The sequence below is a fragment of the Spodoptera frugiperda genome, chromosome 25 (assembly GCF_023101765.2).
Source record: "Spodoptera frugiperda isolate SF20-4 chromosome 25, AGI-APGP_CSIRO_Sfru_2.0, whole genome shotgun sequence".
In the NCBI taxonomy this organism is placed as follows: Eukaryota; Metazoa; Arthropoda; class Insecta; order Lepidoptera; family Noctuidae; genus Spodoptera; species Spodoptera frugiperda.
Genome location: NC_064236.1, coordinates 13,061,427 through 13,186,230, shown reverse-complemented (window position 1 = coordinate 13,186,230; position 124,804 = coordinate 13,061,427). Strand labels below are relative to the sequence as shown.

Here is a 124,804-nt window from a genome sequence, read left to right as displayed (position 1 = left end):
CAACCCGCGTTGAACAATTGTGATGGTTAATGCTCAAACCATCCCCGTGCAAGAAGAGGTTTTCGGCCAGCAGTGGCAACATATTGGCTGTTGAAGTGTTGATGATGATGGTAACACTGACACCAACAACCCAGGGTAAATATTTCTCTGTGTTCGTCGAAGACATAGCGATACACGGCCGCACCAGTACCGTACCGGGTCACCACTCTGTTGCTACGTGAATGGATGACAAATAAGTAAACCGCACCATTTTTTTAAACGCCCCTCACCCAGCATTTTCTCCTGTGTCATAAGTGCCTGTACAAACATAATAATATAATTTCACATACACATGACATCCAGACGTGTCCAGTGTAGCGGCAATCTAACCCGCTCGCTACACGTTTTGCATTTAAGTAAAGATACGAACTGGCTCGAACGCAGGTTTCCTAATTTCCGGCCTACCGAACAAGGCTTCCGAAAAGGCTTCAGTACCATAGGCCACACTCATATTATGCTGTGGCAAGTTATTCAGAATATCGAGGCGTGTAATTTGCCACTATGCTTGGCGTTTGTGGACTATAAGAAAACTGTTCATTCAATCTGGGCGGTGTAGTCTCTAGCGATATCTACTACACACTTTAACTTTTCCTCTATGTGCCTATCTATAGAAACGCCCCGCCAGTACGAAACCAATCCATTTACCGAAAGGCGTGAGACAGGGAGACGTGATTTCTCCAAAACTGTTCACGAACGCATTGTACTAAGCACACAGGGCCAAGATATGTAGCTACTCCATTCTTTTAAGTTTTTAAGTGTTACAACCTAACGCTTCCTCTTCGTCGTTTATGAATATATTATTATGAACGCAATACTGTGGGTATACGTAAATATAAACGTTCGGCTGTCACCCTCAAAGCCTAACCATTCGTCGATTCGACGACTACCTACTTATTGAAGTGACTTAATGTCTAGAAGGCAATACACAAACTTTAACCATTTGTCGTAACGAGGAACAAGTCAGAACAAGATTTTAATATCTCTAAAACTATTGCACTCGTGTATCGGACTTATATTATGCATCTCAAAAGACCTCGACGAATAGTGAAGTAACAAGCAATGTGGTTGTAACAATGCTCCACACCAATAAGTAATGGGCTGATGCCCGATCTGGAGTTGCGGACAACGTAAAAGGTTACCGGGGCTCCGGCTCAAAGCAGGAGAAGGAACGGGGTGGTTTTTAGTCAGTAACAGTCTGACACTCCCTCCCGCCTCAACCTAAGGCTGGAGAAGTCATTGAATGACATTCCCCCTAAAAAAAAAAACACCAATAAGTAATAGCAAATTTTCTGTCGTCGTGTTCGTCGTGTCGTGTTCGTCGAATCGACGAAGGTTAGATTGTCTAGGCTTCGAGGAGATTCTGGAAAGCTACCTTATGATCAGGGGGAATATAATCCAGCACGAGTTCGTACCCGTTACATACTCGTAGGTACGACGCAGGGTAAAGCGGGCGCTACACAATAACAAATCAATCCAATCAAATCATTTATTTGCATAATGTAATATGTATGTTTAATGTTGCAATAGCAAGAAGGTACGTATTTAAATCTCTCTGGGAAAGATTTCTTTGGGCAATAAAAGATGCAATAGTTTAGGTTTTGTAAACTTACAATAGGATCCATACCTTTTTTATTTTTAGGGTGGAAAATCATCCAATGACTTCTCCCGCCTTGGCTGAGGCGGGAGGGAGTGTCAGACTCTTACTGACTAAAAACCACCCCGTTCCTTCCCCTGCTTTGAGCCGGAGCCCCGGTAACCTTTAACGTTGTCCGCAGCTCCGGATCGGGCAACAGCCCTACTAGGCAGGCCCCATCTGTGGTGAATCTGTCTCTATGAAGCGCGCGCGGATCGCGACGCGCCGTAAGCACGGGTCTGGTTCTGGTCGAGCTACCCTTGCTCGCCGTCCGCAAACCCGCACTTACGGTGGCCGGAGATCGCCACGCGATCCCCGACGCCCGGAGTGTCTTCTGCGGCGGCTGGGGCGTGAGGAGGATCGTTCCTTCACGCCCTCCGCCTCCTCCTTAGCTAGTATGACTGCTTCGCAAAAGGAGGAGACGGCGTCCCATTCCACCATAGCCTGAACCAGGGCCGGGACGCGAGAGGTCACCATCGCCGATCACATCCACACACCGCTACTGTATGCTCCACCGTGTCCTCCGGGTGGAGGATCCATTCCTTGGAAACAGGGATACGTCTATTGTAACGCTTGGGAAAGCTTCAGCTTCAAAACTAGTACAGTAGTAGGTAGCCCTCCTATAAATAGCAAAAATCGATAACGCTGTAGGCTGCAGTGGGAACGTGAGAATTCATGTCGGCGATTCGATGGCCGAAACACATAACTACAATTCAAACTATCGTTTTTATAAGGTATTATTAATTTTCAATCGGTGTGTTATTTATAGATATTAATTACCTAATAGAATGAATATGGACAATTTTGTGTATCAATTTATATGTCACTGTATCTACTATTAGCTATTCCCGTGCGGTCTCATTCGCTGCTCAGCTCCTATTGATCATAGCGTAACGTAATTTTTTTTGTAAATAAGACGAAACGAGCGGGCAGCTCACCTAATGGCTGCAATGGCCGACGGCCCTGGTGTTTCGGGTGTCCATGACCCGAAACCAGAGCCGTTACAAGTTTAATGGTTGTTGGAGCATCGTGGATTGGGGAGATTGGTGCGTTTAAAAAAAACTAAGTAGGTATTGGAAAGATACATAAGTAGGTACCACTTACCTATATATCTCCCTACCTAGTAGGGACTCAGTGCTGTTGCAAAGTTCAAATATTACCTACTTACTTAATAAAAAAACCATTTCAGTGAATGGCAGCATAATATTTTCGCTAGCGGGTCCTGCCGAGCGCCCGTGCATGAATTTGGGTATGATACTTGCATTGGGCAATAGGCAAAGCGTTTTATTTATGACTTCTTGTTTTGAAAAATCATGAGGAGCATGCAACTCAGTAGGTAAGATGTCTGGCATTCATACATCGTTGCCAACAATAGGCTCGCCCTCCATTTATTAATGGCTATTATCGCCACTCATAGGTAATTATCGAAGTGGGTGTTTTATTGCGTGCGTGCCTTCTCTGTGCGAGAAGACCTTTGACCAACAGTGTTTTAAATAAAACGTAAACGTATTTTATATTGTTTCGTATTCGTAGGTACTTAGGTAGGTATGCTCCTCTGCCTAACCCAAAGGGAAAAATTTTTGAAATTATGATTTAAGTACATATTTAATTATCACACCAGTGCAGTGAGGAATATACCTAAATACAACTGCAAGATAAGTCAGCTAAAATCCCATTAAAAAATATTTTAGATAAATATTAATCTTTACGATATTTCATTAACAATGCATTCGATAACTTTTAAATAAAGGCACTAAAACAAAGACCTGTTTTCGGCCATATTGAATAAATGTTCTACCTGATACCATCAATATTAAACAGTGTTCGTTTCTTTGTGTTCGCAGGCGGACCAAAGATTTAGTGCAATGTCAATAATAGTGGGTAATTAATGTTGTGAATAAAAATGTAACAAATATAAATGTTCAGAAACAAAATCACTATGTGGCTCGGTAAAATAAAAAACTTGCAAGTTTTTACGGAAAGGCTAATAACAAATAACTTTTAACGCCATCTAGCGGCAAACGTGATGACGAGGAGCTAGGCTGGTATAGAACCTCCGAGAGGGGCTGCGCCCGCGCCTCCGCGCGCCGGGCCCCGTTTATCACGCATGAGCAAACAGCGAGCGAGTAAGTTGAACAACATGCCGAGCAAGGTATCATTCATCAGTCACAGTTGACGCTACTCTGTGGACGGTGCTCTCGCGCGCCCCTCCTTTATGCCTTGCTACAGTACGGGGAAGGCAGAGTGCATAACACATCACCAGAATGTGACATTATAGTGCACTATTTAGTTAATACTTCCCTTCGCCTTCCCTAGTAACTAACGCCAAGAAACTTTTTATTACTTTCTAAAACGTATTTAATTTTCCGCGTGTGTCTCGTTCCAAGCTCGCGCCAACAAACGTGTGTGTGTATAAATAAATATTAATTTTATAGTGTGTTAAGCTGTACCAAACATGACTATATCATACGCCGGTGAAGTACCCAACGGCAGCAGTTTCGGATGTTTCTGGAGGATCCTTTGCAAGTAAGTGGATAGTGGAACCTGTATTCGTGGAGTACGAGGCTTTGACGGCGGAGCCGAGCGCTGCGACCCCGGAGCCCGAAGGTGCACAGCTCGGATGAAACAGCTGTTCGGAACGTTGTCTCAGCGCCCGTTCCTACATGACGAAATCACACACTGATGCCCCGTAACCACACAATATACATTAACAATAGCACCTCGCTAGTTGTCCGTCTATTGTGACGTGCACCTTGTATATGTTTAATGTAGAAAATAACTCTGTTCTCACCGTAGCATGTTTACGTCGAAAACTAATGAAAGTTTGTTATTAAATAGCATAGCTAACAAGAGAGCGAGGATCACGACGTCGACGCTAGAGTCGACCTCGACAGGCGCGGTGATGAATGCTACTTGTACTGCGCGAACTAGAATCGATTCAATGTCTGATCGCAGTCGCAGCTCGCTTGGCCCTGACAACGAAAGGCGGCGAAAGTAACCATGACGCGTGCAACAATCGATTAAAACTTTATTCAATCATGCTTATGAGTTATGACCACTTGATTTCCGTTAATTTAATTCGATTTCAATTCCAAGAGAATTCAACAATTTTATAATGGTATTTGGCACTTTGTTGTCAGCTTTATTTACCTTTCGGGGTCCGTACATCTCTATTTGAGGTACAAGAAAAATCCCAACAAATCAAATGTGTAACAGATTATTTACTTTAAACAATTGATTTTTAATCAAAATATTTGTTTGGCTTACTACTAATAAATCTGCAATTCTAAATATGTGCTTTGACTGTAAAAGCTCAATAAATCATATTATCTAACATAAAAGGATTACATTTTTGGACTGATGAAAAAAGAACATGAACAACTCCTTATTTCGATACCTAAGTGCTACAGTTATTTCTTGGTAGCACGTCCAAGATAACAATAATCACGTATGAATATTGGTCAGTTCGTTAAAAGAAATTGCTTCCAACATGTAGGTAGATAGAATAGGTACCGCTAGAACTGAACTAAACATCTATTTATTTTATTTTTCAAATGTAAGACTGAACGGTAAACGCAATAAGTCACAATGAAAATAAATTTGCTGTTGTATGCGTACTACATAAGGAAACCTGTCTGATCGAGTTACGGTAAACAGAACGCACACCTATTTACACGAAAGTACTAATATTCACTTTATGACATACGTAAATAGTGAGACGTAGGTACAAATCCTCGACTTTCATAGAAAAACTTTGTCTCGTCTGCTTGCCTTAAACTTGGGTAGGTAAAGGTCAATTCTCTGTCATATTTATAATGTAAAAAAGACTTTTGGCTGATTTTCAGTTCCAGAAACCAATTATAAAGGCATTATAAAAACGAACGTGCAAATAAGTAATCAATGCAGCACAAAAAGTAGCAATAACGTAAAGTTGTACCTACCTTTGTAGATATTGTTTTGCGGACATAAGTTATACATGACTCAACTGCACTTCAAAACTCCTAATAGAATTATTGAACTCTACATATTGTTTAATGACAATACAGCACAAATACTATTTTTATTTTCATAATAAGTAAATACTTAGGCCACTTATTTACCTGTTTGATTGAAGTATTTGCAGAAATAATTTAAACATGTTAAGTTCATAATAGGTACTTCGCTTATATAAAAATTGATAAACAGCAAGTCTTTGAAGTCGCGGTTCCGATATTTTTATTAAGCTCCCTTCGACTTGCCACTTACAAGGTTACAACAATTATAAAACCTGTATGTAACAATATACACTACGATTATAACACCTCATAAGAATCCAGTTGGATTCCAGTGAACAAATAAACACGGAATGCTCTAACCATTGACATTCATATTTTTGGGCGTTGTAAACCTCTATTGACATGAGGAATTAAAGTTTGCATAGTTAATTCGTGTTTTTTCTAGGTTTTTACTTAGCTCGAGAATTTATCAGCAAACTCGGAAGTGTCTTAACAGCCGGTGGTGGTGCGGACTTGCACAGAACATATAATTACGCTCCCAGAGGTAGTGTTATTATTTAACTTTTAACCTAGTATTAACGATTCATAATCTTGGATCGATTAAGCAATATATTTTTTGCTACTAAGTACAGATTCCGAAGGTCGGTCGACACTGATATTAGTAATTAGCAAGCGGTGTCGGCTGGCAGAGCTCGATCGAGGCAACTTCTGACAAGGTCAAAGAATTTTGACGAACCTGACTTAGTATTCCGCGTGTACAGAGCCTGTGCAACTTGGCAGTTTCTCAGATCATTGAAAAACTCATGCCATGGTCATGGAAAGGGTAAAATTCCGTAACTTGCACTATTAGTATTCGGATCGTTAAATGCATCATCCTATTTTCGTAAGCCCGCCAAAAGTTACGCTACCAGTTACCTGTTGTTTTCTTTTCAATAGTGTCTTCACAATGCCCTGTGGAGGCCAACGAATATGGTTGATGGAATCTCAATCAAGTGAATTGTGGCAATGGTCCAGTCTAACTTGTTTTTCTTGGTTTATAGTCGGCAATTTTCATAAACAACATTTTATTACACATCGGTTGTTTTTTTAGCTTCATCATCATTATTATTTCAGTTCACTCTTAATCTAGGAGGAGTTACAAAAAACTGACGGCAAACATACAAAAAACACTATCGAGTTCATGATCATAGCAATGTTGTTGGGTTTTTTGCACGTTGGGTAATACCCTATTCTGGCATCAACCTTTTCTATTATCCTACTTTTATAATATAAAAATGGTAGAGAAATTATTTGAAGCAATTTTTAAGACAGATATTAATTTGTTTACCGATTGCTGAAATATTTCTTCGGTTGTTTAATAAGTAGGTAATACTGTATGTACCTATGTTTATCGGACCGTAAACTTATTGGCACAAATCAGAACGTAATGACGTGTTACCAATTAAACAGTAACTATAAAAAATGGCTTAATATCGAAAGTGGAAAATACCCAATTTGTACTGTCTTTGCCCATGACATTCCTTCGGTTATTAGAAATTAGAATACTAGAGAGAAAGTTTCGAAACACATTGAATAGAATGAACTATTGGTATTGTGTCATTTGTTGCGGTATAAATTTATAAGCCGTAATATTGTATTTCCTTCTATATTACATCTTCTTATTGATTTTATTATGAAATGGAAGATAGTTTATTCTATGCCGTGAAGATCTCAAGATCGTGTAGCAAAGCACGTCTTAGCATTTATCTTAACATGGTCTCCTCCCTAACTTTAAAAGTACCTAGTAAAACTTTTATTTATCTTCCTTAATTGTAGCACTAGACACTCTAGCATATCATCATGTAAAACAATATCAGTTTCCCACCTACTTGGTTCAGAGTCTACTATCAATATGTAACAAGAAATTGCCGTCGTCTTGATCACTGGTAACATATAAGGCTGGGACTTTAGCCAGGCGGTAAAGTTTAGATATGGTTCATCCATCACGTCTCCATACTGATACATTAAACGTCCGACTTTGAATCTTAGAATAAATATACTCCATTATCTTTGCTATATTTCTAAAAGCGTATTTTCTCACGAGAATAGAAAAGTAGTGTATAAGATAGACTGTGGCTATAATGATTTTAAGTCCCGTTTCTTACAAGCTTCTTCGCGCTAGCAACTTTAAATCTAAATATAGGGTGTGTTCCGAAATGTTCCCTCCGACTAGGCATGAATAAGTACGTAGCTAAGTCAGTCTGGTTCAGCTAGGCGGTTAAACTTGCTGCTATTTTAGATAACGACTGAATTTCTACCTTACAAATGAACTGCTGGTGATATACAGTGAAACCTGGTTAAGTTATTCCTGAACCGGAGTGAGATAAACTTCTTTTAATGACTGGTAGAATGATTAAAGTTTTCTTTGAATTTCCCAAAGTTCTGTCAGTTTTTAAAAGTTTGTTGTTTCGACGTCGCTTATTAGGTTTTCGATGCACTGCTGCAGTAAATGTTTGTCGCTTAATTTTAACTCATGGAAGTTTTAAGTGGTTCATCACCAGTGATCAGAGTAGGAATGAATTGATGTCATTGATCCGCAACGTATGGAATTTGTTGATTAACTTATAAAGTATTTTGAACTAAAAAGTGTCGTATTTTCGTCAAAATTTATTTACTTACATTAAAAAACAAAAAATACAGGTCATATATTATTCGTTAATATAATTTACGGGAAAATTGAGGGGCACGCAAAGCAAAAAAGCGGCACGGCCGTGCCATCGTTTTTCTCAAAAGCCATTCAGGCCAATTTCGACCGCCATAACTTCGTTGTGGATAAAACAAGAAGCCTAAAGTTTTAGCCATTGCATGAAAACACAAGTATGTACTGAAAGTACCTACTGAAAAATAATTCTACCTATTCTGGTCTATGGTCATCACATCATAATTAGTTATAAGGAAGGTATTAGGTGGCTGTTTACAAATATTCCCTCCAAATTTTGCTTTGTCTTTGTCGCGGTGAAATTCTCTACAAAACACATTTGTTACGTTATTATTGTGCTAATTTAGGAATAAATGGGCGTTCGGGAATAAAGGAAAAAATATTCCACAAACAATCTAGAATAATTAATAAAATTGGAGTGTCTGTTTGTAATATTGAAATAACAGCTTTTACTACATGCATATTAATAGATACTAACCATACGTAAGTACATTAAAATAATACTTTTTAAAATGTTTGTCTGACTGTTTGTTTGTTATAGCTAATCTCTAAAACGGTTGGGCCGATTTTGACCCAACCGTTTTTATTGGCAGGTAACTGATGTACTAAGAAGTAACATACATAGGACGGGAAGGAAGTAACATACTTTTATTAATCACAAAGTCCACCGAGCGAAGTCGCGGGCATCAGCTAGTAAAACATATAGTTTGCTTGAGATTTCAGTCGTTAAGGTTCTCCTGAAACTAATGTACCTATGTATACAAGCATTGTTATAGGAGTGGATCGAAAAGATACAATATGTATGTACTTGTGTAGGAAATATTCTATTTAAGTATTATTCTGACCTACCGCCCAGCACTGGTAAATAAATTCCTGAAAGGGTTGTTTTTAAGAAGATTAGGTTATGTCATAAAATTTTCCATAAACACGTATGTAAGTATATAAAGTATGTAATATAACATTTATTTCGGTTAAGGCGCGGTGAATAGACAACTTTTATGTATTTGAGGGGGTGAAGCAGGTGAAGTGGGTCTCGTGTACTGAGGGGTGCACCGTGCAAATGTCATTGATACGCGTATTCCATTTTATTTAGGTGCGTAATTTCGCTACTATAGTTTCATGGACGAGTGGCCCAGTGCGTTGCTGTCTAGATTCGCGTTCCGTGATCCTCAAGATCGAATCTCATTACTCGTATTAGTTTTTGTTTTCTTATTTTTTCAATATTATGTTGTATACATTTTTATTTAATTTTTTTTATTAGTTTTTTTATGACTAAAACCGAAATCGAACAATAATTTACACAAACTTACTACTACTATAGTTTTTGCGCTAGTGACAGTTGCCTGTATGTCGTTGACGTCTCTCAGTACCACATGATTAGGGATGGACATTAGAAAGATCTTTTTTTATCGCTATCGATACTCGCAGCATACATTGAATTCTCTTTAGTTTTGTTATTAAAGTGTGTTGTTTAGTTGTGCAGTTTATCTGCGTGTATATAATGTCAATATACAGATTCAGATTCAGATGATCCTGACTCAGATAATAATATGAGTTTGGACGAATAAAAAGTAAATAATTTTTCTTAGCAACTTTTTAACCCATCTTATAATGTTCCGTTGTTTCATCAACATAATTAAGGGTTTTTTAAAAATAAAAATTGAACTACGCACAATATTTGTTTTCTATTCCAAAAAATCATCGACTTCCTATCCATATCCATCATAGCAGTACATCTCATCACTAAACACGTCTATGGTGTTACGTATCGCGTCTGTATCGCTACAAACGCGCGTCGACGGCGCTTTTAAAAAACGTGGTGTGCATAGGCCCTTAGACGCAGTAGGCACTAATCTTTTAAAAACTAAAAAAGGGACAGGAGGATATATAAATAAAACACCAATATTAGTATAAAATATGTATTATTCATCTTCAATAATTAGGAGAATGTCATCTAAGAATTGGGTAGGGGGTCGGGGTATATTTTCTTGGTATCTTTCCCAACTGAGATACCATATTATCCCACCCAAAACATAAATGTGAAAGGATGCCAAGTTCGATAATATTGGAATGCTTCGCCTATAAAAGAAGTGAGATCTAAATAAGTACCAAGTTCCATACACAGACCTCAGCTAAAAATGATATAACAAGTTGGCAAGTTTTCACACACTTTGTTATAAACCTACTAAACGCAATGAGTCAAGTATATAATTTTCTATTAAAACTTGCCAAGTTATATCATTTTTAACTGAGGTCTGTGTATGGAACTTGGTACTTATTTAGATCTCACTTCTTTTATAGGCGAAGCATTCCAATATTATCGAACTTGGCATCCTTTCACATTTATGTTTTGGGTGGGATTTCATTTATTTTTGTAAGGTTTATTTTCTTTTTTTCTTATTTTACTTTACTTTGACTAAATACAAACCTTCGTAACGAATTTTAGGTCGGTACGACCATTGGAAGATACAGATAATTTTTTTGTTTTAGTTCCTTAGGGGTATGAATTTACACCTTCATTATTTTTAAAACCGACTCACACTTGGCCATTTTCAGATTTTTTCCTTTACCTTGACCTAAAGACCTACCTCCATGCCAAATTTCAAGTCAATACGACCATTGGAAGTGGTCTAGGTTTTTGATGAGTGAGTGAGTCAGTCAGTGAGTGTATAGTAAAAATAGCGATTTTCTGACGTCAATATCTCAAGATCTACAATAGGTACATTAATGAAATTTTGTATTTTAGATAAGTAAGTAGATCTCGATAGATACTAGAAATTTCATATGCGTAGATAAAATAGATTTTGAGTTATAGGTGGGTCGAACTTGGCCCGAAATGGTTCGTGTAATATAACCCACGGCCGGTGTGACGGTTTTTTTGCTCGAACTTGGCGGACACACTGCCGTGTGTCTAGATACAGGCTGAGATGCACGCCACTGACGAATAACTAATAATTCCAAGACTCTTCTGCCAATAGAGTTACTGCGACCAGTCGCAATTGTACAATTTACACAGCGATCCATGTCGTCAATATCCAATTGATAGGCTTAAACAGTTGTCCAAAATAGAGAGTCAGGTAATTTAGAAATGCAAGATCCGTCAAAAGTCCTTTATAAAGCCGAGGTCGTGGGGTTAAACAATAAAACATGGAAAATACGTGCGCACTCAGAACGAAACACAATGAACGAGTGTCATCTGTCAATCGGTATATGACTGATATCAGACAGGAGTGTTGTAAGAAGTTTAAATCACAGAGTACGTTATACATAAATGATTAAATAATCATAAATGTTTGATAACTTAATTTAAGTTTTCTCGCTTCCCAGATAGAAACAAGGTACCATATTTTGTGATTTCCCTTAGAAAAAAATTACGGTTTTTTTAATATACATTTCAACTAGTTAACTGCTGGGCCCAAAAGTCCCCTTCTCCTTTCAAGAATGGTACGGAACGTTACTGAATGTGTCATCTGCACCATGCTACGCGGTAATAGTATATGAAAAAATTAATTGTATTTACACAACTTATAATTCAAATCGATTTCGTACAAAAAAATATACTGACAACCCAACTTAGAAAAAGCTAATTACAAAATAAAATATTACAAACAGCAAAAATATATGTTAGTGAATGATTATTTTCTGAGCGGCGATTGACACAAACTGACATAGGTCCACCAAGCAGCGCGCCTCAGCGGTCACTGCCGGTCCGCGTAGGAATGAAAGAGAAACGAATAGATGTCATGATCGGACGACGTTTTGTTCGATTCGTTCTGAGTTATTTATCATGAATTATATTAATTCTTACAAATATCTCATTTCAATCGACAAATAAATAAGGCAGATCCCTTTATTATTTTAAATTACGTCACTGTTATTAATTTTATTAAGATATGTTCATAAATAATATAGTTACAATGGCTAGAATTTCAATTTAAATGGTTAGTTTATGATTTTTTTCTATCGAGAAAATTAATAGAAATCGTGTTTTGGAGAAGGTGGTCCATTCATAAAAATGATCAAGATTAACATATATTTTTTTTGTTGCTCTAACATGTAAACATTGGGCAAAAAAACTGCTGAATCAATCCTATTTTGACTATGCACAGCGCCTTAACTAATGAGTTAATAGGCAATGGCCTATTGTCATTATTAGGGTTAGATATGGTAACGAGTGGACGCCCAAAAGACAGTAGGACGACTGGGTCTTTTTGCACAGAACTAATTGACTGGATCCACTTCTGAAAGAGTAGAAGTCGTACGACGAAGGCTTTATGCATCCAATTATTTATATTTCCGAAGAGCCCCATTTATGTGAAGCCGAAGAAACGCTTGAGAGTTTGATTTTTAAATAGCCGGTTAGTGGGCGTTTCAGCGTTTTACAATCTGAACAGAAAATATGGACGTATTGCATTGTGGAACGCTCTAATATTTCTTCATATTGCACTAAGGGATTAGAGATGTTTTCTATTTCTTTGTATATGTTACGGTACCTAAAATTTGAACTAAATACGATAAATTTATTGTAAGTTAAATAATTGGTTGTAATTGGAAATCAACGTTAATGCCAGAACTAAAAATTATGTTTGGAAGATTTTTGAAGAAGATTTAAAGTCTCTTTGCAAAAGAGAACGACCTAAAGAGAGTAATCGAAATACTTTATAGTAATTTATAAAAACTCGTTTATAAATTCTGGAATCGTTATTTGTATGTAGGTAGCACTGACTATTTTTTTTTTGTATTCATTCAAGATAAACAATAGACATGCGTGATGCCCGGAGGATAGGGGAGTTGGGTGTGGCACCCATTCCACAACTACACCCGCCAGCCACGTCAGTCAAATTTTTGCAGACCATTCAGCTTGAATTTATATCAACAATATATTTTTGAATGTTGATTAAATCATGAAATAATGGGAAAAAGCAATGGTAAAACCATTTTTCAAAAACCTAACTGTATTCACTGCTGGAATACTGGGGTAAAAGCCTCTAATTGGCTTTAAAAAGCTCCGGCGCCAGTGCAGAAGTGAATGATCTCCGTTCGTGAACTGCGCAAGTCCTATATAAAATCGATATTGCACATGCGTTGTCGATATTTCATTATTACTCGGGCTGGCAGCTCAGAGTAGGGAAGCGCAGGCATCGCCTTATTTACAAGAAAAAAAAACTATTCAGTTCTAATTACAAGTTCTTGGGTAAGGAATCAGAGGTTTTATAAATGTTTTGAGTGGTTTTCCATGGTGTTGCAGTATTCGGAGTTACGTTGCCATTTACTCGTAATACATAGGGGACGTTGACTTCCATTAAAATAGGTCAACGCTGCTGTGGTGTTTATTTAGTGTATCCACTAGAATCCTTTCTGATATTGAATAATTATATGTTGTGTATATAAAATACCTATGTTTTATAATACGTGCACAGTGTCCTATTAGGAAAAAGTTGTATTCTTGTGTATATTTAATTTATTTCTTAATAATATGCTGATGCTGGCTTGCTGTATGTTTCTCAGAAATATGACTTCACTCTTTTGTTCAAATAAATCTACTCAATGTAGCCAATATTGGTTCAGTGTTAGGTCATCGGTCTATTGTAGCTTCTGTCAGCTTTGTTACCGACAGCATTGAAGTCTTGTTGTACATATTAGTGTTTGTTGTATTATAATATGTGTGTTTAACATAAGGATATGCTTTTTGTTAGTTATATTATTAATTCTGCATTTTTGTAAGTATCGGTGGGTATTATGTTAATCGATTTAAGTTAGATGGCGATCGATTTAGCGAGTTGGTAATTCTTTTTGAAACACAGCTGTGCCTTAATTTAAGTAGTTGATTTAAGTGAATTATATGTGCCATAAACAACATCTTGAGACACCTCCATGAAGGAATATTGGATACTCCTGCTTTGAGCTCCGGCACAAAGAACGATGGGTTATAGTCAGTAAGAGTCTGACACACCCTCTCACTTCACCCAAGGCGGGAGAAGTCAGTTGTAGACATTTGATAATTTTCATCTTCTTCCAAAAAAGAGCGCGGAGAATGGAGAGATATGGCTAACCCCTTGTATGTAGAGGATTCAGGAATTACAGAGGTCGCGATTATTAAGTCCACTTTTCGGTTAAGTCGGTTTTCCGTGATGAAGTGTCAATAAATGAATAAACTAATAAAAGTGATGAATTTCGGCGTTTATAAACACGACAAAAGTTGATAAATATCTTTAATTTTTTACCCATAAATTCCTACGATTGTGAGAACAGCATTTTCCTCCTTTCTCATAAGAATTTCAGTAAGCCCGTGTACGTAATTTTTAGTGCTTGCAAGTTTGCAATCCTCGTTTACTTGTCAAACATCCGCTGTATGATCAGTAATATCGGCTATGCGTTTTCTGTCAGTTATAAAATTTAATAACAAACTTTTAAATTAAAGCTACTACACTTTAATATTAAGGGATATGTATGTATGAGGTAGATACGGCCACTGCTGCTGAATAAGGGTGATCCTCTTAAGATGGAACTGCTGAAATTACTTTATTACTAAACCGAATTAAATAAAATAAATACTTTGAGGATGCTGTAGTCCAACTCTCGGTAGCTAGTCGCAGTTTTCGGGTATACCCAAGTACTGTCGAGTAATATAGGGCAAGTCTATTGCCATTGCCATTCATAACCTGCATCTCTGCCTAGCCCTGTAGGGAACAAAACTCAGGGAAAATCATATACGACCGCGTAACATGTAGTCTAATTTCCCAAGCAACACCGTTATCGAGTGTCGTAGTCGTTGTGAACCGGACACTTTACATATTCTAAGTAAGAAAATATTCAAACTTAAGTACGTATGTATTCACCGCACGATCTTGTAGCAGACCTTTGAGGACATAAAGATTGGTAATACGTACGTAATATACTAATTCGATAGTCTACATCACTTCCGACAAAACAGGTGTCATGAGTTAATTCACTTTCCTATTTTGTATGCGCGTGCAATGTAGATAGCTGCTGCGCCCAAATAAGGAATCTGATTCTATTTTTATATGTATTAGCCCCCACGTCGGAGGCAAGGACACTTTTAATTAGCAGTAGTGGGCAGGACCTAGTGAACTTGGTGGCGGACGGACTCGATATAAATTTGAGGTCGCAAGACAATGGCACTCGGAGGATTGCAGGTCACCTTTTGGCAACTAACTATTGTAATCTGTATTGAGTAAAATTACGTTGGAATTAATATTTCAGGGAACATTTCTAGAGTATGTTGATAGTTTTACATTTAAGCATGAATACTGATTAACTGATGAAATGGAGCACGGTAGCTGATAAACCATCATAATCATCATCATAATACCAGCTACTAGATATAAACTGTTTAGTCTAGGCGTCTCGCAAGGATTCTAAGATAAGCCAATACGAAGCTGCCCGCATCCAGCGATTCCCTGCGAATTAATTAGGTCGTCTGTGATGCCGTATCGGCCGTCGCGTCGGTTCTCCGAGCTAAGTGCCGCCCACTGCCACTTCAGCTTGCTAATCTACAGGGCTATGTCAACGACTTTCATTTACTTGCGGATCTCGTCGTTTCCGATTAAATTCTGCAAAAAAAAGAACTGAGCGTAGCCTTTTCCTTAGTACGTAATAAAAGTACCTGTAGTAGTAATAGTACGTATTAGACCAAAATATATGAGCTTACTATTAACAATTTAATTGCATAAATATTAAGATTTTAGGTACAGGATTTTTATATAGCATGATTCTATTATTGTTTTTAATTTGCATATACTGCTAATACCTATTTACTCTGGTTGAGTTGCTGCAAGAACAACCAAGCAGGAGAAGTATGGGTTGGTTCGTTTATAGTATTAGGTGTTTACCAAAATTCTTTGTAGTAAATATATAAAGCTTGAAATTATAAGCCCCTATTAACACAGGACTTCCAAAACTAACAACATACTTATGTACGTAACTGGCAATATAAAGCAGCTTTGGTAATATAAAGGAGCTCTGGCAATATAAAGGAGTTGCGTTTAATATAGGGGCACTCCTGTTTAAGTTTCCGGGAATATGAAAGGGGGATAAGAAGAGTTAATGTTTACTATAATTTGTGTAGCAATAAATGCATTTATGTATTTTTATTTCTTAATTTTTCTCTTCAGAAGAATCATTACTAAACGTCTTTGCTTAAGTGTGACTTAATTTGTCCAAACACTTTTGAGATTCTTAGAAACATATTTTGCCTTAGACGGCTCAAATCTTTTTTCTTTCGCAATTCGTGTTTTTATCATTCGATTAGTACGTAGTTTAATAAATCACGAGAGTCTAGGTTAGAGTATACATTTCAGTATCGAAATATGATACTATTTGCTTATAACCATCCAATGTGACCTCACCACATTATGGCAATGTAGCTAAACCACTACTTAAATTTACTAAGACTATCATTGCTGCATTTCTCGAAAGTAGACATTTCAACGAAAAAACTATTAGTATTATTTGATCCACAAATAAAATTCACGTTTTTTCCCAAACAAGAAATATTTACTAATCTTATATATTTTGGCAATGGCACCTCGTACGCACGTGTCTGTATAATCGGATATTATAAGGACCGGTTGTGAATGAACTGAACTAACGATATATTTATTTGTGTAGTATACCATTATATACATACGGGAACAAACGGATTTTAAGGATTTTAATGGTTAAAATCGCAACTGTGTTACCTTCTCTCTTACCATGCCATATGACCATTAAGCAGGGTCTGATAAAGCGCTATAAAGAAGTTCAAAATTCTACACTATTTTATATAATGTATTCGTTCCAGGATTACGAAGATTTGCTTGTTACAATTATATAATACAAATAACATAACTGTAGAAAACTGAGTTAAGTATTCAATTGAGTTTATTCGTGGAAAAACATACGAGTTATGGCAACAATCATAACACGAGATCACGCAAACTTCGAAACGTATCTAATAATAAATAATGTTGTAACTCTTATTGTGGTATGTATTATGTATGTAAGGTGTACATAAGTCGATATGTAGGTAAGGTATTTGATTAGTGTTGTGTCATGTTTGCAGCAATTGCAAGTAAAATGGTAAGCCATCACGAGATCGGAGGAAGATTGAGTCGATCGGCGGAATGTAGGCCGATGCTCTGACAATTGGCCAATAATTCAATTGAACTCATCCTACGATCAATTGTAAATGTTTGTTTCGTATCAATCCATTGTCTTAGGAAATTAATAAGCGGTGTGCGAGGACAAGAACATTTTGCACTTCGCTTTCATACTGTGACTGTTTGCAACCATTTTCTCTTTGTGTTCAAATAAAATGATGTAACTTGGCTTAATAACTTTTACTGAACGTAAACTTTGTGTATTATTTAGAATATTGCTATATGATTACTTTATTTTGTTATTGTATCTAAACTTTAATCTCGTATTTAGTTGTGTATATTCAGATGACTATTAGTAATTAGTTTTTATCAGTTTACCAAATATTTATTGTCTTTAAGCTAGGAAATGGGCGTGGGGCCACAATGATGGTGCCATTTAATTAATTAAAAACAAAAAAGATCTTGAAATCAGAAGTCAAACAAGTATCTTCAATACTGTTACCACTTGTCACGTTCCTAGAACCATTGGACTCACGGTTAAACGATTAGACATGCAATTATACTCATTTTTTTGTCTGACACCCTGACGCTAAACAAGTTTTTCGAAGCTCGCATCGTTCGTATCACGTCACGGCCGAACAATCCGGCTTTATTTTTCGTAATAAAATACCAGATTATAGGTACTCATAAGATTTAAATAACAAATATACTCGTATACTACGTAAAATACTAGTTCAATTTGTTTAAGTTGTAATAAATACATTAATATCATCGACTCGTCGCAGTAGTTGATAAATAATATAACAGAAATATTCATCTCGGCCGCTGCTCAATGTTCATGTTACGATGATGATTTCAGCCACGTATGGTAAATTATTTATGTCAAATAACAATAACATATCTGTACAAAAATGAAACAACACGCGTGTGGCACGTATGGGTAATCGTCGGCAAGGTCGGCCGGGCACTTCGTGTCGGACAAGAGCGCCGTTACACAAACCTGACTTTCTTCCTTATCCTTATTTTGTAATAATTTTACAACGACTTAAAGACCGATATACTTTACTTTCGCTTGCAGATGGAGAGGCAGCGTGTACAAGCTCGTCTGGCGGGAGTTACTAGCATATCTCACACTCTACTACACCATCAATTTATTGTATCGGTTTGCGCTAACAGAGCAGCAACAGAGGTGAGTCCTATCCTATATAACTGCTTATTGTATACTCGTTCACATTCAGCCGGTCACATTACAAATCCATACATCGTATTAACATAATTAATATTACAACTTATTGTATTATGTATATGCTTATGTTTATACAAGTATACAGGTGTATGGTCGCGCTCATGGGCAATTAAAACAGCTGTCATAAGGCAATCGACCCATAAAAAATTCACCAAAAGAGTAAACATACAGGTACTTATATACGTAGGTATAACAGTATGTAATTGGCTCATAATATTTGTGTTCACTGCAAACAATAAAGCCTTGTTTTATAAGTACATAGTATGTAGATACAATTAGATACATGAATAAGCAAGGCTATAACTGCATTATTTAAAGATTTGTATATTGTAGAAGTTTGAAGAAAAAGCGGGAAAATTTTAAAGTACTATAATATGGTAGTGCGGCCATCGATACAATGGATACAACCAATAATACTAAAGTTAAATTATTTAAAACGTAAAGAACAAAAACGTAGAGGTAATTGTTAGCTTCACCTCATGAAAACGTCGAGTTCGAGCTCTCTGTGAATATTTTTTGTTTACCCAAGCCATCTGCGCGAAACAACTCTACAGTCTTGTTTTTATATTGATTCCTATTATGTTTTTTCAGTTTGAAATGTTAGTGTTTCGAGTCAGTTTGCAATTTCTATGTCCTACAATTACAAGCTCGAGGTAAACTATAAATAACAACTATACCAATGATTTTCTTTCTTTAACTGCAAACGAAGACAATAATCATTTAATGAGAACAGGCACAATTTAATGATTGAGGAAAGTAATAATACATAGTTTATATGTATACCTAGTCACCAACTAACAATAATACTGGTATTGCAATGACTTTATCAGTACACAAGTGGCATAAATAGCCTTACGCCAGATGTAATAGGTGCTATCTGAACAATTTGCGTTTGAAATGCCAGATTTTTCACATTGAACAAGCAGCGAACCTACTTAAGGTTATGCGGGTGTTTTGTCATTGTGAGGTTTCATTCGCTCAGTTTGTTGCAACTAAATTGCCATTTGATCCAGAGGAATGATGTTAATTTCACGGTTAATTTCTATTATCTGATATAATATCTCCTGTTTGTCAAGTCGAATTTTCGTCAAGTCTACCTATAACATAAGTATCAGTGAGTATATTAGGTACCGTACCGAATTGAATGATATAAAGCAGTAGGAAGTTAACTATTTTTGCCTTTCGAAACCTAATGACGTAGGCCTGAGAGTTATTTTTAAAAGGCAGTTCAAAGCTACCAATGTCTGTCGTAAGCTAACTACTTAAAGTCGTGATAAAAGTGCGGAAATCGGCCACAAGAATAACACCTCGGCGTGCAGTGATTGGCTGCGAACATTTAGTGACTAACAAATTTACGCAACGTAAATTCGGAAGAAATCACAATTTGGCGGACAAGGCTGTGACGCAGGCGCAGCGCACAGCGCGGTGTCACTGCGCACGCTGTACGAGTAATTCCCCGTATCATGTTCGATAGAGACACATAATAAAAATTACCCATGTACTAAGTTTTAGGAATTGCATTCATACTAATGTACATAAAACAAGATGATATCATTAGTAAAGTCATCAAGAGGATATCTAACAGCTTATGTACAAAACGTAAAAAATAACATGTGAGAATAAGTTAATTTTCCTTAATAAGAGGTCGAAAACAACCTAGCTACTGTTACAAACTCACCAACTATGAGATACTTACTTGTTCTAATGGTAGCTATTCAAAACCAATGCATGCAATGCCGTCATGACGAATAAACATCCAAATCAGGGGCATTTTGCGTTCCATTGTCTTCCTATGGGAAACAAGCGTGTCGTTATGAACAATTTTCGTCCGTTGTTAAACTACCGCTATTGAATTACTTGATATACGTTTCTATTTACGGTAGTATCGATTCACCCAATTTGTGTGGTGTTTATACTGTGCTGCGTGCGATTCTCAACATCTGATATTATAAATGAATTGAAACTAATAACTAAATAATTATTAAAACGAACTAAAAGGTCCCTGCGCTTACATTAAAATTATGTAGTAAGAAAACATAACTAACGGAGGGCTATGTACAGTATTAAGTGCAGTCTACCGCTTCAGAGAATTAATATTCCATCTTGCAAAGGTTTCAAAGTTTTTTTTTTCCAATGCTCTTTCACTAGTCGTGCCGCACGCCGTGCCGCATCATGTAATTAAAAAGCCTTTTGCGAGGCTTCGTAATAAAAGCACCGAGAAGAAATTCATCGATCATATCGGAAAACCATTCAGATAATATCTCGATTAAAAATTCTGTCGGCCGCTAGAAAATGTGGCAGCGTGACTAATCAGTGATCAAAGGCAACAGAAATTAGTTACCACTAGCTAGTTTTCAGAAAAAAACTAGGAAAAGATGTTCGTAAAGGGAAAACTATTTGAAGTATTTGAAAAAATAAAAAGAGTAAATATTCCAACGTGACTAACCAGTGATCAAAGTTAGCTAGCTAGCTTTGTGGACAAACCCAGGAAAAGGAGTCAGGAAAAACAAGATTGTACCTATGACATACTCGACATCAAAATGTCTAAAAAGGAAAAAAGAAAAACAATAAATTATCTGGGTTTTGAATGAAAATTAATGCATTGCACCGGAATTGAGAATCTTCTGATTTAAGTCATAAATCAGTTAAAAATGTTAGCAATTTCTATAATGTTTACTTACTAAATACAAGCTAAGACGAATCAAGTAGAGCGCAAGAGCACAAAACTACCTTTTTTCAAAGCACTTCGTCTTGTTTTTAAACCGGCTTAACTTGGGTTTGGACTGTACCCGAATTACCGGATAACCGAAAGTCAATGATTACAATTAAACTTGTTTCAATCGCATAGCTCTACTAGCATACTTTGATTTTATATATAATCTAATATTTTACGATTTTATCTCTAATTCCACATTTCAATGTCTGATTCATACACTGTTGATCATAAAAAATCCTAAAATGCTGTGTAATGTTATGTACCTAAGCTGTATTGGTTCACAAACAATATTAACATCCTAAAAGAATCCAATGGCCTTTCCGCCTTCGGCGAGGTGAGAGGGGGTGTCAGACTCTTACCGACTAAAAACCACCGCGATCCTACTCCTGCTTTTCGAGCCGGAGCCCCGGTAACCCGCTAGATAGCCCGCAGTAAAGCTATAAACCCCAATCCTTGCGTTGTTTTGTTGTTGTTGGTTGCGATGTATTGATGCAGCTGTGTGCTTGTAGCGCGTATTTGTGTTTTCGGTTTCTGTGCGGGTGACGTGCCAGTTGAAAGCACGGTTTTCGTACGTCAGGCAGATAAATACCGGAAAAACGCACTACGTTCTACGAGCTATGTATTATGCGCTACGACATTCGTATTACGCGCTACGCGCTACATACTACGCGCTATGAGGTATGTACTACGGGCTACAAACTACGTACTGCGGGCTACGGGCTATGAGTTACGTACTATACGCTACGAGCTACGTACGCCACACTAAGGGCTATGTACTACACGCACGAGATAAGCACTACGCACTAAGAGCTACTCGCTGCGAATTACGCGCTAGGAGCTCAGCGCCACGAGCTGTGAGTGGTTACTACTAGGTATATACGGCTGAAAACATTTGACAGTGCGATTTTAAGCTCAAGCATAAGCCAGCACGGTTTGAATGATAACAAACACAACTTTCTTCGTGTATAATTAAAAACCGCTAAGTTAGGACATACATTTTCAATCCGCTTCGAACAAACGTGGTGACTAATTGTATACAAGAAAAGACCTTTATCCAACAGTGACATATTTGCAGACAAATAAAAGCATTTCGTCAACGCATCGTAGGTACATACATTATTATGTAGGTACACAAGTACTTCAGTTTCGGACTGTATATAGATACAAATTGCTCAATTTGCACAAATGTAACAAACGGAACTGTTTCCAATTTTTATTAGAACACCTATTTGTAGCGTGACCATTATGACGACTGAAACAAGAGTTTGTTGTTTTGCGAATGTTGCTAACTACGAGAACGCAGTCAGATTCTAACAACCTGGCGCCCAAAGTGATCCCGGTTTAAATTTTTTTTTATGTTGTTATCCTGAATTCGGAAGATTTTAATCTCAAAATGGTCATGAATAGATATCATAGTCTAGGTATATTTAAACAATGTTTTATTAACAGTAAACGTTGTAAATCAATAGAGCCATGTCTCATCATAATTTCTATATTCTATGTAATTTCTCAATTTCATCGTTTTCACTAACTCTGACTGACTTACATTATTTTGTGCATTATCGATATGCTTTGTGTGATTTATGTACATGAAATAATAAAAAAAAACATTGATTGTCTGCAAGCGCGTTTTATATATAGTTAACCTACATCTTAAATTGTATTTATTTGTTATATTATTAGTAATTATTCAGAAATGTTGATGATGTGCCCGCGTCTGTATCAAGCTAACAGAAATGTTTATACAAGCAGTACCTACAGAGTTAACAAGTAGCTCCAGATATTATCTGTAAGACAGTCTTTAAATGTCTCCGCTTCTAATGAGTTTTTATCAGTGCGTTAGTAACAGGAGACCGATGGGCAGCGTACTCAGGCCACACCGTGTGTTTCTGACGAGATTTAATGTGACCGTTAAGCGATGGGTCTCCGGGATTGTCGAATCCAGCTTTGTATTATTAAAAAAAACGGTTTTCGATAGTCCACAGTACATGATATCTGCGTGGCGAGATTGGAATTGATCCCGGTGTATTACACTTGCACTTCTCATTAGTGCACAGTATAAATCTGTTAGGGATCAAACCTATTACCATTTTAGGTGGACAACCCATTTTTCGGGCACCACGATAATCGTGGTAGAGTGTGACAATGCTTGGGAAGTGACACCAAGACCTTACATGAAACAAGCGAGAAACCATAGTGTTTTACGCAGTGAGTGAGGTTACCGATAGCCGAGTCGCATCCCCTCAAATGCGGGCAACACGAAGACAATATTTACTCTTCTGGTGTAGCGAGTGTCCAAGGGCGGCGCTTTCCATCAGGTGATATGACTGCTGGTTTGCCTCCTTTTGTTCAAAGAAGGCGATATGTTTATTTATTTATTTACTGCCATTCCATAACGAATGAATCATATTATTTCGGATTTCGGATAACCCAGGTAGGTACTGGTAAATATTCGTCACCATGTAAGATCCAATGAAATAAGCAACGGTACTACCTACGGATTCCTTATCAGAACTTTGTTTAATGCCTAAATATTCGATAACAGTTGAGCTGTGTAATAACTACCGGTCAAGCATGATCAAATCGGATAGGTCAAGAAAATAACAAATATGCATCATATAATGCCTAAATATTTTCGTATGAAATATTAAGTTAATAACCTCATGACGTTTGTAGCAAACGACATCCTTACTTTTTATTAAAAAATAAAGACGAGAACATGAAAATTTTGCATATTCTAAAAATTGTTTGTAAGAGTGTCATTATTAATTTTATTATTCATTGGTATTGAATAGTTTTGTCTAAGTGAAATAATTTAAATATTTTGTAGTCAAATATCTGAAGTCGACCTTTTTGTAAAGGAAAATAATGTTGATATTTAACAAGTAGGAAAATTCCTTGCCATTTATTAATATTTTCTCGTTTTAGGTTTTATTTTTCTAAAGTTTTAATCCGTCATTTACATAAATAATTTTGCATGGCGTTAATATTAGCTTATATGTCGGTTATACGAACTGACGTAAGTCTCAAAAATACTAATTAGGTTTCATTAAATAAATATTTTACCAATATTAGTCATCGGCGTCGATGTGTTGTACTTGCCCCACGTCATAGGTGCATACCTGAATCGTGTATACGTAGATATGTATACTGTGCACACATGTATAATATGTGCACGCATGTATAATTGTATACTCTGTGCAGGTACAAGAACCCGATGAACTTCGCCCATTGTCCTTTATACATGTATTCGACAATGATGGTTACTGACCGATGGTCATACTACTATTATACATATTTATTATGTAGTTTGTTCATTCACAAAACTCGTTTCCACAGACGGTAAACATGATTCTTAACTTCTTGAATTAAACTACGGTACTGCAATTGAACCAAAATTGAAGAAGATATATTCAGTTTTAAATAAATACAGCCTTATTTTATTTTTGATAGTTTCTACTATACTTAGATTTAGATTAGATTTCGGCCATCATCGTCCCACTGCAGGGTATAGGCTTCCCTACCCTCCTTCCACTCCTCCCTATTTGCAGTGAATCCTTGTCATAGATGTCGAATCGACATGCGGCAGACGTGACCAGCCCAGTTCCATTTCAAGCTTGCGGCTTTATGACCAACGTTGATGATTTTAGTCGTGGAAGGCAGCGTGGTGTTTTTTAATCTGTTTACTACAGTTCTATGGATAAATTACTCGATCAATATGTCAGATTTGTTCGACACAATCTTTAAAACGTTATAAATGATCATATGAGCTAGTTTCACAACCGGCCTATTTCAGTGGCTCAAGCAATTGACTTAAATGTTTAAGTATCCTGGTTTCTTAGACAAAAAGGTTCGAAAAAAAAATAGTTTCGCATGGGCCACGACAATCCTTATCCTTCGAAGTTCCGCTTGCATACTCTGAACTAACGAGGTTGTCTTGTCTCCAGTCTATTATGCATAATGAGCCATATGGTAGATAACAATATTATATGTATTGTAAGCTAGAAAGCCAATTATGTTCTGCTTCAAGGGGAATTAAGGCAAAAAGGGCATTGTTATATTGCCTCTTAACAATATCTAGTGTACCTACATTGTTAGAGTAAAAATCAGATGTCATTTCAAACAAGAGAAAGACCTGCTATTCTATTGCAAGAAGAAATAAATAATGAAGTAAACAACATCTGTTCCCGGAGACTATAAGACAATTACAAGTCACAACAACAGAAGAGGACCCAATCACAAATGGCTTACAATATTGACGGAAACATTGTTGACAATTGCACTTTAATTTAAATATTATTACTCTCTGATTTTATTGTAAGTACAAAGTGGAATGAGATAATTAGTTATAATAACATGTTAGCGTTTTCATATGCAATAATGATGTATTCAGTCGAGATGACGCCATGAACATGATTTATAGTGTAACTAATTTATGACTATAGGTACATCTACATAAAGTGAGCTGACGTGATAATGGGTAGAGCCAACTACATAGGTACTATTGAAGTAGAAACATCTTGAAGAATTCGGTTACTCTTGTTTTCCATCTCGCTCTGTAAGGAAAATGCAACCTTTAGGGTGCTTTTCCACCAGAGATTTGCTATGCTACATTGCTGTGGATGCGTTTGGCTTCAACTACTCATTTTCATTGGTATACAAAGCTTAGCACTGGTGGAAAAGCACCCAGCTAAGTTATGTTTTATACGGAAAGATGGGTGCTATGGGGCGTGCTATGGATGGCTTCCATACTATCGACACATCGCATACTCGAGCTGCGTATCTTTCTCACACGACTACTTTGCGGCGGCGTATCTTCATAGCACATATTAATCGCACACATACCAACGTGGTTTAGTATCAGTGGAAGCGATCACATAGTTTCACAGCTTAGCTATAAGATATTTGTAGCATGGCTACATGGGACATCCCTGGTGGAAAAGCACCTTATCTAGGTATATGAGTGAAACAAGATCAAGACATCAAGACTCACGACATTTAGACGCGTTCTAATGGTATTTGCATAAGATCATCACAAAACTAGAACTATATTTCATATTTTGCTTGTTAATAGATTCACAGTTTTTGATAAAATCTTCCAAGGACAACATGAACTCTAAAGAATGGCACAGGTTCCTTCAAAACTTTAGTTCAAATACCACGCATGGCAATTAGAACGGGAAAACAGGTATTTTTTTTTATAATTCATAGTATAATAGGTGTGTATTATATTGTAGACTACACGCGTTATTGAAACAAGTTTTTCATTCCAATATTAAATCATTGATATTTACGACTATGTAAAAAGTAATCATTGAGGAAAAACGATACGATTAAATGAATTTAACATGAGCATCTTGATGGAATATGAAGTGTATTCATAATAGTTACAAGTAATACATAAACATATTTTTATGGCTTATATAATTTATTGTCATCAAGACTAAGAGTGAGTACCAAATATAAGACCGACCGAACATCAGGAATTGGGTTAATTATCAATTAGTTTTGACCCAAACAAACAATAAGGTGAAGCTAAATAAAACTATTTAAAGACATTCAATAAAGTATTATTTCGCGACAAATGATAAATGATATTTATTTTTGCAAATAGGTTACAATGTAACTCTTTTACACGTCAATCTTTCAAATATACAGATGAGGCCCGCATTTCCTATCGGAATACTCTGAGAAGAAATGCCGGATTAACTCAGAGGTCATAGTCTCTTTTAAACTCCAGATAAAATCAATTAATGATGTCGGAGAACTCTACTTACTACTTATGACCATTAAAAGACTATTGTAGAATTAAGCCAAGCTTCGTATATCGCTGCAGCCCACAACCACTCCAACCAAACGTTAGACTATTGATTTGACTTGCTAGCCGTATCCAGAAATAGCCGTTCCTACTTACCTAATTGTTCAAGAAAGACACTTAAAGTACTGTAGTCTCGACACGTGATTTAAGAACGGAATAATTTTAACAGTGAGTTGTTCGCATAGTGACAAGAACGTAAATGAAATAATAAAAAGAAAAGTGGAAATGTACTCGGCTTGATCGAAAAATAAAATGTTTTGTAAAAATAAAACAAAAGCAATGCTTTCCTATGGTTTCCCATAAAAAACTTGTTTACATAAAAATGTAGAGGTAAATGGCCAAGACCAGTCTAAATGAAATAATGAGCAAAGTTTCCAATTGAAATGTTGAAACCTAACAAACAATGTTCCAAACTTTAAATAATCAAGTATTTATATGTTCTTAGAAGTTTACATACAATGCACAGTTCAGTACCTTTAGTATGAGTTTGCTTTACGTTTAAAGTAATCGAAACGAGCGCATTCGGTGGTCTGATTGGTTAGTTTATTCTAGACGGCCAATCAGAGCGCCGAATGCGCCTCGTTCTTTCGTTGAACAAACTCATAAGAAGAAACTCTAAGTGTACAGTACTGAGTAAAGATGAGAATGAATTGGTCGCATTTCAACGTAATATAAATAAGTGACAGTGAAAATATACCTACTCTCTCAACTACCTCATCTAAAATAAACCTCAATATTTGCGTAAAAGCAAAACTAGTCCCCCATTTGAGTTAGTATAGCTATTTTTCTGTTTGTGAAATATTAAGTGCACATTTTAAAACATAAAGTCTCTATAGGTAAGTTATCACAAGATTTCAATTTAAATATTTTTGGTAGTAGTCACAAATCGCCTGGGGTCACATATAATAATTAATCAAATGCTTACGTAGTTACTTTGAACAGAAGTCAGAATTGTTATGGTCATTTAACACATTACAATTATCTATTATATAAAAATAAGTCGGGTTTTCCTTCCTGACGCTATAACTCCAAAACGCACGAACCAATTTCCACGGTTTAGCATTCGTTGGAAAGGTCTCGGACTCCGTGAGGTTTATAGGAAAGAAAATTCAGAAAAAATGTCATGGTGGCGAAACGGAGTTCGCCAGGTTTGCTAGTGCTTAATAATAATTTCCGTAGTGCATCTTAATTCAAGGTCATCTAAAATTACTAGTTTCTGAATGAACTTAAACAATTTAATGTTTACAGAGAGGTCCACTCTTATAACATTATTCTATGTATAAGTTAATCAGTGTTGTCCAGTGGTTTCATTTAGTTTTTGATATTGATTATCATGATTCATATGCTTTTGTTACAAGTTCATTAAAATATTCGATTATACGTGATATCTTGTAAGTATCTATTGATAGATATAATGCAGAACTTTAAATCCAGGTTCCGCTTAGAAATTGTGGAAACGATGCTAGCAGTAGGTACTTTATCAGAATTGTCATAGCGTTAGAATACACGTTTCTTATTAAACTAACCTACCTACGCAGTTGTACCTAATTAGATTCGTTTACATTATACATTTATTAAGTGATTATTTAGTTTTTTATCATTAGGTACACCTGTTTTTTAAGGGGGAACATCATTCGATGACTTCTCTCGCCTTGGGCGAGGCGAGTGTCAGACTAACTGACTAAAAACCACCCCGTTTCTACGCCAGGTCGCTGCCTTACGCGCCGAAGCCCAGGTAAACCCGCTACGTAATCCGCATCTAGGTACCTACCTAGGAACCTAGATAGTATTTAAGTACAGTCCATATACAATGTAGTCCGTGCTGTTGTGGTAATATTCAGGAGATTAACCATTGGATAACATTTTACTCTTGAGTCACGAGTTCTGCATTAAAATTAAAGTTTTTCTAAGGTCAGTAACGAGGTTTATTAAATGTAATGTACCTATAAATGTGTTGCAAGGATCTGCACGATACTTAGTAATGCAAAAGATGAGACGTACCCTAGGTACGTCACGTACCTAGTAGTATCTACATAAACATGAAGAATATTATGTTAAACAACTGTTTTTACTGTGCTTACATTCCGTTCTTCATTCTGTTCTTTTACTACTTAGGCCTTTTAGATCTGATAATCCCATTTGTCTAATAAGGACTATACAGAAATAGGATAATGTGATTCTTACACGATAATCTTACGCTACTTATTAGGGCGAGGTGTCACACACACTACAATAAATATTGCTAACTTGTGTGCTTCATTCGTGATCGTGAACCCATAATTGTAGAATATTACAAAATGTTTCCTGAACTAATAAAACTTGTTATTAGGTACCTATGTATAAAGTTATGAAGTGATAGTGTATCTAGTTACTCTAACATAAACTGCGTAACAGCAATTCCACTATCATCCATCAGCCGCTTTCAGTACTAATTGATACTCGTAGGCCATCGGATTATCTATATGTACAGGGTTCATATAAGAGCTATCATTTATATCCGACATAGGTCTGTCGCTATATGCTAAACCTGTATGAAAGAATTGCTTTTACTTCCTTTAACCTCATTTTATGATTCTACTCCAATGTAGATCGACTTTCCGGTTTAAGACTAATTCAAAGAAAAGACCAATTAAATTTATAGCTGACTTTAAAACTAAAAAATTTTTGATGGAATATAATAACTGTTATACCTATTATCACTGATAGGTTGGAAATCGGTTGTTCAGTATTTTGTTTATATATCCGGCTACGAACGTTAGGTAGAAGTAGTGTGAAACTTGTTTTGGATTCATTGTCCATAACTGAAAATTTTCACACCACTTGGCAAAACAAGCCTAAATTGTGATTGAATATCGCAATTTTGGTTTACCGTAGAGACTAAAATATGTATAAAATTATTGAAGTCTTGACTATGTTATATATCATTTTCGATTAGGTGTTATATTTGATCTAATAATATATATTAAACCTATGTATAAATATTCCGTGACTACTAATGATATAATCTTCTAATGAGAGCGTTTACCAGCATATCCACGCTTTCTGGTTTTATCAGAGAATGCTGCTTCTTGGTTTATATTAAATGTAATTTCCTTACGGCCGGGATGACTATCGATCCATCTTGTTTTTTGATAGAAACTCAATAAATCGGATATTTGTTTTGACCGTAATTAACCGGCTGCTACCATCCTTCCGATATCAGATGGCCACAAAGGGGATCTATAGGGGATTATACATATGATAGGGAAATAGATCGCGCAGCCACCGCGCAGCTTTGATCACAGCTATCACGTTGTTATAAAGAAAAAAGTACGCGGCAATGGCGGCTGCGCGATAATTTCCTTGTCGCGTCGTCGAACCGTCTAAATCGGCCCAGTCTAGAATCATTAATTTATATATGATCGCAGAGTACCGTTGTTCTGTTATTAGTAGTAACTATAATAACTAATTTTCTTCAGATCAACTCGTCATATTATTTCTCAATGCTAACTTTCGTACACGTTTTATAATGAAATATTAATGTCATAGCAGTCAAACTGGTTCTCAAGGATGTTCTACCAACAATGTTAATGTATCGTGTGGATATCTCGTGGGGTTTATAGCTTAGAAATTCGATTAGCAGATACATACTGTGATCAAAACTACTGCTATTAATATTAAAATAGTAACACGGTGCGGATCTGTGGTTAATTATTTAAAATTATTTCTATATTTGGTTACTGCTACTTTTACTAAGTTATGTTAATCCTGAGAAAACTTTTAGTTAAACTTGACTAAACATATTAGAAAAATACGGCTAATGATTTTAATATACCTATGCTTAAAAATAGAATTCATCGTGATTTAAGTCTATAACAGACTATATATCATTGCAATTTAGTTATTGCTGATTTCTTATCTATACATTAATACGTAATGCAAAAACTTTGGACCCCTTTTTACGAAAATTACGCGGACGTAGGAGCATAAAATTTGGTACACTTATAGTTTATGTGTAGGAGAAGTGCAGAACGCTAATATTTTTCAAAGATAATGCTAATAAAGTACATTAAATCAATAAATAAAATATTACACACACTACCATGCATAGTATCTGATCGTATTTGACAAAACGTCAAAATCGACAGACATTGCGATCATATTCTCACGTCTCATATGAATAGAGTTTTTCTGTTCATGATGCGCCGGAATATATTAATTTGAATTTTACAAAACTAATAGCAATTCGTTAAATAAAAATGATCCTTGAACGTATGTTCAAGTGGTATTGTAAATTAAATCGTATATGGTCGAATTTCGACCACTAGTCGACCACTAGTTTAATTACCTAAAATTACCAAAATTTACTATAATTTTACTTATTATAATTTGAATGTGATTAGGTAACATGTCATTAATTCCAAAATCACCCACGACACCCTCTTCTTACTTTAATCGCTGGTCTTTTTCTCTAATATAATTCTTATCGGTTCTGCTTATTTCAATTACAAAATAACACAAAGTTAATCCTAGCAAATGTAAAAGGAATAGGTAATATTTACTTACTTAAAGTGGGGCTTAAGTACATATGGCGTTAACAAGTACAGTGATCGTGTAATTGTGTTTGGTCCTCTTAATCGATAAATTCAATCCTAGTGGTAATCCGAGGACGTGTCTCGGCCATTTATTTGTTTGTGTACTTGACGTGTGTTAATATTACATAGTCAGGTAATATTAAGCTAACCTACCGTATAAGATGTTAATTATAGAGTAAATAGTGTTTTTCTGTTAGTCACCACTGCAATCCGGGTCGTGATGGATAAGGAAATAAGATTATAACATATTTTTTTTTATAAATTACTATAACCATTACTCAATACCTATATCTGATGTATTAATTATATTTCCACAAAATGTAAGTTTTAATTTATTAGATACTAGCGGGGTCCCGCGAATATTGTTTCGCATTTCAAACCTTAACGAAGTAAAAAAGAGAGCAATAAGTAAACAGTATAAAAATGTTATCAATTTAATAATAGTTTATTGGTAACGTGGTTTTATTTGAATTACGTTTAACGTTGATCTCTACAGTATCTCCGTAACATTAAATCAACATCAATAAATATTTACACCTCAGAATGAGCGCTTAGGTCCCTCCACTGCTGTCAATTCCGAATCCCAATTTACATTGGTAGATGGGCTACTTAATATGGATTATAATTATGACGCACAATCAGGCTTACATTGTTCAAGATCTGAGCAACGTGTCGTGATACCATTTATTGATGCAAGGTGAAACATTTTCCTTAACACCCACTACTTCTATAATAAGTGCTTCGACGAAATTCATATTGTTATGAAATACAATTAACCCATTGACTGCCACTATGTAACACAATAGAAATTACTTTGTTTCGCATTTAAATATACGTTGTGGCAAACCACGGGTAGAACATCTTACTTAGAATTAACTAATCACGCATTAGATAACTCCATGATTATTGTATTAAGTTAGCAATGCTAAATACATGCGTTGTATCTACCTCTAGATGTATCATCTACATAAACTGAAAAATCAAATCTATATTTCCATATATCTACTTAAGCAACACACACGTGACTGTAATTATTTAGTACAAGCTTCGTTGAGCACCTGTATGGTCATTCCATACAATTTGTTCTAGTATCTTGATCAGGAGCTTGCCTCACGTGCCAACAGCAACGTCAGTTACGTCTTACTCTGTACCCACCTTTACACAGGCTAAGCTATCTCACCGTGTAATACAAGTTTCTGTAAGCGTATCCGCTTACAGAAACTTGTCTGTAAATCTTTTAAGAAGTGTGTATTTCCGTCTATTATTTATTATTGTTTGTCAACCTTCAATCATTCTTATTAAATCCGCATACTATCATAAAATTCTTGAAGGCTTTTGACGGGGTCACTGCGCTGCGCCGTTAAAATTCGACGATCATTGCTAGGATAATTACTTTAATCAAGATTTTTTTTTTATATTGGTAGTAATTTTTATTTCATTGCGTCATCCTACCATATCATTGTATGAATTACGTCAAAATTCTAAACTAGTGGACTCATCAACCAATCGGATTAGTTTGATCTCAATACCTGTCTCACCAGTAAAACTGGTCTGATCTGTAGTGAAGTTGGGGAGGTCAAGATGCTGATCGCTGATCAGTGATCCGCATTAGGGATACATTTCATAAAAATCTTCAAATACTTATTGTTTTTTCCAACAGGATATTCGAGAAAGTGCGTCAGTACTTCGGTGCACAGAGCGAGTCGATCCCCATGTCATTTGTGCTGGGGTTCTACGTGAGTCTGGTGGTGAAGAGGTGGTGGGAACAGTACAAGTTGCTGCCGTGGCCCGACACGCTCGCCCTCTTCATATCCGCGGGAATACCTGGAGCGGTTAGTAAAGTAAAGACAAGTATTGATTTATTTACTATCTTCTCTTTTCTATAATTCTTGACCTTTCAACATAATTACTAGGTATTCTTTTCTGCCTCAGCGAAATGAACATTTCCTACCTACATTTTGCGATTGAGAGTTGCAATAAAAGCGAATTTCTGCATATAGGTTTTACGTAACTAGAATTTGATAACATGCGTGAATGTTAGGTTTCTCATTCTGTAACAAATATTGTTCAACTGAATGACAACACGACCAGCTGCAGTTTTATTAGATATAATTTATTATGCAAAGCTATGCAGTAGTTCGAAAGAATCGTTCGCTATATATTGACTATTGAGGAATTATATGTTGTATTATTTATTACATGAGAGTCAACTATAAAACTATGTAGGATCAACCAAAGTCAGCATATAATTTTAAGCACCAATTATAATACATAGGTAGCTAGCAATTTTCCGTCGATATATTCACATGAATATATATCCAAACGTCTGAAAATCATACACAAAACTGGAGAAATATTTCATTATTTCCAACGCGATGTTTGTGGTAGAATTTGTGCAGCTGTACAGAGTACCACGAACTCTAGCACTCTGAGTCAGACGTTTCGTTTCCTCATACAATTTGCGATGTTGAAACATTGATTACAGTTTCTCGCGAGCTCCGTAACCGCGGACTATTACCTACTAGCATGATAACAGTTTCATTTCGTCGCTAACTTTAAAAGTATACAATCTTTCACTCACAATAAGTATAAACAATATGCGACGTTCATTTGTACTTGATATGTATTATGCATTGCGTGTCCAAAATATTGTAATGCCTTGCGAATTCCACAATGAGAACTGTTTGAAGTCTTCCAGTTATTATTTTAGGTGGCAACAATAAGCAGATTTTCCCAGCAAATTGAAAACAATCGGGAAGCTACTACAAGGTAATGTATGCTAGTTAACGATGGAGTTAATTAATGTTTTTATATTGTGATGTTGTAACGTTGTTATTGTTGCAATGAATGAGTTCGTTTTGTCGGTACTGTTTGTGTTGACGCACGAGTAGTCGCTTTGTATGTAATCATAAATCATGCTGAGCTCGCTAAGTGCTTATCAAAAAGGCTGTTTGACATTTTCCTTAAAGAAAACTATAAAGTTGACAACTTCACAATTAGTTTGTAGGTATTTAGATGTTTCCCTAGTCGAGTACGGTATACTTTGTTCGAGTTAATGAAAACATCAACAATTGCAAACTATTAATCAATCTTAGAACTTAAGTATCAGAATCCTCTGCCTTCACGACGTGCACGTTTGACAAACATTATGTTGTCGTCGATGGTACTTATTAATTTGCGATTGTTCTTTTTTATCGATGAAGCATTTTAATTGGTTACTTAGCTACGAAGGTTCGTGTCTATATATTTATTCGCTAATGTTGTAACCTTGACCACAATGCTACTATGCACTGTTGTTAGGCTTTGTACACACGTAACAGATATTTTCAATCGTCTCTGACAAATATAAATGGCAATGTGGTGACAACATATAACTTTTATTGTGATTAGTTTGCCGTGGTATGAAGCCTATAGCTAATGCGTATTGTGTTTAGGACAAAAAGATATTCATCAAGCGACTACATTTTAAACAACGCGCTATTTACTTTACGGCATATTTTTACTGTTATTGAAATAACCAGAAACGATGTTTTTCATGTAAATCTATATTTTCTATAACATAACGGTGAGATGTCGTATTGTTTAGTCGGTCTTAGTATTACATACTTACTTCATACGTACGTAGGTACTTACCTAGACGTCTGCAGCGTAATAATATAGTTCAACATGTTATAAACCTCAGTAATCAATGCTTACATGTAGCTACATACATATTTCGAGACAATCTGGTCTAGACTATAATTACGAACTACAAAAATAGTTATAAAAAAAATAATGGTTTCCTTCTTCTCTTCAAAGTTTCACCTATTTCATGAATATTTATAAAATTCTATTACGTCTATGCGTATAATGATTAAGTTGACAATGTTTGTACGTCATATTGTGTATTACTGGGCCGCAGGCCATTTTATACATAGGTAAATATGGGCCTGCGACCCACTTAGTGTTATATATAATTAACAGGCATCGATATCTGCTTTACAGTCAAACATGTTTCTTGTGGCTACCTGTAACTAATAAAATTCAATGTTAAATGTTTTTGTGATCTATTGAAAAGTTGGTATCATTCCCTCCCTATCTATACTATTTCATCAACTTTATTTTAATAGTAGGTAAAGTACACAATATTTTAGTCTCTAATCTTCTTCTTCTTATGGTGCCACTTCATTTCTGAATTGGCAGTCAACTTCTTAGATTGGTTCTTGTCATTAATAGTCTTGAATCAATTTCAGTTAATTATGAAAAAATGTCGAAGTACTCTGTATTCAGAACAATTCAAAATTATTGGTTTAACAATGAAATCGTAGGTTCTAGTTAAAGATAGCTTTCTCCTCTTTTTGCCCCGTTATTCTGGTACTTGAAAAGCTAACAAAGCTAGCAACCCGCCCATGGTATTGATTCACTATTATTAGGATTCTCTATTTAGAAATTCTTTGTTTCGATGGCTAGAAGACTAAACTTCACCCTACGCCTTTGTTACTTGAGTTGAGATAAACAACATATTTTTGAAATATGACACTCTTGATATATGACGGCTTAATGGACTAATGGTAGCCCACGATACCTTTAGGGCAAATAGTCTAAAAATATAGTACACCCACATTCGATCCAGCTAGTTCTAGAACAAACAGCCTTTATATTATAGTGATGTCATTATGACAATTTAATAGACATAATGAAATAAAAAATAATAAGTTAAGACTTAAGTTTTCTGGTTAAAGGTGAAAGTAAGATAGGTCAGTTATGCATACACGTTACACGTGGCCTCCGGTCCGGTCGCACGGTAGGCCTCAGAAGTATTCAAGAAAAAGGATGTTGTTATAATGAAAAGTGTAAAATTAGCTTCGCCACGACACGGCATGTCTACTCTGGCCCTGGGTTCATTATTTGATTACAATCTGTTTCTATTGTTTCTCATAATAATACATTTTAATAAGGCCGAACGACCTGCAGTTATTTGAGAACTAACTTGTTAGGATTTTCCGTGGCATAGTTTGGTCTTAGAGTACGTTTTGTTGTTTTCATTTATGCGCGGACTAGGGAGCGTGACTACCCTAAGACATTTGGTAATCATTTTATAAGATGTTAAGCCAAGTCATGAAGAAATCAATTTATATGTATAGCCAATGGCCCATTTTTTTAAGGGGGTAAAATCATCCAATGCCTTCTACCGCCTTGGGCGGGGCGAGAGGGACAGGCTCAGACTTTTACTGACTAAAAACCACCCCGTTCCTACTTTTGCCCTTCGAGCCGAAGCCCCGGTAAACCCGCTAGGTAGTACGCAGGTCCAGATCAGGCATCAGCCCTACTGGGCCTTATCTGTGGTGATCTAACTAGGTATATTAACAACATTTGAATTTTTACAACAATGTTACTTTATTCAATTAATATTCGAGAATAATGAGTAAGTTTCAGCAGTGTAATTAATATACATATTTATTTTAATTAATAGAAGTTTGTAGAAACAATGCAACAGCGGTTGTGACATTGTGAAGTGCAGTTCATACAAACGGACGGTGAGGCATTTTCATGGCGCGAAAAGGAACAATGAATCTCAGGTACCAAACATCCGTGACTAACAAAAAGGTAATGAAAAAGACAATTCAATCGCGAGGCTGCAACTACCTTTTTGTTGCGCAGTTGTGAGATACGTCTACGTGGAATTTTGAGCGCATCATTCTCGTTACTGAACCATTTTCTAGAAGTAGGTCAAAAAGAGAGAAAAAATAAAAAAGAACTTTTTGATTGGGTATGAGTTACTCGTATTTTGAACTACATATGCAGTAGTTTTAGACTAACAATGCAGCTTATAACTTTGACTATTCCGGAGCTGCGGACTACCTAACGGGTTTACCGGGGCTCCGGCTCGAAAAGCAGGAGTAGGAACGGGGTGGTTTTTAGTCAGTAAGAGTTTGACACTCCCTCTCGCCTCGGAGAAAACATTGGATGATTTTCCCTTTTGACTTAAAAAAGCTTATAATTGTAAGCGGAATTAAAACTAAAAATCATATGTATTGTTAGTGTCGTATGAATTTCCGAAAAGTGACGCCTGATTCTATTAGTATTCAGTAGTGTTAGGCTAACTAAGTGTTGAGATTATGATGTTTAGTTTGTAAATGCAACCACAATAGAAGAAAATCTATACAAAAACTTAAGTATTCCACTATTCATATCTTGACGACGTAGAAATCTGTCGCCACGTTCAGCGGTTAGGTTAGAACGTAGTTTATTATTCACACTATAGGTATTTTAGTAAAGATTTTGAGTGAAACTTACGTTTAATCAAAATAGATTTTGTTTTTGTATGATTGGAAATTATTGATGGGGCAAAGACCTAAGAAACGTCCTGTTAAAAAGTATGGTGAGACGGGAGGATTGCCAAACTCCGACTACAAACCATCCTGTTATTTCTTATCTATCGGGGGAAAACTGCGAAACATTACAACTAACCTAACCTAACCTTCGTGTAATAGTAAACTTATTTATTTTTTAGTACATATGCCAACCTTTCCATCGAATCCGGCCACGCAACACGTCTGTCGGTACTGAAATCTATATATATAAAACTCTTCCGTTACTGAGTGACTGACTGACTGACTGACAGACAACGCACAGTCGAAACTACTGGTCGTAGACAGCTGAAATTTGGAATGTAGGTTCCTTGGGATATGTAGGGGAGCACTAAGAAAGGATTTTTGGAAATTCAACCCCCAAGGGGGGAAAAGGGGTAAAAACGTTTCTATGAAAAATCTTATTCCTTGGGTTTATAAACTTGAAACTTGGCATGAACACGTACATAGGCAAGTAAATATGTTTGACATTATAAGTTTTTTCAAACGACCCTCCAATCGTGATTTAGGGGGTGCGATTGAGTCTGAGATTTTGAACAGAGGTTCCTTTAGTAACATAAGTGAGCACTAAGATGGGATTTTTGAAGTGTCAACCCCCAAGGGGGGGAAACGGGATAAACAAAGCCGGGGCTGCGGGAAAGTTCTAACGAGATACCCTGGCCCCGGAACGCAAAGGGCAACTGAAGGAACGAGGTGGGTTTTAGTCAGTAAAAGTCTGACACTCCCTTCCGTTCCACCCAGAGCGGGAGAGGTCATTTGATGATTTCCCATCCTTAAAAAAAGACTTTGTATGACAACTTTCAGTCGTCTCTTTAACATACATAATTATGTACATACATGCATAACATTAATAACATCACGCCTTTAAATCCCTATTTTGTGTTAACACTACCCATACAAACAGCTAAAAGGAAACAAGTGAAGAGACGAAATTTGTCCGCATCCATTTTCACCTAAATTCTTAACGTTAATGAGATTTACTTTTTATTATCAGGTCAACCTAATAGCCTCACATGTACGTATAACTTCGTAAGAATTTTCTTTCAACTCCTAACCGTTGAGGAGTTGTACCTTCCATCATCAGCTCATTCACATGGGATGATGACTATCAGACGCAAATACTTAAACAGATCTATGAAATTGTCACCATTAGAAAGCTACATCATCCCTGAGTAACACAGGCTATATTTAATTCCAGTTGTAACAAGATTTCAGCCTGTGGAAGAAAAAGCCCTGTCGAGATCATTAAAAAACGCTATATATAACCGAATTACACGTGGGCGAAGCCGCGGGCGGAAAGCTAGTATATTGATAAAAACATTAGGAAATGTCACCAGTACAGGATACTTATTTTAGTAGAACGTCATTGAGCCAAAGGTATACCGCAGCTATTATTGTTTGTTTCATAACGAAACCTACATATTGCACGCCGCGCCACGTAACATAGGTATATTGTTAAATTGGTGTTTGAATGTTGAGTTTCGTTTTTAGTTTAAACTTCTACCTATACCCGGAAATGAAATAACCATTTTAATAGTTCATGATCTTTACCGTCCTACTGTGTTGTTTGACTGCTGATTTCAAGTTTCAATTTCAATTCTATAGAACGAATGTCGAAAATCTATCTCAATCGAGATGGGTTATTAATTAGTACTATCCAGGAAGGGATAAGGGCAAAACGTTATCGAGTTTTTAGGAATAACCCGAAAACTGGAAACCTTCCCGGAATAGGTACCTATGTAGCAGAAGTCCTTCTCTATTACGTAGTAAAAACAATTAGATCAAAATTGGTGTTATATCTCTACTTGTTCCTACTACTGTTCGAGAAATAAAGGGTGATTATAATACCAGGAACTAGTAATTTTAGTGCTACTTAGTTGTACCTAAGTTGTTATTTTATTCAGAGCACATTTTATGGTCACGCTCCAGGCAAGTTGCGCTTCGTCATATTGTTTTATCGCTTTTCACATGTTTTCCATACAATGCCGCGTGATGTCACCAGTCCAGCCATGTTTTGAAATATTCGGATACAGACTCGTTTAAGTAATTGATTCGTACGGTACACTTTTCAAAAAGATAAATTGTTATGTTACATTATTAACATCGTTTCATTTGAAGTAGGTAACACTAATTAACATGTTATAGCTGCAGACACTATTAATAATAAATCATCATCATCATCAATCGTTCAAACTATTATTGTGGTTTTGATGGGCAGATTCTCTATCAGAACCACGATTGTAATAAATGCTATTTTATGTTGGCATAAGTCGACAGCCTACAAGCCTTACGCGAGTGTACGTGCACATGCCATGCAATGCCGCAACTAATGCATGATAGACGATAAAGCATCGTACAAAGAATTAGTTATGCCTCCGCTGCACACATACATTAAAACTTATTGATTATTGTGTTTGTCTCCACAATTTGTAGATACTCCATTTGATAATCGTTAGTAGACAGAAACGAACGTGATTTAAACACGCTTTTGTTATTTATGATTTCATTGTTTTAAGTAATGGTTTGTTTTGTAAGTAATATCGAATATTTTATTTACCGATACCCGATTGCCTCGTTATTGCCAACGTGCGTGAAATTTCGTAGTGCAATTAGGTACGTACCTAAAGTTACAGTATTGTTTTCCGATTAGGAAAAATGGGCGCTTTGGTTCAAATATTCGTTTCAAATCCATTTTAGTGTTTTCTCTATTTATAAATGACGTTTGTAAGCAAGATAGAACTCATCGCACGTTTCAAAAATTGCAACTTATTTAAATATTGCTATACTATTATTGCTATATAATAACTGTCTTTATAATACAAATCGTAAATTCTCTATGATTTAGATTAGTAATTAAAAAAAGGCAGTTGGCCCTTCGATACGAATGCCTTTTTGGTATTTTGGTCCTGTAAGATTCGTTTTTGATCCTGAATCCTGTAAGATTTTTGATTTGATTGATATTAGACAAATGATTTTCATTTCTTCCTTACTGTTCGGTGGTCACGAAATGACGCACCTAATGCTGTTTATCAAACACATGACGACTTCGGAAAGAAATGACTAAGATGTAATTCGTCCTTGGTTAGCATTATTTCAGCTGTACAAAGTTTCACGTACTCACTCAGTGCGTAGCATAGAGCAACGCGGGCCTCGCTCCGTACGAGGCCCGCGTTGCTCTATGGTGCGTAGTAAGGCTAACCACTTACTTCTTTGTTTTCTAAATATTTACTTAGTAAGAAAAAAAGTTTGAAGAAACCTGCCAATGAGCTGAAAACGTATTTCTTATCTTTTGTATTAAAATGAATCTAATAATGTCTAAAATAAGGTAACCTAACCAAATAAGGCCTACCTTATTTTTATTACCGCCTAGCTCGTAGGTTTAAAATGACAATGGGCTGATAATTTCAAAATCTTATATTTATTTATTAAACTTTGTAATAATGGAATCAAAATGGCTTTAGAAACAAAAATTACAATTTTGTAAACAAAAATAACTAAAGTGTCACTTTGGCCTTATTGGGAACCCTATGTCTTAATAAGGCCTCAATAAAAACTAGTAAGTATTCAACTTCTTAATTATAACAAAACTTTGTCAATGCTTATAATAAATGTAATGAGATCTTATTAATTAATTTTGGTCATTATACATCAGGCTAAACGAGTTTCTCATCATGTAATACCCAAGTAGCATCTTTGAAGTCATCGGCACCCCAGCATCAGTTAAACGAATGAGAATAACTTCTTGTTCTGTAGCCAATTTAGCGACCGACCTAGCTTTCGTGTAGTGGAAACCACTCTTTAGATGATGCGTACTTCTTTGGAAGTTATATCTGGCTGCAGCAGCCTACCGGGTAAAACAGGGTGCATAAAATTCGAAGGGTAAATAGATACTATGAAGAATTTCCCGATATCCATTCACCCCTTTTCTGTATCTATTCACCCCGTTTACCCCTTTCTACCATTTTAACAGCGTTTTCCATCTTTTGAAAAATCCATTGGCTTTCTTTTTGACAGAAGCTGGTGATCCGTTTTCTATGAAATTACTGAAAAACAACTATGCCGTAATAAGGCCTACACGTTTTTTTTGTAGGCTTTATTAGGGCATGGCACATAGGTAAACAAAACAACGATTATATGAAATACACCGATATTATAGCTATTTCACTAATGTGAGGAGATGGCTAAATGTATAATTGTCATACAGACAAAACACGGCACGTCGTATACTGATAAATATAAAAATACTAACAGTTTACGCTACTCGAATTTTATAAAAACTAAAGTGCGCTCCACGTCGTGATTGTTTTCGTCTGTAGGTTCCAACATAATCGCGGCACGGGTTGCTTGCTGTGTTCAAATTAGTTAAGTAATGTGCATGCACACTTCTACAAACTTTGGCGACCATTTGACATCGGGAAGAGGGAAATTTTCAAAATAGGCTTTATTTGGTTAGGGTACTATACTTTAAAATACATACTTACTGTATAATTTATAAAACGCAAGACTACCATATATACCCCGTAATATACAACAGGAGTAAATAATGAAATGCTGTGCTGTGGCTGTGCGTATTTCTTCATATTTTGACACAATGAACAAATAATAAAGATGGTTCCTTTTTGTTGCAGGACGAGACGGGTCGGTTAATGAGAAGAAATATTGTAAGATACGCCATCTTAGCTTACGTCATTACTCTTCAGAGGGTATCCCTAAGGGTGAAGCGACGGTTTCCAACGTGGCAACATGTCGTAGACTCTGGTAAGTTCAAAGAACACTTTGAGATCCAAGTTGTCCCTCTCGAATTCCGAAATGAATGTTTCCTCTCTTTCAGGTCTTATGTTGGAGAGTGAGAGGAAAGTTTTCGAAAAAATGGATGGGAAGAGTCCCATGTCCAAATATTGGATGCCGCTGGTTTGGGCGACAAATATAATAAATAGGGCGAGGAAAGAAGGCTTGATAACAAGTGACCACATTGTTCAAACGCTGTTAGTTGAACTGTCGGATATTAGAAGGCGATTGGGAGCGCTCATAGGATACGACACAGTCTGTGTGCCCCTGGTATACACTCAGGTTAGTAAATCACATAATTTTAATTTACGATAATTTCCATATGTGAAGCTTGTTTTATTTACATTATGAGATTACAGTTTAATCTTTACTAGTGAGTAGTATTAAGGTATCTACTTTGTAACCGCGAAAACATTCTCAGAAAGCATAATTATATGCACAAAATGTGTCAAAGTCGAAGCAATAATGCATTAAATAAACAATAGCTATTGTAGGTGGATTTGAGCACGTCTACTCATCTGAACGGACATGTTGTCGCGAAACATTATACATGTGTAGGTACTACTTACATACGTGGGCGTCACTTACGTATACTAGTGAATTAATGTTTAAATACCTGTGGTAAAATAAGACGTGACGACCGATATGACTTGCCATGTGTCCAAGTTAATTCGTTCCGATGATAAAACTTGGCATAATATATTATTTGTGTATGCGAGTGATCTCACATGGTTTTACAGTAATTTACTTAGCATAATTGAAAAACAAAATTGATCTGACAACACGGTACTATGTTCACGTATTTTAACGTTGTTATTCCTAGGGTACTTACTAATAATCTATTTGAAAGACTATTTACCTATTACTCATGGTAATAGGTAAATTATTGTGATATACTAGACTAATGTCGTGGAAAAACATATCTAGAGGCTACTTATTAACCTGCGAGAAAGCGAAGGAGTCCGCTAGCAGAAGCTAACAATTCTGTAATTAATTGTGATGCGCAATAAACATCAGCGGGTTTGATAAAGTGACAAGCGCCGCGAAATCTATGTCGCGTATTTACAGGTCATCTAAAAAATGCGATCGAGGTCGCAGGCGCAACTTGCTTTGTGTATTGTACCTATGTAGTGAGATTAACGTTAAACAAATGAGAGTTAATTTGCTATAAAAAAGACATTATAAAACTTTAACCCGTTTAGAAATATCTCGTTCAAAAATTATGAAACTACTTACTTCTGCTAGTGGCTTCGTGCACATTCCCATGATATATTACCCCTTGTGTTATTTCAGACTGTAATCTCTATCTGGATACATTTCATCCGAATCCGTTTTGTCGTGTAAGAGCAACAAATATATGTATATCCATCCATACACCCTCACAAACGTTCGCATTTATAATGTTAGTAGGATATTATGTTGAAAACTATGAAAACATTAATCATCTGAATTTAAACCTACCTAATATATAACCTATTATATAGTTTTACCAGATTGAAATTCAGTTATACTGGGTGACTGGTGAGGTACCTTCAATATTTGAGGACGTGATAGTATGCGAACATATATTATGAAATAAAATAACATAAAAATGAAATAATAAATAACTTTTTAGTAAACTTCGTACACAGTACCCCGAGAGTCCAGTCCAGACGCCGCGCGGACGCAGACACCGCGCGGACGCACGGGTCGCGCAGCGCGCTATCAACACAGAATACGTAGTTACCTACACTGTACAGCTGTTACCTACCTACATCGAGACCTATTAAAATTTCACTTATTTTTAGAGACATTTCGATAAAAAATTATGTACGGTACCTATTGTTTTATACCAAGTTAACGAGAATCGAGTACCGAGTACTCTCCATCTCCATAAGTATTGATGGTATATCACCAGTCACCCAGTAGAAGTACGTTAATTTCTATTTTATTAAAATTAATTTCGAGGTGCTGATATCGGGAGGCCTTTTACGTATTTTTAAAATATGGTTGTTTAATTTTATACCACAATTAAACTACTAGATACTAACAGGGGCTAAAACCAGGGACCGTTTAATTGAAAAAAGTAAATGTGTTAATTCTCTCTAGAGTTTACCATATACAATTTATTGATTTGATAATCAGCGGGTAGTTTCTAATTCCTAATGTTACCTCCTTTGCAAAATTATGATCAATGTACCGGGTTGAAATAAATAAAGTAATATGTTTTATAGCAAAAGTATATGACATATGGATACCTGTCATGTTCATTGCGTTCTGATATGAAAACAAAAAAGAAAAGGATTCTTTTAAACACTACTTTGTTGTCCATCTGTCTGTTAAAACCACAACCCTTTATTTCGTTAACGTAAAAGGACGTTACATAGAACCCTTTGATCCAGAACTAGGGTAAGAGCTGCAGTGAATGGACGTACTAGTAGATGAATTATACTTTTTTCCTTTGTTGCGAAACAAAAGATTGTTGATTCCTATGTTAGATATTATTCCTAGAGCAACCTGTTTAAAAATGGCCAGCTTTGGACAATCTCCTTTATATAAGTTTACACACAAACTTAAAATCATTGAAGATTAATTAATTAATTCGTAAATGGTTTAGCTAAAGTTTTTAAATTATGTTTGTAGACACCAAATGGAATTAAAAACGATTTAAAGACATTTACATAAATCTAAATCATACTAATATAACCATAAATATTTTATTTGTATGTCTGGATGTTGATCCGTCAATCACGTTGAAACTGCATAACGGATTGCGATGACATTTGGTATACACACACTACACAGGATATGAACTAATTTGGGTGATAGGATACTTTTTATCCCACGGAAACGCGGACGAAGCCGCCGGCAGAAGCTTCCAACTCCGATCGTTAACAGTAGCCTTTACCCTATGTTTGAAGTAGCATTATCTTATTAATAGTACAGAAAAATAAACATCTTATACTTAGTGCCTTTTCCACAACGTCGGATTAAGTTACTGTAAACAAGTTCTTTGTAGGAAAAAGTCTGAAAATCATTCATTTTCTATTACATCGTCTACTACATGCTTTATTTTTTTTTTATTTATTTATTTATTTAAACCTTTACAATCAGGCAACTATGGCCCATAGATATACTTACTCCCGAATAAAACGCTACTCAATTTTAAGTTGTACTTAAATATCGTGCTATCTCTGTCATTTTATAAAGAATTGATAGTGACAGTACTACATTTGAGAGCGTCTTAAAATTGAGTAGCGTTTGAGTATTCGGGCATTAAACTAACATATATACGTCATATACAAAAACTTGTTAGTAAATAAAACTTAAAACTATGTTAGTATCACTTCCTATGCACTATTATATGCACTTTAGAAGCGAGTACCTTAATTAACCTCTTTAAAACTTTAATTAAGTACTAAGTAGTTTTAAATACTTTATGAGTAACTAGTTATTCCCGCGCGGTTCCAATAGGAACCCAGCAGAGTGGATGATGTTTTATAACTACTTATCAATAGATTGTAACGTGATTCTTCGATCATACATTTTGATCATATAGTTGTTCCGTGGATTAGCGCTTTCAAACAAACGAACCGATAAATAAACACTTCAGCTTTATACATATACTAGCGACCCGCCCCAGCTTCGCATGGGTGCAATGGTGATATATTATACCTGTATTATACATAAAAACCTTCCTCATGAGTTACTCTATCTATTAAAAAAACCGCATCAAAATCCGTTGCGTAGTTTTAAAGATTTAAGCGTTCATAGGGACAACATGACACATGACAGAAAAAGCGACTTTGTTTTATACTATGTAGTGATTAGTACCTATACATGTGTAAATAGATAGATATTATTAAGAGTCTTTAATATGTTTCAGGTGGTGACGCTGGCTTTGTACACGTACTTCGTGGCAGCTTTGATGGGCCGTCAGTTGGTGCCACCCGCACCAGGTAGCACTTCCAAATACGAGCCTGACGTTTATTTCCCGTTGTTCACTGCACTACAGGTACGCATATGTCTGTAGCTGTCACAACCACATGTTAATGTTTCAGTGCGTAGAGGGAGTGAGTAGGAAATAGTAGGTAGTGTGGATGTAAGTACTATCTTAGTGTGCTTTTCTACCAAAGAAGTGTAGCTTTGCTATAATTATGCTAAGTACTAAAATGTACCTAATAGCTGAGCTATAAAACTATGTGATCGTTTCCATCCTTACTAAGCTATATAGCTGTCCGAGGAAGATGAGCAACTGGGGTATGCGATGTATACGATGACGACTATAGTAGGAAAGCCATCTATGGATGGCATGGATAGTACGCATCTTTCCATATAAAAAACATAGCTTAGCTTAGTCCGTATCCACCAACGCTGAGCTATGTGTACCAATAAATATGATTGGTGGAAGCCAAACGCAGCCACAGGATACGTTCCTGCATTGCACATATCTGGTGGAAAAGTACCATTAACGTAATATTAACCTTGTACCTTTGTTCCAACCATACATTTCGCTATCGGGAGCGACAGTAAATGCACCACATAATCTCTGTTATGTGTTTTATTCCTACGCTGCCTTTACGTACGCACTGTAAAGTATAGGTTCCTATAGAGTGCCTAATAAACAAAATGTACACAATTTTGCACAGCTTTTATACTATAAATGTGATTAAAATGAAAACAATGCTATAAAGCAGTTTTATTTAGATCCAATCTTTATGATAACAATAACTAAATTTTACTTTTAATTTTAATTTGTTTACTATACTTTTCATATAAAAGTTGTGCCTAAAAGACTATATTTCGTTTAAACTATAAACCCAGGTTTTATCGCGATGTTTTCCTTCACAATTTGTCAATAGTGTCGAAATATTCTTATAAAATCCATATAACTCGGTAAAAGTCACATTGGTCAAGTCACTCTGCACCCTCATGCATGATGAAGCTGGTGTCTTAAACCTCAGGCCACCACAACACTATCGAATCGTATTAACTTACACAGTACACTATCGATTTTTGTGGAATTTTCATTTTAGACTAATATTGCATACTAAGTATTTTTTCTAAACACAAAAGTAAATCTGTTTAATTCTATTTCCAGTTCTGCTTCTACGTTGGTTGGCTGAAAGTGGCCGAGGTCCTGATTAATCCTTTCGGTGAGGATGACGATGATATTGAATTGAACTGGTTAATAGACAGACATATAAAGGTACGGTATCAAAAGATTTCCATTTGTTCATGTTTCTTACATCCAATGTTTCTTTTCACCTTCCATCCAAGCAATAAATAACCTTAAGTACATAATTCACATCGGCTTCACATACTATGTGTAAATAAATATGAAAGATAGCTTATTTTCTATTTTTACTAGTACTTATTTATTTACCCCTCAGATGATGTCAGTTTCATTTATTCATGAAATAAAATAAATAATTACTAGATAATTTATTTTAATGTTTAAATATTACAGGCTGCCTACATGATAGTGGATGAGATGCATGAAGAGCATCCTGAACTTCTGAAAGATCAATATTGGGAGGAGGTCGTCCCGAAGGACTTGCCATACACTGTGGCGTCAGAACACTATCGTAGACATGAGCCACCTTGTTCAGCCGACCACTACAAAGTGAAGGCTGAAGATGCAGTCTATGCAAATGTTCAAGCTCCTAGAAAAAGTCACGACGAGACTTATGCAGATTATGTGAGTTATTTTATAAGGAGGTTATTTCACTTGATGCGTTTTACAAGTATTACACAACAAACTAATGATCGGCGAGGCGATGCAGTAGGTTCCACCGTTCCAATGAAAGAGGGCAATGTTGACGCAAGTTCAGATAACTTGCGTCAATTATACGGGCTTGCTTCCCTTTGGCGGTTTTGAAATTATATTAATTTTGTCACGAAAGGCATGCCAGCAGATGATGTTTTATAGCCTTGATAAATGCAATACCCAACACACCAGTAGTTTTGGAGATTAGCATTAAAACAAACAAACTTTTTAGTTTTATATATTACTAGCTGACCCGCGCAACTTCGTTTGCGTGTATCCCGCTACTTCGACAAATACAGTCAACGCACCAACACATATTGGATACTAATTTTCAATTCACAATAACTTCTCTTTCCCTTAACCGCGTTTAAAATATTAAAATGTTTTTTAGTTTCTGTGACTCTTCTTTGATCGCCCCCCCTATCAGTTTTTGGAAAAAATATTTAAGTAATGTACAGATTTTTTTTTGTCTTATATGTATAGATCAAAGTCGTAGTACCTACTTTTTAATATTATTTATTTTTTATGTACCGTTTTTTTATATTTTTTGTTTTTTTTATGTACTTACCTACTTTTGTTATACATATACATCTAACTATTATTTTCTTGTTTACTTTTTAAATTATTTACATTCTACATTTTATTACTTTTACTTACTTTCCGATCGCTTCCAATTTCAAAGTGCCTGAAAGTGCTAATGGGGAGCCGCTGCCGCCGACGCGCTATTTATAGGGACGCTGCCCCCGCCGCCGCGGCCGGCCCGTACCGTGCCGCAATACTAATATCGTGATATCTCCTAAACTATATGTCTAAATAACACACTGTAAACTGCAAAAATAATCTAAATTAAATGCTCGTGATGATGAACTTACTTATTATGATAAGGATATATGTATTATTGGTTATATCACCAGTTAAACATCACCCAACGAATTAAATGTTTTTTTAATACAGAAAAGTAGTTTTTGTGACTTAAATAAAAAAGCTGGATATATGTCATCGCGGACTTTTTTGTAGAACTAATAAAGACCAATGTTTTTGCTATACATTGTTCTTACTTGTATCCAACGGTATAAGCGGCGCACGCACAAATGCAATCTTCAATTAGATTTTTTTCTGACTTCTTGGACATAAATCGCTATAACTCAGCTAATATAGTTTCAATGTATTTCAATTATATATAAAAACCTGTCGGAGAAAATACTCTTTCTATTAGTGAAAACCGCATCAAAATCCGTTGCGTAGTTTTAAAGTTTTATGCATACGAAGGGACTACAGACAAAATGGGCGACTTTGTTTTATACTATGTATAGATATAGAAGTACTAGCTTAAGAGTTCCCCTTTTTCCCGTTCCCGTAAGATTTTCGAAAAATCTTTGGATATTTTTATCCAAATAAAAGGTCTCCTGATTTTAAGTTTTCACCGTTAGCATGCAATGGCACATTAAAACCTGGGTAAATGAATGTAGCTGTCAACGCGCGTCGTCTAAACACGCGCCATCTGGGTATAGGCAAACGCTATTTTCTGTAACAGAGCAATTTTACTAACTTGAGTTTTTTGCAGGAAAGTGTGGATACTCCGCTTGTGGAGCGAAGGAAAAATTGGTTCCAAAGACAAATATCACGAATGGGTTCAGTCAGATCTGCATCGACGGCGTACTCTTCGGGTGGGTTGTTTGGCCGAAATAGACATAACTCGGTCGTGTACTCGAGTCCTGAAGCCGGCCAGCCAGTGATGCCACCGCCGCCTCATCATAAGATGTCGTTGTATGAACGCCTCGTTGGACGCAAGTCTGGCCGTGGACAACACAGACCCAGCTCTAGACATGGTAAAATTATTTACACTTTTTATTTTAACTTTGTACTTTATAGCAATAGTAGATATTATATAATTCAATTTATGTTACATTCTACTATAGTTTTTAGTTATGGACTAATACTAAGTGTATAAAATTATGTTTTTAAAAGCTAGAGATACTATGCTAGTTACCACTGTGTGAGTTAGTAATTTAATTGGACTCATCAATTATGTTTTTTTAAGAGAAAAATCATTGAATGATTTCTCCCTCCTTAGGTGAGACTTTTACCCATTAAAAACCAGCCCTCTCTTACTCCTCCTCCTCCTCTTTTGGCGGAGCCCCGCTAACCCCCTAGTTGACACAACAGCTGCAATTACATTAACATTATTTTTCTTTCAGGTGGACAAAAAAGCAATGGTTCTGCTGTTCCAATAACTTTAAGAAACCGGCCTCGCATACCGACTCCAGACGTTACAAAAGAGGTTATGGATCGTGAAAATAGAATTGCAATGGGTATGCAAAATATGGGCGTTATTATGGCGCACCAGGGTTACCAAAATGAGGTGCCTGTTCTTGGTGCTCTTGTTCTATCCCCTATCCAAGAACTCGACAGTGGGTCAGTGAACAATACGTTACACGCTGGCCAGCCAGGAACCACAGCGTTGGCACAAGCCGTGTTATCGCCTTCTTTGACGACGGGTGGTATGGCCCCGATGATAGCTGCAGCGCCCGTGACGCTGGGCGTGTCGCAGCTCACAAGCTTAGTCAGCTCCACGCCGTCGAGTCCGCGCCCCGAGCGTGGCACAGCCGACGGTTCTGGAGGATCACCTCATTCGCCGCGGGCCACAGTCACTGAGCTCCCTCCGTCGGACCGTGACAGTGAGCACAGTAACGCAAGCACCGGCACTCCACCTGAGTTTACACGAAAACGCAGCAACTCTAAGAGAGGCGAAGTCTATGTATAAAATTAAATATCCGTCCATAATACGTGGTGCTTATGAAATTGTGATTGATAATGTTTTATTAGTCGAGTTTTTCGTCTGATAATGATACTAAGTACATGTACTTAGGTACTCATTATAGTTAAAATGAGAGAGCTCATTTAGGTTTATTTGTAAGTCGATTTCCATTGCAGTAATGGAATAAATTGAGTTTTACGCACAGACAGGGATTGAATTGTATATTTTTTTATTATAGTTTTCCATTTTATTTTATTGTTTTATTTATGTTCATATGCCCAAACATGATCACGTTGCCCCTTCAATTCACTGAATTCCTATACGATATTCCTATAATGAGGTACGTTGCTGCATGCGGACCTAAAACTACATGGTTACCGTGCCGTAATGTACCTACCTATTTATATTGATCGTTCCACATATTAAAGTCCCTGCGTATTTCCAAAAGGTAGGTTTGGAAAATCGCTCGTAGTGACAGATTGCTGTCTTTACTGTAGGTATTATTGATGCAATGATTGAGTGACTGCTTATGCTGTGCAGCGCCTCGCGTGTTCGATTCACGCACGGAGCAATTGAGCATGGGGCTACTGTTTTTTTGCTTACTAGATACTGCAAATGTAGCAAGAGGTTTTTTTAAGCAATGTACATAATTGTTAAATATTGGACATCTAATTTTGTGACACTAGCTTATTCCCTATTGGACGAAGAATAAGAAGTTCATACTAACGCCATCTGGTGGACAAAAATAAAGTAGCCCCTATTCTTTGTGTGGTTCACAAATTGCTGCTTCGATACTAAGTGCCATATTCATTTGAAATTATGACCATTTATCGTAAGTGACCCGGTTGTGGCCACTTTAAGAATTTTATCGACTTTGAGGCTTTCTTAACTTGTAGTTTTTGTTATCACGAACATATTTCTTGTAAAAAGTCATTTAACATGTATTAACCTTACCTAAGAAAACCCTTTTTTTAAAGAACGTCCAATAGAAAAATAACTGTATAACAAAGAAAAAAAAAGGGAGTTTGTGCCATTTTTGGCCAGATTCGTGCCATTTCTGGCCACGGTCGTGTGCCAGTTTTGGCCATCAAAATATACTATAAAAGTAATTAAAATTTATTTATTAAATTGGACATTTTATAAACAATGATTTTTATTTAGTTTGGAAAATATGAAATATTATTACTTCACTTTAATTTGACTTAAAAATAAAGAGATCAGCATTTATATGACGTTGGTAAAAGCTGCAAAGTAATCTGACCTCCCCTTTGTGTGAAGGCAATTTATTGCATCTCTGAAAATGAAAAATATGTATTTGTTGATATGTAAAGCCAAGGAAAAAAAGCCACGATAAAATAAAGGGGAAGAAGTGGGGTGTCTATGTACACTAGTTTTGGTCAGCCATGTGGCCAAAGATGGAGTAATTCATAATTTTCGTCTCCATTAGTGGCCACCTTCTAATAATCCCACTTCAGAAACATATGGCGACAAAATAACTTTAGTTTCACTTAGACAATATATTCTTCATGTAGTATTAACATAAACATCCAAACAATAAGCAAAGATTTAAAAAATAAAAACCCAAATCCTCACCCGCTCGCCTTAGCCTTTTTGTTAAGATCTTAACAATTTCACCCTCAACTAAAAAAAATGACTTGTTGCATCGAAGTGAAGTTTGACACATCAAAGCTGCCAACGGTATCAGTATCTCCAATATTCATTTTTTTAAATACTGTACATCACAGAGTAATTTATTTGTCCATGCCTTAGTTATAAATATTTGAAGGCCCAAATGGCCACAAAGGGGTCGATGGCCACAACCGGGTCAGTTGCCCTATAAACGCACCCACTAACTGCACAACATATAGATAAAAAACCTAATGTACATTAACGAATTTAAAACAAATAACAAAGTTAATCAGGTATCGATATGTTGTCAGTGCCCAATAAGCTGTATGGGTAGACATTTACTAACGGTATTGTTGAAATAGTATAAACACCAATCCAATCACTTCCAGTTTCAAAACGTAACTTTTAGTTCGTCACTCTTACGTGTGGCGCTAGTGTGTCAATTTCCTGCTCTGTAAAACTCTTTACCGCTCAATAAACGTTGTTAAACTTTATCCCGCGTTAATTATTTCCAACAGGTATTAGTACTCATGCCCATTAGGTAATAGGTACAGCTACAGTACTGGTTATGAATAATATTACAATAGTATAAATGCGAAAGTTTGTGTTTGTGTGCATGTCTACTCGATCACGTCTAAACGAGTGAAGGCATTCTGATCAAATTAGGAACAGGGTTAGATTATGGTCTGAAATAGCGCAAAGGCTCTATTGATCCCATGGGAACTCAAACAAAGCCACTAGCAGAAGCTAGTTTATATATGCACCGAACGCAAACAAATATTATTTTATTAGGTACCTAATTTAGGTATTATTTTATTAGGTACCTAATTTAGGTATTATTTTAATTACTTACTTAAGTACATAAATAGGTATAGGTAAGTTAATCATTTTTATGAACGAAATGTTACTGTTTTAATGTTGATGTATAATTTGCGCCTAGTCACGTAGCAGGTAGTAATATACAATGCGTATGAATTAGCAAATCATCTTAAGCTAGTTTGTAGTTCTATACACTATATCACTTTATTCCAATAATGTATTTAACATGTTCACCGTGCGAGGGTTGAACCTGTTAAACATTGCTAGCGTCCTGCTAGACAATCATCATGTGTGTTTAAATCGATATTTTTTTAGCCTTTAACGATAAAACGTTCGTCTTAATTAATTTTAGTAACAATTTGACATTGTAGAATTTCTCTTAGTTACAATGTAATATTGGTTGGTTGATTAAGGATCAGAATCAAAATCATACAAAGCTGGACTCCCACAAATAATTCAAGACCAAAATTTGCCAAATCAGCCGTTCTCGAGCTCCTTCGAGCCGTTCTCGTTTTTTAGCGAGATTAACGAACAACTATTGATATATTGATATATTTAGATAAAAATGTACTTTATTTAATTACTAGCTACTTCCGCGTGGTTTCACCCGCTCTGCTCGGCTCCTATTGGTCATAGCGTGATGTTTTATAGCCTATAGCCTTCCTCGATAAATGCACTATCCAACACAAAAAGAATTATTCAATTCGGACCAGTAGTTCCGGAGATTAACGCGTTCAAACAAACAAACAAACTCATCAGCTTTATAATATTGTGTGATGTGTGATGTTAGAACATTAAATATACTAAGCACTACGTAAATACAACTAAACTAGAAAAATCTAAAAAATAAAAGTAAACTAAAAAAACCTGCCAAGTGCGAGTCGGACTCGCCCATGCAAGGTTCCGTAGCAACAAGTAGATAACATAATATAAAAGTTATAATAACTTGGTTTTACATAGTGTTTGTATGAACGAGAAAGTTATATTTGTGGTTTTTGAAAATGTTTTATTTCTTAAAAACTAATAATAGTATCTCGTTTAAACCAATTTATTTTGAAAGTTTCTATTGAAATCGACAGCATATATTTTTTTTTAGTTTTCTCACTCTTTTTTTAAAAGTTAGAGGGGGGATGGACACTTTTCTCATTTTTCCACTTTGGAAGCGTCTAACTTACAAACGATTGATTTTGACGATAATGGTTTTAGGAACCATAATGTATTTTTTAAAGACCTACCTATCCATAGACACCCACCACGGATATGTTAGCAGATTTTTTTTAAATCAGTTCCATGTATGTAGTGCCCCTTTGAATTTTAAAATTGTTATTTTTTATTCAAAGTTCGAATAGCGGTTACCAAATTACATCAACCTACAAAGTTTCAACTATGTAGGTCCAACAGTTTCGTAAATAAATAGCTGTGACATACGGACGGACAGACAGACAGACATGACGATGATGACGAATCTATAAGGGTTCTATTTTTTGCTTTTTGGCTACGAAACCCTAATTATTTACAAAGCATCAAAAAATTCGACGTCAATGGGAAAAGTTTACGATAAGGCAATTGTTATCCTCTGACCGAGGAATTGCGAGCAGACCAGCCCTCGGGTAACTCGAACTCGAAAACATTCACCTTAATAACCACAGCCTGTAACTCCACCACAGATTAGACTTAAACTTTAAGAATCACAAAAAAAATTTTGTAATTTTTAAATGATTAGATCTTGATTTATTGTGTATCAACTTATACTAATAACGGTTTTAAATTGACTTAAAAGTTTGTATGAAAACCCGTATCACGTAAACGCGAGTGTCATAATCAATATTATAGAACGAATGCTACTGATATTACGAATGCTACTGAAAAATGAGATCGACTTCATCATAGCGGACAGGCGATACACATTCAGAGATGTCTCCGTGATCAACAGGTTTAACACCGGCAGTGATCACAGACTTGTCCGAGGCACTCTGAATATCGACTTTAAAGCCGAACGTGTCCGTTTGATGAAGTCCAGGCTCCGACCTACTATGCTCCAAACCATCACTGGATCTGAAACGTTCCAGCTTAATCTGGAAAACCGATTTGCTGCCTTGGAAACCACAACGGACGTTAACCAGAACCTAGAAAATGTAGTTCGAGTCCTCAGGGACGAAGGTACGAGATTCTGTAACATGCGACGTAAGGGCAGGAAGTCTAAACTTTCCGAGGAGACCCTGGGGCTGATGAGGCAACGACGTGAAAACTCACCCGTAAGTGGCGGGTCAGGAAAACGAGCACTGAACCGGGAGATCAACAAACGCGTGCGGCACGACCTCCGGTGCTCTAATACCGCTTCTATTGAAAAAGCCATCGAGCAGAATCGGGGGTCTAAGGTGTTCGTACAATCTCTCGGCAGAAGCCACCTGACGAAACTGACCACAGCAACTGGAGAAGTTGTTGCCTCTAAGCCGGCGGTTCTTTCGGAAATAGAGGACTTCTATAGCCGGTTATACGCTTCGCATGCATCTCGTCCTGATCCCGAAAATGAGGACTCTAGAGCTACATTAACGCGCCATTTCACCGAAGACCTGCCAGAAGTCAGCATTGGCGAAGTCGAGATTGCTCTTGGGCAGCTTAAAAATGGAAAAGCCCCTGGAGAGGACGGCGTTACCACAGAGTTGTTAAAGGGAGGAGGCAAACCCGTACTGAGGGAGCTCCAAAAGCTTTTTAACGCTGTCCTATTTGAAGGGAGAACTCCAGGGGCGTGGAGCAGAAGTGTGGTCGTCTTGTTCTTCAAGAAGGGGGACAAAAGCCTTCTGAAGAACTATCGACCCATTTCGCTTCTAAGCCACGTCTATAAGCTGTTCTCAAGAGTGATCACGAACCGTCTTGCGCGAAGACTCGACGAATTCCAACCACCGGAGCAGGCTGGATTTCGGAGCGGATACGGCACCATAGACCACATCCACACAGTGCGGCAGATTATACAGAAAACCGAAGAGTATAATCAGCCCCTGTGCCTAGGATTTGTGGACTATGAGAAGGCCTTTGACTCGATAGAAATCTGGTCTGTCCTGGAGTCCTTGCAGCGATGCCAGGTTGATTGGCGATACATCCAAGTGATGAGATGTCTTTACGAAGCCGCCACTATGTGCGTCCAAGTACAAAATCAGCAAACACGTCCCATACCATTGCATCGAGGAGTGAGACAAGGGGACGTCATATACCCGAAACTGTTCACTAATGCAATGGAGGTTATGTTCAAGACGCTGCACTGGAAAGGACGTGGCATCAATATCAATGGCGAACACATCTCTCACTTGCGATTCGCAGATGATATCGTCATAATGGCAGAAACGCTGCAGAACTTACAAGGGATGCTGAACGACCTGGCTGACTCCTCTGCACGCATCGGCCTACGGATGAACTTGGACAAAACCAAGGTCATGTTCAATGAACATGTTCTACCGGAACCGATTGCGATTCACGGAGCCGTCCTCGAAGTTGTTCAAAAATATGTCTACCTCGGGCAAACGTTGCAGTTAGGTAGAAACAACTTTGAGGATGAGGTGAATAGGAGAATTCAGTTGGGTTGGGCAGCTTTCGGAAAACTCCGTCGAGTCTTCTCATCGTCAATCCCACAGTGCCTAAAGACGAAAGTCTTTAACCAGTGCGTCCTACCCGTAATGACATACGGTGCCGAAACGTGGACACTTACGGCTAGACTGGTCCACAAACTCAAAGTCGCTCAGCGGGCTATGGAAAGGGCTATGCTCGGTGTCTCTCTCCGGAATCGCATTCGAAACGAAGTGATTCGGCAGAGAACCAAGGTGATCGACATAGCCCACCGGATCAGCAAGCTGAAGTGGCAGTGGGCCGGCCATATTAGCCGCAGGACCGACAACCGTTGGGGTAAGCGAGTCCTGGAGTGGAGACCGCGTCTCGGTAAACGTAGTGTAGGACGCCCCTAGACGAGGTGGAGTGACGATCTGCGCAGGATGGCTGGCAAGAGCTGGATGCGAGTCGCTAGTGATAGAGCAAAGTGGCGAACAATTGGGGAGGCCTATGTCCAGCAGTGGACTGCTATAGGCTGATGATGATGATGATGATACTGATATTAGTGTTGCCAATTTAGCATATTTAGCATAATTTTATATCGTTTAGCTTTTTCTTTTGTTATTTAGCATATAGCATATTTTTTAGCATATCAATTAATTAATTAATAAAAGTTAAACCATGAAACAAACCACTGTCTTGATACCTTGCGATGTAAATATCGTCGACATTTCATGAGACCTAAGGTGGCAACACTGATGAATATAGTCAAAACTAAGCTTCGCAACCGTTTGTCGGTAAAAACTTTAAATGCCATTTTATACATTAGATTCGGCCTAAAGAGGGCAGGGAAATGTTGCTATTCGTACACAGTTCCGGATGACGTACTGCGCTCTATAGGCACCAAAGAAATATATAGTCTTGGCAATGAGGCTTCCACGTCTACATGCACAACGGCTGTGGATGAAGACCAGTATATAAATATTTTATTTGATAATTTACACGATTAAAACCTAACATATATTTGATAACAAATTCAAATTCAAATTCAAATTCAAATTTATTTATTTGCTCAAATGTGGTACATAATATAGGTGTTACATACAATATAATAAGATCAGCACATTTACCATTATTGGCATGCAATTGGTTAGATAGGTACAAGAATACTCATGCATAAGACATATACATTTTGACAACAATTATTTAGGTAAGCTTTGGTACATAAGCTACACTTAACTTAACTTAATTTAACTTAACTATTATTTATTTCTTATTATATAGCCAAAAGATTTACATTTATTTTTTACTAAAAATTCTTGCACTGAGTAGTAATTTTCTTTTATTAACCATTTCTTTAATGTAATACAAAATTTCTTATAAGGAAGTTCCGTTATAGATTTAGGCAAGGTGTTATAAATAAGAGGAGCCATGTAAACACAATTCCGTCTAAATAACTCTAACCTAGGTACGGGCATTTGGAGAAGCACGCGTGTTGCTTTTCTCTTATTTACGTTATCTTTAACTTCAAATAGCGCAGGATTGGCTCTTATGAATTTAGCTACTTCATATATATAAATGGAAGGAACAGTTAATAGTTTATTAGACTGAAATACAGGCCTGCAGGATTCAGACCATTTCAAGTTAAATATTGCACGAATGCATTTTTTCTGCGTTATAAATACTCTTGAAATATCCACAGAATTCCCCCAAACAATTATTCCATAACGAATTACTGAACAAACATACGCATGGTAGACATGAATAGCTGTATGCTTTGAAGTAATATCTTTAACCTTTCTTAACGCAAAAACAAACTTATTAATTTTATTACAAATATTTTCTATATGGTTTTTCCATGTAAGGTGTTCATCGAGAAAAACTCCAAGAAACCTAGCATTGTTAACCTGTTCTATCATTGTACCATCATATGCAATATTTAAATTTATGTGTTTACTTTTCCAAGTTTTAAATCTTAATACATTAGTTTTCATAACATTTATCCTTAGTTTGTTAATGTCTAACCATTTAGTAATATCATTCAATGATTCGTTTATAATGGTATCATAGTCTTGTGGATTTTTACTTTCTATTATTACTGTGGTGTCATCTGCAAATAGAACACATTGATGCTTTATAGCTTGTGGTAAATCATTTATATAAATCAAGAATAATAATGGTCCCAAAATACTCCCCTGTGGTACACCACAGTGATTTGCGAGCGGTTTTGAATCAAAATTTTCTAATGTGTTATTTGTTTCGTTAAGTTTTGTGACTCTGGTTATCTGTTTCCTATTACTTAAATATGATTCGAACCATTTTTGAGCAGAACCTCTGATACCATATCTTTCCATTTTCCTAATTAATATTGAATGATCTACAAGATCAAATGCCTTACTAAGGTCCAGAAGTAGTGCACAAGAAGAAGTGTTGGAGTTAATACTATTCATTACTGCTCTCACAAGCGTATATACATATAGCTAATGTTGTAGATTTCTTTTGTTGAAAAGCAAACTGTTCTTTTACAAGAATATTAAATTTATTTAAGTAATTAAGTACCCGTTTATACATAATTCTTTCAAATAGTTTAGACAAAATTGGAGTTAGGGCTATAGGTCTATAGTTATTTACATCAGATTTGGAACCTTTCTTGTGTAATGGTTTGATTAATGACATTTTCAACCTATCAGGGAAACAACCTTGTTCAAGAGATAGGTTGATGATATGAGCTAGTGGTGGTGATATATACCGGGATATACATTTGATTATATCCGTAGAAATATTATCATACCCACAAGATTTTGTATTTTTTAAATTCCTTATAATCTGACAAACTTCAACATCATCACTGGGTTCTATAAAAATACTGTTATCTCGTGAAGCTAAATCGGAAAAAGATATATTACTATTGTCAATATTATTTGACTCACCATTTTTAGCAACGTTGACGAAATATTTGTTAAATGTATTAGCAATATCTGAGCCAGATGTAGTTGTGGTATTGTTATCTATAAGAAAATCCAGATTATTTCTACATTTAATTTTACCCGTGTTGTGTTTTACAACATTCCATGTAGCTTTTACTTTATTGTGAGACTGAGCTATATATGTTTGGTTGCATAGTGCTTGAAGATTATACATACACTTTCTTAATATTTTAGAATAATTTTTATACCTATTTTTATTTTCGTTAATTTTATTTAGGTAATAGATAAACCGTAAAGACCTTTTGTGTTTGCTACTAGTTTTGATTCCTCTTGTTATCCATTTTGGTTTACTAACATTACATTTTTTCTTTACTCTTATACTCGGAAAACATAATTTATAAAATAATATCAATAAATCATGAAACTTCTCAAATGCCTCATTTGTATCTGATGTGTCATAAACTTCACTAAAGCTTAAGCAACTAATATAATCTATGAACTTAATTACATTTTCCTTACTGAGATCATCTTTAATAATATAATAGTAACCTTTAACATCAATGGTTTGCTCTTTTATTGTAACTGTTTGGGCTGTATTATGATCTGAAAGATAAAAATTATGTGTTTCGCCAAGACAGTCATCAATATTACCAATAATATTATCAATACATTTATTATGTCTAGTGGGTTCATTTATGTAGTGTTGTACACCATAATTTAGCATCAGATCTCTAAAAGTTGCACTATTTTTATCTGAAAGCAGCAAATCTATATTAAAATCTCCACAGATAATAATATTTTGTTTTTTATTGTGAATTCTTAAAAGAGTTTTTTCAAGACAAACAAAAAATGTATTAACATCGGAATTCGGGGTTCTATATATACATAGTACTATAAGATTAAGATTTTTTATCATTATACCACATATTTCAAAGTGTCTTTCAGTTGCGAATTCACTTATAACATCAAGTTTAGTACTTACATAGTCATTTCTACAGAGGATGCAAGTACCTCCGCGACGTTGACTCTCACGAGAGAAAATATCAGCTAGGTAGAAACCGTTAATGTTGAGGTACATTTCCTCATGCTTTTTGATGAAGTGTTCACTTAAACATACAACTACAACATTCTTTCTTAGTTCGAGAAGCTCTAGTAGTGCCACTTCCAAGTCCTGCATCTTATTTAAGGCACCCGCAATATTTTGGTGAAAGACAGAATACGAAGATTTAGTCGCGAAAAAATTATTTACTTTTGGTTTAACTTGCGACTGGTTATTGGTACTAGAAACATTCTCTATTGGTTCTGTCTGTGAAAGTTTTTTTATAACAGGGAAATAGTAAGGTATTGTACCTTTTTTTATTTCTACATTACAACCATTTGAATATGTTGTTATAACATGAGAATTTTTATTTAAAGTTTTATGTGAGGCGCAACATTTTTGAATTGTTAGATTATTATAAGACAGGAATATTTCATAATATAGTTTTACATTGATATGATACAATATTTGCTGTAAAACATTGTGTGGTTTTGTCTCAACAAATGTACAGTTATTGTAATTTCGAGTTATTAACTTTAGCTGATCATTCAGTTTACGTTCATTAAGGTAATTATTATGAAGCACATTTACTACATACACATTGCAATTATTAAGAAAATGTAATGCTATAGATATTTCAGACAAAAATTCCACTGGATTTGAGTCATTGCTCCCAGTCATTATTATTACATGATCTTTCTTTGAAAGTAAGTTAGTGTAAAAACAATGTTGATTAAATAATATTTGAAGTTAAATGACGTTTTATTTGACATCGAAAATTATTAGCATAATTTTTAGCTTAAATTATAAAGCCTTGGCATAATTTTGGCAAGTTTTCAACAGCCTATTAGCAAATTTCATGTTAGTCTTGTTGGCAACACTGTATCGTACCAGTTTAGACGAGCGGCCATCTTGTTCAATCACATTCATTATTGTAATTTGTTTAATTTTCTTCGCTTGGGTACTTTAAGCGGTTGTGTTCGTTCGGTAAAGGCGGATTGAATAATATTATTTTGCAGTGGTAAAAGTTAATGTAACTATTGATTACAAAATAAAAAAATCAGTGCATTCTATTTATTTGCATTTAAATAATATATAACACGCGTAGCCTAGGAAATGCAAGGTGCAGAAGAAGGTAAGGGCTTGTATTAACTTTCTAACTATTTAGTTGTGCAAGCTGTTTAGGAATGATAACAAATATATTATTAATATTTAGTAAAACCTATTATTGTGTACTTTCAAACATGTTTATACTTATTAAATTGTATTTTGTGCGCAATAACACAGTATGTGTGTTTTGTTATTAGACTATAATCTCGTATGGGGTCATAGAACAGATCATTTGCAACATTTTTGTCGAACAAACGGGTAGGCGCAAATGAATACCGCCCCTAAGGCTACCCACTGACCGAATAGTTATTAACATATTTAACTTTTAGTGTTAACAAAAATCACGGGGCGCAGCGACTCTAAAATTGTAAAAATAAACGGTTCCACATGAGACAATGTATTTTCTACTGCATGTTTTAACTCACTGTCAAATGCTTAATGTTCATCTCTAATTACTTTTATTATTTCTATATACCTAAATAAATATTATTGTGATTCATTACAGAAGTTCAAAACAAGTCTCGCAATGATGAGGACTCCATAAATTTTAGGCCCTCGCCAAATTTTAAGCATATGAAAAAATATTTAAAATCTAAATTTGAAGAATCTAATCAAATGTCAGAGCAGTCGTCACCAACTGAACTTACTAATCCAACAATGGGTAACAATGTTCAAGAGGAAGGGAAAAATACTACTAATGTGCAGCCCCAAAATACTTCTAATGTGCAGCCCCCACTGCCACCTAATCCACCACCACCAGGCACACCACCCATGATAATAAACTTAAAAAAGGAAATAGTGGATGATGAGTATCAGACCAATGACCCTAAATCGCAAGAATATATTAATACTGAAGAATTAAAAACTACAATTAAAACAGATCAAGAAACTGATGAGCCAAAAGTTATCATGTGCCGCAATTTTGTGCGAGGAACGTGCAAAAAAGGAGCTGCCTGTATTTTTGCACATAAATTGATTTTGTCACAATTGCCTGGCGTTTATACGTTTTGCCGCAATTTCCAAAACTCTGTGTGCTCTTTTCCAAAATGTAAATTTGTACATGCAACTGTGTTTGAATTTCAAACACTTTTTTAGATCAGGCTATTTGCCTCCGCACACATTAGCACATCTTAAAGAGAGTGCTGCACCACAACCAGACCCGACCACACCTCAAACGGAAGGTAAGAAAAGTATATATCCCACAAAAATATTAATCCTTTTAAGTGTGATAATAGGGTAGACAACTATTTTTATTGTAATGTCTGTCTTGAAGACCATTTTAAAACAGACACATATTTTTATTTTCTTATGGAAACAAATATCATGTGACCTCACTTCTTGGTATGTTTTATATTTAGAAATTATGTATTTGTTCCTACTCTTAAACATTGATTCTGTTTTTCTAAGTATTGTTATTTTATATGTATAATATTGAAGAAGCATATAATTGAGGGATTTAAATATATTTTTCGTTTTCATATCCCCTCATCATCCCTATTCTTGTGTTTGGATTCTATAAACAATATGATATTTTCTTTTTCCAGAAACTCCTGGAATTGCACCTCCAGCTGTGTATCCTTTGGGGCTAGCACCACCACCTCCACCACCAGCTAAGCCATGGTAAGTTCTAATCCATACTTCTATATACTAAATATATAAGGTAAAAGAGTTAAGTAGTTTGAAAGATTTTTTTATGGCGATGTCTTCTTGCGAATTCGGCGATCAAGTGACACAAGGCTAGGATCTCAGTCTGTGAGCTAGCCATATGCTTCCTTAAGTTTTTCCCAAATTATATGACTATTACGAAACGTAATTGATTATTAAGCTCTGTTATTATTATTTTTCGCCTAATGATAAATGTCATTTTTGATCCACTTAAGTACCTACCTAGTTGGTATCACCATCAACTATCAAATCAAATAATTGTCTAGACTTCATTTCAAATAGTGACTTATGCTCTATGTTAATATTTCAGTATGGTGCCGACCCATATGAATTATGCAGTCCCTGACTCAACCTGCAACATGTACAGGACGTCTGTTGTAGGCCAAAAACGTGATTGGGGTGGTGATGAACATGAAGGTATGTATGATTACAATAAGGCATTATTGCGAAAGACGCATTATTTTTGTTTGTAACATGTATTATTGTTTGTGACAGTTTGCCTTTAAATTTGCTCCAAATAAACTACTGAAAAGTTAAATCATACCATTAATTTCCTGTCCCAAATGAAGATGGATAATATGAAAGTAACCATCTGTTATATTTTTCCGCTCAAACTGCTGGGCTCATTGTTATGTAATTTACTAGAAAAATAAATTGATAGCTGTATCATATTATCATATACATATGTATATACAATGATTCTTACGAATATATCTGCAGTCAAAACAACGCGACCGAAGCCGTTATTTGATATTTCGTATCGTAACACTGCTCTTGTGCTGATTTTATGTTTGTATCCAAATATGTATTCCAAATTATTCAAACAGAGAGCTCTAATGCTCTTATTTCTTCACTATAGAATCCAATACTATTTGTTAATAAACACACCATTGCTCTATGCTGCATTCACATAATACAACCACCTTTGCGAATAATAATCCATACAAATATAAAATGTCTGCGGCCTAAACTGAAAGCAATGTAAAGGAACATTGTTGAGGCAAAATATTGCGATCTAAGTTAAAAGAGTATCTGAATAAGTATCCTCTTTGTTATATGAGAAATAACTGTGTACTGAAACTATGCTGCAACACATTATTATAATCTGTGCAAAATGCAAACGTAAAATTGCTTTGCATTGTGAGCAAATACTATAGTGAAACTTGTAACAAACTAAACTGCCGCAAAATATATTTTGATATTTGATAAAATTGTATAGAATTAGTTAATAGTTTGCGCATACGCTGAAACATACTAATTACAAAATTTCATCACTTGCTTCTCGAATGCTGATATGAAATACTAAACATTTCACGCAAATTAGAAAAACTAAACAAAATTAAGATTTCATGCATTGCAAACGTTTTATGCGTTAGCTCTTATCTGATCAATCATTTATGTTTCTTAATTCTAATTTTTATAAGAAAATATTAGGATTCCAATTCGAGAAGACACAATAGCAAATGCTAACTAGCAGAGAAAAGTATATTAGCAACAACATGATACATGCTATGAAGTGAAACCTAATTACTTGTGAGTTACTGGGGTTGAACTGAAAGCAGTTTTGGAGTATACATTAACTAGTATATTATGTTGAAAAATGCTGATGGTCAAACAACAACCTGTGACAAGGTATATTGTTATCATACTATAGGTATTTGGCTGTAGCACTAGGTTCTCAAGTAAGAGTATGTGAGTTCCATATAATGTCTAAATTTCCTAAAATATAATTGATACACCCACATTGATGTCTGAACTCACCAATCTACTCTTTGTTAATGATATTTAGTTGATCAATGTTATTTCCTTCTTCCTAAGCTAACAAGATGTCCAATAATATGTTAGGATACTTTAAGCGATTTCATTACTTCATTCGCTTTGTGAAGACAATGTTTCAAATGTCCCTCATACCATTTTTTCACTTGTAGACCTATTCCAATAAAAACTTACTTTATCAATTAATGTGACTATTTTCCGATAGTAATTTTTTGATTTGATAATCGTGTTTAAAATATTCACATAGAATGATATTTATGAATTTTTACGTTTACATAATTCAATACATATTTAAAAACGATTTTATCATGACTACCACTAAAACTAAGTTCTAATACCAGCCCATAAACTATATACCTAAACATTCTTTTAGCAACGCAAATATTTCTTGGCAAGAAATTTAAGGACAGTTAAATCAAGTGTTTGAGTAAATTTAACAATAGATTTTTTCGTGAATGCACTCTTCAGAAACCGTAATTATGATGATTAACTAATGATCCCATATCTTATATACCTACTCTGTTTTCAACTTCGTAAATATGAAGTTACATGTCGAAGTATTCGCTATTGCCCCGTGCGTAGTAACTGGGCAGCATTTGCGCAAAGTCCCGCTCATTACATGCGTTTTATGCACGAGTGTGGAAACGCACGGACGTATCTGGACAGATAATGATGCATATCTAGTATCTCGGGCAATCGGGAATGTAGTACGAGTGAACTCGCTCGTAAGACGCCTATACTGTGAGGCTTTAGTGTCTGTAATCGATTGTCGCTCTCCTTCATTTAACCACTTTTAATTATCAACCTATCCTATAGTTGTCCTATCCTTTTTTTTAAACAAAACAGTGTGGAAACGATATTTGAGATATTATGCTGGAACCGTATATTTAAGAATGAATGATTTTTCTGGACATTCCCTTAAAACAATCAGTCATATTATCTAGACATACATACATCAACAAAATCTTGCGATTGCATGTAAAATAAATGTCTAATACATACTTAATTTGGAATTTCATAATGATCTAGTAACGGCATTGTTACAAAATCATCCTGAATATGAGTAAGAACTTAAGAAAGATTAGTAATGACTTATGAAATTGATGAGGATATAAATATCTCTATAAACCAAGAGAGAGGGATAGCAGTAACATCTGAGAGTCAAAGATGGAGCACTCACAATGTGTTCCACAATACTTTGTGCGCACAAGTACCACCTATATTAGTAACTGCCTACATAAATCTACTAAATCGAATTTAAAACAAAATTTTAAACTAGCACAATGATATGTTGCAAAGCAGCGGCTTTCATTGTTATGCGTATGACAATCCAGGTGATGCCTATTATACCGGCCGCGCTAACGTTTCTCGGAAAACGTCATCGAGAACCGAAACAGACTTGTGTTTGAAATCGAGACTTCTTTGCAGAGAATCTCAGATTGGGGTGAACTTAATCTGGTCCAGTTTAACCCTACTAAGACACAGGTCTGCGTGTTTACCGCTAAGAAACTGCCGTTGGTCGTCTCACCTCAATTTCAAAGTACCCCTCTGACTGCCTCAGTCGGTATTGGAATACTTGGCATCAACATTTCGAGCGACGACGTCCAGTTCCGTGGTCATCTGAACGATAAGGCTAAATTAGCCTCGAAAAAGCTTGGTGTGCTCAACAGATCGAGCCAGTATTTCACTTCAGCCCATCGCCTGCTTCTATATAAGGCGCAGGTTAGGCCCCATATGGATTACTGCTGTCGTCTTTGGGCGGGGGCACCCCAGTACCAGCTTCTTCCTCTGGACCGCGTTCAGCGGCGTGCGGTTCGGATTGTTGAGTGTCAGGAAGTTTCAAACCGACTTGACACTTTGGCAATGCGTAGAGATGTAGCTTCGTTGTGCATTTTCTATCGTCTATACCACGGGGAGTGCTCTGAGGAATTGTTTGGTCCTGCTGATACCTGCCGCTTCTTTCCGCCATCGACCTACACGACAGCATTTCTATCCCCATCATATAGATGGGTCACAACTGTGCGCTTCTCGCGCAATTTTCTGCCTCGCACAGCAAAACTGGAATGAGCTGTCGTCGGCGGTATTTCCGAACCGATATAACCTTCAAGAAAAGAGCATACTTCTTTTTAAAAAGGTCGGCAACGCACCTTTGACTCCTCTGGTGTTGCGGGTGTCCATAGGCGGCGCTGATCGCTTACCATCAGGTGATTCGTTTGCCTCCTATTCCATAAAAAAAAAATAGCAAGGATAGATAGGAATAAATCGTAGGCACTGTTTAACGTAGCTTCTCGTGCCACGGTTGTAACTAATTAGAAAAGTTTAAATCAAAACTAAATAACGTCAAAACACTCGTAAAATATGTCAGAGAATTGTTGATGTATGTAAACTGGAGGTACATTGCGGTTTTTTTCCTATAATTTTATTATGTTATAAAATTATCAAGCACAGCGATTGTAATTATTCGTTGATTTTGTCTCCAGTCAGCAGCTCTACGGAGGTTCCGCATCTCAGCACTGGTCAGTCACGCGCAAAGAAGTGCAAAATGTGTGATAGCACAGAAATCAGGTATAACTTTGTATCTCTTAGCTGCTGCAGCTGTTCAGAACACGAGGTCAAGTATGACTGAGCATTATAATGGTAATCCATTGCTATTACACTTACAAAGCATGCTTAGCTGTACTCAATTTGCTCTTATGCTTACCTTTGTGTTTACAAAGTAAAATTTTAATAAATGCGCGAACCCTATACATTTTTTATGTGTTTATGATTATGTATATTATTTGTTTTATTCTCCCGTGGTTTTGAACAGCTAGCTAGTATTTATTTTTGTCTTCAATAGAATATGGCATGAATCTACTATAATGGTGATTTGTTAAGATTTCTACTCAAGTGCTTTCAAGTGAGTTTATATTAGGTACTTATATTTATATTAGCATAAGTTTGCGTACAGCTTTTTACGAGTAGTCGATAAGTATTTTATATTGTTATTCTTACAAACATGTGAATGAGATTAACTGTTTCAAAATTTGCGAAATTTATTGTCATTATAATAGACTATATATCAGCAATTTGTTTTATTATGAATATCTTGTAATTATTAGCACAAGCTATTTTATAACAAATTACATGTTTATGTAGGGTTTATAAGAGATTATTCTTCTGACGATCTCGTGTTTCTCAGGGAGGAGTTGCTGAAGAGGAAGGTTGAAAACCACAGGCAAAAAATTGAAGAACTACAACAAAAGAATAGGCTTCTGTTGACGAAGAACGCAAGGATTTCTTCAGTTGTAACAGCACTCTTCAAACCGGTTTGTATTCAAGTTTATAAAACCTAGTTTATGTTATTTCATAAACCTACATCATACACAGGGTTTCCACGGTCTGGACCAAGAGGTAGTCTTACTGATTAAAAACCGCTCCGAGTCGAGTCCTGTTCTTGGCCGAACCCGTGGTATGCATATTACAATTTACTCACCACCCCGGCAGGGCAACAATCCTATTGGTCCCTATCTGTAGAGACCTGGCGGCTCTTTACCCTTTCCTTTCTCTGCGGAATGCGGTGGGCCATTGCTCGAAGACCCACGTGTCTTGTGCGGCTGCTTGGACATGATGACACGTTATTTCCATTCCGCGCTCCACTTCCTCCTTAGCTATTATAACTGCTTTGCAGAGGGAGGCGACGGCTTACCAGTTCCCAGGCTGGCCTCGCACTATGGCCTGATCCGGAACGAGGCGTGAGTGGTTGCCGCCACCGGTCGCTTCCTTGAAGACACGGCAGCGCTACGCACCCCGCTATCATATGCCCCACGGGTGGTCCACGCAGTGAGGACACCCAGACGTTTCCTCCCATTGTATCTGGAGCAGGTACCTTCCGAAATAGCCTTGTCTGAAAAGCACCTGCGTCAAGCAGTTATCAAGCAGCAGGTGAAGTCGCTCTCCGTCTCTCTAGCCACTCTTCAAAGACCCGCTCTTTCTGTTGCTATAGTGGCGAATCCTGCCCTCGGTTGCGGCAGTCGTCTGTAGTCCGCTCCATGGTCGCGCCAGAGCTCATCCTGCCATGCACTAGCAGCAGTATACCTTCGGCTTAGTTCACTCAGTTCACCTACGTGATTTCACCCAGGTGAACAAAGTAGACATTTTCAGTTTTCATTTCACATAATTTAACTTACTTCCGTGATTAAAACTAAATGATGGCAATAACCATAAAATATACAAACTTACCACGAAAAATCTGACCATGGTTCGTGGTAGGGACTATACATTTTATAACTTGTGGATAAGTTAAATATCGGAAACTTTCTCTTAAATAATAATTTATTTAAAAACTGCATCACGATCCCTTGCGTTGCGTAGTATGAAAGTTCTAAGCATACATATGACTTACTTTCCTATATTTCTAATAGATACATATTTTTAGGAATAATGAATCCTTATGATATATTATCTCCACTCCACTATAGTGAAGATAAAGCATAATTATTATCTCGGATACCGGGTTCGATTCCTGGATTAATCCACCCTTTGTGCCTGTTTGACTATATTAAATATTCAAAAAGAATCATTATTTTTTGTTTCATACTTTTGTTCGACAATATACTTTATATGTTACATATCGTTAAAATATTGGTACACTCTGTATTATAAATATGTTGCAGATAAAACTCTTAACCAGTCAAAAGTACTATTGACTAGCAAAATCAGAAAAATACTTTTGACCGTAAGCTTTAGTCAATAATACTTTTGACTAAAATAATAGTCAAAAGTACTTTTGCCCAATGGAGTTGGTTAAAAATTCTTTTGATCAAGAGATTCCGTCAAAAGCAGTTTTGACTTGTTGTATCAGTCAAAACTCTTAAAAGGTTAGGTTAGGTTAAGTTCTGCGAGTGCGTAATATCGTAGAAGGAGGCGGCGGAGCGTAAGCGAGAGGAGGACGGCTTCGCTCCAGCGCTTTGTAGAAGAAGAGTCGGCAGGAGAAGACGACAGTACAACCGTCTTCTTCCTCCCGGGGATGAGTAGCGGGTGCTAATCGTGAGTGCGCATTGCACTACACACCTTTCGCGGAACGGGAGTGGTTAGCACACGACCGTTCCCGATGCCCCTTTCCCATGCTAGGTAAGGACGCACAATGGCCTGCCACCACAGGTGGGTGCCGCCAAGGGGGTACTGGTAGTTAAGGTTCAGCTGGTCTCCCAGACACCCTCAATGGCGATGCAGGTGTGTTCCTGGGTGCTGCTCTTAAGCGGCTCCTACCCGACCTCGGGGGTCCAAACGCCTCCTACCGGAGGTTGTACGCAGGGATCGGTGTGGGCGCCAAATCTAAGGCGATGACCAGCTCGCGCGCTGGTGTCATCCCAGAAGGTCATGGCCATTCGGATGACCCGTGGGTACCGCACGATCTCCGGGGAGGCGACTAACCTCCTTGCGGGATCACCGCCGTGGGATCTGGAGGCGAAAGTGCTGGCGCAAGTATACAGCTTACTTGTGGAGGCGCATCGCCGGGGCGAAACTCCACTGCTGCGCCAGATTAGTGCGTGGCGGGATGAGCTCCGGCGGGATCTCATGGCGGAATGGAAGCAACGACTGTCACAACCGAGGGCTGGACTCACTGTTATAGCAGCGGTAAGTCCCCTCTTTGAGGAGTGGCTAGAGAGGCGTCACGGCGCCCTCACCTACCGCCTGACACAGGTGCTTACAGGACACGGAAGTTTCGGTAGGTACCTGTTTCGGATTAGGCGGGAGGAAACACCCGGGTTTCAGCATTGCGAGGTCCACCCGGAGGACACGGTGGAGCATACAGTAGCAGTGTGCCCTGCATGGGCTGAGCACCGCCGTTTCCTTAGGGATGTGATCGGCGACGGTGACCTTTCGCGTCCGGCTCTGGTTCAGGCCATGGTGCGGAGGGAGGGGGGATGGGACGCCGTCTCCTCCTTTTGCGAAGCAGTTATGCTAGCTAAGGAGGAGGCGGAGCGCGTGACGATCTCCGGCCACCGCGAGCAAGGGTAGCTCGCCGCCCGACCAGAACCCGACCCGTGCGTACGGCGCGTCGCGTTCCGCGCGCGCCTCAAAGAGCCTGACCACCACAGATGGGGCCCAGCAGGGCTGATGCCCGATCCGGAGCTGCGGACAACGTAACGTTTTAAAAGAGACTATGATCACTGAGTTTGTTTCGGCATTTCTTCTCAGAGTAGTCGGATAGGAAATGCCGGTCTCATCTAGTTATTTAAGAGATTGACGTGTAAAAGTGTTATTTTATAACCTATTTGCAAAATAAATATCATTTATTATTAACGTAAAAGGTTACCAGGGCTCCGGCTCAAAGCAGGAGAAGGAACGGGGTGGTTTTTAGTCAGTAAGAGTCTGACACTCCCTCCCGCCTCACCCAAGGCGGAAGAAGTCATTGGATGATTTTCCCAACTCAAAAAAAAAATTGTCTGTCTGTCTGTCTGTCTGTATGTTCAGGCATCACGTAAAAAAGCATTTTTAGAGATTTCTGTAGAAAAGTCTTATTTTGCAATATTTGTTATTTTTCACTTTCTGGGCTCATTTATTGATTTTTAATACTAGGTGTTATCCCCTCGGACTCTAATGACTTCTTGCAGTCGGTTTGGAAGGCCATTAATGACATCTTGGATGTCAAATTGAGGGATATTGTGCCGCTCCTCAACTGCAGCAATCTTGAGCTTCCCAATCGTCGTTGGTGCGGGAACCCTTGCTCATAACATAACTCATCTTTAAAGGTTGTCTGAAATGTGTTTGGATTGAGGCCAGGACTGCTTGCTGGCCACGGTAATGTTCGTATACCGACCTCGTCCAGGTACTGGGTCACTATTCTAGCGACATGACATCGTGCATTAATTGAAAATGTTCACCAATAAATGGTGCAAATATCACGACATGGTCTTGAAGACCCTCTTCCAGATCCCGGTATGCAATAACACTACACCTATCAAACCCTGCGAGATCGGTACGAGCGTCGTAACTGATGCCGCCTCAAATCATTATTGAACCTCTCTGATAACCCACAGTTTCCAATATCGTACACGGGACAAACCTCTCATTTGGTCGTCTGTACACTCTCTGACGCCCATCTGGACCTCATAGGGCTATTCTGCTTTCGTCTGAAAACAGAACGTTCCTCCCTCCATTGGTCTGTAGACCAGTTAGCGTATTCTCGCGCAAATTGAAGTCGCGCTCTACGGTGCTGTGGGAGCAATTCTGGGGCACGTGGTGGCCAAAACGCAGTTAGGTTCCTCTATGCCAACCCTCTTCGCACCGTCCGTTCACTTACGCTTACATTTCTCACTTCAAATAAGCGAGTTCTAACCTCGGGAGCTGTGGTAAAGCAATTTCTCAATACATTGTTAACAATGAAACGATCGTCCCGAGCCGATGTGCACCGATGATGGCCTTGTCCCGGTCTCCGCGTGTAGGAACCCGTCTCCCGAAAGCGTCTGCTAGCATCCCGTACAGTGATTCGAGGTACACCAAGCATCCGAGCAATGTGACGTTGGCTGTACCCAGTAGCTGCAAAAGCTACGGCTCTTGCAGCTCCAGTTGCATCCACTGGCACTTTTATTCGATTACAATAATCAAGTGGGTGCAGAAACGTCAAAAAGAGCAGGATAACCAGGTTAAAACTTACACTAACCCGATCGCTGAGAATGTCAAGTTTCGACTAAGTTACAAAAATGCATCTAAATGCAGGAACTTCTAAAAAAACAAGGGTCAGAGCGTTTATTGCCAAAGTACCCACTTGAAACATAACAGCCATCGGGATAAACATATCTACACCACATACACGCGGTGACGTATTTCTGAGGTGGGCGGTTAAGGCGCGGTGAATAGACGACTTTTTTTATATTTGAGGGATGAAGCAGGTGAAGCGGGTCTCGTATACTGAGGGGTGCACCGCGCAAATGTCATTGATACGCGTATTCCATTTTATTTAGGAGCGTAATTTCGCTATTAAAGTTTCATGCACGATTGGCCCAGTGCGTTGCTGTCTAGATTCGCGTTACGTGATCCTTAAGATCGAATCTCATTACTCGTATTAGTTTGTTTTCTTATTTTTTCAATATTATGTTGTATAATTTTTATTATTTTTTTTATTTTGTTTTTTTATGACTAAAACCGAAATCGAACAATAATTTACACAAACTTACTACTACTATAATTTTTGCGCCAGTGACAGTTGCCTGTATGACGTTGACGTCTCTCAGTACCACATGATTAGGGATGGACATTAGAAAAATCTTTTTTTATCGCTGTCGATACTCGTATTATACATTTAATTCTTTTTAATTTTGTTATTAAATTTGTGTGTTGTTTAGTTGTGCAGTGTAACTATGTGTATACAGGGTGTATTTTTAAAAACGAGACGCATTCAAGGAGGTGACTCGGCTATCGATTCTGAGTCCAAATCAATAAAAAAAATGGGATTTTTTTTTTTTTTTTTTTTTTGTAAAATTCGCAAATCCGTAAGTGAGAACTACGCCTATCACATTTCGAACGTTATGTAACTAGCTTAAAACGCGGCATTACACGCACACAAACTCAAACACGTATTTGACATTATTACCAATTCCCTAAAATTCCAATAAGAAACGCGAACGCACCACAAGCTCCGCCCCTAGCACCCTCACCCTGTGGCGCGCACGCACACGCATTCAGTTTATGTTTTGGCACTGCCGGTGGCAGTCGCTTGCGAAATTTCTTATGCATGACCTTGAACTCCCGTCTTATTAATTATCAAAGTTTAGTGTTTATGATGATAACAGACACTTAGTCTAGGTAGTTTACTTTCCCGCCACCGGTAGAAAAATTCTCCGTCGAGTTATTCAAATGTTCGTCTTAACCAGAAAATACCTACACAGGCATGACAATTACGTATGCTGACTATTACCCAGTGACTGTAAGAAGTTTAGTGCTTGAAACACATTCAAAATAAGTGTCTTAGTGTTAAAATAGTCAATCAGTGACGTAGTGCATACCTATGTTACTGTGCATAGGTAGATTACGAAGACGAACAAAATCTCCGGACTCCGAGTGACACAGGTAGATATTTATGTAATTTATTTACTTGTACATTCCGTCCCTAAGGATACCCACTGGCCCATTACTAAGTTTGAAATTGTTTATTAGTTACACCAATAGGAAACGCATTTAGTATGTACTTATTACGAATCAGCTGATCAGCTGGTAACTATCGTAGGTATGTATGCGGAATATCAATGCATAAATAGGAAAGACAAATCCGCCCCTAAGGCTACCCACTGACCGACAATTTTATAATCCACCGATTTAAAACACGAATAAACATTTGGACACTTACCTACTCGTACAATGCGTATTTTGATATTTACTTTCAAATTACATTAGTAGTTTTGGCTCTCTAAATATCAATTTTTACATAACTACTGAATTCACATAACTACGTCTCACCCAGACCCGATACAACAAATTGTGGATTAGGTACTTATACAGAGTTGTTCCATGCTGGAATCGAACCCGCGACTCGTTATGGTATCGGTTGTTGCCCGCCACTGCGATATTCTGATTAAATAGCTAGACCGCTAGCAGAAACTAGTTTATTTTAGATCGGATTAAGAACGCATCAATAGGATCGATGAATTTAAAGAAATTGTTCCAACACAAAAATGAAACAAACAGCTGAGCGATATTCAGCAGGATTGCAATAAGACGTAATAAGTAAATCATTACTTAACTAGTACCTACGATGAATCAGCTGATAACTACCGCAGGAACATACATGAAATGATAATAAGTAGGTAAGTAGTATACTAATTGTTAGAAATTAGTTAGGCAATAACAAACTAACAATAAATTAGGTGATAGGTACGTAGTACGTACGTAGGTTATGCGGATGAAACCATGTTTAGATTTAAAACTTTGAACTGAATGTATCTAGGTAGACAGAATACGTTAGTAAACTACTTATCTAACATCACGCCCGCAAACAGCTGAGCGCTTGGACTACCTACTTACCTATGTGTGTTTATTATCCCGATCTTACGATTCTAAGTTTGAAATTGGTTGTTTTACGTATTCAGCAGGATGCCAATAAAATTTAATTAATACATCATAATTCATTAGGTATTATGAATCAACTGATAAATACTGTACCTATGGCGCAGAATAATAAGTAAACTTATAGTCAGTTACTAATTAATGGTTAATAGTAACGACTTAATTCAAATAGGAAACAAAATTTTACATCATTCGATTTAAAACACGAATAAAACTTTGGGTTGAACTTACCTACGTACAATGTGTTTGTTGATATTAGTTAGTAGGTAGTGGTACCTAAGATTATGCTCGCAAACAGCTGAGCGTTTGGATTAGATCCCTACCTACCTTTTCGTAGCGATGTGTTTTCATAATTCAGACCTTAAATAACTAAGTTTTAAATTATTAGTATCCAACAGGATTGCAATAAAACGTAATAAGTAAATCATTAGGTACGTAGTGTTATGAATCAGCTGATACCTACGTTTTCTTTGAAGATACGAGTACTACTTTTTTATTGATTGTTTCTGCACTCTAAGATTATTGAAAATGTGTTAACAATCAAATCATTAATAAATGTTGGTGATTATTTTTCTTTTCGCTTTCTAACTGCCTACTCGCGCGGCGTCTCGCGTGGCCCCGCCCACTGACCTTCGACGCTGTCTTGTTACGCTGTGTGCGTGACATGTTGGGCGATTCTGAAATATTCAGAATCGCCGGTGACGAATATTCTGAAAGACGGCCAATCTTAAATAATTTATTATAGCTGTGTTTTTAACTATTGGCCAGAAACCTTATTTTAAATTGAACATTTTTTACTTCCGTAACATGCTCCCGAGTTCTGTCATGGTTTCAAATCTGCACCCTGTATACTTGTCAATATACAGATTCAGATGATTCTGACTCAGATAAAAATATGAGTTTGGACGAATAAAAAGTAAATAAATTTTCTTAGCAACTTTTTAACCTATCTTATAATGTTCCGTTGTTTCATCAACATAATTAAGGGTTTTTTTAAAAATAAAAATTGAACTACGCACAATATTTGTTTTCTATTCCAAAAAATCATCGACTTCCTATCCATATCCATCATAGCAGTACATCTCATCACTAAACACGTCTATGGTGTTTCATTATACGCATAACACTTTACTTTATTTTTTATTCCATTAGATTTTATTTGAAGACTAGAACATTCTGGTTGGTTTTATTTTAATTAACTATATTTACGAATGATTTAACATAAAATGAATGTGGTACAACTAAAATGCTAAGGCATAATTTTTAAATCGCAGCAAATTTCAAGAATGATACGGAACGTTACTGAATGTGTCATCTGCACCATGCTACGCGGTAATAGTATAAGAAAAAAATAATTGTATTTACACAACTTATAATTGAAATCGATTTCGAACAAAAAAATATACTGACAACCCAACTTAGAAAAAGCTAATTACAAAATAAAATATTACAAACAGCAAAAAGATATCTTAATGAATGATTATTTTCTGAGCGGCGATTGACAGAAACTGACATAGGTCCACCAAGCAGCGCGCCTCAGCGGTCACTGCCGGTCCACATAGGAATGAAAGAGAAACGAATATATGTCGTGATCGGGCGACGTTTTGTTTGATTCGTTCTAAGTTATTTATCATGAATTATATTAATCCTTACAAATATCTCATTTCAATCGATAAATAAAAACATCAGTTCTCTTTATTATTTTAAATTACGTCACTGTTATTAATTTTATTAAGATATGTTCATAAATAATATAGTTACAATTGCTAGAATTTCAATTTAAATGGTTAGTTTATGATTTTTTTCTATCGAGAATATTTATAGAAAACGTGTTTTGAAGACAGTGGTCCATTCATAAAAATGATCAAGATTAACATATATTTTTTTGTTGCCGTAACATGTAAACATTGGGCAAAAAAACTGTTTAATCAATCCTATTTTGACTATGCAGAGCGCCTTAAAACTTTTAACTGATTTTGCTGATCAATAGTACTTTTGACTGGTAAAGAGTTTTGACAGCATCATATATAACTAGCTTTGGCCACCAGCTTCCTAAAGGTATTTCGAAAAGCAGTTCGAAATTTCAACTTGATTGAGTTACAAATATACACACACAATCTCATAAACTTTGTATTTTCATTAGTAAAAAAAAAAATAATATCACTGTTTTTGTTTTAGAAAATGCCGGGCAGTAACGGGCTGGGTATCATACCAGAGAAAGAAAATGTAAGTTATTCTTATATTACTCTAATACATGTCTAGTGTGTCTATCCTAACTCCTAACTTAAGTTTGTGCATAAGGCGTTCCATATTAATATGTTATTTGTCACAAGACATGGTTAGCTTTAAAACTTGGGAGACCATTCCATTTTTCTTTTCAAATATAGATTAGATAACCTAGACCTTGAAAGAAATGAAATCCGAATACAATAAATAAAACCAAATAAGTAACTCTTTTAATATTTTGTATTTCAGGGTTTGTTGACTTATCTGGCCAAAATGCTGCTGAACGCCGAGACAGGGGCGCCACCAGATGCCTCGTGATATAGATAGTGGTTGATCGAACTGAATACAGTTACAGTAACTAGATATAGGTGTAGAATAGTCAAAAACAAAAGTATACAAAGCTGACAAATGCTAAATTTTCTTTAACTAATCATATGTTTTGTTACAAATGTAAAAAAATATTGTTTTTCGGCTTACTCGCGTCTCCGTTTAAAGAATACCGCGATTAGTTTCAAGCTGTACTAGAGGGTCATATTCATGAGCAGTATTCCGCGACGCAACATTGTAGGCTGCCGCAGATTTCTGGAGTATGACACCGTGAGCATGGTAAACAACACTTATGCGTCTACTTGGGATTCGAATCCAACACCTCAGCCGCTGTCGAACACTACCGTTGCTGGCGCAGGTAGAAGGAAGTGTGCGTGAATCACAGCAGAAGGCGCGAGAGGCGAGCAAACTCGAATAGCCAGTAGCAGCGCGAAAGTCGCCGCATTGTGTGTCGCGGAATACTGCTCATGTATATGATCCTCTAATACGGCTTGAAACTAGTCGGGTTCCTCTAAAAACCTGTTTTTAGAGTAACTGTTCGAAATACAGGTCTTTTGTGGACAGGTTTTGTGAGAAACCATAGCAATGAAAAATCTATGTATTGTTGGTATACAATTTAGGAACACTTAATTAAAAATATGAATACACTCATTATTCAAATATGTCGAAGAAACTGCGGCCTTAATCAAGTATGCTATATACAACGTGTAACAAAATACCCATATACATCAAGAAGGGCTGATGAATACAGGTTGAATAGAGTCTCTACACGAAGTTTCAGCTTAAAATACGATTAAAAAAAATTGTACTAAATACTTGGTATCGCATGGTTCTTGATTTTAAATCATACACACATGTCACAACACTACAGGGGTCACTCGCTAATATTACGAAACATTTCTTCTGTCAATCTGATCGCCTAGTTATCTGTCTACCTAATTCTGAATCACGCGGCGGCGCGATTTGAAAAATTCATAACTTGGTACCATGAAAACATGAGTTTAAAAAACCCTTACCGTATCGTTTGTTATGTTATCTAGAAGCCGTGCAATTGATATGTATACCCCCTTTTTGTTACACGTTGTATATTCAAGTATAAATGTGACTTATCGATGACGATCAGAATTAGCCATTTATTTTTAACAATTATAGACAATCAACTTGGCTTTGGCCAATGACCCTCAACTGCCAATACTATCTGATTATCAGTGGTAATACCAAAAAGCAATAACTTAGCCATATTAGATTATAAGATAGCTTAATTGAAAATAACAGTCTGCTCACGTATACTTAAACCCAGAACCAATTATGAAAATAATTGTATTATTGAACAAAGAGCTCAAAAGAACTCATTACCAAATTCTGTAAACAGAAAATCGCCATGAAACAATACTTGCGTTGTATTTCGCTGCGAGAGTGAACTTACCGGTGGCCAAATTCCTCCCTTCACCAATCACCCTAGTCTTCAAAACCCTAACGCCCAAAAGGCCGGCAATGCACTTGTCACTTCTCTGGTGTCCATTGATTATACAGGTGTCCCTGAAATCGACGTCCAACAGGCACCAGATGGTCGGCAAGGCTCCAACTGTGATCAGAAAAATATAAAAAAAATCTAACTCCTACAGATTTTAAATTACAGTGACTTATGTGTTATCCACGAAAAAGTACACCCTGTGCCAGTCTTTTGACTCTTGTTGCTACAAATCTTTATTTTTTCGTCTGCAGTCTTCCTTACATTATCCTGAATAGTGCTCCAGTAATATGGAATCATAAATTCTTAGCCAACTGCTTTAGATTGGAAAACATTGTTAGTTTTAGAGGAACCAAATACTCTGAATAAAATTTTCACCTTACTTTAAGTGACTGTACTGAATAAATTATGTATGGCGCTAGTAGTGGCAAATTTCACCAAAGTTGGCGCATTTAATAAGGATTATAAAATGGTATAGCACTTCGCACATTATTTCTTAAATTCGACACAAAAAAAAACAACACTTTGCACGCGATTTGTTGTCCTTCATGTTGAAAATCAGCGAGGATCTCTTGTGATCTTGTCAAACAACATTGTCTGTCTACTCATGATTTCGCTTGTAGCATTCGTCGGCAATATTATCGCTAGAGGAACTGTTGTTATGTATCGTGTTTCACTAAATAATATTGAATGATTGCAATATGATGTTCATAGTGCATCAAACACATTATCAAATGTTTAGTAAAATCAAAAGGAACGGACGCGGCAGATTCATGTACACAGCATATCGACGCGGTAGTTGTATGGTGTACATGAGCCCTTACGCACAATTACTTGTCATATCCCCATCAAAAAAAAGGACTGGGCGAATCCTCCGTTAAAGTTACATGCCTTGTGATCAAATGCGGTATGAAGCATCAAAATGTTCTTTAGTTTGACGAGAATGATTTATTTGCACCGTAACAAGAAATTGCAGGTAAAGTTAAAAATAATTTAAAAATTAAATAATCAACACGGTGCAAGAAAGCCAGTGCTCAGCTAAAATCCCGTAACCCTAGTACGATGGCTCGAGATGCACAACACCAGTTCTTCTAGCGATAATATTGCCGACGAATGCTGCAAGCGAAATCATGAGTAGACAGACAATGTTGTTTGACAAGATCATAAGAGATCCTCGCTGATTTTCAACATGATGATAACAAACCGCGTGCAAAGTGTTGTCTAGTGCATACGAGGTTGTAACGTATGATTTGAGTACACTAGAAGAAATTTTAGTAAGTTCAAATAAATTCATCGAAACGGAGTTTCGTTGGAAAATCTTTTTTTGTGTCGAATTTAAGAAATAATGTGCAAAGTGCTATACCATTTTATAATCCTTATTAAATGCGCCAACTTTGGTGAAATTTGCCACTACTAGCGCCATACATAATTTATTCAGTACAGTCACTTAAAGTAAGGTGAAAATTTTATTCAGAGTATTTGGTTCCTCTAAAACTAATAATGTTTTCCAATCTAAAGCAGTTGGCTAAGAATTTATGATTCCATATTACTGGAGCACTATTCAGGATAATGTAAGGAAGACTGCAGACGAAAAAATAAAGATTTGTAGCAACAAGAGTCAAAAGACTGGCACAGGGTGTACTTTTTCGTGGATAACACATAAGTCACTGTAATTTAAAAACTGTAGGACTTAGATTTTTTTTTATATTTTTCTGATAACATTTGGAACCTTGCCGATCACCTGGTGCCTGTTGGACGTCGACTTCAGGGACACCCTGTATAATATACCATTAGGTAATCCGTCTGCACGTTTGCCGGCTTAGATCAAAATATAATTTTACGTGAGTAAACTGTTGTTTTCAATTAATTTAGTATGTCTCACGATAATTATTATATAAGATAGCTCTAAAATATCTCAAAGAAATACCTATTTTGTAATAATTATATTTGTAATAATTTTTTAACAATTTGTAACAAAACATAATATGTCCGATTATAAATATAGCTAAATGGTCATAGATACTTTATACTGTCTAGTTAAATATTCAACATATTAACAGTTGCAAATGTTTACTAATTTTCTGAGTATGTCATAGAATAAACTAAATAAGCTGCTACTCGCTGTGTCATATTAAGGACAATAGAAAAGGCTGAGTATTTCAAATCTAAGACAGTTATTAAAATACAACAAGTGATACAAGTAATAAATATGACAATTCTGGCCTAGATTTCGAATATTCAGTTCTAACGATTCGATTAGCTCAATATCCTGAGACGGTTTGATTTAGATCTCAACTCGTATTTCCTGGACTGAATGGATATTCACGAGCGACTTGCAAATAAAATGCAAATTAAGAATACAGTAAAACGGGTTGAATAGGGATCGAGAGGTGAATAGGGACAGAAGAGGGGTGAATAGATACTATGAAGAATTTCCCTATACCTATTCACCTCTCGATCCCTATTCACCCCGTTTTACGGTAGTCACACAAACCGTCCGTAGACGCCACGTGACCTTATACTATTTGATAGTTAATATGTATGTGTAGTCTTAATGGGTTTATTGATGATAATTTTGTGGTTTAATGTGTGGCTTGAGATTTTTTATTATGGCGTTGTGACCTGCACCTAATAATAAGCTTTGTTGATACACGTAGTAATTAGATAATTATAAACTTAAAGGAGATTCGTTATTTTGGAGGGAAACTGAAACATATTTTCTTTAGGAATAAATTGCTACTGCAAGTGAGGTTTTCCGATGGCATTCAATGTTATGTACGATGAATAATTCGAATGATCGAATCGATGTACCTTATGAATAAAATGTATTTTGTTCTATGACTTCACTGTAACTAGGTTAAGATTTAATATTTGTCAACTTAGAATACAATGTGCGAAGCGAAAGCTTGTACTAGATCAACATAATAAAATTACAGTTATTTCATTAGTAAACATAGTTAGGTGTTTTGAGGGAAAATGAAATACTATAAGATAGGACTGACCTCATGATTAAAGTATGTTTTAATCTAGAATATTTCAAAGTACAGTAACTGATATTTTATGTTTTATACTGCATTAATTAAATAGAACAAACTGTTCTGAATAACAAAGATACAATTAAAAGACCTAATCGCTTAGTACAATAGCGTCAACGTAACTTGGCGCGTCTGAAGTTAGGCTTTGCGAACTTTCGCGCAGGTACATTCGTGAAGAAAACTATTACTGCAATATTATTTTTTATAAACCTAATGTACTAATAAAAATTCCCTAATCAGTGACAAAGTACAAATAAACCAAATATTAAACTAAACAAACTTAAACACTAAACAAAAACAAAGAAAATACTAACAAAATGCTTAAAAACTTAACAATAAAAATTAACAACAGTAATAACGAAATATACGAAAAGTTTTGTAACCGACTGCACTCAAGACAGAGATAGTTACACTAACACAACGCCGATCCTAACGTGTGACAGACATATTACCGGGTACCGAGTATTGCCGAAAAAGCACGAATATTCACGAAGTAACCAAAAAGGGATGTCCAAGTGGCGTGCGTGAGGGTGTTGTTTAATCGATTTTCTTAAAATCGATTACTACGATACAAATTACTTATCACACAAAAATATATTTATTTTCAATGTTATATTGATGTTTTAAATTTTCTTAAACGGTCGTTACTCAAATAGTCGTTAATGATAACTGATATTGCGGCACGACCTCCGGTGCTCTAATACCGCTTCTATTGAAAAAGCCATCGAGCAGAATCGGGGGTCTAAGGTGTTCGTACAATCTCTCGGCAGAAGCCACCTGACGAAACTGACCACAGCAACTGGAGAAGTTGTTGCCTCTAAGCCGGCGGTTCTTTCGGAAATAGAGGACTTCTATAGCCGGTTATACGCTTCGCATGCATCTCGCCCTGATCCCGAAAATGAGGACTCTAGAGCTACATTAACGCGCCATTTCACCGAAGACCTGCCAGAAGTCAGCATTGGCGAAGTCGAGATTGCTCTTGGGCAGCTTAAAAATGGAAAAGCCCCTGGAGAGGACGGCGTTACCACAGAGTTGTTAAAGGCTGGAGGCAAACCCGTACTGAGGGAGCTCCAAAAGCTTTTTAACGCTGTCCTATTTGAAGGGAGAACTCCAGAGGCGTGGAGCAGAAGTGTGGTCGTCTTGTTCTTCAAGAAGGGGGACAAAAGCCTTCTGAAGAACTATCGACCCATTTCGCTTCTAAGCCACGTCTATAAGCTGTTCTCAAGAGTGATCACGAACCGTCTTGCGCGAAGACTCGACGAATTCCAACCACCGGAGCAGGCTGGATTTCGGAGCGGATACGGCACCATAGACCACATCCACACAGTGCGGCAGATTATACAGAAAACCGAAGAGTATAATCAGCCCCTGTGCCTAGCATTTGTGGACTATGAGAAGGCCTTTGACTCGATAGAAATCTGGTCTGTCCTGGAGTCCTTGCAGCGATGCCAGGTTGATTGGCGATACATCCAAGTGATGAGATGTCTTTACGAAGCCGCCACGAATCACGTAAATCGGTCCATAAATCTCGACGTAATCGGTATGCACAAATGCATCCCTGAGTAACACAGGCTATATTTAATTCCAGTTGTAACAAGATTTCAGCCTGTGGAAGAAAAAGCCCTGTCGAGATCATTAAAAAACGCTATATATAACCGAATTACACGTGGGCGAAGCCGCGGGCGGAAAGCTAGTACTATATAAAAAAACAATAACCTCTAAATAAAAATATCGATTGCGATTTTTGACCGATAAATGGTCTATTGTATTTAGTGTCCGACCGAAAGTTCGGTTTCGGTTTCGGTTTTTGCCGAGTTTCGGCCAAAAATCAAGTTTCGGCGACAATTTCGGTTTCGGCCAAAATTGGCCGAAATTTTTGCCGAAACCGAAACTGATTTCGAAAGTTGTCGTACACGCTCGCCTAACGTCGTTTCTCGCAGCAACGCTTTGGCGGCCGCTGGCGGCCATGTTCGGGAATTGTCGTGCGCCGTAATTTGATTATTCAAACCTAATAAACATTTTGCTATGACAACTTTATTTGAAAAATATTATAAATATTTTCTATATTATATTAAATAATAAATCATTACAAGAAAATTAATATACTGTGTTTCCATTTCATGTCCTAATTAATAATTAATGCAGAATAATCGATAAAATGTACCAAATTTCAGTATTCTAAGTAATTTAACATGACCACGTGAGTTTCGGTTTCCGTTTCGGCTGGAAAGCCAGTTTCGGTCGGACTCTAATTGTATTTAGACATGGTCAATCTCTAGCCTAGATCGCCGCCCTCCGCACGTCGCCTCATGCCACCATTTGGTTCTAAAAACGATTTATTGTGCAGCCTTCTGCACGCAGTGCAGCCAAGTTACGTTGACGCTATTGTATAATCAAGCTTAGGCTTCATAGCCTGAGATCAGCCCAGCTTTTAAATGAATTGTGTATAAAGGAAGATGCATATTTTGTTCCCACCTTCCAATAGCTATGTGTGTTACATCATTGGATAGGTAATTTTGAGCTGAATAAAAGTTATGGCGGAAAGTTACAAATCTTAGTTCGTTCAGAGTAACTCTGAACGAACTAAGATTTGGAACTTTTTCATTAAACATGGTAGTTTTATCAGAAAAAAATCCTGGTGAAACTATCAAATGACTGTACCATTAATAATTTTACTTTCTTGCTATTGTAAAGGATCATAGTACGGTACCATCATATAGTACAATTTTAACGACTTCAAAAAAGAAGAAGGTTGTCTGTTTGACCTGTTTGTGTGTATGTATGTTTGTCCACTATTATATCGCGATTGGCTGAATCAATTTTCATTCAATTTAAAGTATTTGTACACTTAGATTTTAGAACTACTTTAAAAACCGGCTTTAACCACTTCCTTAATTAAAATAGGTTAATTGAAAAAAGTGTAACAAATACTTTTTTGAAATCCTCATGAAAATACGTTCAGCCAATCGCAAGATAATCGCGGACAAACGTGCATACACGTACACACATATAGTACATACATTACCATATATACATACAGGTCCTACTGAGAAAACCTTTCCTTTTTTAAGTCGGTTAAAAATGAAATGACCTACTGAAGCCCAAGAGGCAAAAGCAGAGACGGGCTGAGTACCAATGTGGGTTGTACGAGGGACAGTTGCGATTGAGACTGAAATGTGCGTAAAAAACTTAGGATTAGAATATCTATTAAAATAAGAAATTGAATAAAAAACGTATAAAATGGCTTATGTCAGTTACAGTTCATGCGTAATTAAATTAAATAGATTAAAAAATATCATTTTTTTATTCTATTTAATATTTGAGATTTATTTGTAAGATCTGACTTACAACTATCATTATGAATACGAACTCCAATGCGATAGTCGGGTCTTTATACTAAATCTATCAATTTTAATCAACGTGTACAATTAACTTTCGTGAGGTATGCTAAATAAATTATTATGGTTACCAGCTTACTTTCGTAACTGTTTAACGAGGAACCAGACTAGTGTCTAGACACGCCAGGGGCTCATATTGATGAGCAGCATTGTACGACACACGCGGAGACTGTCGCACATATGGCTGGTTATTCGAGTATGCGCGACCGATGGCGCCCTCTTCCGTCGTGTTCATTGTCAAACAGTTACGTGAAGAAACCGGTAGACATAATAAATTAATGTACGATTGTGTTTGTGATTGAATGTTTACGTATTAATAATAAGTACTTTACCTAAACTGTATATGTAGCAATCTGTGAGTGCGTGTGTGTCTATTTGTATTTTTTAATACATATTACTACAATTAATTTGTAAAATGTTGTTTAATTATAATAAACATAAGTAGTTGAATCAATTAAGTATTTTCTTTTATAAGTACTAGTAGTTTAATATTATTTTTCCAAATAAACCTATGTCGGATGTACATGTATTGTAATGTCTTTATTAAAAACGTGCGCTAAACTTTGTTAGATAAGTTTGTATTCGCATTCAGTTGTTGTTCTGTTGTTAGATGCTGTGACAAAATATAATAGATTGATTAATAATAATAATGATGTATTTATTTTATACATTATTAATATAATGGCCTGGGTTTGCTATGGCAAACCCTTTTTCTGTTTCCGCTTATTAGCTATGGCTAATAAGCCATAGCATCGTCAATATAGCTATAGCCATAGCATTAAAAAAGTTATTTGGCTAATTATTAGGCCTTACTTTCTGTGGCTAAAGTTGAGGAAGACAATATACCAAATGCCAATGATTAGATATACCTTAGTTTAAAAACATTTAACAGCTCGTAATATTCAGATTTATGCTTAATTGAATTATTCCTTTTTATTTAAAATGAGTGCTATATCAGTATTGTGAGTATGTATCCAGTATCCACAATAAGATATAAATTCAACGAGAATTCCCTGCAATAATTGTAATGAAAAGTTTGTGATACACATACATTATAATATTTTTACGTAGATTGATACTTATCATCGTTGATCGTTAATTTCCTATAATTTTATAAACAACTAGCAAAACCCGACGGGCACCAGACGGGCTATTTTATTGATTTTCTTCAGATTTTTTTTGCTATAAACCTCACAGCGCGCAAGACCTTTCCAATGAATGCAAAATCGTGGAAATCGGTTCGTGCGTTCTGGAGTTATAGCGTCAGGAAGGAAAACCCGACTTATTTTTATACAGGGTGTCCCTGAAGTCGACGTCCAACAGGCACCAGATGATCGGCAAGGTTCCAACTGTTATCAGAAAAATATTAAAAAAAATACCGTACTAAGTCGTACAGTTTTAAAATTACAGAGACTTGTGTATTACCTATTCACAAAAACTACACCCTGTGCCAGTCTTTTGACTCTTGTTGCTACAAATCTTTATTTTTTCGTCTGCAGTCTTCCTTACATTATCCTGAATAGTGCTAAAGTAATATGGAATCATAAATTCTTAGCTAACTGCTTTAGATTGGAAAACATTGTTAGTTTTAGAGGAACCAAATATTCTGAATAAAATTTTCACCTTACTTTAAGTGACTGTACTGAATAAATTATGTATGGCGCTAGTAGTGGCAAATTTCACCAAAGTTGGCGCATTTAACAAGGATTATAAAATGGTATAGCACTTTGCACATTATTTCTTAAATTCGACACAAAAAAAGATTTTCCAACGGAACTCCGTTTCGATGAATTTATTTGAACTTACTAAAATTTCTTCTAGTGTACTCAAATCATACGTTACAACCTCGTATGCACTAGACAACACTTTGCACGCGATTTGTTATCATCATGTTGAAAATCAGCGAGGATCTCTTGTCAAACAACATTGTCTGTCTACTCATGATTTCGCTTGCAGCATTCGTCGGCAATATTATCGCTAGAGGAACTGATGTTGTGTATCATGTTTCACTAAATAATATTGAATGATTGCAATATGATGTTCATAGTACATCAAACACATTATCAAATGTGTAGTAAAGACGCGGCAGATTCATGTACACAGTATATCGACGCGTTAGTTGTATGGTGTACATGAGCCCTTACGCACAATTACTCGTCATATCCCCATCAAAAAAAAAGGACTGGACGAATCCCCCGATTAAGTTACATGTTCATGCCTTGTGATCAAATGCGGTATGAAGCATCAAAATGTTCTTTAGTTTGACGAGAATGATTTATTTGCACCGTTACAAGAAATTGCAGGTAAAGTTAAAAATAATTTAAAAATTAAATAATCAACACATTGCAAAAAAGCCAGTGCTTAGCTAAAATCTCGTAGCCCTAGTACGATGGCTCGAGATGCACAACACCAGTTCCTCTAGCGATAATATTGCCGACGAATGCTGCAAGCGAAATCATGAGTAGACAGACAATGTTGTTTGACAAGATCACAAGATATCCTCACTGATTTTCAACATGATGATAACAAATCGCGTGCAAAGTGTTGTCTAGTGCATACGAGGTTGTAACGTATGATTTGAGTACACTAGAAGAAATTTTAGTAAGTTCAAATAAATTCATCGAAACGGAGTTTCGTTGGAAAATCTTTTTTTGTGTCGAATTTAAGAAATAATGTGCAAAGTGCTATACCATTTTATAATCCTTATTAAATGCGCCAACTTTGGTGAAATTTGCCACTACTAGCGACATACATAATTTATTCAGTACAGTCACTTAAAGTATGGTGAAAATTTTATTCAGAGTATTTGGTTCCTCTAAAACTAACAATGTTTTCCAATCTAAAGCAGTTGGCTAAGAATTTATGATTCCATATTACTGGAGCACTATTCAGGATAATGTAAGGAAGACTGCAGACGAAAAAAATAAGATTTGTAGCAACAAGAGTCAAAAGACTGGCACAGGGTGTACTTTTTCGTGGATAACACATAAGTCACTGTAATTTTAAAACTGTAGGACTTAGATTTTTTTTATATTTTTCTGGTAACATTTGGAACATTGCCGATCACCTGGTGCCTGTTGGACGTCGACTTCAGGGACACCCTGTATAAACAATATTAGCGCTCTACATAATACGATGTCATGCATGATACGATGAATGCTACACTAAATAACACGTTATTGGTAATAACCTAATCACAAAAATCTGCTAATTCATAGTATTCCTAAGAACACATTTCTCTGGTCATTTTATATAGACTAGACAACCTTGAGGGTTAATATTTAAGTCAAAGTCAAAGTCAAAATCATTTATTTCAAATAGACCAGGAAGGCACTTTTGAACGTCAAAGCAAATATAATAATATTAGTAACGTCTGTCTGTCGGTCAGTCCTCTAGTGAAGCTATTTGCTCGTTCCAAAGTGTAGATTCCTATGGAGAAGAACGAGCAAGAAACTCCATAGGTTACTCTTTTTCAATCAGATTTACAATACAATTCTTGGTTACATTGTTACTTAAGTATTTCTAACAGTGTTGTGCGTAGATGAGGTGTAATATTTCGAAATATATTCCGCAATAAATAAGCATACCTATTTATGAACTAAAATAATCTGATAATACATTTACTAGTGTACCCTTTTATTAATCAATATCCATTTGTAATCATAATATCTACAACAACCAAGTAAGAATCACAGAGAGAGAGAGATAAGAATCGCAGTATAAAATGCATTAGCTCTGAATACACCATAATAGGGAAGATGCAATATTTTTATTTATGTTTTCATTGTAAAGCATTCCATGTAGAATAGACCACAAGTATATTAAAAATTAAAAAAAACCCTAATTTATTGCAAAAAATGCGTATTGAAACTGACAGTTTAAATTTTCGCGCGGAAACGGACCTATAGTTCCGATGACGTCATACCTGTTTGTCGATGTCTTTCACTGTTCACTGTTTGTTACCGTCGCTGGCTTTTTTCAAAATTTCCTATATTTTCAAGATATATTTTGATAAAACTAAAAATGGACATCCCATCAACATCTGGTTATTACAACAACAGCACCAAAAAAAGCCGCATTGACTCATGTTTCGTGCCATTGTGTCCATCAACTTCAACCAAATTTCCTAATAAATTGTTTTTAACTAGGCCTTCTGATCCCAAACTGAGAAAAAAGTGGTTCCAAGCTGAAAATGTATAGACATTTTACCACCTGGAGCATGTATCATGGCAGACAGAGGCTTCAAGCACATTTGCACAAGCAATTTCAGTTGATAAGACCACCTAGTGTTAGCAACACTAAGAAAAGTTCAAGAGGTGATATACTAAGGTCAAAGAAAATTGCAAGCCTGCGAATTCATATTGAAAGAGTGATCAGAAGGTGAACCGTTTTCGAGATAGAGGGCGGAGAGAGCGCGGTCACTGCATCTCTTCAAAAAAATTTTTTTTCGTCTCACCTATCCGTGATTGTTGTCTATGGATAGGACATTAAAAAATACGTCATGGTTCCTAAAACCATTTTTCGTCAAAATCAATCGTTTGAAAGATAGACGCTTCCAAAGTGGAAAAATGAGGTCTATAGAATGTGTCCTGCCCTCTAACTTTTAAAATAAGTGAGTAAGAAAACTAAAAAAAATATATGCTGTAGATTTTAATGGAAACTTTCAATGAAAATTGGTTTGAACGAGATATCATAATTAGTTTTTAAGAATTGATTAAAAGAATTGAGAAAATGGAAAATTAAGTGTGTTTTTATTAAAAATGTATCAATTCTTAAAAACTAATTATGATATCTCGTTCAAACCAATTTTCGTTGAAAGTTTTCATTAAAATCTACAGCATATATTTTTTTTAGTTTTCTTACTCACTTATTTTAAAAGTTAGAGGGCAGGACACATTCGATAGACCTCATTTTTCCACTTTGGAAGCGTCTATCTTTCAAACGATTGATTTTGACGAAAAATGGTTTTAGGAACCATGACGTATTTTTTAATGTCCTATCCATAGACAACCATCACGGATAGGTTAAACGAAAAAAAAATTTTTTGAAGAGATGCAGTGACCGCGCGCTCTCCGTCCTCTATCTCGAAAACGGTTCACCGTATAAAAAAAAAGTTTAAACAAAAGTTGTAGAGAATTTTGTATGCTACAATATTGCTATTGAATACAATTACCAAAAATCCATAGGAAATGAGATATTTCGAAAAAACCGCAAAAAAACGATTTTTGGGCCCTTTGACCCTGAATTTTAAGGGTTGCTTACACCCTACCATATGTAGGTTTTGAGACAAGTTTTAGGGGGTCAATATACAAGTATATACAAAATTACAGCTGGGTATCTCGAATTCCGAGGTGAATTCCTAAATTGACTGGACTATAAGTGGGGAGAAAGCTAAATCAACCTTGGTCGGGCTATGGCCGGTCAGTGCCATAAAACTGGATATAGCAGTGTCTGCACGGTTTTAGGAACAGGAATGAAGAATCTATTTAAAAATATGGTAATGCCTAATTTGGCAACAATTATTAATTGTTTAATTAGTACCTAAAAACATAAATTGTTGTTATCTGTTTATATAAAGAATGATAGTTAACTACTTTGTAATGGAGATGGTAATTTTAAAGGATCGATTCTTATCTACTAAGTAACTAAGTGTAAGTAACGGGTGATTTTTTAAGCGGTATTTTTTTGATATTCAAAAAGAACACAAAAATAATGTAAAAGTTGGTGAAAAATCTTTATTGGAATCGATAGAACGATCAATATAATTTAATATTTAATGATGATTTCATCCAAATGCTGGCCGCGGCTCTGGTTTAGATGGCCCATTCGCAAGGCCCAACGACAATGGCCGAAACGTTACTGTGAATACCGTGTGATGATTAGCGATTTTTTTTTGGCCAAAATGCAAGAATTGGGCATGCCTGACAAGTGGTTTCAACAAGACGGTGCCACATGCCACACGACACGCGAAACAATGAGAGTCGCCTTCGGTAAACAGTTTGAGCCCGTCAATTGGCCGCCTAGATCGTGTGATCTTTGCCTTTGGACTATTTCTTGTGGGGCCATGTCTACAGGGATAAACCAGCAACGATTGACGCACTGGGAGCCAATATTGAAGCATTTATTCGTGATATGCCGGCTGGTATGTTGGAGAGAGTATGTCTTGCAAATGGGCCATCTAAACCGGAGCCGCGGCCAGCTTCTAGATGAAATCATCATTAAACATTAAATTATATTGATCGTTCTATCGATTCCAATAAAGATTTCATCAAGTTTTTCATTATTTTTGTGTTTTTTTTTGAAAATCAAAAAAATACCACTTAAAAAATCATCCGTTATAATTATAGGTACACAATGTTATAAGAGTGTAATCCTAATTTAAACGCTTTTAAAATATTTAATTATAATAAAAAATGCGTGTCTATAATAGGTCTAGAATTCTGTATACACATTAATTCTGCAATACATAGACTACATGAAATGGTTAATAGTGTTTATCATTATTATTGTAAAAAACTACTTATTAATAAAAACCTATCACTCAGCAAATGTTGTTTTACTTAAATGACATACTTTAATATTCAGTTCAGTCCTTCACTTCAGTATCACCTTTACATATTCCCTGTGGCGGCCGTCTTCAACATGCTAGACGAACAAATATTTTGTGACACGCCACGGAAGCGACATACCCAATACTTCATAACTCCTAACGTGTTATTTACCATACTTATATTGTACTAGCAAACCGGACGAACTCCGTTTCGCCACCAATGATTTACAGATTTTCTCTTTAATTTTTCCTGAATTTTCTTTGCTATAAACCTCACGGAGCCCAAGACCTTTCCAACGAATGCAAAACCTTGAAAATAGGTTTGTACGTTCTGGAGTTATAGCGTCAGGAAGGAAAACCCGACTTATTTTTATATTATAGATAAGAAAGATGTGTTTTTTTTTATTTAAAGGTTGGAAATCCTCATGGAGCCCTCTCGCCTGGGGAGGACGAGGATTATCAGACTCTTACTGACTAAAACCCACCCCGGTGTCCCGTCTCACACGTGGGTACGAGGGTGCGGGAACAAAAATTCTTCCTCGGCCCCCGAACTCGTGGCGGCCTGCCTTGCCAAGCCCCACCTCAAGATGCACAGAGGAGTGAGGTGTTGGCTTCCTCTGTGCTACGTCTCGGAGGCGCACGTGGACACAACCAAAGAGTATAATAAGTATAGGGAAAGACACAACACGCGCCACCATCTCGGGTCCTTTAGAACGGGATAACGAGGACTTCCCCAACTCCACCGTCCCCGGACCCATTTATGGGGGTCGAAGAGAGCAATTTCTGCTCTCCTTCGACTGCGGGAAGGTACAGAAGTTGTTATTTCTCTATCCCTCTCCGCAGCCTCCTTCTGCGACATGATATCTTCGCAGAAGGACACCACTGCATCCCACGACTCTGCACTGCTAACTATTTTTTGGACAACAATCGGTAGTGACAGATCGTCACCGATCTCTGATTTGAGGGCACCACGTGGCCCGTCCCAAGCCGCACACTCCACGAGTGTATGTTGCGCCGTATCGTCCTCACAATGGACGCAACGAGCGTCCGGCTCCCTGCCTATGCGACACAGAAACTTCCCAAAACATCCATGCCCCGAGAGCACTTGTGTCGCATGAAATGACAGGGAACCGTGCCTCCTCCCGAGCCAGTCATCGAGTACTGGCCGGACTGCCTCGATGATGTTGAAGCCAGCGGTAGGGCGTTGAAGCCTCTCCCGCCATTCCGCCACTAAAACCTGACGAAGCTTCAACCGATGCAATGCTATCTGCCGTTGCACCAGTTGGACACCCCGTTCTCGCTGTTCCACTCGCCACAGATAAAGTGACGCAAGAACTTTCGCCTCAAGGTCCCAGGGCGGAGATCCGGCCAATACACAAGCCGCCTCGTAGGAGATCGTGCGATAACCCCTAATGACTCTAACGGCCATCGCTCTTTGCGGTTTGCGCAATATTGCAATACTGCCGGCCGTCAGGTCTGCCGCCCATATCGGAGCGCCGTACATGGCCATAGATCATCCTCTCTCCTAATAAAATGTAAGTAAATAAATTGTAAATATCAACTTTGCTGTGCCCGACAGGGTCCATAATTGATTCTATGTCTAACATACCAACTGTTTTATGTACACATTAAGGCATGCAATAAAGTATTGAGTATAGATCGCACGATCCCCACGTAGAGCTGTCTACAGGCGGTACTCGGGCCCCTCAAGTTGGGAAGCAGCGTTGAAAGTGCGCCAGTGGCACCCATCAATTTAGGTGCAAGCCGCTGGAAGTGAGGACCGAAGTCCCAACGGCTGTCGAGCACCAATCCTAAGTACTTCATGGTGGACTCGACAGCTATTCGGGTCCCACCGACCACTATATGTGATTCCAGCGGCAGTGCACGGCGAGGGCCATGGAACGTAATGGCCTCCGATTTATTGAGCCACTTCCAAACCTAGGTGCCGGATTCGGCTCACCACTTGAGAAACCGCAGCCGTGGCTAACAACGCTGCTTCCCTGTAAGAGCTCCCCCGGGTGGTGACTAGAGTGTCGTCTGCGTAGCACGTAAGGTCTGCACCCGGCGGGAGCTCCCCCCTAAGCACCCAATCATACCCAATGTTCCACAGGAGAGGCCCCAATACTGATCCCTGTGGAACACCGCACGACATGGCGCGCTGATGTCCCCGATAGGTGACACACCTGCCATCCAGGTAAGCCTCTATTGTGCGACGGAGGTAATAAGGTATTCGGTGATACTTCAGTGCCTCTCTAATACAACTCCAGGGCAGGGTATTAAATACTTTAGAGATATCTAATGACACTGCTAAAACCACCCCGCCCTGGGCCACCGTTTCCTCCGCCAGAGTTCTCACTCGTTTTATAGCGTCAATGGTGGAGCGCCCACAACGAAATCCGAACTGGTTGTTTGCTTGTGAAACATAAGAGGGTCCTATTCTAGACATACTTGTGTATACTTGAAAAAACTTGAAAATTACATGGAGCTGATGTGTACAGCGTAATGTGACGGTGAATTAATATAAAACTAATAATTTTTAGAGGGGGTATCTTCATAACAATTATACGTCAATTCTTGACGCCTAGAACATCACGATGAACCGTGGCTCGTTGAGATGCGCGTTGCTATGAATAAATATATTGGCGCTTCAGGCCGCGCCACTGGTAATCATTGAGATCTGGCCCCTCCGTACAATAAGAAAGATGTAGACTAATATTTTTACAGAGATATAGGTGCAATTATTGAAAATAACTAGATCATTTATCATGTTAAAATTTCAAAGAAATAAATCATTGCAAAGTGCCCAAGCAATCGGTTTACTACCTTTCATGAACTTTAACTTGAAAGTCTATAAACGCTCTCAAAACGTGCTAAAATAAACATGGTGACGTAAAACTGTTAAACAACCCTCATTGATCAAAATGGCGGAACTTATGTCGTTGACCTCGCAAATACCGACGAGGTGCGACGCGCTCTGCGCCGCTCCTGTCATTCATAGGACCTAAGTACCTACTTGTGAAAACTTAGATAGTTAGGTATATTGGATATATTGAAAGTTGACATACGCACGTCTAAATAAATATCTAGAGGCCCACGACTATAAGTTTCCATTTAAAATGCCACCTACAAACAGTGAAAATAGTAAAGCAAAATTTACCAGAGGAGAAAAATGTTTGTTTATGCATCTAATTGTAACGTTCAGCTTGATAATCTTAATGATAATTATCTATTTCATACATCTCTGGGTTGTCAACCATACGAAAACAGACGTGTTGAAGATATACAGGCGGTCATACGACAGAAGTAAGATTAAAGTCACTTTACAATCTTTGTCATTTAGTTTTATCATTATTTATGTAGAAAAACATTACACCTTTTTCTCCCTATAGAGTTCTCCACACATATAATTAATATTAGATTATATTTATTTCCATCATTTTCACCAAAAATCAGGTTTGAAGAGAAACGTTACCGCAATGTTGTATCGTTTCTTCTGAATTGGCTACGAGATTTGCTACGCCGTAGTACGTTATTACGAGTAATTAAAATTTTCAAAGGGTCCGTGTTCCATACTAGGTAACTTTACATTTTGACAATTTTTTGTGTACTTTTTAAGTTTAATGTAGATGTACGTTGTCATATTGAAGAATTTCAAATAATAAATTTGAAATCATCAAACATGGACATTCATACTGATTTCTTCTTTTTACGAGGGGCCTTTGCCCAGTGCGACAGTTACAATTTGTTGATAATATAAACAATATTTTAGAATACCGTCTTAAAATTTTCCGAGACGCACATCTATTAAATTAATAAACATAATCGTTCATGAACGATTCACTAAAGTATCTACTTGAGACGAGAACCGCCTTCAGTTTTATTTTTAAAATATAATCAATAGCACTAATTGGAAAAAATACTGTATATTTCTGTAAAGTGACCGTGTCCTTTCATGTTTCCAAGTAGTTGAAGCTCAGATAGAATTCCAAGTAAATGTTTAATGTGTCTCATTATACCTAATCTTATATAAACGACTACGCAGTTCTTTTAAATAAAAACGCGTAGGTACGCCACATTCACTAGACACGGGCAACATTTTCCATGAACTATAATAAAATTAGAAGTATAAAATTGGCCTTCTTGACTTGGTATGGGAGCAATTAGGTGGTGCGTATAGTATTATTTCGAAGTGATAAAGTTAAATTACTAGGATATTTTAATTTGTGGTAGGAGAAGGTCCGGTTAACATAGCAGGTAGCTATCTACCTGTTATGCCGGTTTTAGTTTCTAGTTAGAAACTGACTGTAAATTTTACCCAATGAATGATTACCTATATGTGCCTTACTCGTAAAACATATGACCAAAATCAGATTTCGGTGCCCTTGCTACAGAGGTCGTTCATTTTCCAGGCCTGTCCGGTCTGTCACTCTCCGATTACCAGTCTGTTGGCGTGATGTTCCTGAATATAACGCCGCCTGTGATAGTTTGTAACACGCTGTTGTTGGGGAAACGCTGGTCGCTCGCTCCTGCACAATGCACATCGATGCGAGAGGATCCTGATATGTCAGATCACCTACTGCAGTGGAAACTCAAATACAAACTCGACGGGAAACAAACAAGTGAGTCATGTACTGTATATTGATTTTAAAAATGTTAACAAACAATTTCTAAAAAATGTTATATTCAGTTTTATGTGTTCAGTATTCTCTCTATTCTGACGGAAAATAGGTTAGGTAGGTTCGGAAATTAAGTCAATGGTAGATTTTTGATTTTCACGACACGACATGACATCAGTCATTCTTAAATAACCTTCATGTAAGTCTCGTTTCATATAAATTAGTGACCAGGGATTTGGGTCGCTAAAGTAAAGTATTTGAAGGAATCTAACCTATATTGAATGGGTCCAATCTAGCACAGAAATGTCGATCTTCATCTAAGAACTAGCTCATTCAAAGAAGAAAGGAATTCTAAATTGTGAAGTCGGTAACGAATAAACATGTCATTTGTAATTATATACCGTACCTACTTTTAATCCAATACAATTAGGTAGCTACACTACAATTTATTTATAAGGAGGTAAAGTTTGGACTACTAAGTATATTATATTGGCTATAAAAAATATGTATTTCCCTTTCCTTTAAATTTAATCCCCAAGCCGCCTGCCAAGCGTGGGGATTATGGCACCCCCCCCCCCCCTTTTCACTATGAGCGACAACATTATTACACGGCCCCCAGTCCCCGGCAGCTCCGCTATTCCTGATCTAGGTAGGATCGGGTAACGGCGGAGCAGGGGGTGCTAAGAATCCCCGGCAGAGAAAGCGCTACCACCCCCGACGAACTTTGGTCCTAGCAACGCACAACATCCGCACACTGCGGACTGATGAGAAGATTGTCGAGCTGGAGTAAGAATTGAGCAAAATGTGGTGGGACATCTTGGGACTATCTGAAATCTGAAGAGAGAGTCAGGATACGATAATCCTAGATTCTGGCAACTTGCTCTTCCTTGATGGTTTTACCAAAAATTAGATCGACTTCATCATGGCGACCGAGTGACGTCTCTGTGATAGTGAAGGTGAAAACCGGTAGCGATCACCGTATTCTCAGAGGCACACTGAACTTCAATGTAAAACTAGAGCGGTCACGCCTGGTGAAGTCCACGCTCCGCCCTGGGCGTGCCCAGGTCCAAAACTCCGAGCAATTCCAACTCCAACTGCAAAATCGCTTCCAGTGTCTAGCCGATTGTGGAAATGTGTGTGTGGACGAGATAAATAATGGCTTGGTGGAAAGTGTCCGAGCAGTGGGGTCAGAATTCTTCAAGACCCCCCGCCGAAACAGGATGTGTACTTACGGTACCGAGACATGGTCCCTAACTGCTAGCTTTTTAGAAAGGCTCAGAGTTGCCCAGCGCGCGATGGAGAGAGCTATGCTTGGCGTATCTTTGCGCGACAAAATCCGAAATATGGAAATTCGCCAAAGAACAAGAGTTACAGACATAGCTCTCAAAATATGCAGGCTGAAGTGGCAATGGGCAGGCCACGTCGCTCGGAGGACTGATGGCCGCTGGACCAGGAAGGTGACTGAGTGGCGACCGCGGACCGGAAGACGCAGCGTGGGCAGACCTCCCACTAGGTGGACCAACGACATCGCCAGAGTGGCGGGGAGCCAGTGGATGCAGGTGGCGGCTTGTCGTTGTACGTAGAGGACTAAGGGGAAGGCTTTTGTTCAGCAGTGGACGTCTCTCGTCTGATGATGATGATGATGAAAGTTTGGACATAAATAGGTAGATACTATACTATGTCTAAGATACTTAATTCTCTATTCTTTATTTGATTGTCTGGACTTTAAAAAAGTCTAGATTATCTGTGAGTCTGTTTCGGCATTTTTTCTCAGAGTAGTCCGATAGGAAAATCATCGCGCATCAATCATCCCGTCACGCACTAATCTGGCGCGGCAGTGGACTTTCGCCCCGGCGATACGCCTCCACACGTAAGCTGTATACGTGCGCGAGCACTTTCGCCTCCAGATCCCACGGCGGTGATCCCGCAAGGAGGTTAGCCGCCTCCCCGGCGATCGTGCGGTATCCACGGATCATCCGAATGGCCATGACCCTCTGGGATGAAACCAGCGCGCGAGCTGGTCGTCGCCGCAGATTTCAGGCCATGGACCGCACAATCCCCGCGTACAACCTCCGGCAGGAGGCGTTTGGTCCCCCGCCGTCCGTTCCAACTTGGGAGCCAAACGTCGGAAATGTTCCTCGAATTTCCACCGACTGTCGAGGACGAGTCCCAGGTACTTCATCGTCACCCCGATGCCATGCCCATACATGTGCGACAGCAATGCTATAGTCGACACTATAATTTAAACCCGTTTCATTACAAAAATATTCTCGGCTACGTCATACCCAATATGCAGGTTCCCCTACATACCTACTCGAAATATTCACACTTCATATTTTTCAATTTTATTAAATTTTATAGTATATGACGCAAGGATCGGTTATGAGTACAACTTTGCTTATAATCTGAATTTTCATGCAGACAAGGAAATATCCGTTAAGGTATGACTGTGTAAGTGTGAGAGGATTGGTTTCGAACTCTGTCTGACTTGATTAACATTATTTTAGAGAAGGCAAATCTTTAAGTACTTTCTACCGCATTGCGTGACACGAGATAGTGTCAGACTTACTGACTAAAAATCACCCTGTTAAATTGCTCACAGTCAGTCGTAGTACAGATGTTCAATTAACGATCATATTCATAATAATATTATACAATGTGATAGGGGCGAGACTTCTAACCCGTTAAGGCTGAATACTACATCTAATTTTATGGACAAAAAAGATAATATGGGGGTTGAACCCCCAATAAAAAATATTGAAACATAGCGATATTTTCGGTAAAAATAATTCAGAAATGATTTTTTTCTCACCAAAACATTATCAAACATATGAAAAAAGTAATGAATTAGTTAGCCAAGGTTATTAGCTACCGTTTGCCGTTTTTTGTTTCTACGACGCATACAACCTTTGATATCAAAAAAAGTAAAAAAAATATTAAAATAGCCATAATTCTTAGGGGGAGGGGATTTGACCACTTCGACTCCCGACTTTTGTCGATAAAATTACATGTAGTACTCAGCCTTAACGGGTTAGAAGTCTCACCCCTATCACATTGTATAACTAGCTTCCGCCCGCGACTCCGTCCGCGCGGATGTCGGTATTCGCGTGGAAGTTTTATTTCTCCATTTTGAGTAACTCTGACAATGACATCTTATAAATATCTATTGGACCCAAATACATATAATTATACCAAGATAGATATAATTATACCAAGTTTCATCGAAATCGAACCGTTAGTTTTCACGTGATGCCTGAACATAAATAGACAGACAGACAAAAAAAATTAATCACATATTTGGGCTTGGTATCGATCCAGTAACAACCCCTGCTATTTATTTTTTCTATATTTTCAATGAACAGAATTGACCCTTCTACAGATTTATTATATGTATAGATGAATGAATGAATTAATGAGAGTGTTATAAACGTAAGAGTAGACAAATATAATCAGAAAGCTCCGAACTGCTAAGCTATCGGGAGTTATACGTGTTATTATAAGTCAACCATAAGAGATAGACATTTGCTGTCCTGGAAGATTTTTTAAACCATTTTAAGGAGAACATTTCTGTCATACATTATTTGTGTATAGCTTTAACCATTAAGGCTACACACGCGACGGAAGCTTAAAAAATGGAGTAAGTTCTCCTGTTTTCCCAACATTTTCTTTCACTGCTCTGCTTCTATTGATCGTAGCGTGATGAAAAGTATCCTATTTTATGCCCAGGATAATAAGGTATAATTATACCAAGTTTCATCGAAATCGAACCGTTAGTTTTCACGTGATGCCTGAACATACAGACAGACAGACAAATTTTTTTTATCACATATTTGGGTTTGGTATCGATCCAGTAACAATTAAATTTATTTTTTCAATATTTTCAATGTACAGAATTGACCCTTCTACAGATTTATTATATGTATGTATAGATATAGAAATATGTAGCTGATTAGCGATCGTCCTTCCTTCCTTTTGAAGGAGAGTAGAAATTGCCTGGTTATAACCTCCTCAAGTGGGTCCGAGGACTTGGTACATAACATGATGGGTGGTATGTGTCTTGGGTTAGATCTATACCTATAAATACGTCTTTGTCTTCAAGTCATTGTTTCAATCCTTAATGGTGCATCCTTCGTGAATGTTCTATACATCAATAGGAAAACCCTATCACTGATTAAGTTCAGCGCCCCTAAGAGTGAACTCCATACGATTGTCTACCATCCATATCCTAATGACAGCTTTGTGTGATTTGCCAATAGAAACACGGCCAGCATTATATAACTGTGAATAGTAACTGTACGGTGACTGGGCCTGATGTGACGAGTACACTCGTATAATAGGTGACGTCCAACCCTCTCATTCGACGAAATATTAGGTTCAAAGTTTACGCCGATGCCATTTGACTTTACAAATACAGGTTGATCAAAAAGTTATTGGACAAACTTATATCTTTTTAATAATAGTTTTTATAAAATGCTAATAATTGTTTATTTTATTTGACATACTTTTATTAGGTGATTTTATGTTATTTATTTCTTATATCAACAACAAAAACGCAAATGAGGAAAACATTGACAGTGACGCAGACTAGTGATTACATCAATTAAAGATATGAACAGCATTCACGTATAATGGGTGTATCAGTTCGTACAGTTACAAGCTCACTAAATAAGAATACAATGAGTTTAACAATATAAGACTTCCAAATGTAGTGTTTTTAAATTTTAAGAATATAATGAACAAGATGAACTATATATGCAACAGAAACTACCGTATGCTATTTTTAATTATATGTTTTTTTGTTGTAACTTCTAAATATAATAATGAGACATTGGAGACAGTTGTATTATGACTATATAGTTTATGTATCAATACTACAAAAGTTCTATTGCGGCTAGGAATACCAAACATCAAAATCACTCACACACTACTGTTAACTTTATAAGATAAATGAAAAATATTAATTTGTTTTGTTTTATCAACTTTGCCTGAAACTAGGACTTTCTTCCTGTATTTGTTCTTTCAGAACAACTACTTGTGAATCACATGGAACGGGAATCGAGCCCGTGAATGCGGCAATTGTTACATCAGTTTAAAACCACCTGTATATACGATTTAAAATAATAGCGATGCGTCATTTCAATTACTTAGTCATTATGAGATGAATGTTCATATGAGATCATTTTAATACATTTTCATTCAGGGTGCCCAGTTCAGTATTTTCCCATTGATGAATCGACTACGTAATTGGAAGAACTATTACACACATTAGATATTATATTATATTAAAAACGTCATAATCACTGGTGACATCAACATAAATGACAATGCCAGATCCTGCCCCACTCAATTTCTTTAATGTACAAGAAAAGTAAATTAATCAAAATTTATGCAATGAAAATAGGACCCTTGGTTACTTAATAATTTTATTCTGAATAAAAAGAATTTAAAAAACCCAAGGCCTATTTTCTGTTCCTATGGCGACCAACTGCGTTTCTTAGTACGCATACACGAGGAAGAAAACGAGTTATTCAATAAATAAAAAGATTTATTAATGTAACGTGTACGGATTTTAATATGAATTTGTAATAAATACATACGTATAAAAAAGTTTGTTAGTTAATTTAATTTTTTTAAATATATGTTATAATGAATGCATATTCTAATTATTATATCGTGTTTGAACGTTATTGATTAAATGTAACGAAACGTCATTGGCGTGCGTGCGCCAGTTATGTCCAAAAAGTCATTATTTGACATCCACTCTGTCTGTTCTGTTTACATTGTTGTTTCGTTATGACTATGAATTAAAAGTAGGATTACTAAAGGTGATATTGGTGATAACATTCCTGCCTTTCATAGCTAAACATCACACCCTGTGATTGCATTGTAATAATATAAAGCACTTAATTTAATTATTTCTCCCATTATAACTGCAATTAACCTAAACTGGTACTGAACCTAAAAGTGGTATTTTTTTCTTAGATTTACTTAAAAACCGCAACTTCTAAAGGCTTTTAAACATGTTTTTAGTTATCACTAATAAAGCAGCAATAGAATGCTACATTTGGCATGCCTGTACAATATAGTTTTTTGGTTTTCAAAGCTCTATAGAGATTCTGGCATTGTCATTTAATCCCTAAGCATGAGGAACAATCGTACGTGCGTTCAAATAGACTTAATTTTCTAAACATGTTGGCATTGCACGGCCTACTCCCTGGACACTCACTTCCAACTAGAGGTAAAAGTTGTTTGGATCACTTCATTTTGAGATTAACGCCAAGAAAAAAATCTGCTTTTATCGGTATTCTAGACACCACAATTACAGATAACAATATGATTTTTCTGAAACTATCTCATTTAGCTGAAAAACGTCAACTTACTAAAACTAAAACAATAGTTAACTTAGATAAAGCCATAGAACTCTAAAAAACTACCAATATACAAGAACTTCTAAACCTAACCAACCCTAATCTCCTAACCGATCCCCTAATAGGGTTGTTGCAACAATGACTCACGAGTAGCAGTCTTGTTAAAAATATCCCTGTAAAATATAGGCTGATCAAACCCTGGATGACTTTAGGTTTACTACGCTGCATACATAACCGCAACAGTATGCAGAGGAAACTAAAGTTAGACTCGGACAATGAGGTTTCGAAAATCACCTTTAAAAGATACCGAAATTTCTGCAGCAGCATACTGCGAAGACAAAAACGTATACATGATCGCGATCTACTGTACAAAACGCAAAAGAACCCTAAAATACTATGGAAATGTATTAACACAATTATCCAACGTAAACCACCTAAAGCTCAAAAAACAGAGTTACTGGAACCAACCGGTTCCCCTCATGAAGCAGTCAACAAGGTTAACAAATACTTTTCTAGAATAGCTAAACATCTGGCAGACGACATATTAAATAATCCCAAAAGGCTCAAAACATATATTCAATGTCATTCCACAACTGCAAAAAAACAATCATTCAATGGCTGACAAACAAAACTTACAACGAAATAGAATCAATTTTACATACTATCACATAGTTCAGAACACATGAGCACAATAATGCACACAAATACATACGCACCTCCCCCTCATAGGCGTAGCCAGGTTTTGGTATCGGGAGGGGTTCAAAAAAGTAAGACGAACAAAACTTCCTTCATGAACTTCCTTCACCCATGAGAATATACATAGCTACTATCTTAACTTTTCGGGGGGGGGGGGGTTGAACCCCCAATACCTGGCTACGCCTATGCTCCCCCCTCATACACACTCCGCACGTTCATCCTCCCCCACACACGCACACCCACAAACGCATACTCCTGCTTTGAGCCGGAGCCCCGGTAACCTTTTACGTTGTCCGCAGCTCCGGATCAGGCATCAGCCCTACTGGGCCCCATCTGTGGTGGTCTGGCTCTTTGAGGCGCGCGCGGAACGCGACGCGCCGTACGCACGGGTCTGGTTCTGGTCGGGCGGCGAGCTACCCTTGCTCGCCGTCCGCAGACCCGCACTTACGGTGGCAGGAGATCGTCACGCGATCCCCGACGCCCGGAGTGTCTTCTGCGGCGGCTGGGGCGTGAGGAGGATGGTTCCCTCACGCGCTCCGGAGCTCTGCTTCGCAGAAGGAGGAGACGGCATCCTAGTTTCCCCTCACTCCGCACCATGGCCTGAACCAAAGCCTAACGCGAGAGGTCGCCGTCGCCGAACACATCCCTAAGGACACGGCGGTGCTCAGCCCAACTACCCACACACACTTAAGACCGCTAACTAAAAACTAAAAGATAAAGGAGATTGTCCAAAGCTGGCTATTTTTAAGCAGGCTGCTAATCAAAAATGTAATTTACCAATAATTTTATTTATATTTTAGTAAATGTCTGATGCTAATAACTTTGTACGAATTAGCATTATAAAAAACTAGCTGTGCCCGCGACTTCGTCCGCGTGGAATAGTTATTTTAGGCATTATATTTATTTTTGCAAACAACTTTCTCAGCTTCATAAATTATAGCTGTTACCCACGGTTAATTTGTGCATTGAAAATTCGTGATAGCACTGGATTATGATTATAAGGAACAATCCACACTCATTACTATACTATATGTGTTTCCACTGTTTTCCGTGCGCCTATAGGTTGGGTAACCGCCACCCCGGTTTGTGTTTCAGAAATAAAATTCCTAGGGTACTTTTTAGATGGGCTCGCTACATACGGTACATACCTACGCGTTATAGCACTGGTAAGTCTCCTCTTTGAAGAGTGGCTTGAGAGGCGTCACGGCGTCCTCACCTACCGCCTGACGCAGGTACTTACCGAACACGGAAGTTTCGGTTGGTACCTGTTTCGAATTCGGCGGGAGGAAACACCCGGGCGTTTCGTCTGGGTGTCGTCATTGCGAGGACCGCCCGGAAGATATAGTGGAGCATACAGTGGCGGTGTGCATTGCATGTGCTGAGCATCGCCATGTCCTTAGGGATGTGAATGGCGACGGTAACCTCTCACGTCCGGCTCTAGTTCAGGCCAAGGTGCGGAGTGAGGGGGAAAGGGACGCCGTCTCCCCTTCTGCGTAGTAGTCATCCTAGCTAAGGAGGAGGCGGTGCGCGTGAGGGAACGATCCTTATCACGCCCCAACCGCTGCAGAAGACACTCCGGGCGTCGAGGATCGCGTGACGATCCCCGGCCACCGTAAGCGCGGGTCTGCGGACGGCGAGTAAGAGTAGCTCGTCGCCCGATCAAAACCAGACCCCTGCGTACCTTGCGTCGCGCCTCAAAGAGCCAGGCCACTACAGATGGGACCCAATAGTCTAACAGACAACGTAAAAGATTACCGGGGTCCCGGCTCAAATCAGAACGGGGTGATTTTTACACTCCTTCTCGCTTCACCCAAGGCAGTAGCCAACGGATGATTTTCCCCCTCAAAAAAAACAAATGTTTTCTTTCATACATGGTGACGCAAGGTTATGAAATCCTTCAGGACCATATTTTTATACCCTATCATATTTTTATGACAATAAATTGAAGAATTGGATTTTTTTGTTTATCAAATGTTTCAGCCGATATTATTGCACTATACGTAGAATCTGGTTGTACTTTGTTAGACAGCCACAATAAAATGTGGGCGTGTGGTAAACCGCTTTTTTGCCATTTTACGCTGTAAACAAACGCTTTCGATGGTCAATGATCAAAAAATGTTTTACTTCGTTAGTAAGACTATAATTTTTTTGAGTATAGTTACACCAGGCTCCGCGTTCGTTCGCAAACAATGCCTCTCCTCCTGGCAGCGTCGTGTTTCGCACATCATGCGGCGCGGGTGAATTTTATATCGGAGTTATTTTAAAATTGTAATATCTTCTAAGATGTTTATTGAAGTTTAGTGATGTCAAAGACAATTTTGTTCACAATTAAATACTCTTAATGAACAACACATTTATTACGATAAAAATTAATATTTTTTCGTTAATACAACTCTTAACAAATAATGCATTAATTTCGACCCAGTTTGATTACCATAAAAACGATTCTAGTAAGTTAATCCTAAAAGATAGACATATACTGTCGCGGACTTTTTTAGATCATTTTAATAGGAACAATTCTTTCATACATATAATTTCCGTATCTTGAACCATTTTCGCAGCGCACGCAACGGAAGCCCTCAAGAATTAATAATTTCCCCCGTTTTGTCCACATTTTCCTTTATTTCTTCGCTCCTAATAGTTATAGCGTGATGTTTTATAGCCTATAGCCTTCCTCGATAAATGGACTATCCAACACAAAAAGAATTATTCAAATCGGACCAGTAGTTCCGGAGATTAGCGCGTTCAAACAAACAAACAAACAATCAAACAAACTCTTCAGCTTTATAATATTAGTATAGATTTGATTTTTTTTGGTATTTGTTCTCATAAAATCAAGTCAGTTGGGTTTGAATTTGACTTCAGTGCTGCCAATCTGCTGTCAATCTTTTGTGTTTTTCGTCAAAATGACAGATATTATTCGCTTTGTTCTTTTGCATTGTGAGTGTTGCAACAGCAGTTTATTGCGTGGGAAAATACAAAGTAGACACATTAGTAGGAAAACATATTTTGTATAACGGAGATATTCACAAAAAACCGTTTTAGGCGCCATTGGGCAGCCATAAAACAATATTGCTGCAACTGCATGGTAGGTCGTAGAATAGTAGGTTGCTGTGCACATATAATGACTATTATTTGGTTTTGGAGCTGGGCAAGGTACCAGAAAATTATAAACCACCTGCCGAGTTCCTTGGCCATATTATTTTAATTACACATGAATCGGATTAGCCTTATTTGTAAGAATAACTTGTAAGAATAAAAAATAGTCTTTAAGATCAAAGACTAATATGTTTTGGCATAAATTTGATTCGCATAACGTTAGTAGGCCTAATGACTCATGTAGGAAATGGTAGTGGTGAACTTGTACGTACTTGTACTTGTGGTTGCGACAGTCGTTGCTGCACAACACACATTGTTTGTACACGTGGTGGTGCAAATGAATAATACTTTATTTTGTGCTTTCGTAAAATGCGTCGGAACGGAGATATTCACAAAAAACCGTTTTAGGCGCCATTTTTTCAATATGGCCACGCGAGCGGCGGTTGTGCGAGGTGGCTAAGTTGAAATTCGAAAAGAGCATACCCAAATCTATAAATTAACCAATTTTCAAAACTCCCGGAAAACTTTCCAGGTAAAACTACCTAATGACTGGACTATATATTATATAATATCAACATTTATTACTTTGGCTGTAACATATACACAGTTGCATACTAAAAGCTTAAATATCTATTGTAATTGAAATTGTAACAAGAAAAAATGCCTAACCACATAATTATTTAAATGTCAATAACTGCCTGACTTGTTGGTCGAGTGCAAGTGCGACTGCCGAACAAGGGGTCTCGGATTCGATTCCCAGGTCGGGCAAAGTATTACTGGGCTTTCTTTGGATTTTAGAAATTTTCTCGGTAGTAGCACGATGTCTGGTATTGTGTTCAGTATTTGGCAATAGGCTCACCACTTATAACACAAATGGTGAAAAGTGGGTGAACATTGTATAGCGGCATTACGTGCCGTAATATGCACCTCTACCTACCCCTTCGGGGATAATAGGCCAGACGGTGTGAGTGAGTGAGTAAATAATTAATAAAATAATTGAATTTCTACAGATACGAACGTCAAGAGGACTTTAACGCATTCCCACTTTAGTCGTGATGATTACAAGAATAATATAGGACTCTTTGAACATGCGGATCCGATCGAGAGGAAGCAGTATTATGTTGGTAAGTACCTACGAGTATTTTTTTATACTTACTAGGATGGCGGTTGGCCACCATCTCGCCTGGTGGTAAGCGATGATGTGTAAGTACTACGAGTATTATATATATAGAGATTGCTGCGTGGTGACTGCGCAGATAGAACACATTTGTCCACACCATCCTTATTCTTCTGGCACATACCTGAGAATCGACTAAGGGTCTACACATTTAACAGAGACAGAGCAGCAGCGTTCTCTTCTAAATCTGATGTAACACACAGATATACCAAAAAAGATTATACGTACATATAACTTATTTAGTTAATAAAGAGAATGAATAGATGAATGCGTGTGGTAGAACCACTAGAACGTAATAACACTCAATTCTGTACAACTTACAACTTCGTTACTTAGTTACAGCGAGCTACGATTATTAACTCCGCACTGTTTGTTGACTGGACAATCGGTGGTAGCGCAACGTCTCCAGACTCACATACTTAGGTAATAAGATTTTCACTCGCGTTCAATTCCCGAAAACCCTATTGCTTTGCATATTCTGGTATTTGCATACGTTTTACGTAGAATTTGTATTTAGTCTACACTGTTGTATATTAGTACAAACATATAAATTAAAAGGAGAAACTGTTATATTAATAAATATAATCCACATTTTCATCATATAAAATCTCTTTGATAGGGCTGTTTCAAAGGCTTCAAATTTTTGTTGTATCTTTTTTAATGTTTACATCAACTCAATATTGTAGTTTTCTCAATCCCTTTTTCACTCATAAAACGTTGAAACGCGACATCTGTGTTTACAAACGATGGAAAATGACTATTTGATACACACGAATGAGAATTCAAAAAGAGTTTTTTTTTTTTGTTAAATGTCCGTCCTTTTGTCGATTTCGTTCTTTTTCTATTTATTGCATACACATGTAACTTGTTACTGAGAGACCGCGATTTATATTTTCATTTACCTTCCAAAATGCAACTGCAGTACCAGTTGGAATATTATCTGGATACAAGGAAGCTCTAAGAAGTGACGAGTGGAAGGAGGGTAGGGAGGCCTCTGCCCTGCACCGGCCGGCCTATGTCCTTGACTAATGATGTTTGTGCGTAAGGGCTCATGTACACCATACCACTACCGCGCCGATATGCTGTATACATGACGCTGCCGCGTCCGTTCCTTTTGATTTTACTACACATTTGATAATGTGTTTGATGCACTATGAACATCATATTGCAATCATTCAATATTATTTAGTGAAACATGATACACAACATCAGTTCCTCTAGTAAGTCTAGTAATATTGCCGACGAATACTGCAAGCGAAATCACGGGTAAACAGACAATGTTGTTTGACAAGAGATCCTCGCTGATTTTCAACATGATGATAACAAATAGCGTGCAAAGTGCTGTCTAGTGCATACGAGGTAACAACGTATGATTTGAGTACACTAGAAGAATTTTTAATAAGTTCAAATAAATTCATCGAAACGGAGTTTCGTTGATAAATCTTTTTTTGTGTTGAATTTAAGAAATAATTTGCAAAGTGCTATACCATTTTATAATCCTTGTTAAATGCGCTAACTTTGGTGAAATTTGCCACTACTAGCGCCATACATAATTTATTCAGTACAGTCACTTAAAGTAAGGTGAGAATTTTATTCAGAGTTTTTGGTTACTCTAAAACTAACAATGTTTTCCAATCTAAAGCAGTTGGCTAAGAATTTATGATTCCATATTACTGGAGCACTATTCAGGATAATGTAAGGAAGATTGCAGACGAAAAAATAAAGATTTGTAGCAACAAGAGTCAAAAGACTGGCACAGGGTGTACTTTTTCGTGAATAACACATAAGTTACTGTAATTTAAAAACTGTAGGACTTAGAATTTTTTTTATATTTTTCTGATAACATTTGGAACCTTGCCGATCATCTGGTGCCTGTTGGACGTCGACTTCAGGGACACCCTGTATGTGGGATCGAATCCCGATCTTACGGTCTCCGTACCTGTGCAGTGAAATTACTGAACTGTTAACTCGACACAGGTATTCTGGTCTTCTAGGCAACCACCACAAAGATGGAATTTCGTGCCAATTTGATTAACAACGAGGTTTTGGCCTTTCGATTTTTTTACTTTAGACAATAACTGTGAACGTAGCACACAATCTAAATTAGCATGTGTGCGTGGCTTTCATATGAAACTGACACAATGCAGCGCTCTCCGGCTAGGGTTCACAAAACGCAAACAATTCAAAGGTCCGTTGATTGTGAGGATTTAGAGGATTTCACATTTAATGCGATATTTACGAACTAATAACTCAAACAACTGATGTAAACGTGTCACTATTATGATTTTCTCCCATTTTTACCTGTACTCCATCGGTTTAGGTGAAGTAAAGTAGAAGTCTTGGCACAACTTATATAATATGAAAAACAAATTGAATTAATTAAAATCAAGTCATTTGAAAAGTAACCTTAATTAGTACCGTAGTAAATATGCTACCCCATAAACAATTTTAAACTTTTCAGTACAGTAACAAATTGCTGTTACTTAATTACATTTAAAATTGTGTAATGTTAGAAATAACTGGAAAGAACGTCACTATGATACCTACCAGCCATGTACATGCATACGCACTCTTTGCTACTCATACATTTATTTTCCTAAGGCTTAGACAAACAACGAGACAAGACAGTGTGGTCAAAGGACAATGAAGTAGTCTACCGGCGCATTCCAATAACCTACCGATCGGCAGATTTGCCTACCTGCGGTAGAATTTTGACATAAGCTCCATACGATATGTGTCAAAATTCTATCCAGCTTCTTATTACCGTACATCGAAACGTGAAAGAAAGCTAAACACGTATTTTTCATATATGTATAATAAAAATTAGCTAGGTTAAGTAATAAGGTACATCCTAACAAAATATGTGATAGGAGATAACGTCCCCCACCGGAATTAAGGCCGTCACACACCTAGCTATAATACATATTATAAGGGAGATTATCAAATATTTTCAGTACAAATCGTACTAAAAAAAAAATGTAGTCCTTAGACACGTTACACAGGCGGTGAAAAAAATGACTACATTATTTTATACTTCAAAAAAGTAACTTAATTAATTCTTTTAAACCGAAACCTATAAATAATTAACTTATCAGGGAAATCCTACGCTGATTCTAACGACGACATCAAAGTTAAAAAAATGCTTTTGAGGTGACTTTACGGCAAACATACAAAGATATTAGAGAGGAATAGTGTATATTTATAGTGGGGGTTGATATGAATATGGGCGGTCCTGGTGTAACGGGGATGCTACAGTCCAGTTCGCGGTGCGGATACTGAACGGACGTGTCTCGCTCTGCCGATCACTTGCATTGACAATCGCGTTTTCGCGCTCCATCTCCTATCTCCAGACCCGAATTTACGAAAATAAAATGTCTTCAATCGTGTGGATAATGCCCCGGCCCGTCGTGTTGGTCCAGGTGAGTTGAATAACTAAATAATGGCTATTTTTTCATTTTCTTCCAGTACCGAAAAACTTCTTTGTCAACGATGAAACTTTGCAAAGATACGTTCAACAGATGAGTATCATTGACTGGGATATAAATTTTTCGGAGAAAGGTTTGTGTTTGAATTTAGAATTGTGAGATTTGAGCGACGTGTATATAAAAATGTTTTTTTTTAAATTTTACAATTTAGTTAATAATTGACTAAGGACTTGTTTCACAATGTCTGGATAACCGCTATGTATCAGATAACTTTGAATTAAGAACGTAATTCGTATGCGCTATTTGTCACATAAGTTTATCGTACTTATATTATGAAGGTGAAACAGGCGCTAACAAGTTTTTAATTAGGAAATTAAAAGTTTAATGTTTTAAATTACATTTAAGGTGATACATCAGAATCTATTACAAATCAAGTGAGACCGATTCTTTCGGACAAATGTGAAATGTATGCTAATGCAATTGTCGAAAAAACAAGAAATTATGAGTTTTGTGTCACTTTTAAAGACATTGGATTTATGGCGGGTTGGTCATTAATTAATTAATTTAACTTGTACAAGTAGTCACTTCACTAGTGTCTTTTTTAAAAAGTAGTGCCAACTGCCAACTTCTTGTGAAATATTTTTGTGGTGCGTATGTAATTAAAAAACTAAGTAATAACTTCATTATGGTAATAAATAAAAAATATTGTTTAGGATAAAACTTATGTGTCTCACTAATTTAATAAACTAGAACTTAGTTTTTGTAAATAGTAAATTGCAGATAACAGCATTTTGATAAAAGAATATATAATTTAATGCGTAGTTTCAGCTAGTTAAAGTATATCTTTATAAATTAATTATTTTCAAATGGTAGCTTATTTATTATAACAAGTCATTTTCCTAACATCCAAGTAAAATTTCGACACTTCGAAGCTGCTACGGGCTACGCCGTAGCCGGCTCGGTCGTAAACGCTACGCGTTTACTACGAAGCGTATACAGGTTGTAACAAAATACCCATATACATCAAGAAGCACTGAAGAATACAGGTTGAATAGAATCTCTACACAAAGTTTCACCTTAAAATACGTTTAAAAAAAAAATTGTACCAAATACTTGGTATCGCATGGTTCTTAATTTTAAATCATACAAACGTGTCACAACACTACAGGGGTCACTCGCTAGTATTACGAAACATTTCTTTTGTAAATCTGATCGCCTAGTACCAGTATTTACCTAATTATGATGTTCGGTTTCTGGAATTTTATGTATTGGAAAACTTCATAACTTCGTTCCATGAAAACATGAGTTTAAAAAACCCTTCCCGTATCGTTTATTATGTTGTCTAGGAACCGTGCACTTGATATGTATACCCCCTTTTTGTTACACCTTGTATAGAGATTTCGTAAAGTTACAGGCTAATCAAATTATCATAGTTAATCAAAGCTAATCAAACCTGTTTATTGACAAATAGTGTAAATACAATAGATAGACAGTATGTAATATATATAATTGTATAGCTCGTGACTATACATTACGAATTAAATAGATACATGTATTCATATGTAGATAAGTCGTAGTGGCCATGAGGTCTAAGACTTCTCATGTATGAGCGTGTGGGTTCGAAACATACCACCGGCAAATAGGTACCAAGGTGACTTTTTTCGAGTTATAAGTACTTTCTATGATTATTATTTAGCCGCCACTGACAGCGGCGAAGGAAAACATCGTGAGGAAACCTATTTTTTTTTTGAGGGGAGAAAATCATCCAACTGGCCGGGAGGGAGTGTTAGAGTCTTACTGACTAAAAACCACCCGTTCCTACTCCTGGTTTTCGAGCCGGAGCCCCGGTAAACCCGCTAGGTAGTCCGCAGCTCCGGATCAGGCATCTGCCCTACTGGGCTCCATCTGTGGTGGTCTGATGGCTCTTTGTGGCGCGCGTGGAAAGTGACGCGCCGCACGCACGGGTCTGGATCTGGTCGGACGGCGAGCTACCCCTGCTCGCCGTCCGCAGACCCGCACTTATTGTGGCCGGAGATCGTCGCGCGATCCCTGCGCCCGGAATGTCTCTCACGACGGGTGGGGCGAGGAGGTTTGTTTCCACACGCTCCCCGCCTCCTCCTTAACTAGCATGACTGCTTCGCAGAAGGAGGAGACAGCATCCCAGTCCCCGTCACGGCACGGTGGTGCTCAGCCCACGTAGGGCAGAACGCAACCGTATGTTCCACCGTGTCCTCCGGACGGTCTTCGCAGTGATGACACCCGGGCGTTTCCTCCCGCCCAATCAGACACAGGAACCTACCAAAATTCCCGTGTCCCGTAAGCACCTGCGGCAGGCGGTAGATGAGGACGCCATGGCGCCTCTCTAGCCACTCCTCAAATAGGGGACTTACCGCTGCAATGTCAGCGACCCCAGCCCTCGGTTGCGACAGTCGTTACTGCCATTCCGCCATGAGATCGCGCCGGAGCTCGTCCCACCACGCCCTTATCTGGCGCGGCAGTGGAGTTTCGCCCCGACGACGCGCGCGAGCACCTTCGCCTCCAAATCCCACGGCGGTAATCCGGCAAGGAGGTTCGCCGCCTCCCCGGAGATCGTGCGATATCCACGGATCACCCGGATGGCCATGACCCTCTGGGACGTGAGCAGCGTCTGAGCTGGTCACCGAATCAGGTTCGGCGCCCATACAGGGGCGCCGTAGAGGGCCATGAACCGCACGACGCGTACAACCTCCGGCAGGAGGCATTTGGCCCCCCGAGGTTTGGCAGAAGCATGAAGCTTAAGCGCAGCCCCCGTCCGTTCCAACTTAGGAGCCAAACGTCGGAAGTGCTCCACTAAGTTCCATCGATTGTCGAGGACGAGTCCTAGGTACTTCATCGTCGTCTCGACGCCGATGGTAACCCCTCCTGCCTTTATTTGGGACCCATCCGGAGGTGGTACGTTCCCGCGGCCATGAAAGCACATGGCCTCGGACTTGTGGAGCGCCACCTCGAGTCCCAATCCCAATTGACGGATCCTTGCAACGACCGTCGCAACCGCTCTCGCTATTAAATTGGCCGCCGCCTGGTGCGACCTCCCGTCCGCTAGCACCAGCTTGTCGTCGGCGTAACAGTCTTCGCTGACGCCGTTCGGGGGGTCGGTGCGCAGCACCCAGTCGTAACCGATATTCCACAGAAGTGGCCCTAAAACCGAACCCTGTGGAACACCGCGCGACATCTCTCGCCGGTTCGACTCGCCCTGGTGACCGGGGATCGTGAGGAAACCTGGGCTTATAATTTCTAATTATAAGTTTGAAATCGCCAACCCGCATTAAGGAGGCGTGGTGATTCATGCTCAAAACCTTCTCTGTGTATGAAGAGGCCTTTGGTCAGCAGTAGCCAATTATAGACTGTTGATGTGTTTAATATGTAGTTAAGTTGGGAAGTAGTACACACTCGGAAACAAAAACACGGGGCCACTATTTTCTGAAGTATTTTAATAATCGGTAACGTACACACAAGGCAATTTATTTGCCTCTAAAATGAAGGTATTCTGTTGAAAAACTAATAATTTATATTAAAGTTATAAACGAAGATTTAAAACCTACGCTGTTTACTTGTTTGTAGTTGTTTCCAAACGGATACGACCTTCAAATCTTTAAGAATAGCGCGTTTTTTATTTTTTAAAAGGCCACAAAGTACTTGTTATTCCTCTGGTGTTGCGGGTGTCCATGGGCGGCGCTGAACGCATACCATCAGGTGATCCGCCCATAAATAAATCTTGTTACACTCCTTTTAAAAACTCCAAATAGATATTTTATTTATTATACAAGTTGTCAATGAAGGCTAGTTGTGGTCTGCGTCAGTGTTTCGGCAACCATTAATTGTAATAAAACGGATTTCCCGTCTGAGGATACAGATCAAATTGTGAAGCGTCTCAAAAAATGTCACAAACTAGTAAACAGCGCAGCTTTTAAAGGATGGAGAAAATGAGTTGTCTTTCAACAGAATACCCTCATTTTAAAGGCTATTAAATTGCCTATAATATGCCTACTTATAACAGATTTTTTATCAAGTAATGAAAACATCACTTGTGGCTTCGTTTTTATTTTTGCTCCCATGTGTGATAAAATCATCGTTGGAAGATATTTTGATATGCATAAGTAAATATACATATACATAAAGATCCCATTTCTGTATCTGTCACTTTAGTTGTAAATGCAGCAGTTTAAGAATTTCATCTTCACAGAAGTGCAAACATGTTGCGCATATTTCAAGTTTTCAATAGGTCACATTCAATATTTATTTCCATATTTTAGATCACGGCGCAATGTTTGTTATGAACGCGAAGATTATTGGATTTTTCTCGTGGGGCGATATCAGAGGAAAAGGCATGCCATTGATAATTTTAAACTTTTTACGTTTTAGAGAATGGTTTGAAAGTATAATTTACTAGTGAAGTGTTACCGTCTATTATTTCAAAATAGAAAGGCAAATAATTTGAATAATTTTTAGGGTTCCGTAGCCAAATGGCAAAAAAACCGGCCAAGTGCGAGTCGGACTCGCCCATGAAGGGTTCCGTAACAGCAAGTAGATGACATATTATAAAAGTTATAAAATAACTTGGTTTTACATAGTGTTTGTATGAACGACAAAGTTATATTTGCGGTTTTTGAAAATGTTTAATTTCTTAAAAACTAATAATGATATCTCGTTCAAACCAATTTTCGTTGTTAGTTTCTATTGAAATCTACAGCATATATTTTTTTTAGTTTTCTCGCTCTCTTATTTTAAAAGTTAGAGGGGGGGGGACACTCATTTTTCCACTTTGGAAGTGTCTAACTTTCAATCGGTTGATTTTGACGAAAAGTGGTTTTAGGAACCTTAATGCCTTTTTTAAAGACCTATCCATAGACACCAACCACGGTAATGTTAGCTGAAAAAAAAAATTTTTTGAATCATTCATTTGGTTACGTTTTAACATCATATTAAGGGAAGAGCCATTACTCTTAAATGTCCAATGCCCCTTTCCAATTCCTAACCCCTGAAAGGCCGGCAACGCACTTTTAACGCCCCTGGTGTTTCGGTTATCCGTGGGCGGTGGCAATTCCTTGCCATCAGGTGATCCCTCTGCTCGTTTACAGGCTTATACCAAAAAAAAAAACACATAATTATTATTTTGAAACGGTATACGCAATAGACATAAATTTTAACTTAAATATTATAAGGATGTTAAATGGATCTGTGTAGATTCTGACTCACTATCAGCTTGAAGTATATCAATGCGACTTGTTTCACAATATCAAGTCTTATTACTACCGAACAAATAATTGGAACACAAAGCTTCGCGGAGTGAAAGGCGCAGAAGCAAAAATCCAAATTCACCGTGACGCGAAAATGGTGTTAATTCCAGGTAGGTAGTTGCATTAAACATTATTATTATCGGAATATTCTATTATCTTATTCATTACCAGTTTTTGTTCATTATTGTTTTATAACACCATTTTATCCCTTGCACTACCTAGTAAACGAGCATTTAAGAATACTTAATAGTAAAAACGAAGGTTTTTAAATAGAATATTAATAATAATATAAGGCCCCCTAAAATCTAACCACACGTCCCGATCGAACACCTGATCACGTGGGGGGCGGGCAACGCACAAATTATATTACTGGGCGGCTAACGTGGCAATAGTAACCCATCGACGAAATGGAGACGAGAGCTAAAAAAAGATTACGTATAGGACCGCTTCCCGGGGGCGATCGCCGGGGCACGCCTGGAGCCGATGCTGGGCGTTCCAGCATACGAACCATCGGTGGTAGTGAGTTGAGTCCGCGGGCTCCTACCGGGTCACCCGAACAATGCGACAGCAGACCATCATCCTCTTTCTCATTATTCCCCTCATTACCTTCCTCTCCCCTCTCCTTTCTAAACCACGACACTGACCCCTCATCTATCCCTTCACCTAATTCTATTAATTCTGCAGCCATGGATGTTGTGCAGGAGGCAGTAGCCAATAATCCTGCACCCACCACTGGTCAAGTTCGCGCGCGATTGAGATGGACGAGAGAGATGAACGAGTTCATCTGGCGCACCTACCTTTTTATCACAAATCTAGATACAAAAGTCCGCGGTTATTTAGACCCCCTTCATGCTAAATTTACTGACAGATTCCCAGAAATGAAAGTTCCCAAACAGCGACTCGGTGATCAGAAACGCGCCATTCTTCGAAACAAATTGCTTCCTGAAGCTACATTAGAACTAATAAAAAACGAAGTACAGATTGAACTTCAAAATAGTAACATCGATCACAACACAATAATTTACACACATTCTACAACAACCGACTCACAACAACCAACCAATTCAAGCACCCGTTTAAAATGGACAGAGGATATTAATGAAGCTATTATTAAGGAATACTACAAAATAACCCATATTGAAACTAACAGAACCGCTTACAGAAAACAACTACATACTACCATAACGCAACAATTCCCTGTCATAGCGCATGTTTCCGAACAGCGTATTGCTGATCAGCGCAGAGTAATAATTAATAATAGACTTATATCAGACGACAGATTAGAGGAAATAAAAAGAGAAGTAAGAAATAGTCTTAGTCTTAGCATACAGATAACACAAAATACTCAACATGACAACATATCACCAAACAGTACAAATGTAAACGCCTCAAACCTTATTAGTGAATATGATCAAATTGGCATCCAAAATAGCACAGCAGATAATACAAATACAGATACAACAACATTGCAGGATGAAACTACTACTATACTAGTTGATGAAACACTAGATACGAAAATAGAAAAGACCTTCGAAGAAATTTACCAAAAATATCTATCTACAGATCCTACCCATAGACCATTTATACCCAAACAAAAAACGTCAAAAAGATTCGCGCACATAATCTCTTATCTAAACAGCACAGTGTTACCAAAATATTGCTCTACAGAAGACGATTTTCTTAAAACTCACACTCTCGTATACTGTGCGGCTCACACTGCCGCCCTATGTAATGGCACTAAATTCAAAGAACGTAACAACCAAACATCATCTACTACACAACACAACCAAACATCATCTTCTGCACAACACAACCAAACATCATCTTCTACACAACACAACCAAACATCATCTACTACACAACACAATCAAACATCATCTACCACACAATACACCGGCAACATAACAGATAAGAGACCAAACTGGCTGAGACGACTAGACCAAAAAATACTCATAATCCGTAAAGAAATAGGTAGAATGACTCAATATATCAACGGCAACAGACATTTAAAACTAATTACACAAATCGAAAAAATTAAACATAAATATAGAACACATTCCAGCTATGAAGAACCAAACACAACGAATGAGCAGTTCATGGATAGTCTAAAGCAGAAACTTACAGCTATAACAAGTAGGCGACGTAGGTACTTTTACTGCACTAAACGAAAAGACCAAAACACTCAGTTCACAAACAATGAAAGACACTTTTATAGGACATTAACTACCGACACTACACATACACAAGACAGACAACAAGCAACAGAAATACCACATCCCAACTCTGAACAGCTACACAGTTACTGGTCGAATATTTGGTCAAAGACATGTAATCACAATCAAACTGCCAGATGGATACAAGATGATAAAAAGAAATTAGAGCATCTACCACAAATGTCATTTGATGCTATTCCACTTGAGGTGTTTGTTAATGTCATCCAAAAAGCACACAATTGGAAGTCTCCGGGCACAGATCACATTCATAACTACTACTACAAGAAACTCACTTCCCTACACCCCTCTATCTATAAGCATATTAACGACTTCATAAGAAACCCCTACAACATCCCAGACTTTATTACACAAGGCCTAACATATATGATTCCCAAAGACTCTGACCACATGAACCCAGCCAAATACAGGCCCATAACTTGCCTACAGACTTTCTATAAATTAACCACGGGATGTATTTCAGAAATAGTTTACAAACACGTATCAGAAAACAACATTCTAGCCGAAGAACAGAAAGGGTGCCGTAAATACAGTCAGGGGTGCAAAGAACAGTTGACGATAGACCTCATAGCCCTAAAACATAACGTTAAACAAAAAAACGACATTTTCACAATGTATATCGACTACCAAAAGGCCTTTGACTCAGTCCCCCATAGCTGGTTACTATATATACTAGAACATTATAAAATACACCCAGATTTAATAAATTTTTTAACTGAAACCATGAAACATTGGTCCACTAAGATAAAATTAGGTAAAGTAGTGCAAACTGATTGCATACCCATTAGACGGGGTATTTTCCAAGGCGATGCTCTGAGCCCCCTTTGGTTCTGCCTCGCTTTGAACCCTCTTTCCAACCTCCTAAACTCTTCTGACTACGGTCTCACCCTTAAAGATACCACCACCGGACAAAACTTTAATTTAACTCACTTGATGTTCATGGATGACATAAAACTCTACAGTAATAATCTATCAGGACTTTCTTCACTTGCAGACCTCACCCAAACCTTTTCAGATGACATCAAAATGACTTTTGGTATTGATAAATGCAAGACATTCACTCTTTTAAAAGGACAACACATCGAAAACAATCCGTACACTTTGGAATCTGGTGAAATAATAGAATCAATGCCACAAAACTGTAACTATAAATATTTAGGATTTGAACAAACACACCAAATAGACAAAAAGCTCACCAAACATAAGATAACCACTAAATATAAACACAGACTTAATATGCTAATAAGATCCCAATTAACATCCCGTAATCTATTCAAAGCCATAAACTCATTTGCCATCCCAATACTCACATACTCCTTTGGTATTGTAAGCTGGTCAAAAACCGATCTAATCAAATTACAACGGACCATCAATACATCTTTGACCATAAACAGAAAGCACCACCCAAGATCCTGTGTGCAAAGACTCACGCTACCGAGAGAAGATGGAGGACGGGGTCTTATAGACATTGAAAACTTACATAACCAGCAGATAGCCAACTTGAGAAAGTTTTTCTTCCATAAAGCCCAACAATCCTCCCTTCACAAACTCATTTCATGCCTAGATAAAAATTACACCCCACTGAATTTGCACTCTTCTGACCCACAACGTAATGAGCGTATCACCACCAAATCGGACAAAATTGCAGCTTGGGAACGTAAATCCCTCCATGGAAGACATCGCCTCGACCTGCAGCAACCTCATGTCGATATGAAAGCATCGAACGCGTGGCTGCGGCGAGGTGAACTCTTCCCTGAAACGGAGGGATTTATGATTGCCATACAAGATCAGGTTATTGACACAGCAAACTATCAAAAATTCATCATCCGAAGACCCAACTATAACGACAGTTGTAGACGATGTCACGGTGCATCAGAGACTATCCAGCACATCACAGGTGCCTGCAGAGCCATAGCCCAGACAGATTATAAACACCGTCATGACCAAGTTGCCGCAATTATCCATCAATCCCTAGCTATACAAACTAAATTAGTCGCTGATAAAGTACCGTACTATAAATATAAACCACAGGCCGTATTAGAAAATGATAATTTTAAACTATATTGGGACAGAACGATCATCACCGATAAAACAATATATAACAATAGACCAGATATAACAATGTTAGATAAACAAAAGAAATTAGTTTACATTATAGACATAGCAATATGCAACACCCACAATCTCACCAACACACACTCCGAAAAAATAGCAAAATACACAGACCTATCAATAGAGATAAAAACTCAGTGGGGCGTTACCCACACCAAAACTGTCCCAATAATTTTATCTACCACGGGAGTAATCCCTAAAACCCTCCATAATAGTTTAAACCAGTTAAATATCAGTCCATCAACCTACCTCCTTCTTCAAAAAGCAGTAATCTTAAATACTTGCCGTCTAACCCGAAAATTCTTAAATACATAGAAAAACACTTTATTTCATTTACAGCACTTGGCTTTGGCCCGTGCTTTCTTAGAACCCCACAAGATGGGAGAAAACATAAAAGTTTCAAGAAATAATAATAATAATAAACTTTATTGTACACCTTTTACAATTCAGACAAATAAATATAAGTAGCGCTAAGTGGATGGTAGGGTACAAAGGCGGCCTTATCGCTTACAGCGATCTCTTCCAGGCAACCTTTGGGTGGACGGAGATGGTGAATGTTAGTGGAGGTGGTTCTAAGTGTACTTACATATAAATGAATATACAATTACATACATACACAAATACATACATATACATACATACATACCTACATACATACATACATACATACATTCATACATACATACATATATACACAAGAAATAATAGTTATGTTACAAATGACAAGAAAATGTGATAGCAGAAAGAAAACGACTGCAAGGAAACAATGACGCTGTGTTACAGATTTGAAAGATAGTGATCCTTCACGAGCACCTTGAAAGTAGCGAGCGACTGTGCCTGCCTTACCAAAAGCGGTAGCGCATTCCACAGCCGCACGGCTCGAACCGTAAAAGATTGGTCAAAGGCTCTGCTTTCATGTTGAGGCATCTCAAGCTTGAGTCTCTCCGATGACCGTACTGGTCTAGAATGTGTGTCATGACAGAACCTGAAACGTTCCTTGAGGTAATGGGGGTAGCAGGATTAAACAGTATATTGTATAGAAGAGATAAGATATGAGTATTCCGGCGAAGGCGGATCGGCAGCCACTTGAGTTTCGCACGATATTCGGAAACGTGGTCATATTTGCGTAATCCAAATATAAACCTTATACTAAAGTTTTGGAGTCGCTCAAGTTTATCTAACTGCGCTTCGGTAAGATCCGGATAGCTGACGTCGGCATAATCGAGAATGGGAAGGAGAAGTGATTGAGCTAGCGCAATTTTAGTAGCAGTTGGAAGAAAGTTACGAAGTCTGCACAAAGACTTCGCAGATGCAAACATTCTTCGACTGACTTGTCCTAGTTGAGGTCCCCAGGAAAAGTCTCGGTCCAAAACAATACCCAAGTCTTTTACAGTATCACTGTATGGTATTGTAGTACCGTCAAAAACTATGGGTGGCATCTGTGTCCACGCAATCTTGCAGCGTAAACGAGGGCTACCGACAACAATGACCTGGGTCTTCGTGGGATTCACCTTTAGGCCGTAGGCCGTACTCCATTCCGATATACGAGCCAAGTCAGTGTTAACCATCTTGACTGCTTCGGAAAATTCATCAGGAGGTGCTTGTGAGTAAATTTGCAGATCGTCGGCATACAGGTGGTAGGAAGAGAGAAGATCGTTAGAGATAGAATTTATAAAAATTGCGAAGAGTAAAGGAGAAAGAACGCCCCCCTGTGGTACGCCAGCAGCCGTATCAGACCAGGAAGAGTATGAACCCTCGACGGCAACACGCTGCCGGCGGCCACACAGGTAACTACGAAAGAAATCAATCACAGTTGGAGATATGTTGAGAGAACTCAGTATTCCAAGCAGTATCTCGAAATCGACGGTATTGAAGGCGTTGCTAAAATCTAGCAAGGTGAGCAGAGTTAAATTACCATTTTCAATACCGGATCGTATGTCGTCAGTGATGTGGACTAGAGCCGTAGTGGTACTATGTCCCGGACGAAACCCGGATTGGTAGGGATTAAGGAGACGGTGTTTGGTGAGGAAAGCACTAAACTGGTTATAGATGAGGCGTTCAAGGACTTTGGAAAGGAAAGGTAAAATAGAAATTGGACGATAGTCGGAAAAGGATTCAGGATTTGGTTTTTTTGGTAGTGGTGTGATTTGCGCCTCCTTCCATGCAGAAGGAAAAACGCAACTGGATAAGGAATAGTTAAGGATATGGCAGATGACAGGAAGGATCTCGTCCAGGACAGGGAGTATCATCTTACGGCTGACACTGTCACTCCCTACTGCATTGGAACTGATGGATAATATGCTCTTTCTAACATCACAAGCTGTGAGTTGATTAAAGAAGAATGGTGAATAGTCGGGAGAGGGAAGAGAAGAGAGATAGTTTAAAGTCTTAGACTAGAAAGTCTTAGAATATTTTATGAATCTTTGTTCTATTTGTTAACCGATTTTTTCGTAACTATTCATTTTTATACCTTTTCTTTTTTAATATAGGAGGCAGTACTGGGACTATTCTGTTTGCTTTTTAAAGTTATAACGGACTAGCGCTAGAAAACAATTCTACAATCCAAAATAAAACTGTTAGTTCCCAATTTTTAACTGGAGGAGGGCTTTTCAGATGGTCATGATCTATTCTTTGTTAGATCCTCAGATCCGAACAATGAAATTAGTGTTAGAAGAAAATAACGAAATGCTGCCGTACACTACTTAATTAATATTGAATCAAGTTCAAATGATGAGCAATATAGTAGATGACTAATTTTTATTTTAATGGTAGTATATTTT

At 37.4% G+C, this 124,804-nt stretch overlaps 2 protein-coding genes and 1 non-coding gene across 5 annotated transcripts; all 3 read left to right on the top strand.

Annotated features, from left to right (window-relative positions):
* The first annotated feature begins 3,525 nt into the window (after nucleotides 1-3,525).
* LOC118263192 (bestrophin-4) lies at nucleotides 3,526-51,715 on the top strand. Of its 3 annotated transcripts, none has more exons than XM_035575039.2 (10): nucleotides 3,526-3,798; nucleotides 18,545-18,655; nucleotides 33,481-33,661; nucleotides 42,799-42,928; nucleotides 43,002-43,240; nucleotides 46,824-46,952; nucleotides 48,039-48,146; nucleotides 48,408-48,638; nucleotides 50,272-50,536; nucleotides 50,906-51,715. In XM_035575039.2, the coding sequence occupies exons 3-10, from the start codon at nucleotides 33,533-33,535 to the stop codon at nucleotides 51,469-51,471; spliced, it is 1,797 nt and encodes a 598-aa protein (XP_035430932.1). In that variant the 5' UTR covers nucleotides 3,526-3,798; nucleotides 18,545-18,655; nucleotides 33,481-33,532; the 3' UTR covers nucleotides 51,472-51,715. The 3 variants fall into 3 exon arrangements, with proteins under 3 accessions (XP_035430932.1, XP_035430931.1, XP_035430930.1); XM_035575038.2 differs by lacking the exon at nucleotides 3,526-3,798 and adding an exon at nucleotides 3,815-4,198 and having other exon boundaries at nucleotides 33,481-33,652; XM_035575037.2 differs by lacking the exon at nucleotides 3,526-3,798 and adding an exon at nucleotides 3,815-4,198.
* A 10,455-nt stretch (nucleotides 51,716-62,170) lies between these two features.
* LOC118265957 (uncharacterized) lies at nucleotides 62,171-79,658 on the top strand. Its single transcript, XR_007707063.1, has 8 exons — nucleotides 62,171-62,554; nucleotides 63,035-63,710; nucleotides 64,074-64,149; nucleotides 64,505-64,611; nucleotides 68,451-68,535; nucleotides 69,152-69,278; nucleotides 78,196-78,243; nucleotides 78,493-79,658. It is a non-coding gene; the product is annotated as an uncharacterized LOC118265957 (transcript).
* Nucleotides 79,659-96,100: 16,442 nt separating this feature from the next.
* LOC118279995 (uncharacterized) lies at nucleotides 96,101-116,842 on the top strand. Its single transcript, XM_035599893.2, has 6 exons — nucleotides 96,101-96,327; nucleotides 97,434-97,643; nucleotides 108,814-108,927; nucleotides 112,446-112,538; nucleotides 112,811-112,948; nucleotides 116,698-116,842. The coding sequence occupies exons 1-6, from the start codon at nucleotides 96,141-96,143 to the stop codon at nucleotides 116,832-116,834; spliced, it is 879 nt and encodes a 292-aa protein (XP_035455786.2). The 5' UTR covers nucleotides 96,101-96,140; the 3' UTR covers nucleotides 116,835-116,842.
* Nucleotides 116,843-124,804: the final 7,962 nt, after the last annotated feature.

Bases quoted from the DNA above. Each gene is read 5' to 3' on its own strand.
- LOC118263192 (XM_035575037.2), top strand. From the start codon at position 4,128: ATGACTATATCATACGCCGGTGAAGTACCCAACGGCAGCAGTTTCGGA. The intron at 33,662-42,798 runs GTAAAGACAAGT...TTTTTGTTGCAG, and splicing joins TACCTGGAGCGGTTAGTAAA to GACGAGACGGGTCGGTTAAT. The intron at 48,147-48,407 runs GTACGGTATCAA...TAAATATTACAG, and splicing joins TAATAGACAGACATATAAAG to GCTGCCTACATGATAGTGGA.
- LOC118279995 (XM_035599893.2), top strand. From the start codon at position 96,141: ATGCCACCTACAAACAGTGAAAATAGTAAAGCAAAATTTACCAGAGGA. The intron at 97,644-108,813 runs GTGAGTCATGTA...GAATTTCTACAG, and splicing joins ACTCGACGGGAAACAAACAA to ATACGAACGTCAAGAGGACT. The intron at 112,539-112,810 runs GTTTGTGTTTGA...ATTACATTTAAG, and splicing joins TATAAATTTTTCGGAGAAAG to GTGATACATCAGAATCTATT.